This window comes from Prinia subflava, chromosome 15 (assembly GCF_021018805.1).
Source record: "Prinia subflava isolate CZ2003 ecotype Zambia chromosome 15, Cam_Psub_1.2, whole genome shotgun sequence".
NCBI lineage: Eukaryota > Metazoa > Chordata > Aves > Passeriformes > Cisticolidae > Prinia > Prinia subflava.
In genome coordinates this window covers 16,126,318-16,234,759 of record NC_086261.1, presented here as the reverse complement: position 1 = coordinate 16,234,759, position 108,442 = coordinate 16,126,318, and the positions used below count along the sequence as shown (strand labels likewise).

Sequence of the window (108,442 nt, the reverse complement as noted above, 5' to 3'; positions counted from 1 at the left end):
CCTGTAGGCTATATCCAGCACTTATGTATATGAAATATTAAGAAGTACTTAAAATTCAAAACTCCCCCAGCCTAATTCTTGACTACTGGAGGACAGAAAACTTTCTGAACTAGTTCCTTTCCAATGGCTCTGTGCACTCAGGTTTTTTATGTGTGTTAACAGTTAATAATTCTTAATCTTAGTATCAGTCTTCTACTAAGACTGTGAGACTTTTACTAGCATCCAGTATCTTAATGGATATTCTCCTAAGGTGCTTGATGCTCCTAGAAAGCTGCAGCAGGGACTCAGGTTGCTGATCAATAAATTCCCAAATTACCACATACCTGAAACTTCTTATGGAAAGAAAATGCACAGGATCTCTTGATCCTTCACAGAATTCTCTTTATGTTCTAGTTAGAAGGTGTCCAATCTATGCATGAGATGGTAGAAACAATTTGTTTTTCTTACTTGGACTTGTGCTCTGTCAAGCACCTTTTGTATTATGACCATGATAAGCTGCTTCCACGGGAATGATAGGGGGATTCCAAGGGAATAAAGCAGGCAGTCAAAAGGGCCCTGCAGTGACACAGTCCTGCTGTAGGACCCTGTGCTGGTGTCCCTGGTTCTCTCGTGGCAGCAGGACAGTGTCCCATGGCACCCCTGGCTGTCCCTGCCCTCCCCAAGGACACACTGCTCCCTCCACCACAATGGCCCTGCCAGAACAGGAAGAAAAGAAAGAAGCCTTTGTGAGTCATGGGCACAGCTCTCCAACAGTTGCTACAGGAGCATTTCAGAACTTCATAGAGAGGTAACAATTACTCTCCCTGGTTTTTAATAGCTGCAAATCTTCCCACTGCCTGCAGTGAGCTGAATGCAGCAATGGCAAGGTGAGTGCTGCAAGGGGAGCTGTGTCAGTGCAGCATTAATGCACACTTAAATCTTAGGGGATTCAGTGGGAATGCAGCATCCATTACCTTGCACCAAAATGCCTTTCAGAGTGCCTGGAGCACCATGAGTAATACCTGTCACTGGTTCTTACGTCCTCTCAGTGGGGGGAAAGCATGTGCAGGTCAGCTGGAGGCCGCCGCTCCTCCCCGATTTGGTGTCAAATGTCAGGATGTGCACCCCGCGCTGAGGCAGAAGGAGCCCAGACCTGTCAAGGTCCTTGGCTCCTCTCCAGAGGGTAACAGCGATGAATGCATTGCTCATGAGTGATTTGTTTGAGCAGACCTGGGTGCCTGCAGTCAGAGCTAAGTCATTGACTCAAGTCTCTCCACAGTCAATGCAGGCACAGCTCCACTGCTACTGAGAGCACAGAGACTGAGGAGACTCAGGGAGGCTGCAGTTAATATTTTCCTTCAATAAATAAGTCTTCAGATTGCTTTCACTATGAAATGCACAAGTTTGCAGATGCTTCTCTGCAGCTTTTAATTACGAACACCCTGAGCTGGTTTTATGCAGCCTTGGGGTGGGTGTTCAGAATGGGAGTGTGTTTGACATCTCTGTAATGGCTTTTTTCTGGGAATGGATGTGCCATTCACAAGGAAATCCTATTCAATAACCTCCTTGTGTCAGCACAGTCAGAATTAATCACGTCCTCCATTACACAGGGGAGAAGTTTCCATATCCCACAGGAATATGCTGCAGCCTGGGTAGAAATCCTCTCCCTGACTTACTGATTGTTTTGACAAGCAGGGTCAAAGTGTGTCCCGCAATTACCCCGGGTTCTGAGCAGCTGCAGTGCTGCTGAGCTGAGGTGTGTGTATATTTTTCAATATGAGCAGCTCTGCACTTCAGCAGCAATGAAGTGCTCACAGTCCTTGTTTTCTGGATCTGACTGCACATCTGGAGCACACACAGCAGTTCCACAAAAAGCCCGAGATCAAGCACACCAGCATTCTGCTGACTTCCTCACCTTGCTGCTGCTGCAGAGAAGTATTACAGAAGAAAACTCCTCCAGTCAGTTCCCACTGCTGGATAATACACTGCTCTGACAGCCTTCCCAACAGAAAGCTGAGTGGAAATCGTTTTAAACTCAAGGAAAGCATGTTTTCAGAGGCAGGGGATGGACTACTGAGATTCTGACAGTCTTCCAAAGCAAGGAAAGGCAGCTGCAAATTGACTGAGTGGAATCCAAGTAGCCCCTTGCCCACAGTTTAATAAAAAATAGCACCTAAACTGCAAACACTTGTACAACACATGAGCCCAACATCTGTAGGTGTTTCTGCCTTCCTGGGAATGCACAGGGATTCTGTTTGACAAAGCTTCCTCACTGGCTTCTTGCAGAACTAGAATATGGGGCAGAAATGACACTTCCCTATTCTCGAAACACAACAAGAATCAACAGGAAATCAGATTTCCAAGTAAATCTGTCAGGGTAGAGTTGTTGTCAAAGTTGTGCTGAGAAAAAGGAACGAAAATTCCCTGGATCCAGCACTTAACACTGGTAAGAAAGCGAACAGAAATACCCACCTGTACCCACAGAGAAATACACAAAGAAAGTAATTCAAATTGACTTCCTGAGGATCCACAGATAGGAAAGCTTTGCCAATTCCTTGTGGGAATGAAACAAAGATTGGCAAAGTGATAAATAAAGATTTATCTGTCAGCACAATAGAGTGTGATTTAATGCAGCAATATTCAAAGTCCAACACATATAGAAAGAAAATACAGCAATATCTGAAGATCAGGGGATTGTACCCTGACAGTGGCCCTGAAAAGAACTGCCTGTGTGAGATTGTGGTGCTTCTGTGACCATGGCCTATAAGTAGCCGGGGAGTGAGGAAGAGTGTGAAGATCTGGGAAAAAGATGTCTTAATTAAGAAAAAAACCTCACCCTCTGTAAAATGCGAGCCAAAACCTCATCCCTTCACGTACAGCTCATGCTGCAGCAGTGTGCTCCAGGCCACAGGCACCTGGGTGTGCTCACACTCCAGGCTGAACTGTGCCCACACAGGTCACAGGAGTCCTTCATCATTCTCCCCTCTCTGAGCTCAAGGACTGCCGTGTTCAGGCTGCTGAGAGCCAGGCCTGCACTAGCTGAACCTGTGTGCTTGCTTTCCCGCTTGGAAAAAGCAAACTGGCTCTTGCCAAGCCCCTGTTCCCAGCGCTGCTAACAACCAGTGGCGTGCGTGGCTCCAGACATATCCCTGCCTCGTGTGCCATGCTTTTGGCTAACAATATGTCAATTCAAGTTACAACTGCTCTGAGGAAAGAGCCTAAAAATAGAGGCCTTCCAGGTGGCTCAGCAGACGGATCATTTGCTATACATGGCAGAACAAGTTAGCCTTTTCAGACTGTGCTTTTAGAGTAAAAATACCCCACTATGTTATGGCAGGAGGCAGTGCTAGCCTCAGACAAGAGGAGCTCACTCCGGTGCCTGCCTGCAAGCAAACACTGGAGCCCTTCTCCTTCCTGCCATCACCTCCAGTGGGTTTGGCATGTGTGCACTGCAGAGAGGGATGTGTTGCTCTGCCCTGGCCTGTACCTCCCCTCAGCTCACTGCTGGGAGGCTGTTACGTTTCTAGCACCTCCTTTCCCTTCTGAGGGTGCCTGGTAAGGGTGGGCTTGGCTTGGCAATAGCAATGTCCACCACACACCCACAGATACTCCTCACAACAAGGACAATGATTTCACCACCCTTCTCCAGCAGCCAGAGGAAGAATCAATCATTCCTACCCAACCCTAATTCAAAGCAGCTTTGAGACACTGCAGTTTTTCCCTTGAATTCCTGTTAGACTCACATCTTTCTGATTCCAGCCCAGCAGAGCCACTTGCATGAAACCCTGCAGAAGCAGCTGTCCCTGGCCACAGCAATGCCTGACGAGAAACTGCTCCAACTACTCTGCGGGCGTCAGCCAGGGCTTCCCTGGACTCATGACTTCATTCAAGAGCTTCCACATCAGCTTCCAATCAGGATGCATGTTCCCAACGCAGTCCTGCATCCTCAGGAACCTGCATCCTGAACTGCACTCTTCCTTGGTGCAGTCTTTTCTCCTGGAGCTCTGAACTCTGGTGTATGAATAAAAGCACCGACCAACAACGGCATCTTAGTACAGAGAGAAGATTCCAACTAAACTGCTCCTCTGAAAGCAGCCATAAAATATCCCAATACAATTGTAAAAATAAATTGTGCCCTTTCACTGTGCAAAAGGAAGAAGAAAAATGAATATTGAACAGCCACAGATCCAACCAGACATAGCTCCTGTCTGTCTCTCAGCCAAATTTATAATTACTTTTGCTATTTTATCAAGTTTCAAGCAATGCACTTCAGTGGAGGAAGGTAACGAGAACAATTCTGAAGTTAACATGGGTGTAATGGAATTTGTAAACTCTCATATAAGAGAAGTCATCAGCTGGAACCTGAGCACCCTGACTTGTTCCCTTTAACCAGCAATGACTTGACAGTGTCTTTTGGATCTTCACAGCTTCAGGGAGTGGTTTGAAGTGCTTAGACAGAGGAGCATTTTGTCTTCTATTTAACTCCTTTTTGGACATTTCTTTCTGGAAATGTTCTTCTCAGCCTTGCAATGATATATCCATACACTTCAATAATAGTAACTATCACGACCACTATGGCACACGACCCAGATTAAATTTCAAAGCTATAACGTTTGCTGAGGTCTTCAGTTCTTAGTGTCACATCATTAATAGATAATCTTACTTTTGTTGTAAAACAAAGTTGTATTTCTAGCCCTCAGACTCACAGACTGGAGTTTGGGAAGTGTTATGCACACACTATGAGTGTCTAAGCTCATGCCATCCTAGAACCCAAGAGGAGATGAAGTGGCTCCCGAATTAATGCTGATGTGAACATTGTCCATCAGTGCATGTAAAATGCGAGGTGCTCTTGGGGGAGCAAGGGAGCTGCCTCCTGGTGCCATTCCAGAGGAACTTTGGGAAGGCTGAGGCTCTACAGCATCTCACTGCCACTTCACAACTTGTAGTTATCCTGCAGTGCTCACACAATGAGAGACACACGACTCTGCTCAGGGGTTACCAGTTGCACAGGTCATGGCAGCAGGATGAACCCTTAACCTGTCAGTTCTCGATTGTTATTTTTGCAGAGACCTTAGTCAGGAGAAAATTTTATTCATTTCCATATTTATGAGCATATGATACAACACTCAGATACTGTGACATGCAAACATTGCTTTATGTGTGTTTCAATGGGACAGGGTTCACAACATCTGTTCCATGCTTTTTCCCCAAGCATTGCCTCTGACCCTCCGATTCTGAAGGTCATTTTCACAAATTTACAACCATTTTAAGACAAAATTCTGAGTCCACAACGTGTGACAAAGTGACCCTGGTGCTTGTCCCATGGCATATTTCAGGTAGCTGAGGATTTACCCAGTTTTATCTGCTTCCATTCTGCGAACAGGGAGCGATTTGGAAATCCTTCTTCACAGAAATAATAACTAAGTTCAGAACTAAGTATTTGAAAATTGAGTGGCACTTCATGGTATACATTAAACACTGATGAGTGGTGCTTGAGTTTAAGAGATTTGGCAAATCTAGAAAAGGTCACTGAGCAATTAAGTAACCCCCAGAAGTTGTTTCAGGACATGTGTTCTTGCCTCTGCAAGGCTCATTATGAAAGCAGGTAGGAGACAGAGGATAAAGGTGTGCACGCTGCTGGAATGGATAATGTGTGTGCTGTGTGCAAAATTCACTTCCCCAGCTGCTGGATATGATATGCTGAGAGTTTCTTTAGTTTGAGTTGTCTGGATATTTTTAAAGAATGAATAAAGGGATTTTATTCATCCCTTTAAAAAGGATGAATAAAATAGCACTTTTTTCCCCCCTCAAACTGTAGTATTAATAAAGATGGTGCCTGGGTTTTGTGCCTGATTTGATTTCCTGCATATTATACATGGCTAATACAACATATATTTCTGTATGGTTTCTATCACTCGAAGAAGCAACTAGAAAAATGTGATTTTGAGTAAGAAAAGGTTCATGAACAGACATAGAGGTGCAGACTAAAGATTTGTTTAGAGTCCAGCCTCTATGTGCCAGTGGGCACATTCCTGATGCACTTCCCGGGTTCTCCTGAGTCCTGTTTCCTCTAAGATGCAGACCACCATACCCCTGTGGTGTGCCCGACTGCGTTCTTCCAGCCCTGTTTCTACCTCCCCATTTCTTATCTACATTCACCCCAAAGCTGCATTAAGACTTTCCTGTCAGCCAGGCTTGCTCTCTGTAGCACCAGGAAGGGCCTGGGAAATCTCTCTCGGAATCCAGCACCTCCCTGGATACCTTGAGGGGGCAGTGGCCACTGCTGGGAGTCTTTTGCAGGAAAATCCTATGGAAACACTTCCCTGATATCCTCTCAAACCTTCAGCAGCCTTTGGCTCCAGGGCTCCCTGGTTCCAAGGGTTATCATCTCCTCCTCTAATGACCCATCACAGCTTTCTTGCCTTGCATTCTCCAATTATTTTTCAGATCCACATAAATGTTTGGCACAACACTCAAGAGCAAAGAGACCCGTAGATGGATTGTTTGTTTCTGTACAGTCAGGTGTGTGCTCTGTATTTTTATGCATTTTTCTTAAAAAAAATAAAACCTTTTAAAATATGGAATACATTTTCCTTTGTTTTACAAGTAATTGTCAGATTAATGCAACCTACTTCACTTTATAAAACTTTAAGAAACCTTGCCCAACTTACATGTACTGGAGGAGAACAGGTACGGATTGATTTGAATAGAATGAAAAGCCCAGGCAGATTTAAAAGCTCATTGTTCCTTAACAAGAACAGTGCTTCTCTTGCAAACATGAGTCTGCTGTCCAATAATACCTTTAAAACTTTCCAACTTTCCGACTGCCTCTGTTACTATCTCCAGACCTGGGCCGCTGTGGGAAAATGGCTTTTGCTCCACAAGTGAGATGTGTACAAAAAGAAGACAGCACTCATCCTGATAAAGCGGGGTCACCTCACTCAGCACCTTCCTCGTGGCACTGAAGTGTCCTTGAGACACTCTGGACTTTCAGGGCAGAAGCACAAAGCCTGGAGACAACTTCCAGGCTGGCTCCCAGACAAGCAGGCAATTCCAGCATTCCAGCAAACTGCTTTCTGGTTTGAAGGGAATTTAATGCAGGAGCCGGGGTGATACCTTACTCCTACAGGCAGCATGAAATCCCTGGTGAAGGATACGCAGGAATGTGGGGGAAGAAATGCCAGCATGGTAGAAAGTTTAGGTGATGTGCAGATTCTCTGCAGCAGTGGCTGTCAATCCCAGGGTCACACTGCACAGCACAGGAGACAGACTCTGAGGCACTGCGAATGGTAGCACAATAAATCTAAAACCATTCCCTTTCAGTCCTTTACCCTCAAGTTAAAATATTCTCCATCAGCCTCCTAAAGCACTAACAGTTATTTGACATTAGGACTGCTGGGACTCAGACATTTTTACATCTACCTTTACAATTAATGCAGTGAAGCCGTGAAAATGCTTTTTTGGGAAGTGGCTGTGCAGTGAAAACACTGTTTTGCAGCATGTGAGCAGAAAAGGCAGCTTGAGAATGATCTCCAGCCTTCCACTGTGACCCCAAGCCTCATTTCTGTTCAGGTAGCAGAAATGTCTCTCAGAACTTACATTTTTTTGATTAATGTGAGAGCTTATGTCAAATGGCATCTGAGTTTTCCACTGACATCAGGCTGTTGATAAACATTAGCAAATATTCTATCTCTGGAAAGCTGAGATAGGAAAACAAAATCTCTTCCATCACAAATGACATTCCAGCTATCACACTTGATATTTTGCTGAGAATACAACTAAGATTGGATTTATTTGCATCCCTGTCTGTCCAGGTTTTGTGTAACAACAACAAATAAGGCTGAGTGAGGCTCTCACTCTTCCTTCTATCAAACAATATCAGAAGAAATCAGCTGAAACTGGCAAAATTAGGCTGTGAACTTGCTGGATGATCAGAATCACGCCCAGGTTCTGCACAGAATGACAACAGACATCTCTCAGTTTTTATGCAGAAAATAAATTAGACTGAACCGAGCAGCTGCCTTCTGTATCAGAATTAACAAAAACATGGAGTACAGAGAAGATGTTCCATTATTTCTAAAATGGCAGTATTATCTTGACTCTATAAAACAAATGGAAAACAAAGCCAGCTCATGTCCAAGAGGTACAAAAGCAGGCTCAGAGACAAAAATGGGTTATAAAACTGTATCCTGAAGACATGTCCAAAGTTTAATCGTGCTTGCCCACTTGGAAAATGTCCCCTGTGAAGTGAGGGACAATGGAGGAGAGCAGGAGGATGGGATACTCATATTTGCTCTTGTCATAATTTCACAGATTAATTTCTTATGATGTACAGGAAGAGAGCACCCCAAACCAGGGAGACGCCCTGTGCCTGGTGCTGCCTGAGAGAGGATAATGCCATGGCACATCCCCTAACCTGGTATGAGTGAATCAAACACTGCAGGGCTTTCAGTGCAGTCACCAGTGACATCCGTCAGTGTGGACTGAAGGGAACCTGACCCTGACAGTGCTGACAGGAAAAAATGATCAATGCCTCTCGTTTTAATTAACAAAACAGACCAGTGTACATTACAGCACAGCATCATTTCTACACTGCACCATATGCAATCCAATAGCAAGGCAGGAGCCTTTGAGTGATGGAGAAAAATCAGGTCTTTATTTGTGTTCTAGGCTATGAAAGCAAACAAGGAAAATCCATGCTTTGGATCAATACTGTTCTCCTCCACATCCCCACTGTGCCATCTGTGGTGAGCCAGGAACATCTCCAGTATCCAATATTACAGGATTTAGGGAAGCTACACAGAGGTGAGATCCCATTCCCTGCCTCAGAGGCTCCTGGCAGACAACAGAACTTCCACACAAGTTACTGGTCCTGCTGCAGGAGATTAAGCTCCCATTTCGTGTGTGGTAAATACAAGTAACTACATTAACCTTAAGCTGAAGGAGAACATTTTTGTTATATAAGCACATCCCTGCTCCTCTAATGCTATTCATATTAATACAAAACACAGGGGAGATTAAGCAAGTAAATTAAATTTATTAGCATTCTGCTGCTTGCTTCCCAACCAGTGTGGGATTCAGGGGACTAAGGGCTCCTTCTCATGTGGCACAGATGCCAGGTTAGGTGGCAGAGGGACAGCTGAACGTGGCAAGGGGGGGTTCAGTGTCACTTTCTAGTGGAAGGCACAGCAGCTGCTCATAGCATGACAAAATCTCACTTCACGAACATCAGACATTTTTTCCCTATTTTAAAAGGCTGCATATTAGGAGCTGAAACATAATATTCTATTTCACTTTATTCAGGCATAGAGAGGCACAGATGTATTACACTAGCTAGACTTATTTAGAGTCCTCTCTTCACCTGCTCCACTAAATCCTTGGTTGGACACATGATAATCCAGTAGTCTAGAAAGAGAATTCAGAATTAGGGTGGTGAGGAGGGAATATCCTTCTTTGAGAATGCACAAAAGTTCAAGACATTTTCTTCCTCTTTATGCACACATAACTCTCCCTGACATCAGCTCTGGGACTGAGGCTTAAAGAAAGAATCAAAGATGTATTTTCTTCTACAAGCTCACTGCAAGAACTGCTAAAATCAGTAAAATACAATCTGAAGGGAAGAAAATTTTGATTTTTCTTTACAAAAGAAACAAACTTTGACAGAGTTGTCCAAGTCAGAATTCCCATTACTACTGTGTTTATATAGCAGTATGTAAAGACTTACTTTAGGAAACAGAGTTAATCAGTGCAAGAGTTAAAAGCAAGAGATAATTCCAGCTCCTCTTCATATCCAAGAGTGTCAGGGATTCCATTTACAACAATCCCTCTAAGTTCAGACTCTCCTCCTGCTAGGGTCACTCTTTACCCAGTGGTTAAATGAAAACCAGTGTTGATTGGGATGGCAATGGCTTGGACTATTTCTCCTACAATCCTCATCAAATAAGGGGCACACAACAAATTGCTTATCTCCCATCTGCAATTCTCCCCTCCACCCAGCTGCAAATGTGAATTAATTAATAAACGCCCTTATGTTTTCAAGGTCACAGAAAATGAAAAGCACTCAGCAAAATGGATGCACTGACAGTGAAGTGTGTTTGTGGGTGGGGTTTTTATGTAAATGAAAAATCTGTGAGGCAGCAGCTCCTTCATCTGTGCCCCAAGTGCTAAAGTTAGACAACTTAACAGAAAAGAAAGGAAATGCAAATAAGTGATGTTTTGAACAAATGTGACCTTCCCTGGAAAAAGTGCAAGGCTTTATGCAGCAGAGTCTCCAATCTCACAAGGAGGTCAAAGCCCCCATCAAGTCGGGGCTTCACGCTGGCTTTGGTGTGTCCCTGCTGCCTGAGGGACAGAGGACAGCTCTGCTGTCTGTCCCCAGCACCTGCTCACCAAAGGCGTGCGCAGGGCTCGTCACTGCCTGCCACGGACCTCAGGAGATGAGGCTTTTGTGGCACCTCTGTCCACACAGCTGCTCCCAGCTCCTGGCTCTGTTTGAAACACTCCAGCACAGCCCACGGCTGGGATAACCACGATACACAGACACACACAGCTCCTCTGTCCCACAGCCAGGTGTGCCCATCACAGGCACTGCCTTGGGAGCTTCCACAGCTGCCCTCTAAAGCCCAAGCACCTTCACAAATTCTGTAATTTTGGAAGTAAGATCACAGAAGCACACAATGGTTTGGGTTGGAAGGGATCTTAAAGATCACCTAGTGAAGGTGTCACTGAGGAATGTGATATTTGACAAGTTAGGAATGCCACCCCTTAGATAAACAGAAACATGATGTGAACTTACGGGATCAATCTTTGCAGACACATTACAACAGAGTAACTTCTGAAAATAGAAAGGATAATTGAAGACACTCAGCTGGGACCTCATGGTGCTTGAAGGGTGGATTCTCAAGCCGATCTTGATATGGCCACTGGAAAGAGAGTGTGTGAAGTGGAACTGCAAATTAGTTGGGGTCCTCAGCACATTAATGACTGGAGCTGCTGGAGCCAGTCCAGAGGAGGCCAGGGAGATCCTCCCAGGGTGGAGCCCCTCTGCTCTGAGCCAGGCTGGAGAGCTGGGGGTGCTCACCTGGAGGAGAGAAGGCTCCAGGGAGAGCTCAGAGCCCCTGGCAGGGCCTGAAGGAGGCTTATAAAAAAGAGAGGGACTTTCTGTACAAGAGGGTATTGCCAGGACAAGGGGCAGTGGTTTTAAACTGCCAGAGGCAGGGTTAGATGGGATATTGGCACGAATTGTTCCCTGTGAGTGTGGGCAGGCCCTGGCACAGGGTGCCCAGAGCAGCTGTGGCTGCCCCTGGATCCCTGGCAGTGCCCAAGGCCAGGGTGGACAGGGCCTGGAGCAGCCTGGGACAGTGGAAGGTGTCCCTGCCCATGGAAGGGAGCAGCACTGGATGAGCTTTAAGGACCTTTCCAATCAAACCATTCTGGGATTCTGTGAGACTCTGGTGCCAAACACAAGTTATCAGACTTTGCTTCTAACTTACACTGATACTTGCAGTACGTGACATCAGAAACACATTGATTTGGTCTCAGATTTTCACTCAAAAATGCAAAGCTTACTGCAAAGGGGAAGATTTTGTCACGGAAAAAAGTGGAAGAGCATAAAAGTGATGAGTAAAACTCAGTGCCAGCAGTTCCTACCGGTGTATGTGAACTCCTGACACTCCTCAGGACAGCAGAGGCCATGGCACCACAGCCCAGAACAACACTGGGGCCTGGCTTCAAATTCCTGAGTAAGAAACCTCAGAGTTCACCTGCCCCGGGCTGGCTCACGCTGACAGATGAGGCGTTCTGGGGAGAGCAGGGGACAGAAATGCAGTGCAGCAATCCAAGATGCTGCCATTTCATCAGCACTCAGAGAGCTGGGCAGGGAGGCTGCTGACCGCAGACCACATCCCAAGGAAAGTGGGAACTGTGTGAACTGTTAATTAATGCAGTGAACCTGGGGAAATACCACAACTACTGACAAAGCAACGCAAGCACAAGACAGCACTACTTACCACAGAAATCAAATATTCTGAACAGAACGTTTTCACTAGCCTTTGGTTTATGCCACTGTGAGGAATCCCATTCATGCCGTGAACACAGCTGGGTAGAAGCAGATGGGAAGTGGTCAGTAGCACAGGGAAACCTCCAGAATTGCTAAAAAGCACCTTTTGTTGCTTATTCTGATCCATTTCATGCATCTGGCACCCTCGACGGTGTTAACACATAATTTGTCCAATTTGTGAGAGTTCCTCCAGTCCATCCCCGGCACTTGTGGCAAATCTGTGCTTGTACTTGACAATAAAGTCACGGTGTTGTGATTTTATTGTTGCCGTTATCACCACCATTATTATTAAAAATCAATAACGTAGAGTGTTCAGCAATACCCAGTACCAGCATCGACTATTGTACATCTAACAATTATCAAATCCATATGGTGTAAGAAGGGGTCTGTGTCCCTGCACAGAGAGCTCTGGTTTTGGCAGTTTCTCTAATTTATTAACAGGAGCAGACACCTCTGCAGTGAGAAAATTAACTTGTACCACTGCAGCCTGTGAAGTCTCAGGCAAACCTGAAGTGCAGTGACAAACCCTTGGCACTTAGATGGGATTTGCCATCTCATCTCTGATGAAACACATTTTAACCTGTCAGTCTCCTGACAGCTTTTACTTGTCTTTTTCTTCTACACTTTATTCTGTAATTTTTAATACTGGCAGCTTCTGTAGCCTTTTACCAAAAACCAAAAAAAAACCCAAATCAGAACACATTTTAACCATTTTCCTCTACATCTACTCTGAATCCAGAGCTAATGATGCAATTCCCCAAGGAAATTAGAATCTGCAAAAGCTTATGTATCAGTCACAACACAATGCTCATTTGACTTTATATATAGGTAAAATCACACACTCATATCCAAAAAGTGGAAGCAAACTCACAGAGTCTAATAAAGCAAAAATCTATGAGGAGACTGAAGTATCTGATGCTCTTGGTTTCCATCTGCCTCTCTCAAACATATACTTTGAAATTTTTGCTTTAATAGTATTAAGCTTTTGTTTTGTTCATACAGAAGGCAGAAATTACTTCTGGAAAATAGACATTGGAAACTGTTTTCCACATAAAATAAATGCAGCAAACAGTTTCCAGCTGAAATAGGGGAAAACTTATATGTACTCATAATACTTTTCTCTGACAAAAATATTCGGCTTCTTCTGCAGATCCCAAGAAAGTCCCAAGTCTACTGGCAAATTCTGAACGTTTGACAAGCACAATTTGAGAAAGCCTCGTGGGGAAGCAGTGATTAGAGAAGGCAACTGGCAGCTGGGAAGCCCAGGCTGCATTCCCTGTTTCATTACTGATGTCTCTGGATGACCTTGTCAAGTCATTAAATGCCTTTCTGCCTGCCTTTCCCTATCTGCAAAATGCTTAGATAAACACCTCCCTTTTGGAAACACTGTAAAATTGTTTATTTTGGAAATAGTTCCTTGGATGCTAAACTGGCTCTTGGGTGCAACATCAGATGAAAAACACAAGGGCCACAGGACATAAATGTCAATCTAACATTGTCTAATTAAACCATCTAGATTAAACCATGCAGATTAAACCATCACAGTTTAATAAGTTAACCTCATCCCTGAAGGTTTTATTTCAGACGAGACAGTAACTGTTTTAACTTTATTTATATCAGCCAACACAACATGATCAATGCAAAGCATGCAGGTAAAAGCAGGAAAAAATGGCATAAACTTATTTTTTCTGCTTAATTTGCCTACTTAGCGAAGTTTCATGTTGGTCAGGTGTATTGTGCTGCAGTGGGTAATGCACAGAACTGGGATTAAAGGCACTGGGATGGCACCCTCAGGCGTGGGATGGTTTAACTCATGGTGATGGGCATCCAAGCCCATTCGGGGCAGTCCTGAACGGGACCTGGCTCCTCTGGGCCCCCTCAACGACCTGGACCAGCTCATGCACATTTTTATTGTTAACAGGCCAAGGTATGTACTATAAATGGATTATCAAAGTGCGGTCATGTCACCATCACTCTTTGTCCAGGGAAAGTGTAGCATTACATCACTGTAGAAGCATCTAACAGCTGAAATAGGGAGGAGGGTGCCATTTTTGTTTATTAACCCAGCTGTTTGTTCACACACATTGAAAACAGCTTTTTCAATAGATCCCAATTCGGGTACCTCAAAACCTCCTGCTGCAACTCTAGGAAGAGAACACCACCAAGAAATAGAAAGGGAATTGAGAGTGTGGGACTTGCCGCGTTCCATCTGAGGAAGGATGCATGCTGACATCTTGGCATGTCACAGGGGCAGCGACAGACAGCGAGAGCGTCACATCCTCCTCCTCCTCCTCCTCCTCGCTGCCCAGCTCCGCCCGCGCTCCCTCACACGCCACAAAATGGCGGCCACGGCGTCCGCGCTCCTCTCTCCCCTTGGCGCCGACGGGCGGACCCGGCACATCAGCACGGCCGGGGGCTGCCTGGGAGAAGGGAGAGGCTACAGCCACGCTGGGCTCGGAGCGGGAGAGGAAGAAGAGGAAAAAGAAGAAGAAGAAAGAGAGGAGGGAGCCAGGAGCCGTGCGCGGCACCGCTGAGGCGAAAGAAGCGAGCACCCCTCGTCAGGACGGGTCGCCACAAAAAATGCGGCGCGAGGTCCCGCGCGCCCCGCGCTGATTGGCCAACAATTCCCGCCGCTCGTTCTCTCCGCCTTCCTATTGGCTGCTGCTTCCCGCCCAGCTCCCGCGCGCTGCCCGCCGCCGCCCCTCAGCGCCCTCAGAGCCCTCGGCGCCCTCAGCCCGGGATGGCGGCAGCTGGCGGCGTCCGTGGCTCCCAGCCCGGGCTGGCTTCGGCGTCCGGCAGCGCCGGCGACACCTCCCTCCTCGGCAGCGCCACAGTGTGGCCCTTGAAGCGCTACGCTCGCTTCATCCCCCCGAAGGACGGTGACGAGGAGGGGCAAAGCACCTCTTGGAAGGTGCCGGCGGCGCGGGGAGGGTGACGGGGCCGTATGGGGTTACTGGCTCTGCTGTGAGGCAAACACGAATAAATGAGGCCTTTCAGATGTCTTTTTGCGATTCCAGAGCTAAAGCAGGAATCGGGAGGCGTTTTGCCTCATGAATTACGGATGACAACACATCAAGACTGTTAGCAGCCCACTTTTTTTTATTCCTTCACTCAGGAGTAACCTGTGGTATTAAAATCTAAAGATCAAGGTGAAAGAATCCAGAGGGTTGTTCCAAGTAGTTAAATCTGTATATAGAGATTTAATTAGTGAAAAAAACATTTAACGTGCCTCCTGTCTGTTGGAGTGGAGGGCAAGTTGCATTAGTGAGATGTGAATTATACACCTGGCTTCTAACAGCGATCTTCGAGGTCTTTTATTAGGTACTAGAAATGGGAATTGTAGATTCTGTGCTTGCAGGGCCAGATTTTCCTTTGTCTTTTTAAAGGTGTTTGAATCAAATGAAGAATCCGGCCCTCTAGTCCTTACCATTGTGGAGTCTGGCCATTTCTTTATTTCCCAAGCGCGAACAGTGCTGGTAAGTTGGTCGTATATAAACATTTCTCCTTCATGTTACTATCAGTATTAACTTTGTTTCTTTTCTCAGCTTCATCTTCTTTCCCACTGAGTGGGAACTGTCAGTTTTGTTTTGCTCATGGTAATTCTCATATGCTGCTTTCCCTTCACATCTATCAGAATAATTCTAAATGCATTATTTCCTGCTGAGGATCAACATTTCTTCTGCAGTTCTAAAATTCTAGATTAAGAGGTAATGCTAAGTGTTGCTGATGTTGAAAGATATTTTGGATTTTTTCATGATTCTTCTGACTAAGAAAAATACACTGTTGAGAAATAGGTAAAACTATAATTTGTTACATGGTCCAGCTGACTGTTTGCTGATGACCTGATAATATTTTGGTTTGATAATCTGGTTTATCAAAGGGTTTGTATTTTCTGTGTTGGATGATGAGATTTAACGTACAACATAAAAACCTTGGAGGCAAAATTCAAACTTGTGTCAGCTGGTTTTCCTGTTGCCTGCTCTTGCTTAAGCATAACCAGCTACCACACTAAAGATTTCACAATGACACCAAAAGGAAATTTCTGCCTAGGAGGAGTGGGTTTGATGCTCGTGGCATAGAAGACCTTGCTGGCAGGTGGAATTAAGTGTGTTCAGTGCACATCACCAGTACTCAGCGGTGATAACGAGTAGGAACTGGCTGATAAACATGTTAGAAAGGTATTACAAACCTTGGAAGATGCTGCACTATAAAGATAACAAAGCTTTTTTAACAGAGTGTGTAAGAGACTGTGTTGCAGCTTTAAATATGTATAAACTTATAAATTAGTTTCTACTGCCTCTCTAGCCTCTTAAACTTGCAGAAATTTAAGTGTAGAGGAGAACCACAGATACCCTTGAATATTTTGGTCTGGGTGTTAGGAATGTTGAATAGTTAATGCATGAGTTAACAGCTTTTACAGTGGATGGCCCCCAGCTCATTTAGTGAGGACAAGGTAAAAAGGGACCGTGGAGGGTATTTTAGCAGTTGTGTTGAATAAGAAAAAGGAAAGAAGTTTAGAAATGTGCATGGACATGAGACTTGCTGCCATCCCTTAGCACATTCTGTTTGGAACTCAGTGCAGGATGCTCCTGTTCCCACTGGCTGTACCTGCCAGTGGCCAGCAACTCACATTACTCTAAAAGTCCTTGAAATAACCCCATAAAAGCTAAGAGCAACTTCTAATAACTAACCAAAGTGCAAAGAAGGCACTACCCAAAGCTGCAGCCCTTCAAAGACTCGTCTGGCAGAGGCTGAATCTGGCAAGTAACAGGGCAGATAAAAGCGTGCTGTCGGAAGGGATGAGGGATCAGAAAAGCTTCTAAAAACTTGGCTGAGAAAAGCACTTTCTTGCAGCTCTTGTCTGTAGTGGCTAGTGAAGCTTTCAGGCGGCTGCTTTGCATGAAATGCCAGATGAGGAATTTCTGGGATCTGTCAGGGCTGTTCCAGCTTCTGAGAGACACTGAGATACTGCGGGAGCTATCGCATAGTGCAGGAGAGGTGGAACAGACATGCTTGGTAGATGTGACCAAAATATAGTACTGAGAGTTCAAAAGAAAAAACAAAAGTTTTGTTTTTTTCCGACATTTATTTTGGCAATGTTTCTATGCCAGCCTTAAAGTTGACACACCAACATTTAGAGAGTTGTTAAAGAAAAGTGACATGAAGTTTGTTTTGCAGCCTGTTGGTTGCTTTGGGCGCAGCTCTTGGGGCAGGTGTGTTTGGGCTGGTGGCACAGGGGTGTTCTGAACTGCTGGGAGAGGCACTGGGACATACTGGGTGTGTGTGTCTGAGGCTGGAGCAGCTGCAGCCCTCCCACTCGTCCTCTTAACCGTACCTGAGCAGTTGAAACCCCCACCAAATACCCAGTGGTTTGATGGAATCCCAGGATTGTGCCAGCAGGGACCTTACAGCCCATCCTGTGCCACCCCTGCCATGGCAGGGACACCTCCCACTGTCCCAGGGTGCCCAGAGCTCCATCCAGCCTGGCCTTGGGCCCTTCCAGGGATCCAGGGGCATTTTGCAGACTCTTTCTGAGATGCCACATAACAACAACCCAGCGTGCAGGGCCGCTCAGGCTGTGTTTGCTGCAGAAATCATCAGAAGTGGTTAATCTCAGTGGTTCTGTCTCCCTCCAGTTCCAGCTGTCAGTGCTGTCACAAACCTGTCACAATATTTAACCAGGCTTTGCACGACTAAGTACAGACCGTGCCTGGAGCCTGTCACACTCCAGATCCACTCACTGGGGGTCCATTATCCTGGCCGTTCTGTCAGAGGGGATAATGCACAACTCCTGCTCCAGAGGGAACGGATCAGCTTGGATGGAATGCTGCAGCTGTGGGCATGACTTGTGCTCTCATTGCTGGCCTGGGCTGGGCTGTGTCCTTTGGATTGCCAAGGTGTCCTCCACACCTGTGTGCTGCCTTACTGGCACTGAGATTCCCTCTGAAGTGCTCACAGAACTGTTTTGTGCTGTGTTGGAACTGCATCCTTTAAGCTGTTGATGTCTTGTCTTTTGATCTGTCTCCTAATCCCTGCTTCTCAGCCCTTTTGATGTGCTCCTGGGTTTGAGGGAACTGGATCACAATTATTGTAGCTTTGTACCCGTGCACAGGAACAGGGTGAGGCACCAGATCTGTGTCACAGGGACACATTTCCTTCTCAACGTGCAGAATCTGTATTTTTATAAAATTTTCATTGATGAATAATAAAAGGATTTTTTTTTATTCTCACCTGTGAACGACATTTGCACAAAACTGAAAGAGTTGTGAAGAAAAAGAAATTTCTGTTTTGCTTATGGCTGGATTAATATCCATAGTAGGAACAATATTCAAGTGTTTCTGATTGCTATCAAAATATTCTCTTGATGATGGGAATACTTACGTATTCTCTTAGTCCTTTTAATTTTATTTAAGTAGGAAAGTTAAGAAATCTTTTCCTTAGAGCCCACTGGCTCTTTTATGATCCGTTTCTAAGAACAATATTTATAAAACGGCAATAAAATATTCCCATATCCTAACAACTGATTTTATAATAAATACAGAAACAACTGTTTTCCTTTTGAAATACCATCTATTCCTTGTGTAATGGAATGAAGAGGAGGGTAAATGGAACTTCAGAGCATGGAACATAAAAATCCCTGATGCGTAATACAAATTAAAGGTGTTTTGATTTGTTTTGCTTTGTTTTATTCTTTTTTAAACCAAATTCTTCATTTGGAATTAAATTACATAATGTATTTTTAGGACCTGTTTTTGCTGCAGTGTTGCCTAACAGACTGCATATTTGATGGTAGAAAAACCTCATTCTTGTATACTGTAGTCAGTGGAATTTTACAGGAATATCTCAACAGCATCTCTGGTAATTTCTGGCCATGCTCAAGATACATCATGTTCCATTTACCACAGCTCTTGTTTCCTTTCCCTTCTGTATCAAAACATTTTGGAAATTATATTTTGGTGTTTTATTCACTGCAATTATTTGTGGTGCTAAAATTCATAATATCCCACAAATTAAACAAATTGAAATTGTGAAGAGGACTTACTTAATACGATAAAATTAATCCAGAGTAATTGATTTGTGACCTGATCTTTTGAAGTGTGCACTGAATGTCCTCGGTGCCCTCCTGGTGCCCTCATGACTTCTGCTGAGCTCCCAGTGCTTAGGGTGCAGTGGATTCTAGCTCATTAATTAGGCGAGCATTCCGCAGGCGTTCTCATGTTCCCTTGCTCTCTTTGCAGTGCCTGGAACTCGGGCACCGAATGTTGCAGCTGAGATTCCCCACAGCGCCCTGGGCAGAGGCGGGCCCTGTGCAGTCACTGGGGCTCCTCACAGGAACCCGGGCAGGGAGCAGGCTGCTAACGCTGCGTTGTGGGAGAGCACTGCAGAGCCACAGAACGGTGCTCTTTGTTTTGTTGGCTTGTTTAGTACCACAATCCGAGTTTAAAAATCTCAGTTTCAGTTTGTTTATTTCAACATGTGCTGTTGACAGGATTGTTTTGGACGAGCTGAGAGCATCCTTCTGCATCAGCTTTCCCATTTCTGTTTCATGTCAAGGGCTTTGCTCTTTCCTTTTCTCTTGTCCCAATTCTCCTAAACCCAGCTCTTAGAATATTTTTTTGAGATTAGTATCAGTCTGGGGAAGTACATATTTTATATTGGGAATGAAAGAATACATTATTGGGATGCCCTGAAGAGCTTGAGCCAGCTCATCCCTGAGCACCCAGTTCCCCTCTCTGTGTCCCTGGACAGATGTCACTGGGATCAAAACCCAAACCAGTTCAAGCTGTCACTCTGAGGTATCGAGGTTTGTGCTGAGTGCGGGTTTATCTGTGCTGTCAGTCTGGTCTGTGCCATGTGAAACCCTGCTCCTGCAGGCAGCGTTTGCACTTTGGCCAGAGCCATCCTCCTCTATTTCCTCCCTCCTTCAGCTTCCCTGCCTGTGTACACACAGAGCACTCTGCTTAATGAGTCCTGCCCTCCTCTGCTCTCTGCCACAATCAAACAGGCTTAAGAGCAAGATTTGAGGGTAAAAAAGGATAATGCAAAGCTTAACATCCTTTTATTCCTTACTCCTGGCTGTCTGCCTTGATTGGTAGGGTTGGAAATGTTTGCAGGGACAACTTTGTGCTTCCCTCACTCTACAGGTTGTCTTGTTTGGGGATTTATGGTTGGGTTTTGGGGTTTGGTTAGGGGTTTTTTTTGTTTGTTCATGTTGGCTTTTGTAATCTTGACTTAATTTTAAAGACAGCTCGTACTGCAGAAATCAAACCTGTTGTATTTGGCCTTACTTAGAAATTGCAAAGAGATACAAAAATTACTACTTCCAGGTCTGTTACAAGGTAGTAATGAAGACTGGAGGGAAATTATGTTAGAAGTTTAATTTTCACAACTTTATTCTACAGTCCTCAATGAAGAATTTTTACTTTTAAAATAGGAAACTGCTTTTTCTAGGAAGAAAGTGTAAAATGACAACTCACATTCTCTTTTAGAAAGGCAAGGAGTTAAAAATTGCTGGTTTTCAGATTTATGCAAGTATTTGATTTAGAATCTGTCATGTTTCAAGCATGTGCAGCTTTTTATTATAATAACCTATTAATAACAAAACCTTTATTAAAGTGATCACCATTATCACCACTTACATGTAAACACCTTCTCCAGTTTTCTGAGAGCATCTCAGTTTTGCCCATTCTTTACATTCTGTATAATCCTTGAACATCATTCACAAGCTCTTTCTGCCTGCCTGCTCACACATCTCTATTTTTCCTGTCTCCTGAGAGAATGGTTAATAACAGTCCTTGCAACTGGAAGAGAACTCCTTGCTTCTCTTTTGATCAGAACCACACTGTGGGGACACCTGGAAATGACATCACCATTGTTCTGGTGCCAAATTAGGCACTTCCAAGAATAAGCAAGGTGTTAAGCAGTATAAATGTTAAATTGTAATAACACCCACAATATCACAGCTCAAAAATGCGAGTATTTGAGCTTAACATGGCACACTTTAAACCCAGGCAGTGAATGACTGTCCCCAGTGTGGTGAGCAGCCACAGGCGTGGAGCTCTGCACAGGGGCAGGGTGGGCAGTGCCCTCTCTGCCTGGTGAGAGTGGCACACTGAGCCAGCCCTGGAGGTCTGGTGAGCACTGCAGGAGCTGGCAGGGTGCTCAGAGCACCCAGCACCCCGCCATTTCCACAAAAGTGCTTTCCCAAATCCCTCCCTCGGCCCTGCTGAGGCTCCCTGAGTGGAGCTGGGTGAGGTTTGCTCCCTACTTGTGTAGTGGTACCTTGCCTTGGGAAAGGTACAGGTTAAGGAGCTGTCTCAGAGGCCTCCCTGGAAAGCTTTGAAGGGGATTGCTCTGTTTTCCGGGGAATTGTGTCCCATGCCTGTGTCACAGTGGTGCAAGCAGGATGTTGTCCGAGGTCTGTAGCTTTTCTCCCAGCCAGCACCACCCTGGCAGCTGTGCACTGTTAATTCATACAATAAAACTCCTTCCATCCAAGCTGACCTCATGCTTTCCTGCAAATGCACATTCCCAGCTGAGTCCTTAATCCATAACATCATACAATGCATGCATTCCTTCAAGCTGTGAACTTGGAGAACAAACTGGTGTACTTGCATTTCATGGGCCTGTTAGAAGAGGCAGCTCTGACTGGAGAATGTCTCTCTCTATAGCATCTGGGGTTTAGTTTGTCTTTTTTAATACTGGTTGTGATTTAAGGGCAGACTAGCTCATGTCTGTGACCAAGAAAAGAGCTTTTCCTCCTAAGCTATTGTTTACACATAGTTTTGTTTGAAAACATCTGGCTTGTGCATGAGTGAATCCAAACTAACTGATGCAAGCCAGCATAGCTGAACTGCTACACAAACAACATTTCTTAGATACAGAGTCATTTTCCTTTCAGATAGGGTTGCAGTCTAACAAAACATATAATCTATTCTGTGTTGTTTAGCACCACAGGGTTCCTAAATGCTACAATAAAAAATATTCATAAATCACACATAATTCCTTCCACCACAGCTCACAGCCCTCATTACACAGCAGGTTTCTGAATGCTGAAATGTGAAGTCAGAACAAAAGTATTTCCCAGTCAGTGCTGGACTCGGCTGTGAGGCTGGATCAGCGTTTCTGGCTCCTGCCTCATGGCACATGTGGTCACATCTCGCCTGCTTCCAAAACCCTTGGGAAACATCCTGCTTTGTTTTCCCCTTCAGCTTAATTCCACTCAATCCTCCCTCTGAGAAACTTAGATTTTGGTCACAGATGTAGGAAAGAGTTTTCTTTTACCCCACTTTTGTTACAAGTACAGTTATGGACAACAACAGGAGTCTGTGCCTGACTGAACACTGATGACCAGAGTTGATGAAGTGCTGCCATTTCTCTCTTCACATGGTGAACATTCGGGCTCGTGTGTCCCTGCCCCGTTCTAGGCTGCACTTTGGGGATATTCTGATGAATCTTACGCTGCCGTCTGGCTTTGCCCTGCCTGCTCACGGGAGCAGGGAAGCACCACGGGAGCAGGGAGCAGGATTCCCTCCTCTGGCAGCCTGGTGGCAGCAGCGATCCAGAGGGAACGCTGCTTTCTTCTGTGCCACCGCCCGTGGCCGGAGCATGTCAGTCCCTCACCTGTGGAGGGGCACCTGGACTGTAATGCCAAAATACTGCCAAAATACAGGGCTCCCAGGCCCTGCCCCACACCCTGCTCCGGGCTGTCGGCACAGCCTCTCCTGCCTTCGAGCACGGCCCAAGGGACACGTTTATGGTGTTCCTCCCTCTCGTACTCTGAGCTCATTCACCTGGCTTCACATGCACTGCCCCCGCCCTGGAGTGTCCCAGGCCAGGCCGGACGGGGCTTGGAGCAACCTGGGACAGTGGAAGGAGTCCCTGCCCATGGAAGGGGGTGGAGCTGGATGAGCTTTAAGGTCCCTCCCAACCCAAACCAGGCGTGATTGTGTGAATACAGGGACAATAATTTTAAAAATAAAGTGATTGAACTTCAATTTCAGTTAAATCAAACTTTGGGATTGGTGTTGGGTAATCAAGATTACATAAATAAAAATTCCAAATGCTGTTTTTTCCCACTTGTTTTACCTCAGAAGTAGAACATATAAAAGAACCTGGGAAACATTAATAAAATAGTTTGTAGGAAAGTTAAACAGTGACTGCCTTTTATGCTTTCTTTGAAAAGTTATTATTTTAAGGAGACAACATTTGTTCAATCTTCATCTCCAGTGAAAGGAAAAACACTGTAAAACCAGACTGAATATGGGAATAGCTAAATTTAAACAAACAGTTGGTGTGTCTCCAAAACAGAAACTACTTGAAATGGACAGGACAAGCACAAGTGGCCACAAATTAAAGTGGCCTAGAGAAGGAATGGGTTAGAATTGCTTCCCTGACAGCATTTTGGGTTAGAACCTCTCCCCACTGCTCACCAAGTGATCTCTCGCTGTTGTTTTGACCTTTAGGCCTTTCCTGCTTAGCACGTCAGGGCACTTGGAGTGTGTTCAGTGCAGAGAGACACTACAAGGGACCGGCCCTCTTAGCTGCTGTCAGCACCTGCCCTTACAGCACACAGGGGAATTCTTTTCACCCCCTGACGCCAGATCTTCTGGGAACGGTCCTTCCCTCCCTGCTGGCTGACATTCTGGAGTCTGTCACAGCAGATGTCTGCCATCCACTCTGCCTTTGGTTCAACTCTTCACAGCTTTGGAGAGATTCCTCTGTAAAGTGCAGCTAAAAACCTACATGCAGTTGTGCATGAGACGGTAAAGGCAGTGCCAGCACAGGAAAGGAGCAGAGTCACTGAGGTGATTCCTGTTCTAGAATAGAATGGAGATGGTTTTCCAGCCTGGACCCACCTAAGATGGATCGTGACTGGCAAACACCGCTGGTCCTTCAGGATGGACATGACTCTGACCCTTCAGACACCTACAAAGCAGCCTGGGCTCAAGCCCCTGGTCACTGACAGTATTGGGAGTTTGGATAAAAGAGGTGCCCGATTCCCTCCCTGCCCTAACATTGATTAATTGTTTGGTTTTTCCCCTGGACTTTGCTAAGTAATGGCTCAGAGTGCCTTGGGAGATACAGTCTGTTGCCTTGCAGTTGTTTTTCACGTTCCTGGGTTGTTTTTACAGGAGGCTGAGCAGCCTGTCGAGTTTGAAGAGACTGACAGTGATGCAGCTGGAGTGTAAAAACATCTTTATCCAATTAACAAAGCTGGTGCTCGGTTCCCTGAGTGCCACCTGGAGCCAAGGCCTCCCCGGGCCTTGGATACAGCGGGGCTGTGCCATTCCCCGGGTTCGCCTGCCCTCTGCTGCCCTCCCGGGCAACTTCAGTGCTCAGAGCTCCAATTGCAGCTGCCTTATTCTGGTTTTCAGGGGCTTTCAGAGCCTGCACAAATATAAATGTAGAGAGGTAGGGAAATTAGAACATACCTTGACACAGTGTCCTTACTGGATTTAATCCCTGGAGCGGTGAAACTTCTGCAGTGGCAGCTGTTGGACAGCTTCAAAAACTGCACAACTGCAGTGACTGATCTTCGTTAGGGCTTTAATTACATCTCAGAACTTGACATGTGCTCCTGCTTGCTGTGCCACTGGTCTGTGCTCTGTTTCAGGAAGGCTTTTCCCTGATTGATTCCCACAAGTGGCTGAAGATCGTGAGGAAAGCAGAGTGCCTGCTGCTCCAGGCACAGGCCAAGGTGAGCTGATTGGAACATTCCTAATAGGTAACAAATCTCTCAATTTTGCCTAAATTAAACTAGAAGGTATAAATTATCTATGTAAATTGGACTATTGTTTTTACTCTAGATACTAAACAAGAATGGATTTAATAATCTTGATATCTTTTGTAACTGCCAATATTCAGGTTTTAGACTGCTCTCTGAGAGTTAGCTGCTTAAACAGCCAGACTGGTTTTATTTCACAATCTATCTGCCACAGCTAACAAAAAGATGAAGCAAATCTCTTCCAAGAGAACTCTGAGTCAGGCTGCACTTCAGCAAACAAACTCTCTAACCAAGCAATTACTGAGCCATTTTGTGGCTCCTGGCACAGCAGCAGCAGGCTGGTGGTTAAGGTGTTTGGTACTCAGGGAAACAAAATGGACATGGGTTTCTGGTCTCCTACTCAGCTTTCCGATGAAAAGTGGTCGGTTTGCCTTTAAATAAACAGCACTTTCTTCTTACTAATTTATGTAAAAATCTCAGGGTTTTTGTTCTTAGATGAACTCTGATACTCTGTAAGTTTGTGTTTTAAATTCATGAGTTATGCCTGAAACACCTCTGCACTCTGCTTCTTAGAAAACCTGGAAAACCTGAAGACAGCTGGGGTAGGAATTAGTTGTCATGAACCAGCAGGTTGTTCCTTCCCAGTCCCCCAGTGCAGCATTAAGGGATTCTGCTGCTCCTCACCACCAAGACAAAACCAACATCACACTCACTGGGAGGCTTGAGCAAAGCTCTGAGGGGCAGTGCAGGAAAGGAGGAATACTAACAGTCTGAAATTAATTTGGTGCATCTCAATGTTTACTTACCATAAATTCACACAACTTATCTGGATTTAGTGGCACTGCAGTGGTTCTACCACACAGCTCCTCTACTTTATATCCTAACAGTTGGATATAAACTGTTGCAGCTTCTGTGCTCATCTTCATGATAAATTTTTGGTTTATCTTGTACTCCTGGTTTTTTGTAAGTCTTTAATACTGCATTTACAGGCAACTTACTCATCACTTCAAATATGGCATCAGTAGGGCACTGTGGGCTCTTAGCCAGCAGAATGAGTTTCAAAACTATGAACACGAACAAGGTGAATGTTCTTAATAATTCTGCAATTAATCATTTCCCTTCGTATTGTTTTCCTTGAGCTCAGCCCCCCCATCCCAGCATGGAAGAGGTGCAAATTTAATGATTCTGTGATCTCAGGGTTCTTTAATACTTCAGCTCTTGTGTGGTTCAGGTGTGACTGCCCAGTTTATGCTATAAACCTTGACATATCACAGCCCTCCTGCCACAAAGGAACAGTGTTTAATTTTCAAAGTCCAGTGTTGTTTATGAACTGCACACTAAAATATTTAACAGTCTGTGAGAAACCTGAGGGAGTCCAGATAGCTCAGTTTCAGAATTGATTTGGGGATCTAAACAAACAAGTGCTCTTTGAAAGTGTCCTAAAGAAACTCCACCCAAGTTCCTTTTCTGTCACAGAGATCAGAACTCACCTGTGTGGCATCCCACAGCTCAGTGCCTGGGTCTGTGAGGCTGCCCCAGTTCCTTAATTAATGAGGGCAAATCCAACTGGGCACATTAGTTTGGCATTTTTCCCTTTAGAGAGCACTGAGGCAGGCTTCTGTGCTTACCCTGCCCTGAAGATCTCTGTAGGTGACTCCAGGCTCTGGAAGCAGCAGCCATGTAAACACAGGGGCTGTCAGGAATTTAAAGTGAGGGGTGTCCTCGATCTGCGTTCCAGCAGCACGGCAGTGAGGAGTTTAATAAATGGGCATTGAAAATGGGTCTGACACTGGAACCTCAGGAGGATGGAGACCTAAATAAGCCAGGTGGGACCAAGGAGAATTCGCTGCTTTGCTAGTAATTTAAGTTTCTGAAATTTGAAATGTCAAGTTCAAACAGAAAGTTTCATTAATTCACTCTCTAAACACTGAATGTGCACCTAGCGTACATCACCTCAAGGTGCTTAGGCCAAGCTTATCACACACCATAGATTCCCATCCCCATTTCAGGGCAGTTTGCTGAACCTGGGGCACTTATTAAAAATATCTATTAGGGTACAGCCCAGTTACCCTCTTTGGGGGTGGTCAGGGCTATCTGGGAGTTTTCAATAATTTTTAATATCATTTCACTCATTGAAGTAATGTATTTGAATCTCCTGCACTCCTATTCAGCGTGCTGGTTTCTGTTCAAGGAACATTTAGGTGAGAGCCAAACTGAATGTGTTGGTTTAGTACATACAGGCAGGCCAGCTAGGGTAGAGTTCGATGCATCAGGAACACAAATCCTAACTGGAAGATCCATTCCCAGAATTCCTAGTTCAGATCCAGAGTTAACTTCTGCTCACTGTTATGTCATTTTGTGTCACAACTGTGCAGAGCTGGCACACCCTTACAGGATGCTACCTGCAGCAACAATAAAACTTAATTTTCCTGTTACATGTAAAAGCTGAGTCCTGACAAGGCTTGTTCTCTTGGCTAAACCTTGAATTAGTGACAGGTGGCCCTGCATCACTTACCCTTTTCCTTGCATATTTTTATCTGATTTTTAAATTGGCAATCACAGTCTGCTGGTTAAGCTGCTGGGAAAAATGAAAATACAGCAGGGAAAACTTGTTTATTTGTTTTTAAATCGGTGCAGTGATCCACGAATTGCTTTCTTCCCAACTCCAATAAACAGGGCTTGAATCCAAGTGGTTTGAGGGGGTTCCAAGTGAATTTGATTTCCCTGTGGTTCTGAGCAGAACGAGTGCCGCATGTTCCGCGTGCAGTTCGGAGGCAGCTGCAGGGAGGAGATGCAGCAGCACTGCTGCAGCTGTGTGCAGAAACTCAGCCGCTACGTCCCGGTGCAGGGCGCGGAGCACAGCCAGGACACCCCGGGCATGGACACGGAGCACGCAGTGAGTGACCACACCCCGGAAACCACCGCCTCTGCTGGGAGACATGGGCACCACAGGTTTCTCACAGCTCTCAGACTGTCTGCGGGAGATAGGAGCTGGGAAATGAGTTACGGTAAAAAATTATCAGAGCCACAAAGTAACCCTGGATCCTGCCTCCTTTCGGGGTTTACCTGCCTCCAGTTTGCAGTGGTAGTAGCTGTTACAACTGCTATTTACAATTTGAGCCTAACCTAGCACATCTAAAAGCAATTTCAGGAGGATCTGTGTTTCCCCTCTCCAAGATAAAGTCCTGAGGTGACTGGAAAAGGCAGAGACAGACAGCATTTTCCAGGGTCATAAACCAAAATATCTGCTCTCTTGGGTATTTCGATCCATGGAAAAGAATCAGTGTGCTCTTGTGAGCATCCCCACACAGCATTCCTTGAAGTTACTCCTAGGAAGTAGTTTGTAACTTCAGTTTAGCCATGAACTAAGGGCCTGGAGTTAAACTGCCATGCCTTTCATTTTTAAAGCCTGCAGCAGATGTGCATGCAGGTTCCATAAAAAGATGCCTTTCTACTGCAGAAGGTAGCTGAGCACATTCCCTTCCTGTCAGCACTAAAAATGGAACTGCTTCCCCCCTGCACATACCCACACTCTGCTTGGTAACAAGCCCTTATTTGCATTTGGTATTTTCTAGCCAGATGAGCCTCTCTCAGAATCCTGCACAAGCCTTGGAGAAAGAAAATCTGTAGCACAGCTCGCACAGGTAAAAAACAAACATCTCCTGTTTAGAGTCTGTAACTGAGTCTGAGAATGAGCTGCCTCAGATTCCATTTTCCATCTGGGAAATGCCTTCCCTGAACATTGGGATGCCATCATCTACAGCAGCAAAACGCTGGATCTGTGTAATGATCCAGAGCCAGGGAATAGGCAGTAAAACAAGGTGTTTGGTGGTGTAATCACTCCATTTGAATAGGAACAAAAGACACACTGAGAGCAAAGAAATGCCCAGAGGGAACATCTAAACGAATGGCTCTGGCTCTGGTTTGACTCTGCAGAAATGACTTGTGCAGATCAGAGCTGAAGCCTGAAAGTCTCAATCACGGAGTCAGAGTATCTTGTGTAACCCTGCCCTCTGGGGTACATTCCCCCTTGTCCTGGCATTCCAGGCCCTTGTCCCAGCCCCTCTCCAGCTCTCTGGGAGCCCCTTTAGGCACTGGCAGGGGCTCTGAGCTCTCCCTGGACCCTTCCCAACCCACAGCAAAGGATCCCCACATTCATGGACAACTTCACTGAGCAGTTCTGGGTAAATCCCTGGAAGCCAACTGTTGCTCATTTACTGGGAATTCAGGCCCGTGCAGAAGCAGACGAGCAGAAAACTGCTGTTTTCTGGTTTTGTGCAGTTACTTCTCTGTGTCTTCCTCACCCTTTTGTAGTCATTGGGTTAGCACAGAATCCCAGACTGGGCTGGACTGGAAGGGATCTCAAAGGTCTCATTCCAGCCCCAGTGCCACGATGCCCCCAGTTCTGCACCACCACAGGAAAAAGCTGGCAGAGGGGATTAAACAGGGATAAAAAGGATGTTTTAACATAAAAGCCCCATACTTTATTCTAAAAGACATTTGGCTAAATGAGGACACTTAGTTATCCCTACACAATCCCTGTGGCAGCACATGCGGCTCATAAAGAGCGGACACTGATTACAGAATGGATGGTCCAGGGGAAATTCCAACTGAAATAACTGCGGGGGCATTTGATATTGTGTAAGAGCTACACTGCAGTCAGGGCTGGGCATCAGAGAAACGCTCACACAGAGCAGTCCCAGCTGCTAAGAGCACCAAAGGCAGGCACCAGGAGAGCTGGGCCGTGGCCGTGTGGCTGTGCCCGAGGCCAGGCCAGCCTCCCGCCCTTCTCCCGCCCTTCCGTTCGCAGTCGATGCTGCGGCAGCGCCCGGAGCTGCCCCCGGTGCTGCGGCACCCGGCGTGGAGCGCCCGCGAGCTGGGGCCCTTCATCCGCCTCTGCCTCATGGACCAGCACTTCCCAGCCTTCGTGCAGGACGTGGAGAGGGAGCTGCACAGACTGGCCGAGGAATGAGGCACGACCGGCCCTCCGCGGGGTGTGCGCAGCTCCCGTGATTAAAGGTTGAAAAACGAGGCCTACAGCGGGTTTTGTCGGTGTTTTATTTTTAAAAACAGGTGAATCCACTTTTTATACATCATTGCACTTCAACAAATACACAGAACACGAGTTCATGCAGCTACAGTTACGCACATCATGAGAACCCTGGTAGGTCTATTTCTACAATCTTTAAATCATGAGAAATTACAGTGTCAAACTAAAGAGGAATAACTAGTTGCATAGAATATCACCATGCTGTAACATTTCATCATTTAAACAAAAAAAAAAAAAAAAAAAAGAAAATTATAAAAGTTTGCCTGAATTGAATGTACAAGAATATGTCGAACACATCAGTGCAAAAGGATTTGAGAATTTACATGAGTTAACAAAAAAAAAAAATCACTTAAAAAGCAATCATATATATATATTTATAAACTGAAGGTTTGTTTTTGTTTCCAACTGCATCCCACCACCACCAGCAGCCCCTGGCACCACCCAGCCCCGACGCCCAACAGGACACCCCGCGCTCCATGGGGAAAGCCCTTAAGGAAATTCCAATGTCCCTGCTGCGAGCGCCGGCCCGGCATCGCTCCCTCCTTCCAGCCATACAGTAAGGAATGAATATCAGCAGCTTCGAAATGAACCACAACGACTTCTGGTTTCCCCTCCCCCAAATATAAATATATACTGTATATATCTTTAAGTTTTGCTGTACTTTACAAAAGAAGTCTCACTAGATGGCAGCGGTGCGGTTTGAGCGGTGCCGAATTTAACAGCTACAGGAAGTAAAAAACAGCGCATGCGTGAACCCGCCTGGCTACTGCTCGTGTAAAGAGAGGAAAGGAGGAAAAAAAAGCAACATTCACAGCACATCAAGCCCAAAAGAGTTTACACCTTCTACACGGAAGCATTATTAAAATTCATCTGGCTAGGTCATCCTTGCAGGAGAGGCTAAATAAGGCATGCGTTAGACAGTCATATTGTTGCTCACTTGGAAAGGAAAGAAAAAAAAAAGAAATCAGACAGAACTGGAGTTCTAGAACCAAGAGTTCCAACCCTTAAATTTAGCAGGTCATATTGCCATCAGTCTCTCAGAAACTTAAAGCTCTAAAAAAGAAACGAGAAAGAGGTGCTAGTCAATGGTGAAGAGCGCGAGCCGCCGCAGCCTGCAATCCCCGCGCTCGCACCGGGGCGCGGCTCCCGACAGCCCCAGCCTTTAGGGGGAATCAGGAGGGCTCGGCAGCTTTGTCTACATTTTAGCAAGCAGGTCCTTAAACCACCCGCCTGCTCGAGGGAATCAAGGTTTGGTCCCCCCCCTGCGCTCCCTGAGGCGCAGCAGGAATGTTTTAATGCAGGGAACGCGTTTGCTGCCGCGCCCCCAGCACTCCGGGCAGGAGGGCTGGGCCTGCCCGCTCCCGGCCGGGCGCAGGCAATACTTACATGATGAGCATTTTTAATTTGTGTTTCTCTGGCGTAAGTTTTTGTCTTTGTGATTGTTTGTAGAATTGGTTTTCCTGCAGAAAGGGACGAGAGAGACAGGCACCAAAAATTAGTCACAGGTACAGGAAAAATGGACATTATTTGTACTTTATTAAACAGTGTTTCAGTCATCCTTTCACTGGCTGAAGACAACACAGTTTTAGACTTTGTATTTTGGCACAATATTTGTTTTCTAGCACGATGTTGCTTTTCTTTCCTCCAGTGCTAAGAAAGGCATCAGACAGTCCAACGCCATCTGTAATGTCACATGCAATATCAATCCCATGATTTCCCACCTCCCACAACCCCCCAGATTAACCTAAACAGTATTTTTTCCCTGAAAACTCACTTACATTGGCCCAGCTGGTTCATCATCTGCAGCAAACATCCCGACGCACCCAGGAGAGACAAGGGAAGGAAAGAAAAAGAGAGTCAGTGTTTGCAGGGGCCACAGCGTGAGCAGCAAACTGATCTATCTACAGCGTCAAAGGCCATTCCAGTTGGGAGTGCAAGGATCATGGAGTTACTGCTCTGGATTCGGGTTTAATGGCAGGTATGTTGCTTCAATGGGTTTAGTTAACACTTGGAATGCTGGTCATGAAGGACTGCAACTGGAGCGGACAGATTGGTGCAACATGGTCAAGACTCATCTTGTCCCCAAGTTCCAGTGGTTCAATCTCGTAAAAGATAGATGAGGAGACATACCAACGGTTCAGTTGTAAAATCCTGCTGGATGTTTGCTTGCATTGACTTTTTTTGAATATGTATTTTAATTTTTAAGCCGTTTTTCCACTGCTGATGGGTAACTCCTGGTATATACCCCACAGGGTACATACCCCATACTCATTTTCCCCCACGGATGAAACAACCTCTACATTCCCCATTTTTCCCAATGTTTAATTAGAAGGGACCAGGTTAGGAGGAGGCTGAAGGGGAACGCTCGATTCTGGCCCCAGCCAGGTCCTGGGCAGCAGCATGGATGTCACCAGGAGGAGCTGGAGTGCTGGGACGCCTCCGGACACACTTCAGCTGCAGAGGACTGACAGACTCATACTGCCCACGGCCCCTGCAAAACTCATTTAACAACTGGCCGGGGATGGGGACTCTGCCAATGAGGAATGTTTCACATTAACTCTCATGACCAATTGGGCTTTTTTTTTAATTCTCAAACGCTCTTTTCTCCCACGCTGTAGTACAGAAGACAGAAATGTGTTTACACAACAGTACAAGAGTCAATCCAGGAACCTAATAATCCCACAAGTGGATTTTGGGGGGACCAATTCAGGCCCTGCTGCTTTTGGCACTGGACAGTTGCTGTTCCCGCCTTGTGCCGGAGGGATTTTTCAGGGAAGTCTTTGAGAAACTCTCAGCAGGATTCCACAAGGGTGCTTAGTGCACATGAAGCAGTTATGGAAATTACAGTCTTACAGTGTAGGCATCCGCATGAGCACACGCCAGGAGTAATGTCAGGGAGAGGGGACATTACTCCACCTGAGCCTTCGAGGCAACGGAGAGGCAAAGCCACCGCTAGCACAGACAGTGACCAGAACAAAAAATACTTCAAAAATAAAGAACTAACCACAAACCAAGAGCTTTACAGCCAAAGTAACAGACTAGCGACACACCGGTGTCCACAGAATTCCAGTACCAGCAACAGTAACTATCGGACACGGTACAGAGAACTGGGACTAGGAAGGACAGCCAGACATCAATGTGCTGTTGTATATACAGTGAGATATACAGAGACACATCAGGTACTCAAACACAAAGCACAGCAGAGGAATCTACGGCTTCCTTCCACAAACATCTTTGGGAATCAAGGATCCGAGAGCAGCCGGGCTCCGCGCTCCGGGTGGGACGAGCCTGGGAGGGACAGCGAGCCCTGGCCCCCAACGCCAGCGCTGCCCCTGAGACCCAGCTCGGCTCCAACAAGCACCAGCGACAGCTTTGGGAGTTTGTTTGGCTGGACTTCAGCAATATCAAACTGCACGGTGGACACTCGCTACAAAATAACCATTCTCCCTTCTCTGCTCAAAGATTTAAATGCCCATTTCAGATCAGCGAGTTTGTGTTGTCAAAAAAAAAAAGCTTCGCATTTATAAAGGCTGCCGTCGGTGATTCCTCACAAAGATCCCACAAAAAAGCCTACTGGAATACTTTAACCAGATGGTGGATGCCCACCACTCCTCCCTGTCCCATCTCTAACCTAAACCAGAGATAAGAAGCCCGAGGGAAATCCCCGGTCAGCCGGTAAGTGCTGGAAAAGCATCCCCAGTACAGTACAGACACAGACCGAACCCTCAGCGAAACCAGGGGCAACAGAACAACAGAAAAACCAGTACAAAATCAGACTAAAGAAAAGGTTCAAAACAGCAAACTGAAATCCAAATTAGTCGTGAACGTGAATGAGGAAGTTTTCAAGAGTGTTAACGTTATGACTTGTGCATTGTATAGACTGAAGCGGAGGTTAAACAAACTCCAAAGCATGCAGAGCTCTCACTTACCACCATTTTTTAAGGGTATGATGCAATTGAAGGGGGAAAAAAAAAAGAAGTCATAGTAACCGACAAGATCAATATAAGCCAAAGCTTTAATGCCACAGCCCTGCTCTAGAACAGTCAGTAATTCCTACGACACGGGGACGTCCCCCAGCGCTCCCCAAACGCTGCCGGGAGCGGGCACTGACCACGCCGAGCCCTTCCTCCTGCAGGATCTGCGCTGGCACTGGGCATCTGCAGGCTCCGAACCCCCCCGGTCACAGGACACAGCCACAACCCCACTGCCAGGCCTCTCCTGCGGGGATGGACGGACCTGCGTCATGGGCTCCCCAAACCGCACGGTTCTGAACCAAAATGGGAGAACTGCTGCTTGTCTTTAACGCATGTAATCAACCCCTGCAGGTAAAAATATCTGGGAATTCAAATTGGAAGAGGATGACAAGTAGATCTCCCTTAGCTCCTCCACTTGATGGGAATGTGTTTTCTGTGCCCCCCCACCCTCACTCTCAGCCTTAATTTACAAGGTTTTTTACATGTCACTCAGTTTCTTTCACCGCCTTTGGAAAGCTACAGGGTTTATTTTTAGTATCAAATTAATCCCCAGTAGCATCTTGTGACTGGTGGAAGTTAAAAATGAGACATTAGTGGGTTCTTCCAGCACTAAGATTCCACTTTTTGCTTCTGAAGGGATTCTACATCTCAGCTCATGCTGTAAAACCTGCAAGGAATCAATCCCGAACTGGTTTGGTTTGGAAGGGACCTTAAAACCCATCCAATGCCACCCCCTGCCATGGACAGGGACACCTTCCACTATGCCAGGTTGCTCCCAAGTGCATCCAATCTGGCTTGGGACACTTCCAGGGATCCAGGGGCAGCTTAATGCTCTGAAGGAGCAGCCAGAGCCTGTGACAGCTCAGGGCCCTGTGCTATGGTCCCTTCCCACTGGGACACAACGATGCTGCTAGGAACAGCTGATGGCTGTGGCCTCACTATGTACCCGCCTCACAATTTGCTCACCCTGCTGAATTTAAAGTGTGGGAGAGAAAGATGTGCATAAAAGAGAAAAAAACCCCACCAAAATCACTGGTTACAAGAGGTAAACGGTTGCAGTAAAAACAGTTGGTTTCTTTCAATTACTTACAGTAATAGCAGGAACAGGGAAAGTCAAGAAAAAAGCAAAAGAGGGTTAGAAAGAATGTGGGGATTTGGATGGAGCTTCAGCAGAGCCAGGAGAAGAAACACATTAATGGGAAGTCTTTGGATTAGGCTGAGGAATGAGAGGGGAAGAATGGAAAGGGACGTGTTATAACCCAGTCACCTCACAGCTGTGGACTCGAGACCATGGCTACGAATTTACAAGTAAAAACCGCTCCCACTCCTATGGGGAATGGAACCAAGGGGTTTTTACTTTCTACTTACCCCAGAAGACACCCTTTAACCCAGGGGTTGTGTGATTAGACTGATGCAGAAAGCCCACTCCCCTTAGGAACCTTTGCTACGCTACGCTCCGGTGGTGCTGGCTGATCGCTCGTCTATGGAAACCAAGCAGCTCGAGCTGTACCAGAGGAACAAAGCCATTCCCTCCTCCTGCAGGGGAGCACCCGCGTTCCCTGCTGGCACCGCCTCCCGCCGGGCATGCAGCCACGTGCCAGGGCATGCCAGCTCATGCAGCTCTCGCCCCCAAAGCCATGGAACCTGCACGTGGCCAGCCCCCTCCGGATCTGCGGCCCCTGACGGCTCCCTAGGGACGGGCAGCGAGTTGGATGCTGCCTTACGAGGCGTAAGGCAAGTCAGAACTCACGTTCTGAAAGGATGCGGGAATTCAAGCGCCAGCTGCCCTCCCTTCCTCCTTCCAGCATGGGATTTGGATGTACTGGGAGAACCCCTCATTCACAGGCTCCGCAGCAAACCCTGCGCCAGGCACTCCCCAATGCCACTGTTTGGGTGGAAACAGGGATTTCACGGGTGCAACGCTCCTTTTCCTGCTCTCCAGCAGCAGGAAAAAGAATCAGCTCCCAAATCAGAGTTCTGAGAAGGAGGAAACATCAGCAGAGTTGCTCCTGAGCAGCCCTGGCCTGAGGCACACCAAGCAGCTCACCGGACACACAAAGCGAGGTCCATGCAAAACCCAGCCCTGCAGTCAGGAAATGCCAAAGTTAAAGGAGTGTCCCTGCTCTTCCCGCATGGCAGCGCCTCCAACAGAGGGAACACCTTTACACTGGGAACTGTTTTGGGAACACAGAACTGCTCCAGGTGTACCCAGGAGTCCATCACCCTCCCCAGCCTCCCAGGGATGGAGCCATGGGCAAGCTGAGCCAGGCCACTGAAGCCTGCAGAACATGGAGATCAGAGGGAAAGGGAACATTCAGTGGTTTCTTTGGGCTGGCCAGGCAGAGTTGCCAAGTGCTGGGGGAAAAGTTCCAGACACCTGTGGCTCCTCTCACCCAGAGAATGCTTCTGTCCCACCAGTCACGTCACCCAGGACTAACTGGGCACTTGTGCTCAGCACCAGACTGGTCTCACCTGGGGAGCTGACACAGCACACCCCAAAGACTGTCACTTGTGTAGGTTTAACTGAGCCGGCCCTAAAGTATCACCTGGGCACAGCATGAGGTGAGAGCTCATCGCGGGCACCTGCAGCTCCCAGCAGGATCCAAAACCAGCAGCTCATCCTGCATTGCCACAGCCAGGAGCCAAGGTGTGCTCTGGTAGCTCATTAACAGCTCCTCCTGCTCCAAACGCCTTCCATTTTCCTGAACACAGGAAGTGGCTGAGTTTAGCAGCACTGGTTTTCTCCAAATTTTAAACACAATCCTTAGAAGTGGTCTGTATAAGCCACGTTTGCAGTTATCTGTGCACTCCTGTCAGGCCAGACGGTGGCCAGGACATCAGATGATTCCCGAGGGATGGTGGCAGCCACCCTGAGGTGGGTGTGAGGCACCTGCAGAGGGGGAGCACCACAGGTCCAACACCTGCAGCCCAACCCTGGGGATCTCTACAGGGCTCTGCAGCCAGAGTCACCCCCAGCAGGAGGACGTGCCCAGCCAAGGGGACAATCCCTGGGCAGGATCCAGGGGGGCCATCCTCCCTCACACCGCTGTGGGACCCGGGCTGGCACACACGTCACAGACACCTGGGGCTGGGGAGGGCATTCCGGAGTTACCCACGCCGGGAAGGCGGGGTGATGGTGGCCATGAGGAAGCAGTCTCAGTGGCTAAATTTCGAGAGTCCAAGGAGAACACTCCCACCCCAGCAGGAAGGGCAGCAGCGGCTCAGTGGTTGCTGTAGCCCCATCTCATGTGGAGCTCTGCCATGAGCACAACCCCTGACGCTGAGCACGTCCCACTGGCACCAGGAGTGAAAAAGCCAGCGGAGAGATCCAGGCTGGTGCCAGATGCTGTGGATAACGAGTGCTGTGGTGTTTGGCCTCAGCCTGCTGGCTCAGCCACAGCTCCTTGCCATTCCTTCCCCAGCTCACTGCAGCTGTGGAGGCCGGAGGTGTGATTTTGGAAGAGGGAGCTGAAATTCCCAACGCCGAGCACGCCACTGCATTCCAGCATTAACTTTGGCATTTCGTAACCATGTCTTGAAAATAATAAAAGTCAGGATAACCCAAGTCAAACATCCACACGTGGGAATCAGGAGGCTCCTGACGATTTCCCACGTGTGCATTTGTAGGTGCCCTGCTCCTGGGGCGCTCCCCACCATGGCAGCACAGAAAGCTTCGATGCCAGTATGGAAAATGCACAACTATCCAAGGAATGTGGGACTCAAGGCGGCGTGATGCCCACTGTGTCCGTCAGCCAGGCAAACCTCATCCACACGTACCGACTGCCATCCTCAGCGAGGATTCTTCCTCCAGGAAGGGGGACAGGGAGAACATCTGACCCCCATGGAGGTGTGTCGTGTCACTCCCTGGGGCTCTGCCTTCCAAACAGCGGCCCCAGCGAGCACTGGAGTAACCTCAGCTCCTTGGCTCATCATCCTGGACAGCCCCAGGGGGATGATGAGCCTGGATCCCTCGGGTACCTGAGGAGTGGCCAGACCAGCCAGGAAAACTCCTGCCTTGGAAAGAGGCAGTGAACTCTTCACCTCCAGTGTGAGCTCCCTGCACCAGCACGGGGGCTGTGCTGCCATCTGCTCATGCCAAAGCCAATTCCTGTTGGATTCGGTCCGTTTGGGGCAGCTTGCAGGGAGTATCTGTGTATCAAATTCACAGGACTGCATTTTGGTCCTTGTGAAATTCATCCAGTGAAAATTCTGAATGCAGGGAACTGTAATCCCTGATGTGGAGGTGGGTACATGCAAAGGAAAATGAAAATTGTCTGTTCCAAGTTTTCCAGGCTGGTGGAGGTCCCTGGGGCCACGCTGAGGGCAGGACAAGCCCTGGAGCCACTGGAAGCTGTTAGTGATGCACAGAACATGCACTACGGTTCAACTGGGGGGCTCCACGCCGAGAGCAGCCCCACGCATGCTCTGTAAGCAGTTAGTAAGTGCTACTCAAGGCTTACAACCAAAGCTGGTTTCCTCTCGGGATGCACTACTGCAGCCAGTTCTGATCCGAGCCTCGGCCCTTCTCCCATTACTGCATTTGTTGTGTTCCGTGAGCTCCTCTCCTCACTGTGGGTGCCGTGTGAGCCCCCTGAAGGTGGCTGTGCCCACCCCACACAGACATCCCTGTCTCACACCTCTGCTCTCATGCCCTGTGGGGCCCAGGTCCCCTGCAGCCCCACAGCCACACCCTGGGAAGCAGCTCTCTGCAAAAGGCTTGGCCAGCTCAGGATGGTGCTGAGGATCACTCCGGCACGCTGCCCTCCACCTGCTCCGTGCCTGGCTCCATCGTGTTCCTACAGCACCGTGACATTCCCGCTGCTTCTCCCAAGGAGTCCTTGCAGAGGTTTCCCTGCTACACACTGGAGTAAGCTGCTAGCAGCACATTAAAGGCTGCTTCTCAGCATGGATCTTGCAAATAGTCAGCCTCACACTGCCCCTTTTCCCAGTGGTGCACAGGGAAAGGTGTGTAGGAGAAGCTCATAGATAAAAGTTACTGCTAGTTGTATGTACCAAACAGAGATTAATTAATTTAATTATTGCTACCATCAAACCTGATAATAAGCCCTATTTTTATAAAATCTAATTAGTGGCTACAATGAGATACAGGTTCCAGAGCATTCCCTAACTACAGATTCAGCTACACAGCAGAGTAAGAGCCCTCCCCCCGTGTCTGAGCCCTGCACACATTTCAGTTTTGAAGCACCTTTGCAGCCCCAGTCCCTTGAAGTGCGAGGATTCCTCAGTTTGAGTGTAACGTTCCCTCACAGCCTGAGGCTGTGGGGAGGAGGGGATGCCACCAGGGGTGAGAGCGCTGCCAGCTGTGCCCCTGTGCTGCCCTGGGGCGGGTGGGCAGCGTTTCTCAGGAAGGAGACGGGAGCGCTCCATCCCTCATGCAACAAAGCTTTACAGACACCCATCACCCCTCCCACCCCATGGTCTGAAATCCAGCCCTGGGCCTTGCACCCTCTGGGCCTCACGTCCGGAGAGGGAGGAGAGGAGGAAGGCGGGAGCGCGGCGCGGGACGGGCTGGGCTGCTGGTCCTCCCCGCGGCCGGGCCGCGCTCCGTCACAGGCGGCGCGGGGCGCACTTACCGTCGGGAACCTCGTCCGGCCGCTTCCGCTTCTCGTAGATGACGATGATGACCACCAGGATGACGATCTCTGCCAGGATGCCCAGGAAGGGCCACAGCGGCGCCAGGTGGCTGCGCACACGCAGGATGGTGGTGACCGACACCGAGCCCACCTGGTTGGTGGCGTTGCACTGGTACTCGCCGGGGTCCTCGTTGATCTGCAGGTTTGTGATGCTCAGCTCGGTGTAGTTCTCTTTGTTGGAAATGAAGAACCTGCCCGAGGAGTTGTTGATGTCCTGGCAAAGGGACGGGGGTGGGAAACAGCGACAGCTTTAAGTTCTGTGGCCTTTGTGGCACAGGAACAGGAGGAGATTTGAGGGAGGAGCCCAGGGCTGGTGCTGGTCTCTCCGGACACCACCGAGAAGGGAACCCTGCACTGCCAACACTCAGCCACTCCCTAAAACCTTCAGCTCACACTCAGCAGGGAACACTCATCACACCCTGTTATCTGCTTCACATTCTGGCTCCATCCATCCAATTCTGCCTCCCTGGCAGGTCATGCAGCAACAGGAAACGGGGGTTAGAAATCCCCAGCTCCTCTCTATTCCCACTGCTGGTCACATTTTCCTGCTCACTACATCACTGGAACAAACAGATCAACAAAGTTCAGATGGGGATCACTGCCACCTCCTCATATTAAATCTTGTGAGCTCAACCAGTGAAACTTGGAGGAATTTACAACCCAACGTGGTTTTAAATCATGTTTCATAACTCAGATCTTGCAGTTTGTAACAAATTCAACAAAATGGCTTTCAGGATAAGTTCTTAACTTTGCCCAGCAATACAGTGAGCAACTTTTTTCACATTCCAGTATTATAAATATCAGTTTGATATTCACCCATCCATCCTCACTGCTGCTGAAAATATCCACCTTCACTCACATTTTGGAGGGACTGCACTTTGAGAAGTCACAAAGTACCTTCAACAGCCCATCCCTAAGCCCAGGGTGCTGCTCTCCTCCCTCCCTGGGGGTCCTGACCCCCCTCCTTACCTCAAACACCCCATTGACCTTCTTGCGCCAGACCCACTCGGGGTGGGGGAAGCCCACGGACTTGCAGTACATCAGGGCCTCCTGGCCCTCGTTTTTGTTCTCACTCCTCTTGTGCCCGGTGATGTCAGGAGTGGCTGCGAGACAAGAGCAGCTTGTAAGTACAGACAGGCTTCTTTCACTTGTCTGGACACAAATCTCTCCAGCTCCTTGGAGCCGGAGAGAGTGGGAAAGCCATGCTTTCCTACACCAAGGGGACGTCATGGAAGAACTCTGTGTGTGTGTGTCCCTGGAGCAGCCCCAAACCCTGTGCTCCTGTTTGTGTCCGTGGGAGCAGCCCCAAACCCTGTGCTCCTGTTTGTGTGTGTCCCTGGGACAGCCCCAAACCCTGTGCTCCTGTTTGTGTCCCTGGGAGCAGCCCCAAACCCTGTGCTCCTGTTTGTGTCCCTGGGAGCAGCCCTAAACCCTCCCCTCACACCCTGACCCCTCCCTGGGCTGCCCTGACCCCTCCCTGGGCTGCCCTGACCCCTCCCTGTGCTGCCCTGACCCCTCCCTGGGCTGCCCTGACCCCTCCCTGGGCTGCCCTGACCCCTCCCCTCCCAGCCCTCTCCCCTCCCGTCCCGGCCCTAAGGCCCGGCCGAGCTCAGGCCGGCTCAGGGCAGTGCCTGGGCTGACCCTGGCCCAGCAGATGGCCCCGGCTCCGGGCCCTCCTCTCCCGCAGCTCCTCATTACTGCCCACGTGTCCGGCTGTGTGATGGCAGCGCTGAGCTGTTAATCCACCCAGCGCCGCCCAGGAAACGGGAATTTCCTGCAGTCTTCCCTGCACACAATACACAGACCCGGCAATTCCAGCTGCAAGCTGAGATCGGGAAGGGAATTTCACAGCACAGGGAATTCCCGTGCCACCAGACAGCAGCTGAGCCTGCTCTTCCCAAAATTACAGCACAAATCTTTGGGAAAATGCCTGGCAAGCTGACGGTCCTGTGTCAAGGGGTGTTGATGCAGGAAGCATCCCGTGCCTCAGATTCTTTTTGGACAGCGGGAACATGATCAAAGTGAGATTCCAAACCACAGAAAATCCACGGCTGTGGGAAAACCTGGCCTTCAGCTCCTGCTGTGTGTGTTCATCTGCAAAGGCTCACCAGGAGGGGCCCGAGGCATTCTCCAAGTGCCCGTGGAAATTCCAACAGCATTTCCACCACAGCCCGGGCTTTGCAGGAGCCCTGACCAAAGGGTGACGCTCAGCTGGGCGCCAGCTTATCGATTCCAAGGTGATGCCAAGCACAGCCATGATCGGAAAGAACAGGCCAAGAACAATCCCAAGGGGAATATTTAAGAAAACTGACACCCAAAATGCATCTTTTCACATCAGACATGAAAATACTGAGAGATAAAACCTGACCTGAATGAAGGCACCAGATCAAACATTGCCCTGGTCTTGTACAAAAAGGAGCAGCCAGAAGCTGAAGGAAGCCAGGAAGAACATTCCCAGCTGCCTGCAAGGGGCAGAACACCTGGAGCAAAGGGAGTTTCTGAGCCTCAGGAAATGCAGCAGGAAATCCCTCAGCTCTGGGGCTGGGTGTGCTGTGCTACTGCAGGGCCCCAGCACTACACAGCACCTGCCAGGACCTTCCAAGTCCCCGTCCCCAGCCTCGGACAGGAAAATGACATTTATTCCAAACAATGAGGGCTCCAGAGGGCAATTCCATCTTGGCACCTACTTGAAAGGTGCCTCCACTTCCCTGCTGGGCTTGGGATGTTCTTAAGGCAGGAGCTGGAGACCCCGGTGGGATTTGCTTCATGGGGGATGGCAAAAGGGAGGGGAGGGGAGAGGTTCGGAGAGGAGAGGTTCGGAGAGGAGAGGTGAGGAGAGGAGAGGAGAGGAGAGGAGAGGAGAGGAGAGGAGAGGAGAGGAGAGGAGAGGAGAGGAGAGGAGAGGAGAGGAGAGGAGAGGAGAGGAGAGGAGAGGAGAGGAGAGGAGAGGAGAGGAGAGGAGAGGAGAGGAGAGGAGAGGAGAGGAGAGGAGAGGAGAGGAGAGGAGAGGAGAGGAGAGGAGAGGAGAGGAGAGGAGAGGAGAGGAGAGGAGAGGAGAGGAGAGGAGAGAGGACTTTCTGGGACACCTCCGCTGCGACTCCAGGGTGGCACACTGACATTGCTGGAAGGAGAGGCCAGCTCCCAGCAGTGATCCCGGGTGATCCCAGCAGAGCAGCAGTGCCCAGAATACCTCTGCTCTGCCTGCTCTGCTGGGACAGGGCTATTCCTGGAGCAGCCCGGGAGCTCTGTGCAGTGCTGTGTTCAGGGCTCGGTGCTGCCTCCCAGACACAAATCAGCTTTTTCTCTCCAAACAGCAAAGCGTGTCCTGCTGTCCCTGTATCCCTGCAGTCCCAGCTTGAGCAGGTTTTTCCTGGGAAGCTTTTCAGGGCAGGATTTCCTTGCACTGTTCTGCTGCAGTGCCAGCCCAAGCCCAGGGTGAGGAAGGTTTTGCTGGGTGTGATTTGAATTTCAGCTCTCAGGCAGCAGAGTTCCCTCTCTGCTCCCTCACTGCTCCATCACTGGCACCAGGAGAACGCCCCTGGCAAATGGAGCTTTGAATTCCTGCAGGTGAAGCAGCAAAAATCCTGAGGGTGGGCTGGAAACATCTCATGAAGAGCGAAAGGATGCAGAGCTAATTTAAATTAACTGCTACCAAAAAAAGGGTAAAATAAATAGACATTCAGGCACCCTTGACAGGAGAGGAATTCCAAGCAGCATCATTTTGACCAAAACACAGGAGAAAGGGGTTTGTGGCAGGGTGACCATGGGGCTCCAGTGCTCCCAGCAGGCAGCAGCTTTCTGAAGGGTCTGGGGTCACAGCCAGGAAAATTCATTTCCTTATACAGGAGGCATTCAGCCCCTCCAAGCTCTTCAGTTCACTACCGAAAGGGAGAGGGAAATTTAAATGTGTAACACCTCCAAACCATGGCCCAGTTACCTTCAAGTTTCCCATTAAGAGACAAAATTAAAGCAAGGGCAAAGCATCTAAAAATGTTCCTGCCCTGAAAACCGGGATGTCTGAGGGGTGACCTGAACAGGGGCTCTGGAAGATTTCTTTTTCTGGCTGTGATTCCAACCCGTCCCTCCCTGTGGAGCCTGAAGATCCTGAGGGCACCGGGAGAAGGGGGAATGTGAGAGGATTTTCATGGATCACTCAAAGATGCAGCTGGGCTCGGGGTGTCCCAGTTAATTCATTCCTGGTAGGAAGGAGCGAGGCTGCAGCAGAGGTTTCCTGAGGCAGCCAGGACTCACAAGGAGCAGGCTCTTCCCCAGGAATAACTGGGGAGGACAGAACAGGAAGGTGCAAAGGGAGCTGGAAGAATCCCTTGCTGAGGCAAGGGCAGAAAGGCCTCCCAGGAAGGGGAATTGAAAAGGTCTTTCCAGCACCTGTTTCCTCTCCCTCTTCTCCCAAGATCCCAGTAAAGGCAGGAGCACTGCAGAGCTCTCCAGGGCTGCATTTCTTTCTTTGGGTTTCTTTACATCCTCAGGCCTCCAGAGCTCCCGACACCAGCACTGCAGCAATCCAAACTGCCCTTCCAGGGGGGAGGAGGGGGTCCCCTGGCCAGGCCTGGCAGCTTCAGCACCACTGCCCCACCAAAATCCCCCCCGGGCACCCCAGCCTGCTCCAGTGCCAAGGAAAAGGGGACACGAGCTCCCTGCTGCAAGGCCCCGCTCCCCAAACCCAGCTTAGCTCAGCCGCTGCTTTCAGCCCCCACACAGCACCCCCAGAGCTCGGGCACCTGAGCAGGAGCAGAGCCTCCCCCAGAGGCTCAGCAGCAGCCGGCTGAGGGGAGCCAGCCGTGGGTGAGCTCCCAGGAAAGGCACCAGTTACACCCGTTACACCCGGGATTCCCCACTGCTCTTACACCTGCCCTCCGGGTCTCTCCGCCACCTCAGCCCCGGGATGGTTTGGGTGCAGGCCCCCAAGGCCACCCAGCAGCACCCTGCCGTGTGCAGGGACACTCCTGGGCTGGCAGGGACACGGGGGGGACTCAGGGGCACACCCAGGGACATGGCCCAGCCCAGCCCAGCCCTGCCCAGCCCTGCCCTGCCCTGTCCAGCTCTGCCCTGCCCTGTCCAGCCCAGCCCTGCCCTGCCCTGCCCAGCCCTGCCCTGCCCTGCCCTGCCCTGCCCTGTCCAGCCCAGCCCTGCCCTGCCCCGCCCTGTCCAGCTCTGCCCAGCCCAGCCCAGCCCTGCCCTGCCCAGCCCTGCCCTGCCCTGCCCCTGCTCCAGGGAAGCTGCTCACAGGCTGTCAGGAAATCCCCATTTCTGGAGCACTCTGGCATTCAGCACCCTCCTTTGCCCGTGCATCAGCAGAGAGAGCTGCACCACAATTACAACCTGCAATTAAATCTGCTGGAACTGCCTGAGCACCGACACGAGCCGTGCCGGTAAATACGGAATTACAGATGTGCAAGCCCAGCTGGTGTCACTGTCCCTCACATCTGCCTTCAGTGCAATTCCCCTTGTTATCCCCAGGAACAGCATCTGAGGAGTGCTTAGCTGCAAATCACCTGTGGGAAGGGAGTAGGATTACCTCTCCTTGCACTTCAGTCACAGAAATTGGCTTTTCTTCCCCCGGAATGAACTCCCACCTCCCTGCCAAGCTCTCCTGGTGGCCCTGCCTGGCAGAGTTGCAGCCAAGCCCCGAGGCAAACACTCCCAAAGGGCGCTGCAGAGCCAGCAGAGCTGGCAGAGGTCTTGTTCCACTCCCAAAGTTACATTTCCCCTCTCCAGGAGTGGTTTGTCACCTAAAGCAGCCCAGAGGAGGCAGCAGGAACTTTACATTTTAATTAGGGTAACATCAGGAGATTTAGCAATTAGAGCAAAAGGGCAGAATGGAAGAAAAAATCCCCAAGGAAAGGAAAAGCAGGAGAATTAAAGCCCTCCAGCTGTGTACCCTGAACACCCAGCCAAGCTCCTCAGGGGCACAGGGTGGTGGAATTCCATTTCCCAGAGAAAGATGGATCCTCCCACCCGGACCCCAGGGCCTCCCCATGCACCCCAATTCCCAAACTCGGCCTTCCCTGCAGCCCCGTGGTCTCCATCACTGGGAATTCACCAGCCTGGCACCAGCACTGCTCTGTGCTTCACCCGCAGCAGCACTCGTGGCAAACCTTGCCCATTCTGCAGCTTTCACTCCTAATTTCAGGCTCCTACAGATGCCAGGAGGTGCCCAAGACACAGAGATGTTTTAGTGTCCACAATGCCCTGGCTGTGTTCCTACCTCTGTGAGCTCTTTCCCTTAAGTTTGAGCTTTCATAATTTCACATCCTGTGCTGCCCAGGGGTTCAGCTCTGAGCTCACAGTCAGGGTCACTCAGCTCTGCACACAGCAGGGACACAAAACAAATCCTCTTCCTGCTGCACACCAAGGACAACTTTCAGCCCCAAAGCACAAACAAGGGTGGCTGGAGGGAGGAACAAGAATGATGGGACCTCACAGCCTGGAGCTGGAATTGGACAATTAAACCCCAATATGCAAATGAACCAAAACTTATCAAAGTGTGAGACCTGGTGACCGTTTGTCCATTTTGTGACCATTTTGGGTCCCCCTTGGGTGTAGCCTTGGCCAGGCTCTTGTCCTGCCCAAGGTGTGCCCTAAGGCCCTTTCAATCAATCTCTGCTTTACTCTCCAGCTCTGTGCAGTCTCTGCTCCAGCTCAGCCCACCCAAGGCCTCACTGTGCCAGGCTGTCCCTTGGAATCAGAGCCATTATCTGTGACAATAATTACTCCTGATGGTGACTAGCCCGGGGCTGGCCCTGTCTGATGTCCCCATTGGGACTGCCCATGGAGCTGGGTGTGCCCATGGAGCTGGGTGTGCCCATGGAGCTGTGTGTGCCCATGGAGCTGGGTGTGCCCATGGAGCTGTGTGTGCCCATGGAGCTGGGTGTGCCCATGGAGCTGTGTGTGCCCATGGAGCTGGGTGTGCCCATGGAGCTGTGTGCAGCCCATGGAGCTGTGTGTGCCCATGGAGCTGTGTGTGCCCATGGAGCTGTGTGTGCCCATGGAGCTGCCCATGGAGCTGTGTATGCCCATGGAGCTGTGTCCAGCCCATGGAGCTGTGTGTGCCCATGGAGCTGTGTGTGCCCATGGAGCTGCCCATGGAGCTGTGTGTGCCCATGGAGCTGTGTGTGCCCATGGAGCTGTGTGTGCCCATGGAGCTGCCCATGGAGCTGTGTGTGCCCATGGAGCTGGGTGTGCCCATGGAGCTGTGTGTGCCCATGGAGCTGGGTGTGCCCATGGAGCTGTGTGTGCCCATGGAGCTGCCCATGGAGCTGTGTATGCCCATGGAGCTGTGTCCAGCCCATGGAGCTGTGTGCAGCCCATGGAGCTGTGTGTGCCCATGGAGCTGTGTGTGCCCATGGAGCTGTGTGTGCCCATGGAGCTGTGTGTGCCCATGGAGCTGTGTGTGCCCATGGAGCTGGGTGTGCCCATGGAGCTGCCCATGGAGCTGGGTGTGCCCATGGAGCTGGGTGTGCCCATGGAGCTGGGTGTGCCCATGGAGCTGGGTGTGCCCATGGAGCTGGGTGTGCCCATGGAGCTGGGTGTGCCCATGGAGCTGTGTGTGCCCATGGAGCTGTGTGCTGTTGTGTGTAGCCCAGAGAAGGCTCGGGGTGGCAGCCGTACCTCTGACCTCGATGGTGGCGTTGGCGACGGGCGAGCCGGAGAACACGAACACGCACAGGTACTCCCCCGACTCCTCTGCTCGGGCCTTCAGGATCCTGCAGCACAGGGACACGCTCAGCTCACACCCACTGCCCTCCCTCAATTAACACCCGCTAATTGCACTGCCCAGGGCTGGAACCAGGGCAGGCCCACCCCCCCGGCACATTGAGGCACGGCTCCATCCCCCAAAAGGCTCCCTGGCTCCCTTTTCATTAATTATTTTTTAATCAAGCAAACAGCCCCGCGGCAGAACAAAAACCCTGCAATGAAATCATTCAGTTACACGTGGAAACTGCTCAGGATGGAAAGAGCTGCTCACTTCAGTCTGAGAGCTGACAGCGTTCACTCACCCAGGTCTGCAGTTATAAAGTGAATTAATTTCAGATAAGCAGCTCTGCAATGGCAGAACAGTTCAATAAGCACACCTTGACCACTGCTGGCTTTCACCTGCCCCAGGCAATGCTCAGAACTGAGGACAGGAAGGGCGGGGTGGAATTGTCTGCCTCCCCCCAGGCTGCTGTCAGGGGGATGCTGGGGTCTGGTTACCATCAATCATTCAGGAGCTGCAGAGTGACACAGCTCAAGGCTCCACCGGCAGGCAGGAGCTCCTCCAGCCTGGAGCAGCCACCCCGGGCTGGATGAAGGGCCAGGAGAGCCTCACTCTGCTGGAAGAGGCAGGGCTTTTAAGGGAAGCAGTTTAACCTCTGAATTCTGGAGCTTTCTGGGTGATAAAAGCACCCAGCTCTGAACTGCAAGCACCAAAAACATCTTACAGCAAAACAAAGTGACTGAAAAAACAAGAACCTGGGAGCCGAGGGAAATAAACAGAAGCCAGAAGATGAACCAATGTAAAATATAAATAAATGGGGGAGGTAAACACCCTCTGTTAAATACAGCTATGCTGATGCTGCTCGCCTGGGTCCTCGCCAAGAAAACTTGGAATTCCTGGATTTAAAATGTAACCAAAGCACAGCTAAGGAGCAAACAGCAAAGAGAGCCTGAATCCAGCATCAGCAAAGGAGTGGTCAGGAATTCAGGATCTACTCTGCAAATGGAAATCTGGGATTTCTCCAGCTGCTCCTGGGGCTGCTGGGAGCTCCCACAGTCCCTGGGGTGGTCTCCCACTGCACTCCTGCCTTCCCCAGCAGTCCAAACTGAAGCCAAGCCTGATTCTTCCTTTGCAGAGGGATTTGGAAGGCAAAATGCAGCCCAGTTTGGAGGAGATGCCAGAGGAGTCATCCTCAGCCCCTCCTGGGTAATAAAGTGCAGTTCCCAGTGACCCTGAGCCCCTCTGATCCATGAATTGGTCATTAGGGAAGCTGAGCCCCTCAAGCTCAGGCCCAGGGAAGGGACAGGAGGGAACTATGGAAGGAAATGAGACTCAGTTCTGAATTGCAAAATGAACCAGGTAACTCAAAGTGAGCTGAAGGGGAAAACGGAAGGAAAAACTTGGACAAATCATCATCAGATCAAACCCAACTGCCACAGCTGGAAGTTCCACAGAGGCTGCTTTGCTAAGGCCATGAAAACCTAGAACATTCCCTAATCCTGTGCCAGTGAAGGAGAGCGAAAAGAGCCACTCTAGCGACAGAGAACAGCTGGGACCAAGTTGCCAGCAGGGGTTAAAACATCCCTAAAGTGCTCTTCAGCCTGGCTGAACGAGGAACTGGAAGTTGGATTGTTGTCCATCAAGGGGAAAATGGACAGAAAGAAAAAACAGCTCAAGAAAATCACAGAGGGAAGAGACTGAGGCATCCCTGAGGGAGCTGCATGGGATCCCACAACTCCAGCCAGGCTCTGGCTCCATCCCACAGCAGTGATGTAAACAAACCCCCAGCAACACCCCAGGAACACCAGCCCTCCTCCCAGGGCAGGCCTGGCCCAGCCCATTCCCACTGCTCATCCCAGCCGGGATTCAGGGCTCCAGGAGGATGTGCAGCAGCAGATCCACCCCTGAGGAGATGGCCAGGACAAACCCCACACACGCTGTGTGTGTGCTGCTGTGCAGGTGAGCCCTGGAGCAGAGCTCTGAGCTCAGCCTGTGCATTCCAGAGCTCTCCTGAGCCCTGCTGCGCCCACGGCCCTGGCTGAGGAACACCAGAGTGCCCTGGTGCCCCGGAGGATGCCAGGCCAGGCACTGCTGCAGGGCACCCTCCACCCCCCTGCACGACGTCTCCACTTAAGGAAAAGGGGCTCAGGGTCACCTCAGCACTTTAAGGGAGAAGCACCAGAAACTTCTCTGTTTCCTCCACCGTAACTGGCTCAGTGCCAGGACAAAGGCACCTGTTGGTCTCTGCAGCTGCTCCCCAGGAATGCAGCTGTTTTCTATTTCTATTTCTATTTCTATAGGAGCCAAAAGCCCTCCTAAAACATTAAGTTCACAGAGGTGCTCGGGGCTTTCTGGGTGTCCCAGCCAGGTGTAAGGGCTCCCCTGCACCTGCACATGGCTTTGGCTTTTGTTTTGTATTGTTTGTTGTTTTCTCTTCTATCAAAACCTTTTGCCTCACAAAACACCCCCACAACTCCTCTAAGCCTTTCTGAGAAGTGCTGGACACCCTCAGGGTGTACTGAACCCTCCTCTGGCCAGCTAAAAACATCTCAATGGGAATTTCAACAACTCTTATAGATACATAAAGTTAGCTTTTTGAAAATATTAAAATGAATGCTATAAGTATAATATTAAAAGACTTTGCTGTATTAAGGTAGTTTATTTCTGCTATTAACAGGGCTTATAAATGGTGATGTGATAATTTTTTTTTTTCTTAGCTTATAGCATAATATTAAAGTAGAAACTATGAGATGTAAGATGCTTTTTGTGGGTAACTCAGGAGATGACCAGGAAATTCCCTCACATTCCTGGATTATCCTATCTGGATGAAGAGAACAGGACAGGCTGCAGGGGAGGGGCTTGTTGAACCTCTGTTATCAGGGAGTGTGAGAGGGGATGGGGCCACAAAGAAGATAAAATGGTTGGGGGCAGCCAAAACTGAGCCCAGGAACATCTAAACTCCAGAGGGATGTTTGAATCATGCACAGGGATCAATGAATATGCAACAAGCTGGTGCTTTTAGCAATGAGCCTTTGTCAGCAAGGTGTGCTTCTTGCCTGAACCCAGGCCATCTAACCATTTTGCTTTATTCTGCCTCCTAACTGTCTTTTTTATTAAACTTATAAATTCTACCAAAGAAAGTGTGTTGGGAAAGATGAAAGTCTGACAGGAAAGTTTCAGAAAGATCCCTGAACGTGGAACTTGAGAACAGAATAGAGATGGAAGCAAGTTTTGATACAGAAGAATAAAAGATGGCTAAATAAGGATTTGCTGAGCCAGTTGTTACTGGACAACTAAGAAAGCAAGGGTTAAGTGGAGCTGGAAGGAGGTTTTATGGCTGGAGCAAAGGATATGTTGAACACAAACAAAGAAGGTGTTTTTAGCAAGCAGAAACAGGTCTTAGGAAAGGCAGAAGATACTATAAGCAAATAAAAGTGTCAATGTAGTAAGTAAAAACAAGGTCTAAGATTTTTCCACTGTAAGAAAACAGAACAACAACTTTAAGCCTGAACTGTAAGATGATATGGCAGTGACAGTAGTTGTGACAGGCGATGGTAAAGGTATTGTGCACGACGCTGACTGGTTGCTGTGTATTAGTGTGCTCAGCAAAGAGAGCTGTCCAGTGCCCTGTACCCAGAACTGACGCTGCTCCAGGCCTGTCTGTCAGCTGGAGTGGCAACCTCAGGCGTGGCTGTGTCACCCAGACCGCTCCAACGCCCCCTGTGCCACAAACAGCACCCGGCAGAGCCCCCGTGCACACACCCCCGCAGCAGCAGCGCCGTCCCTGCCCTCACCTGTACTCGGTGGTGTTGGAGGCTCTCCGGGTGCCCGGGATCTCCTCGCCGTTCTTCACCCAGTAGCTGGCGGCCAGCGGGCTGGGGCTGCTGGTGAGGTTGCACTGCAGCGTGACGGCCACGCCGGCCACGTGCAGCACCACGTCCTCGCTGGCGTTGATGCGCGGCTCTGCAACACAGGGACAGCCCTCAGCGCCCGCGCCCAGGGGACGGGGACGCTACTCTACGTGGCCGGGGGAGCGAAGGGACAGCACACGGGGGAGGATGGCACTGCGGGGCACAGCGAGGGAGCACGCCCGAACCGCTGGGCGCCGCCGCGCCCGCCCTGCGGAGACAGAACCGCCTCGTGGTTATTGGGGAACCCCGCGCCACAGACAGCAACAGCAACAACCACTCCTGACTCTCCACAGCACAGCAAACACACTCCTGCGGCTGCAGGTGCTCCTCCAGAAGCTTCTCGCCGACTGGCACTTCGTTCTCCTCCTTGAAGTTTCAAACAAAGCATTTTTTTATATGAACAGCGCTCAGATTTAGGCTTCCCAGTGATATTCTGGATTTGCCCCTGCCCAAAGGCAGGGGAAAAGTCCACATGAGCCCTCAGTTACTCCTCTGAAGCTTCTTGCTGGCTGGCATTTCATTCTCCTCCTTGAGGTTTCGAACAAACCCTTATTTTATACAAACAGGCTCAAATTTAGGTTTCCCAGTGACATTCTGGCTCAGCCCTGCCCAAAGGCTGCTGTGTCCCTCAGTGCACGCAGGAGACTCCAAATGGCACAGGTTCCCTGGTGTGGGGCTGGGAGCCTGGGGACGGCAGGACGCTGAGGGAGAGCAGAGCTCAGAACCTGACAGTGGAATTTCAGGATACACAAATCAGAGCTGCAACTGCTTTGTGTCTGAAGCTACCCTGGGCACAAACATTGACAAAGAACAAAAACAGCCTCAGTGCACGAGCAGAGCCCCGGAGCTCTGCACTCTGCTGCCTGCTTGGGGCTGTTCCACCCCACAGCCTCACCTGGCAACACCAAACTCAGCTCTTAGGGCAAAGCCTGTCAGGAGTGCCAGAATCAGCGAGGGCGTGTCCTGCTGTCGGAGAGCCACGCTGGCTCCAGCCCCTGCGGGTGCTGCTGCTCGCCAGCACACACAGCTGGCTCATTTCCAGCACAGCCACAGAAGCTGCTCCCCAAACTCGGCAAAAAAACCTTTCTGCTGCAGGGCCCGTGCCTCACATCGGCTCTGAAGCATTCTGTGAAAAAACACCTCACACAGGATGGCACAGTTTAAAAATTCTTGTTGTTAGTCTTCAAAAAAATCGGTTTTTAGTGTGAGCTTGGGCTGCAGGCCACCCCAGAGCCTCTGTGTGCCCTGCCTGGGATGAATTCCTGACCAAGGGACAGGGAATTCCAGAGGTGCAGCTCCAGCTGCTGCTTCTCCCTCCCCTCTGGGTGCAGGAGGCGGAGGAAGCAGCAAACATCTCCCTGATTTCTGCAAGTCATGCAAGGAGTTCTGATTCTGGAAGCTCTGCCGTGCCTTGTGGTAACAGTTTGGGATATGAATTTATGATCCATGGAGTCTCTGGAATGCAGGTTATGAAACACAGCCAGAGAACAGAAAATACCAGTTGTGTCAGAACCATCCCAGCTTTCCACACGGGGAAGGAACATCCCTGTACCCCTTGGCACATCCTGAGGTTACTGCCCAGGGACAAAAAATATCCATGCACTGATGACCTGGAGCATTCCAGTCCTGCACATCCTTTTTGAAAATCCTCCTTCTCCCAGCTCTTGAAATCATTCTGTAACTGCAGAAACACTGCAGTTGCTGTTTGTATTGTCACATTTTTTGCTCTGTTTCTGCTTCATTTTATCCTTTCAAGGATTTTTTGGGCCCACAATTGTTGTGTCATTTCCGTGTACCATTCCTGGCCTGCCCCGTGTGCTTTTCCTCCCCCAAAGAGCTCATCTGCATTCCCACAAAACACTGACAGAGCTCTGGGAATATTTCTGGAGTGTGTCTGAAATAGTAACTCAGGGCTGACCTGCAACCTTTTCAGTTTTAGTTCAGCTGAAGGCAGCTGCAAGTCTCATTCCCAGCTCCACCTGCATTTATGTTACTTTGATTTGGTTATTAAAAAAGCAAATTGATGGATCAGCCTCCACATTTAAATCCAGGAGACAAACTGCAATTGGAATACTGGGACAGCAGCAGCCAAAGGAGGATGCTCACCTAGAAAACCACTTTTTACACATCACTTGAAGTGCCCATTTTATGTAAGCTCAGCTTCTACAGTTAAAACCCAAGCAAAGCAACTAAAAAAACCCCGGTAAGTGAAATTCTGGTTGCAGATCCGGAGTGAGGTGGAAGGCAGATGGTGGTTCCTGGGTGCCAGATTTTCAGGAGTCGATCTCTGCAGAGGCCGGGATGGAGCCTGTGCTCTGTGGCCCTTCGGTGTCACAGCAGGGCAGCAGCCACCACCATCAGCTGGAAATTCCAACTCCACTGAGCCACACAATCCCAATTTCCAAGCCAAACAGTCTCAGGCACGTCATGGAACAGCTGAGGCCGTGCGGGCAGGCTCAGGAAGAGTCTCCACTTGCAGGGAAGCCTCGTCCCTGTTTCCTCCGCCTCCAGCGGGGTCAGCAAGCGCTGCGGGCTCCTCCTCCTCCCGGGCAGGAGCGGCCGGGCTGTCCCAGCTCACAGGGAAAGGCAGTCAGGGTTTGAGGCACCCTCCAGGTACAGCAGCAGCGCCGTCCCGGCGGATGGAGCTGGGCAGGAGCCGGGCAGGCAGCTCCGGTCAGCAGCAGCAGCAGTGTAAGTAACAAAGTTAATGGAGGGGGGGAGAGGCTGAGCTTCAGTCCCTGCAGCAGCTCCGTGCACGGGCTGGGGGAGGGAAAGCCCCTTCCCACAGGGACGCGTCCTCTCAGCAGCTGGACCCAAAGCCTGGCTGTGCCCACCAGCAGGGCTCTGTCCCACGGCAGGCTCTGTCCCACGGCAGGCCCTCCGGGGCACACTGCACGCCCTAGCAGACACGTTTCCAGGTTTGTCCCAGGGCAGGATCATTCCAGGATGGCAGCGCTGCTGCTGCAGGCCATGCAAGCATTCCAGTCCTTTGGGAGCCCAAAGGACGCGGCAGGGGAGAGGGCTGGGCTGAGGCTGAGCAGCTCCAGGGACCCGGGGCCACCCAACACTGCAGTCACTGCACACCATCCATTTCAGGGGTCACCATCCATTTGTGCACGTGCACCAATGCTGTTTCCATCTCCTGAGGGAAGGTCTCTGATCCAGCAGTGCCCACGGCAGCACCAGGCTTTGGGGACAGCTTTAGGGGGCGTTTTTTCAAGGTACCCAAATTAATAATCCAGATACAAATACAGAATTGGTATCTTGTACCCAGGAGGGCATTAAAGGTGATCTGTGCAGGGAGCACAGGAGCAAGACCACACTTTTGCTCTGCTCTTCTGTCAGCTGAGGAGACTGAGAAATCACCTAAAACTGAAATCACCTCTCCTGTACCTGCACACTGCAGATTTAACTCCCTCTACCTGTGACTCAGCTGCCATTTCCTTAGGCAAAAACAAGTGTCACATCTGGCCCAAAATTCTGTATTGAATGTGACCACATGAACCCCCAAATCCGCCTGGGGAGAAAAGCAAAGTGAAGGCAGGAGAGCTTTGTCACAATGGAGAACAAAAAGCAATTCTGGGCCCAGCAGAGCCTCTGCTCTCAGGGCTTTCTGCTCCCTGTGCCCTGCGGGGAGTCACTGAGCTCAGGTTTGGGTTCAGAGCTGGGGAGGACATTCCCCCCTCCTCCCACAGGCTGCATCTCCTCAGTGCTGCTGCATCAGAGAATTCCTTGGGAACATGCTGCTGGCCAGGAAGGAAAAGAAACACCAGGACTTCACGGAAAAATCCAAACACGAAAGGTCACGTGGAACTGAAAGGGAAGGGTTTATCCAGAGGCACATATGTAACCAAAACCAGGTGAGGAGGCATTCCCAGAAATTCCATGAGAACAGAAGAAATCAAAATAAAAACGGTTAGAGCTGGGAAGAACACGGAAATCAAAGAGAAAGGCACTGGTGGAGAAGCCAGGGAGGCTGGAAACTTCCTACAGCACTAAGGGGAGGAGGGAACACACACAAATCCCACAGCGGGCTGGTCTCACACGAAGCTCTAACACACATCCCGAGGTTTCCCCACGTGCTGTGGTCCTAAGGACAGGAGACACGGGTGGCACACGGGGACAGCACTACAGGGAGGAGCAGCCCGCGGGGCGGGAGCACAGCACGGGGCGGCACAGGGCGGGGACACGGGGCGGGGTCACCACACTGCCTCTAGACACTACAGGGCCACTACCGGGGGCCGGACTCACTCTGCAGGACGCTTATAGTAGCCTGGGCTCGAATCCACGTAATGGAGGGGTTTTGCCTCAAGTCATTCCTCCTGGGATCGTTGCTGGCCCTGCACTCGTAAGTCCCAGAGTCTTCCAAGGTAAGGCGGGTTACTCTCAGCACACTCACCCCATTGGCCCCGTAGGCAGTGTTAATGGTGACACGGCGCTTCCGAGCGCCATCCCACAGCTGTTTGAAAGCCTCAGCGCGGTTGACCTCCGCATACCACCACTGGATCTCTGGAGTGGGGTTCCCAACCACATCACAGTACAGTTCAAAGGCGTCCCCCGTGAGCTTAGTTTCTGACATGGGCGACTTGACAAACCCGGCTGCAGGGAGGGGCAGCAGAAACGCAGTGACAGAGCGGCAGAAAACAACAGAGCTCACACACAACAAAGCAGCGGGGCAGAAATCACAGTTAGAGACACGGCATGGGCAGGGACACGGCCTGGGGACACCTGGTGTCAGCAGTGACACGGCTTGGGGACACCCGGTGTCGGCAGTGACACGGCTTGGGGACACCCACGGCATGGGCAGTGACATGGCTTGGGGACACCTGGTGTCAGCAGTGACATGGCTTGGGGACACCCATGGCATTGGCAGTGACACGGCTTGGGGACACCCACGGCACGGGCAGTGACAAAGCCTGAGGACACCCACTATCAGCAGTGACACAGCCTGGGGACATCCACGGCACCCAGAACAGGGCTGCAGGGCGGGGCTGCAGGGCAGGGAACTCCCAGCACTGCTGCTGCTCCCTCCCCGGGCAGCTGCAGCTGCACAGCCCCACCGGGGCATTCCCAGGCCCCTCTCAGCCCTGGGAGGCTCAGGGTGTGCCAGGGTTCCGTGTTCCTGGTCAGGGATCTGCTCCCTGCAGAGGTTTCTTTCCCTGACCCACCCACGGGGGCACGGGGGGTAAAATCCCAAACCTGTGGCAGCTGTCAGCTCTGCTCTGACCCCCTCTCCCATCTATTTAGGACTTCCAGGGCAGGGAATTCCCCAGGATACCAGTGACCTGTTTTCCTGGAGGAGCTGATCACCCCAGCTTCGGGAAAGAGGGAATTGCAGTGGAATGAACACTCCCAGGCCAAAGGGTTGTTTTGTTAGGAACCCGCAGAGGAGCCCCAGCAGTGCCCCCACTGTGGACAGAGCTGCTGGGCTGACATCCGTGCTCAGGCCACAAAATCCTTATTATGGATATCCTAAATCCTCCCATACTTACCCGCCTCAGAGCCCCGCTGGGAGCACACACGCACTAAATTGTCCTTCAATCCTATTTCCAAAGATATTTAGGAGAATGGCAGTGCCTCAACACCAGGCCCTTCCCCCAGGCCCCTCCTAAAACTGCAGGATTAGGACACAGCTGGCCAGACAGATTATGCAGCAAAACCCGTCCTGGTGCTGTGCTGGGGCAGCAGCGTGGGGAGGGACAGTGTCACACCAGGAAAACTCCGAGTATGTCACCCCTCTCCTCGGATTGTGCCATCCCTGCCCTCACATTCGTGGCTTATTTTAGGATGAGAGACAAATCAGTGAGGTTTAGAAATGGAAATGTGGATTTGGAGCACTCATTAAACAGCATTTAATGCCCTGTCCCTCATTTGGCCACAGACAACAAAGAGCTGCACAATGACATCGACACTAGGGGTGCATCCTAAAGGATCCTTTGGGCAGGAAAAACACCCAAGGGTCCCCAAAACACAGCAAGTGCCCCTTGCTGCCACAGTCCTGCTGAAGAGCAGCCGGGCTGGAGCTGCAAGGAAGGGCTACAGGAATACCTGAAATTTAAAAAGATTAACCTCAAATTCCCTGATTGCTGAACTCATGGGATCAGGGACTCCGCAGCCGGGCAGCCCCGCACAGAGGGGCTCTGCACTGAGAAAGCGCCAGCAAATCCTGCAGGGGCAGGAAACCACGGCCAGAGTGGCCACAGCCTCCTGATGGCCACAGCCCCCAGTGACCAATGGCCACAGCCCCCTAATGGCCACAGCCCCCAGTGACCAATGGCCACAGCCCCCTGATGGCCACAGCCCCCAGTGACCAATGGCCACAGCCCCCTGATGGCCACAGCCCCCTGATGGCCACAGCCCCCTAATGGCCACAGCCACAGCGACCAATGACCACAGCCCCCTAATGGCCACAGCCACAGTGACCACAGCCACAGTGACCACAGCTACAGCGCCCAGTGACCACAGCCCTCTAATGGCCACAGTCCCCAGTGACCACAGCCACAGCACCCTAATGGCCACAGCTCCCAGTGACCAGAATGACCACAGCCCCCTGTGACCAACAGCCAAAGTTCCCTAATGGCCACAGCCACAGTGACCACAGCCACAGCCCCTGGTGACCACAGCTACAGCCCCCTAATGGCCACAGCCCCCAGTGACCAATGACCACAACCCCACTGGCCAGCACTCCCTGACCCCAGTGACCAGCACTCCCTGACCCCTATGTCCAGCAAACCCTGACCCCACTGACCAGCACTCCCTGGGATGACAAACAGCCTCCATATATAAATTAACAAATATTTAAATTACCAAAGGCAGTTCTGAATTAATATTTTGCATTTTTAGCCACTCACAAACAGCAGCAGTGAGCGAGTGAAGAGGGCCACTGCCCATGGTCACACCCAGCCAGGGGCTGCACAGGCAGCAGGCATGCTTAAAAAAAATAACAAAAATGGGGGGGAAAAGGTGAATTATTCCCGAGGCTGCAGCCCAGGGGAGCTGGGCAGGGCAGTGTTGCTGCCTTCGGGCACTGTTGGTGAATTCCACGGCTGTGCCAGCACGGAGTGGGTGACACTGGGCAGATCCCGGGCTGGCAGGCGCTGCCAGAGCCTGGCCCTGCCTTTCTTGGGCTTGTCCTGTGCAGCGCACCCGGCTCAGCTCCTGCTCCAGAGACACCCAACTAAACCCACCCAAAACCAGAGCCTGGCTCAGGCCCGGCTCACGGGACTGCGCTTGGTTTAACCCCACAGACTGGGCACTGTGATCGATTTAACCCCAAAGATTTGGGACTGTGCTAGGTTTAATCACAAAGATTTGGGACTGTGCTCTGTTTAACCCCAGAGATTTGGGACTGTGTTCAGTTTAATCACAAAGATTTGGGACCATGCTCTGTTTAAACCTAAAGATTTGGGACTGTGCTTGATTTAACTCCAACAATTTGAGACTGTGCTCAGTTTAACTCCAACTATTTGGGACTGTGCTCAGTTTAACCCCAAAGATTTGGGACTGTGTTCAGTTTAAACCTAAAGATTTGGGACTGTGCTCAGTTTAACCCCAAAGATTTTTGCCTCTGCTCAATTTAACCCCATAGATTTGGGAATGTGCTTGGTTTAAACCCAAAGATTTGGGACTAATCTGAAATCTCTTCTGGAAGCAGTTGATTTATTCAAGATTTGATCTCATCTCCCAGTAGTGTGGATGGAGACGAGGAGAGATTAATGACCTAAAACCAGGGAGATGTTTCAGTGTGCACACAGAATTCCACTGGAATTCCAGGGGCTCCTCACATTTGCAAACTCTGTGTTAAAATTTGTGTCGGGGAAAGAAAAAGAAATCCCCACTGAGAAAAAGCAGGATTTTCAGAGCTCAGAAATTCCTGCAAAATCTGCCAGGGTAAGAATGCACAAGGCAGTGCCTGGCAGTCGCCCCTGAACTGCAGAAATTATTGTGCCATTAATTAAAATATCCTTTTGGAACCCCAATTCCATCAAGGTGCAAAAGAATTAAGGAGAACGGCCCTGGAGGTGCAGAGCAGAGAGAATTTTCATCTCCCCAAGTTTAAAAGGGTGTAAAAATGGGGTTCAAAAAATAAAAATGCTTTGCCGTAAACCCCAAGTTGAAGAAAGATGTTAAGCCAGGCTCAAAGACAGTAAAAACCAGGTTTAACACACACAACGAGTGGACAAATCAGGACCAAAATGAGGGGAAAACAAAGGAGTTGCAAGGAAATTTTCAACCCCAATCAAAGAGAACTGTAAGCAAGGAATCCCCAAAAAGCAGGATAACGCTCCCACCCCATCCTGAGGCTGCTGCTCGAGGGGAATCCCACTTAAAACACAAAGCACACTTCAAAGCTCAGAACCGAGAGTTTACAGGGCTAAAGTTCAAAAATAAACCTGATTTTCAGTCTGGAGCCACGATAAATAAAGTGTAACCGCTGTGGGACTGAATCATCTCGAGCTTGGCTGTCTTTTCTCACCTGGAAAACCTCTCAGCACATCACAAATTTGTATTTCACTGATCTCAGGCCCTTAGGAGAGATCTGGAGCAGATTTTATTTTTATATATTAATATATTTATATATATATATTTCACTGCATAATCCCTAAATTATGCAGCCTGATTTTTTTAAATCTTCAAATAAATAAATAACAATGCAGATGGAAAAGGCAAGGCCCACCAAGAAGTGCTCAGCTTTGCTGTGCCCACACCTCAGCTGATTTTTGCTTTATTACATTGACAATTTGATGGGAATATCCCAGAAAACGCCAGGCAGGAGCTGCCCCCCTTAGCTGGGCTGTGTTAATGAGATGCCCTGGCTAATTAACACCTTCTTCTTCTCTTGATTAAGCGAGAAGAGTTCTGAGGGCGGGGAAATCTCACTTTGTCAGAGCGTGCCATTTTTACTCCTTTTGGGCTGGAAAAAGCACCCTGATTAATGTTTTGTTCCTTGGCAATGCTCACATCCACCAAAAATGTTGAGAATTAGTTAAATGCACAAAAAGTGGCAGCTGGAAGAGGTGAAACCCCCCAATTCCAGCAAGGCACTGAAGCATCCTGCCTGTTCCCACTCGTTTTCCATAGGCTCGATGCTCTCCCATTCTGTTATCACCAGGAAGCCCGAAATTAGAAAATTGGCCTTAATGCCATTAATTTTTGCCAGCTCCAGAGCAGCTTTAAGCCAGGCCTGAGGCGCCCAGGTGAGGCCAGAGCAATCCCTGGATTCAATTCCTGCCGTCTCATGCTGCAGCTTCCCGGAGAGAGGAGAACACAACCCGGAGAGCATCATCTAAAATGCATGAGCTGTGCCAGGGCAGCAGGCTCATTCCACAGGCAGGGAAACCTGAGGATCGCTGCCTCGGAGGCCACGGGCACCGGGATTAAACATTCCCTGGATCCAGCCCAGCATCCCTCCCTTCCCTGCGCGTCCCCAGGCCCCGGCATGCGGGAGGTTTAGGGGCAAATCCATCCATCGGCTCTGCTGAGGGAACGCGGGAGCATCCCCAGGGGAATGGCTGGGGTGAGGCCAGACTGGGATGTGCCCGAGGGACACAGGGATCAGGTCCATAAATCAGGGAATTTAGGCTGGAAAGGATTCCTGAACAGGGAAAAGCACACAGGGATCAATTCCACAAATCAGGGAATTTAGGCTGGAGAGGATTCCTGAATGGGGACAGCACACAGGGATCAGGTCCATAAATCAGGGAATTTAGGCTGTGAAGGATTCCTGAACAGGGAAAAGGACACAGGGATCAACTCCATAAATCAGGGAATTTAGGCTGGAGAGGATTCCTGAATGGGGACAGGACACAGGGATCAGTTCCTGGAGATAAATCAGGGAATTCTGGCTCAAGAGGATTCCTGATGATCCTCTGGTCCCACAAACCCCTGAGATCAGCCTGAGACCCTCCCACACCCACCTGGATGGTTTTATCCAGTTTTTTCCAGAATAAAAAAAGGGATGCTTCCCTTCACGCTTTTGACACACAGGTGGTATTTTCTGGTCACTTTTACGGTGCTAAAGCCGATCTCAGCAGCCACAATTCCCTGAGGAAGCACACCCAAGCACAGCCCGTGGGAACACCCCTGGGAGGGGGCCCTGGTGTGGCACAGCAGGCACAGCCCTGCCCCAGGCCCAGGAATTCCCCCAAATCCCCTCCTGGCCGGGTTCAGAACACACAATCCCAGGGACTGCAGACTGCAATCCTCCTGCTGCCACTGCCTGAAGGGTGCAGGTGAAAACGGATTCAAGGCTGGAACATCCCCCAGGGAAGAGCAGCCAGGACAAGGTTTATACACTGGCTCCATAACCGGTGTCCCTGCGGGCTGCAGGCACCCTCTGAGGAGCAGGGAGGAGTTCTTTCCCAGATTTTAGCCGGGAAGAATGAAGCTCTGGCAGTTCCCTGGCTCCATAAAGCAGCAGTGGCCGAGGAGGAGCCTCTGCCAGAGCTGGAATGTCACCGTGGGCCCCTGCCTGTCCCCAGGGGAGCTCCGAGTGCCTGTCACAGCTCCTGCTCCCATTTCCAGCTCTGCTGCTGGAGCCCATCTGCGCCCAGGCCTCCAGCCTGAACTACAGAATTCCAGGGCTCTGCGCCTTGGGGGTTTAAAGGGATGGGGTTTGTGGAAGTGGCTCTGTCTTTTTGGGACATCCTGGGAGCAGAATCATTTTTATCTCACTGCAGACTTGAAATCAAAATATTCACTTCTACAGGAAGCACGGAAAATCTTTTATTTACTTAAAACACTTGGATCAGCTCTCTGGAATAAATAATAGATGGATAAAGATGGAGCAGAGCCAGCTGACCAACCTGTGAAGCCAGATCCAAGTCCAGTGCCTTAAAAAGCACATTTTTTCCCATATTTCAATGGAAATATTAAGGAATATCAGTGCAGAAGTGCTGGAAGAGCTCTAACAGGAGACACCAATTGTATTTCCTGGTAAAAAAGCCAAGTCCAGGGAACTTCCCGAGGCAATTCCACAATTTACATATCCTCCCTGAAGCCATGGATGGCAAAGGCATTCCAGGGAAACGCCAGCTTGCTCCTCCCAGAACCACATCCCCTGTAATCCCATGGAAAATGCAGCTTTGTGCTGGCAGGAAGCTGGGCTGAATCCCTCCCAAGGAGATTTCCTTGCACGGGGAATTTGTCCCTCCTCTCCTACAGGTTTTTCCAAGGATTAAACCCACCTCATGCTCAGCAAAGGCAGGAATTGTTCTCTGCTCTCCTCGGCACATTCCTGGCAGGGAAAAGTCCACCCAGCCAGCAGTCACTGCTTTAATCCCTTTTTTTTTTTTAGGGAATACAGGAATTTTAGTGTTGCAGCTAAGGAATATACAAGAATCCCTCCGAAGCAGAAAGAGCCAGGGCAGGAAGGGCTCCTGGAAACTGCCAAAAAAATCCATGTTAACAACTAAAAAGCCATTCCCTGGAAAGCAGTGGGAAGGGATTCAGCTGCAGCACAGGAAGCAGAGCAGGAGCAGGCAGCTACTCCAATTTGTCTGCTGTCTCCACATCACAGCAACTGAAGAGCCCAAAAAATTTCACAGAGCACTAAATTTCTGTCTCAGAGACACGGAGAGCACCGAGAACGTCGGCAATAAAAACCATCTTGTGCCAGATCAGCTCTTTAAAACCCTCAGCCTGGCTCTCTGATGGCGCAGTGCAAGGATTTTAAACAACCAAAGGTTTTCAGCGCTCCCCAGCTCTGCGCTGACCTTTCCTGAGCCAACAAATGGGTTTGACGGGAGGCTGATTCCATTTCTCCGCAGCAAAGCTGCTTTTTCCCCCTTCCATTCATTCTGCAGGAGCTGCTCCATCTCCTCGTGAGGGAGGGAAAGGACATTTCCATCCAGCGACCTTTCAAAAGAAATGCCCTTTGCTGAATTGTGGGTTATGTAACAGAGGCTGAGGAGAAGCCGTTCAGCCACAAAAATAATTCCTCTGTGAGCTCAGGGAACGGCATCAGCACAGGGGATAACACGTTCCGAGCACGTTTGGGAGCCTAAATCGGAGTTTAAACCGCCTGATGTGTAAAATCCTGGCCCTGCTGCGGGAGATGGGGTCAGAGATGCTTTAATTGTTCCAAGCTGAGGCTCTCCAGAGCGGGAGAGGATTCCTGCCTGCTCAGAGCCACGTCCAGAGGGACACGGCTCCACCTGCTCAGCGCATCCAGGCACAGGAGAATGATGGAATTCCAGCCACAGGGAAGAGGAAGGCAGGAAGGAAATGGATTAAAAAGCAGTAGAGATGCCACACTCTGTGGAGCAGATTTCCTCTGCTGTGCACATTGAGCTCCCAGCTAAAATCCCATTTTTAGCGGTATTTTTCCCCAAGCTGTTTGGCTTTTCCCAGCTCGCCCCAAACCCCTGGGATGAGGAATGTGGGGTTCCAGCAGAGCCCAGCTCCTCCCTCCCTGAGGAGGTTTGATCTCCGTGGCCTACTGACACTGCTGAGATTACAGGGCCAGAAATAACCTGGGCAGGGCAGCTCCTCCCCGCAGCTCCAGCACCCCATTCCTGAGCTGGAATTCCACTCCAGCACAGATTAGTGCATCCTAATCCCGGGCAGGAATCACCTCCCTGTGCTGGGCACTCATCCTGCCTCACACCTCACACAATTTCTGGGCTGAATGGCAATAAAACCCCTTCAAAAGGCCAGTTTGTGGTTATTTTTGAGCTTGGGGGTTTCCAGCTGACGAGGAGCCCCGCAGCTTTCCCCAGAGCAGCTCCCCTGCTCCCAGAGCTTTCCCAGCAAAACAAAATCCAATTAAAGGCCAAGCAGATTTGGACTCTTCAGAGAGGCAGCAGAAAAAAAAAGACCACTGAGAGACGCTTCCTTTGCTCAGTGTAAATTAAGAAAATGATTATCAGCACCATGGTCCCAACAATAATTGTGTTTGATCACTCTGCAGGGATTCAGCGGTGTTTGAGGGGACCAGAAAGGGTGACCCAAACAAAATCTCATTTGAGCCACGTCCCCTACCCCGAGTTAAAAGGTTCTGCTTCTGTTTCTACCCAAAGCTCTGGTTTATACCCAGTGCTAAAAGCTGTTCCCTCAGAGGGGGACACGGCAGTCCCTCGTGCTCTCCTTGTTCAGCTGTGCAGCAATCTTACAGCAGCTTTTAAAGATTTTTCTTAAAAGACCTCAACAGAGCCCAGCAAAAGCACTGGGGGATTTATCCCCCATAAACTGATCCAACTGTGACAGGACTGTCACAACAGGGCAGACGTGGAGGGATTTTCTGACGGCCCTCAGGAATTTGCTTTTCCTGAACCCAAGGTGCTGTTTTTTCCACTGCCATCCAAGCCAATCCAGGTCTCCACAAAGCACCCAAGAATCTTGATTTAGCAGTTCCCATCTCTGAGAGGCTCCGTTTCAATTGGCAAAAGGACAACAACGAGGTCGTGTTTGGGAAATCCTTTGGGAATTCTAAACCTGTTTTGTCAGGCCCCAAAGCAGAAGAGCACCAGGGCAGTGCCCCTCTGGTGCTTTTGGCTCCATTTTCCCAATAATCCCCTTCCTTTGCAAACCAAACCCCACATTTCTTCTTTTTTAGCTTTTTTTTTTTCCTTACTCCATATGGCTCAAGATTGGGGTCACCAATCACTGCTAAAAATAGGAGCTCTGGGAGCCTGAGACCCCAAACTCGCAGCTCAGAGCCTGGGGTGAGAACAGAAGCTGCTGCTGAGCAGTTCAGAACCTGCAGCAAAGTGCTGAAAACCCTGTCAGATAAAAATGCAGCAAATCAAGGCTGCAAGAAAACCATCAATACAATACCCAGCCCCCTGTCAGGTTCAGCACCCTGGAAATTGGGGAGGAATTGGAACTGTCCTGGCTCTGATTTGGTTTTGGAAGCAAAGAGCTGAGGTTATAGTGGGGGAAAAAAAGATCTAATCACAAATATCCTATTAAAAGGAATGAAAATATTGAATTACCCTCGTGCCTGACAGCGAGCAGGAAAGATCTCACAGTACCCAGGGACAGACAAGTGCAACAGCATCACCCCCAACCCTGCTGCACACAGAATTGGCAGAAATGGGATAAAACTCAAATATTTCCAAAAAGACAGAAGTCAGAGGTGACCGTGATCCCACAGCATTATAGGATGGGTGCCATGTAAAATAATTTCCTAGGCTAGAGGGAATAAATGCACCCAATATCCCATTTCTTACAGCAAAATGAAGCCCAAAGAGTGGCTCCTGACTGTGTTTTCCACTGAGTGCAGCCTCAGGGCAATTGCAGCACAGAGCAGCTCTCCAAGCACAACTCCAAAGCTCCAACCTGCATTTGGAATTTCTGTACCCAGCCCTCCAGCATGCCTGGGACACTCTCAGATTTTACCTTTATAAAGGTATTTTTTACCTTCATTTCACCTTAAACAAACCCCGCCTGTTTCTGACGGGATGGAGATCACGCATCAGAAAAGAACAGACTTGGAATTTTTTGCTTCCCAGCAGGAAAATGCAGCAGAGCAGGCAAGGCCCAGCTCCCCAATTCCCATAAAAACCAGGAAGAGCCCATCAGGAACTCCCTGAGTGCAGGTGCAGACGGGCTCTGAGTCACAACCCCGAGACATTTGGGTGCTCTGGGATTGGGAAAACGCTTCCCAAAGATTTATTTCCCAACCTCCTGCAGTGCTCAGCTCCCGGTTTGTGTGGCCAGCAGGGAGAGGAGGGAGCTGCAGGTCTCCTCGGGCCAAATCAAACCCAAATGTGCTCTCCCATAATGAACTTCCAGTTTATTCCCTGGAATGCTGAAGTGGGAACCCAGCTGCCTGGTCAGTGCACACTGCACACCTTCAGCTAAAACTGCAGAAACATTCCTTGCCCTGCTCAGTCCAGCAGGCTGCCTCTATCAATATTTACATTTATTTTCTCTCTGCCATTTATTCCTGGCTGGCTTGGATGCTCCAAGGGTGGAGCCAGCCTAGGAGAGCTGGGGGTGCTCAGCCAGAGAGGAGAAGGCTCCAGGGAGAGCTCAGAGCCCCTGGCAGGGCCTGAAGGGGCTCCAGGAGAGGGGCTGGGGATAGGGGATGGAGGGACAGGACACAGGTAATGGCTATAAAGTGAAAAAGGGCAGGTTTAGGTTAAATATTGGGGAAAATTCTCCCCTGTGAGGGTGGTTAGGCCATGGGATGTGGCTGCCCCTGATTCCTGGCAGTGTCCCAGGCCAGGCTGGACGGGCCTGGAGCAGCCTGGGATGGTGGAAGGTCCCTGCCCATGGAGGAGTTTTAAGGTCCCTCCCAACCCAAACCACCCTGGGATCCTATGGAAATGTGAATCAGCTGCAACCCTTCAGTTCCCTGGGAAAGGCTGGTTTGGGTGAACTCTCTGTCCATCAGGAGACCTCAGCCAGAAGTGATGCACCAAAGGACAACAAACAGGGATTTGCTGCTGCCTGAACACAGAGAGGACCAGACCAAAAACGAGCTGCAAATTCATATTTTAGGGATTTTCTAACCCTCTGACCACTCAGGAGCTCCCTAAAATCCCATCACCTGCATGGATATCACCAGGCTAACAGAGAGAGCAGCTGAACTCCGATTCAGAGCTGCTTTTAAGCCACTCCAGCACCATTTAATTCACCCCAAGCACTTTGAAACGACAGAAATTAAAACACTTCCCCTTTCACAGCCTGAACCTGAGGCAGGCTCTGCTGAAGCACCACAAAGCTTTCCCAACAAACCATGGGAAAAAATAACCCCCGGAGTGCTCAGCCAAGCTGGTGCACGCTCAGGTTTAAAAATGCTCCGAGCATCTGTTTTTGCAAACTCCTGCTGTCCGCCCTCACGGAATTATTCCAGGCTGCCTCTCGTCTGCTGGGAGCTCTCTGCGCTGCCAAAAGCCTTCCCAGGCTCTTCCCTGGCCACTTGGATCCATTTTCTCAGCATTTCCAAGGCGCTCTGTGTCAGTTTTCCCAAGCTCCTGGAATTCCATGCGTTCGCAAACACTTTTCCAGCTGAAGTTCTGGGCTCAGTGTGTTTTTTCTAGGCTGTGATATTCCCCTTCCTCTTGTTTTCCTGCTCTATCAATGCACCAGTTAAAAAATGCTTTATTTTAGGTTTCCAAACCAGTGGAAGATCCCTGTGAGTACTCCCAAAATGTGAGCAGCTACACCTTGCTTCCATCCAGCCACTGCTGTGGATTTTAAAGCATGGAATGCAAAACTATAGGAAATTAGAGGAAAAAAAAATCACCTTTTTTTTTGTAGTTTATTCAAACCAGAACAGGATATTTTAATCTATTTTTCCTCTAGGATAGTGCAAATCTCCTCCAACACCAAAAAAAAACCCCAAAAAACCAAGCAGCACCAGGTACCAAATGTTTAACCTGGAGTAAAAATAAATTGCCATGAAAATAAAATCACAGGTAATTATCATTATTTGAATGACTGAATATTGGATTTGACAGAGTTTTGATAATTCCTGAGTTGTTTTAACAGCCAAGCTCCCCCCTCCAACTTTACAGAAGTCAGGATTCATATCCTGGAATTAACTGGAAAAAAGTCACTGTATTTATTCCCAAATCCTCCTGCTTTGGGGAGTTTGACTGAGCACACAAAGCCCATCCTCCCCAAGCATCCAAAGGATCAGACTGTGGAATCCCACACCAGTCAGCCCAATTCCAGCCTCCAGAAGGAAGAATTCTGCTGCGGAAGTTTTAAAAATGGAAAAGGGCTTTGGGTAAGGCCGTGTGGGCTACCTGTGCTTTGCTGCCCCTCCTGCTTTAATCAAAACCAAACTTAAGAGGAGCGTGGCCACAGGAACTGTCCTGATTTTAGTAAAGCTTTAACACTGCCCTAGAGAAAAATAGCCCAAAAGATAAAATCCCAGTACTGGAACCAGGTACAGCACTTGTGTGAATTTTAGGAGCTGCAGCAATGACTGAAACCAGGAAATAAAGTCGGGATATAAATAATAAATGTTAAATTATTGTTAGATTATTAAATTTAATTAAATTATTACTTAAAAATTAAATAAATAAAAGCCACCTTGGGCTGGGTTGGGAAGATCAAGCAGGACTTGGGACAGCAGCAGAAGCAGGGGAGATCCTGCCTGGATCCCGCCCGGATCGCAGCTCCCAGCGCGGAGCTGGAGGAGGAGGAGGAGGGAGAGAAGCACTGGTGGGGAGGAGAAGAGAACTTTGAACGTTCTCCTCGCTGCTCAGCCCACACTCAGGCTCCAAAAATGCTCAGGGAAACCATTGCTCACGTTGATCTGGGCACCATTAAGAGGCACAGCAGAGCTCAGGCGCTGCGGAATGGATGAGGCTCCGCAGTCGCAAACAAGGACAAAAGCCAAGCTTTTCGCTGGCTCCTTCATGAAGAAATTCATTTTCAGGATTCAGGATTAGCTTAGCTAATTTTCCTGATTTTATGGCCACTTTTATGCTGGTTTCTGCTGACAGAAAATCCATATTCTGGTTTTAGCCAGCTAGCTCCTTCTTCATCCATGCAGAGGATGAACTCAACAAGCACCATGTGAATTAATTTGGTTTTACTTTCCCTCACATCCAGCTTAGAACAACCCAAACAATTTTGGGGTGAAGAATTCTCTGCACCTTAGGGCAGAACTTGACAGCATGCTCCCACTCCAACTCTCGTGCTGGTATGCTAAAAAAACCACTGCAGATTTCCCAGGGGGCAGCCCAAGTAGCAATTTTGGACAATAAAATAACCTTTAAATCCTCGCCACTCTGGGGTGGAATTATCACTGCACTGAAGCCTTTGGTTGTCCTGCTGCTTGTTTAGAAATAAAGATACTTCAAAGGTGAAACAGCAAGTGGAAAAGCCACGTTTTCCTCCTCTCCACGAGGAGCTGCTGTCTGCTTTGAGGCATTAAAGCGATTTTCCAACAGCTGCCCTTAGAAAGTGCAGGTTAAACACAGATTTTCCTGACTGGCTTTTTCCCTCTCTTCCTCTTCATCCTTCCCCATCTCTCCCACAGTTCCATCAGAACTCTGCTCTGGATGTAAGCCATGAGCAGAAACTGATCCTTTCCCCAGCAGAATATTCAGGAAAAGTTCAATTCCTGACACATCTCCCCGAGATCTCAAGGTGTTTATGCACGAACTTTCAAAATCAGCCACTCGAGTGTCAAAAACCTCCTTCCAGTTCTAGCAAGCTGAAATCCATAGGTGAGCCTGACTCCAAAGATTCTGGATTGCAGAAGTCTGGAAAAATTACTGGGAATTCAGGATCTCCTGTCAGAGGTGGGAAAAAAGCTGCTTCCCACTAACACTGAGCATTCCAGCGGGAATTTTCTGCTCCAGGTGGGCGGTGACCTGGAGTTCCAACAGGTCCGTGGCCATTCCCTCCACACCGAGCTCAGCAGGGCTTGGACTATCACCTTTCATCGCTCTGATGGTTCCACACCAGTAAAAGATAACAAATTCCTGCCCTTTGGGATCCTCCCTGCCCCTTCAAAGCACACGCCCATGGGTGAGAAGCTGTCTCCAAAGGGGAGCTGAAGGAATATCCACAACTCAGGAAACAGCGGGACCTGTTCTCCACGCCAAAGAGGAATTGTTCTGTTTCAGGAAGTTTCCCAAGGGCCATTATTTGCTGAAAAAAGCCCAGTTCCTCTGCAGGCAGGGCCTTTACATTAAAATTGGGGCAACAATAAATATTAGTCAGAAAGATCTCAACCTTTCACTTGGCTTGGAGTGCTCCACCCCTTCCCAAGCAGATTTTCACTCACCTGTGTGAGCTCCCACAGCAGTACAGAAACTTTGAGTCTCCCTCACCACTTAATTAAAAACATAAATGAGTGAGCTTTCAGGACATACCGGGTGGGCTGCAATCTCCCCTCCCCACTTCATTAGAAATAAAAATGAGTAAGCTTCCAGGACATACCAGGGGGCTGCAATCTCCCCTCACCACTTCTTCAAAAATAAAAATGAGTGAGCTTCCAGGACATACCAGGGGGCTGCAATCTCCCCTCACCACTTCTTTCAGGGCATACCAGGGGGCTGCAATCTCCCATACCAGGGGGCTGCAATCTCCCCTTCCCACCTAATTAGAAATAAATATGAGTGAGCTTCCAGGACATACCAGGGGGCTGCAATTTCCCATACCAGGGGGTGCAATCTCCCCTCCTCACCTAATCAGAAATAAAAATGAGTGAGCTTTCAGGGCATACCAGGGGGCTGCAATCTTTCCTTCCTACCTAATTAGAAATAAAAATGAGTGAGCTTTCAGGACATACCAGGGGGCTGTAATCTCCCCTCATGCCAAGATCACTCTGGTGGGCTTCAAGCCCAGCACTGAAGTCAGGATCAAGCCCCTTTCCAGCTCTCCCCAAAATTCACTTCACGGCTGACCTCCCCACTCGGAACTGCTGCCAAACCCAAATGTTTGCAGTGTCCCGCAGCCGTGCAGGATTGTCATCCCAGCTGCTGGCATTTGACACCTTCGCTGCTCCTCCTGCACGGCACACACGCCCCATCCCCATTTAACTCCTTCCCGGGAGCTGCTCCCCTCCCTCCGCCCGTGGCTGGAATGTCTGGGAACCCAGCAGTGCCACGGGGGGCACAGATCCACACTGAATCCACAGCTCAGCCCTTCCCGGGATCCCTAATTCCGACACAGCCCCAGCAGGGTTTTCCCAGGCTCCACAAGGAAGCGCCTGACTCTGCAGAGAGCCTCCAGCTCTCATTCACAGCGCGGATGCCAAACTGGTTCACAGAGACACGAGGCTCGCTGCTGGTCCCACGCTGCAAAACCTGCGCGTGCTCAGGGAAGAATTCTCACCCGGGATCCTCGGGACAGCGTTTTTCCCGTCTGGATCTCACCTATCAATGTCAAACACGCTGAGAGCCTCAACGCTGGCCTGGCGGAGGGTGGCCCTGCCCACGGCAGGGATGGGCTGTAAGGTCCCTTCCAACCCAAATTCCCAGGCTGGAATTCCACAACCCTGGGATTTCAGGATTCCACAGTCCTGGGATTTCAGGATTCCCCTGGAGCAAAGGGCCAAGGGGAATCCTGAAAGCCAACCGTGCTGCAAGGCAAAATTCACCTCAACAGCCCGCAAAACTCTAGGGCCGAATATTATCTGCAGAGCAGAAAGGAAGGAGAGGGAAAGGAGGGTGAAATGATGAAAGTAGCGTGGCACTGGTGTATCACCAAGGTAGCCCTTCCTCCTGGGCAGCTTTTCCAGCTTTTCCTCAGAGCAGAGCCTCCTGAGAGCCGAGCCCCTGCCCCTCCCGGCACCCCGGGCCCCGCAGCCCTGCCCACGATGCTGCACACGGAGCCTCTCCCGCTCCGGGCGCCGACAGCCCTGCCCGGCCTGCCGGGAGCACACAGGCTTTTCCCGGGCGCTGCAGGATTTCCTCGGAGCAGGAGGCTCGGCTGGAGCAGCCTCTTGGCCCCGCTCCGCTCTGCCACTAATTGTCATGCACTTGGCTGCGAACTCGCCGGGGAGGAGGCAGCCGCGCTGGATTTAGCTCACGCTATCCTACAAGGAGCGGAGAAGGCTTGGGGTGTGGTGGGCTGGTTGTTTCTTTTTTCTTTTTTTTTTTTTTTTTCCCTTCCCTTAATTCCTTCTTTTACGCTCCTATCAGAAGGACCTCTCCAGTTGCTAAGGAACTACGGGCTTTATTGCATTATAAATGATTTAAGGCGGCCCGGCAGATGCAGGTTCAGTAGGCGGGAGGAGATGAGGAGATGTTCCATTTTACCGGCGGCACGAGGCGCCTCAGGAGGAGCCGGGGGGGGCCGAGCCTGTCCCCCCCTCCCTTTCTCCTCCTTCCCCGCCTTCCCCCTTCCCCTGAGGGGCCCCAAATCGCGAGGGATTCCCCCCAAACCCAGGGTCGTCCCCCCACCCGCGGGGTTGCCCACAGCGCACCCGCCGCCATAGCAACGCGCCCCCCCCTCCGCTCCCCCCGCCGCCGCCCTCCCTCACCGTTCTGCGCCGCGGCGGGTCCCGGCAGCAGCGCGGCCGTCGCCAGCAGCAGCGAGAAGGCGGCGGGGAGCGGCCCGGAGCGCGGCATCTTCCTGAGGCAGGGGCAGGAGGAAGAGGAGGAGGAGGAAGGTGAGGAGGGTGAGGCGGCGGCGGCGGGAGCGGCGGCGGCTCCGTCCGTCCTTCTCCGCCGACCTCCTACCGCAGCGCAGCGCCCGCTCTCGCGAGATCCGCCGGGGGCGGGGGGCGCCGCCGGGAGGGGACGGGCGGGGAGGGGGGGCGGTGTCAGCGCGCGCCTCGCCCGCCCCGCGCCGCCATGTTGGCCCCGTTCGGCCCGCTGCGCTCGGGGCCGCGGCCTCCATCCCGGGGATTCCGCTCCCTGCCGTGCTCCCGAGCTGGCGGCGGGATGGGGACGTCTGGGCGGAGGGGAGCTGCTCCCTGCCTTTTCTATCATGCCCTCAGGGGCGTCATGGCAGAGCCGCCTGAGGCAGCCTTTCCTCGGGCACCGTGACGGGTCCGCCTGAGGGATCCATCCCCTCACAGACACCATGGCAGAGCTGCCTGAGGGATCCATCCCCTCAGACACACCATGGCAGAGCCGTCTGAGGGATCCATCCCCTCACAGACACCATGGCAGAGCTGCCCGAGGGATCCATCCCCTCACACACACCATGGCAGAGCTGCCTGAGGGATCCATCCCCTCACAGACACCATGGCAGAGCCGCCTGAGGGATCCATCCCCTCACACACACCATGGCGGGGCTGCCTGAGGGATCCATCCCCTCAGAGACACCATGGTGGAGCCCCTCTGGGTGGGATGTGAGAAAGCACCACTCTCCTCTTCGCTTCTATTATTCATGGGCTTAAAACACTGGCAAATACAGGCAAATACAAAGTATTTGGCTCAGTTCATACTCATCTTAGGAGTTTCTGCACCATTCTGCAGGAGGCTCAGTGTGCCAGAGGAACCTAATTCCACCCCAAACTGTTCAGCCTAAGGTCCATGCACCACAAAAGACTGATATTATTTTAAACACCATTCTACCCATCGCTTCTGTGCTTCCATACAGAAGGTTTTCAATGGCCGTGCATTCATTTTTGCACAAGTAGGAAACCAAGGCCACATAAAGAAAAGGTGTTTGCTCCATGTTAACAGTGGAACTGTGGCAAAGAACACAAAAACTTGCCCCTGGGTGACTGGACAAGCTAGGCATGCTGGAAATCAGCTGATGGTGAGCTTTGGGTGGCTTTTCTCTATTTTCCTGTCATAAATCACAGACGCCAGGTCCAATTCGCTGCTTGCGCTTGCTTTTGCTTTGTTCTGTGCCCCTGAGCCCAGCTGATGGTGGGGAGATATTGAGGCTTGTAGGACATCATTGCCAGACCAGCAGAGAAGGAGACTGGGGGAGAAACCAGCAGAAAGTCCCTCAAAAGTTAGATTTTCAGCTTTCTGCAGAGCCCTGTGTCACCAGCGTGCCCAAAGCGGGGTGTGCTGGTAAATAATGGATGGTGACACCCCGAACTGTCCTGGTTTCCTGACTGTGTCTCCCTCCTCTTTCACCCTGCCCAGGTCGGGCTCAGCTGATCATCAGCAAACAGACTCCACCACCGTGCCCTTTGATTGCTGCCATGGCTCCCTGAAAGCCAGGGTCAGGCACAGCTTTTCCATGAAAACCCTGCTGAAATCCCTGCCTGAACACCTCATGACTCGGATGTGGATGGCAGGGGCGAGGTCAGGCGTGAGCAGCAGCAGGTTTTGGCCAGGTGCTGGTGCCCCACGTCATCCTGGCTGCCCCTGGTGCCAGGTTTGGTGCGCCTCAGAGATTCCACTGCGCTGGAGAATTTCCATGGTGCATTTCCATGACTCACTGTTGGTGCCAGCTGATTCATCTGCGTGACACTACTCTGCTTTTTCTCACCGTGCTGTGGAAACATCCTCTTTTTTCCCCGCCCTGTGTGGAACAATCCTGACAGCAGCAGCCCTTGCAAACCGGACAAGAAGGGGAACAGAGACCCAGAAATCCCAGTTTTACACGGTGCTGCCCTTTGCACGCCGTTTCCCCAGGGTTTTGTGTAACTCTGCTCCTTGCAGACACCCACTCGCTATTAGGCCTTACCTCCACTGCCTGTTTTCCAAGTTTGGAAGGAGTGAGCGCTGGGAGCAGGCTCTGGATCTGCTCAGGAATCCTTGTTCCGTAACCATGGCAGCTCAGGGTGACTCACGCTGCCAGAGGCCCGCGCCCAACTTAGCAGGAGGAATTTTTTCCCCCCTCTGTCACCAGCTCGGTTTTGCCGGAGTTTCTCTCCACAATTGCATAACTCAGCTGTCACTTGTGTTCCTCTGCTTGTGCCTCTGACAAGCCCGGGACACTGCCCTGCTCTCCTCTCACCTGGAGCTTCCCTGGAAAGTCTCCATTGGAGGTTGTTCCCCTGGCAGGGAATGAGGGCTCCGCATGCAGCTGATCCCTGGATTTGTGATCATACAGCACAAGAAACCAGAGCAGAAAGTCCCCGTGGCCAGGAGATGTCCTCACGGGTCTGATCCCGAGTCTCTGGGAGCACAGAGTTCCTACAAACTCCTAAGATTTATAACAAAGTACTCAGCTATCCAGCCATATAAACTGTGGCCAAAAAAAACCTCTTGTTCCGAGGATGAGGGAATCCTCTTGCAACTGGAATTCTGCAGGAAGAGGGGATTTGCCAGCCCTAGATCCACCACAGTGGCTTGGTAGTGAGGAAAACCCTGGCATTGCAGCAGATCAGATCGAGTCTGAGCAGAGTGATGAGTTTGGCTGGTGTGGGGAGGGTGATTCCTGGCTTCAGGAATGCCAGGGAGAACTCAGGTACGTCAGAGTTTTCCAGTCCCTGTGTTTTCCCTTCAATCAAGACCCGTATTTTCACCTGGGAGGGGAGATCTCGATTTTGATTATTCTCTACTTATTCCTTCAGAACAAGAAAGACACAAAATCTTGTAAACCAGACAAGCAAAGAGGAAGCAAAAAAACCTCCCCTGTAATCAGCAGGAAATTCAGAAGAGTTTCAGTTCTCAGAGAGCAGCCAACAGGCATCATCCATCTTTTGTGGGGGGATTTTGAGGTTGTTTTCTTGCAGCTGTGGGTGTTTGAGAGATCCCTGTTATTTTGATGTGTGACATGCTTTGGCACTTGAAAGCTTTCACAGAATGGGTTGGGGTGGGAAGGATTTCAAGGATCATCCAGTGCCACCCCCTGCCATGGGGACCCTTCCACTGTTCCAGGTTGCTCCAGGCCTCAATGTTCACCTGGCTTGGGACACTTCCAGGATCCAGGAGATCAGGGAATTCCATCCCAGGCTCTCCCCACCCTCACAGGGAAGAATTTGTTTGCTTTGCCTCACTTGGACTCACCTTCTTTTGAATATGTTCTGGGCCAGGGTAGAGCACGGAACACGAGTCCAGCACAAAACTCCTTTTCAGCTGCTCTCAGGGCTGAGAAACCCTGGATAACATCAGATAATGCTCCCAGGGCGGCTTGCCAGGAAAACAGCGATCCCAAAAGGTAACTGCGACCTGATTAATGGGTATTCATCTCCCCAAAGGCACAATGGCAGCTGGAGAACGACATTAACCCCGCCAGATAACATCGGGGCGAGGCACCGTCCAGGCTCCGTGCCTCATTCACACCCTGCTGCACAGGTGACCCCTTCAGTTTTCATCCTAATCAGCCAGGAAAAAAATTAAACTGAGCAAAACCCCCGTGCTCTGAGACGAGAGGAGGGAGAGCTTGTAAAATCACACGGTGACGTGTTCTGAGGGAAAAGAGTCAAAGGCAAAAGAAAAAAAAAAATAAACAAGAAAACCATTAAAGATGTCAGGGTAGGAAAAAAACCAAAAAAACCCAAAACTAGATGTTCTTTATTCCTCAGCAGAAAGCTGAGCTGACACTTCCCAGTCCGTGGGGAACAGCAGCTGGGTCATTCCCGGCTCCTCCCTGTGCTCCCTGCCCCTGTGGGCAGCGCTCGGGCCGGAGTCACTCCGCGCTTTCCACTCGGAGCAGAAGCGGCTTCCCATGCAAAACAAACGCGTGACACGAGCGGCGATTTGGGGCAGGGTGGTTTGGAATGCAAGCTCTGAGTCCGGGCAGGGATCTCGGCAGGGCTGAGATCAGCTCTGTTATGACAGAAAGCTGAAGTTGGCCTGACCTTATTTTCTGCAGAGGGACACAAATCAAACTGCTCTCCCTCCTCTCTGAGCCAGCCCAAAATTATTTGTCTCCACTGCAAATCCTTCATCCAGCTCAGCCACGCTGTAATGTTTTTCTCCACCCAATTTTTTAGGGAATGGGGCCCAATAACCCAGCCATTCCCTGACCTCATTACCCCGAGGGAAGGGATAACTTTTTTTGGGAGCAGCTCCATCCAGCCACGGGCAGGGTGCGTGGGGACAGCTTTGCTACACCCCAGCTTGCTCCTGGGTGCCAGTGAGGGTCTCCGGGAAGGCACAGGGGGAAAATCTGGAACATCTGGAGGGATTTTCAGGATGTGGCTGATGCGGCAGGAGCAGACGGCAGGTGGCACCCCTGGATTAGCACAGGGCTGGCTCCAGCCAGGCTGGGCACTGCCTCCCTTCCTGCAGTCTTCTCCTTCTCCCTGAGGAGAAAAGCGGGGATTCGGGCTCTTGTGGTGGCTGCAGGGACAGCCCCGTGCTCTGGGGACACTCAGGCTGTTCTTGTGACATTTTAGTAGCCTGGGGAGTGGCTTTGGACACGGGGTGCCCTTGTGGGGCAGCAGGGAGGGCTCTTCTCCCACAGGGATGGGAAGGAAAGGAAACAGTGCCGTGGCTGGCAGGGAAGGAGAGCAGCCAGGAGTGCCCACATCCTGCACAAGATAGACTGGAAATACCAATCCATAGCTCAGGACCAATCCCAGCAAGGGCGCCTGGGGCTGGACAGAGCCACGAGATCCCTGGGCAGAGCCAGGGCCACAAAGCAGACCTGAGCTCAAGCTGGGAAATCAGGCCAGGATTCAGATCCCTGGGCAAAGCAAGGGGCACAAAGCAGACCTGAGCTCAAACTGGGAAATCAATCCAGGCCAGATCCCTGGGGCCCAGAGGTGCAGGGACAGCTGGGGCTAAACTAGAGACCAGCAGGAGCTCAGAACACACCAAAACCAGCCCTGGGCTGAGCTTAAAAGGGTTCCCAAGCCGTGGGTGGGAATGCCACCCCACGTGGGGCTGTCCAGGGCCTCAGTGGCCCAGGACTTATCTCAGTGCTGGTTTGCTCAAGAGGCAGAAGAGCTGGGACATCCCTGGTTGTTACACCCAGGGACAGCTCAAGGAGCTGTTTTCCCTCAGTTTTCCCTCAGGGATGTATTTGGCAGTGCCCTTCCTGTCTGGGCACTTGGTTTGCTCAGCCTGGAGAAGGGGGAGCTGAGGGGACACCTCCCTGTGCCCTTCCACACCCTCCTGAGCGGCACTGGGGGGACACTGGAGGGGCAGGTACCCAGCTCTGCTCTCCTGACCAGGGCCAGGCCCCAGGGCACGGCTGGAGCTGTGCCAGGGACGGTCAGGCTGCAGATCAGGGAAAGGTTCTCCCCTAGAGTGTGCTGGGCACTGCCCAGGCTCCCCAGGGAACGGGCACAGCCCTGAGGCTGCCAAGGGCAGGGTGGGATTCTTGTGCAGGACCGGGGCTTGGACTGATGGGTCCCTTCCCATCCCCCTATTCAGTGATTCCATGATTCCCTCCTGGCTCCTGGCTCTGGCCCCACAACATGTGGGGGTCACTGTGGGGTGCCCAGGGCTGGTTTGGGGCTGGGGACAGCTCCCAGCCCCAGCTGTCGATGGGACCTGTGCTGTCATGGCCATCACTGAGCACCGGGATTCCCTCCTGGCTCCTGCCCCACACGGTGTGGGGTCACTGTGGGGTGCCCAGGGCTGGTTTGGGGTGTTGGGGACAGCTCCCAGCCCCAGCCATGAACGGGAGCGGTGCTATCTCGGCCGTCATCGAGCGGCCAGAGGCGCCGCAGGGCGCAGGCAGCCAGGCAGCAGGCCGATAATCCATCTGCCTAAAGAGCAGTGATTAACATGAAATGAAGACAATGAGCAGCGATCGGCGTGCCGGTGACAGAGGGGACAGCCAGGAGGTCACTGCAGCGCGGGGACCGCACCGTGCTGCCTCTCGAATCCCTTGTGGAGGATGTTTATTCCCCCAGCCCCCGCAGCTCGTCCTTCAGCAGCTCAATCCAGATGAAAGCTATCAGTTGGCCTTGGCAATGATAAATGTAATTTTCCTAGCCCTGCGTGCTGCAGGTTGCATTAGCCAGGGGTGGTTCTGACCCTAATGGCTCGCTCTGATCAGCGTTCTCTGCTGCCCTGGGGCACACTCCGGCCAGTGATGCAATAAAAGTGATTTAATGAAACCTCCTCCCTCGTGTTAGAAATGAGACGCTTGACACGGCCAATATATCAAGCAGCAATTCAATTTAATAATTAATTAATTATCATAGTAAAGTGTGAGCAAAGACAGCGCACTGGGTACAGTGGAAAGATTTTCCCTTCCGACTGCATACCCATTGCTGGACTTGCTGGTATTTTATTTGCTATATTCAGACATATTCATAAGCTTTTCTCACCAGTTTCTATTTCCAATATTTAACGTCATTATTCAATAGCTATTGTGGTCTATTTTAAATTTCAATATTCCAGGATGTACATCCAGGATATGTATCCCAGGTGGTGGGGTTCAGCTTCCAGATGTGGGGTCCAGCTTCCATTTTCCAGGTCTATCAGTCTCTGATAGTGATGTTCAGTTTTCCTTTTTCAGGAACCATAAATCAGCGAGCTGAAATATTTTCTTCCGTATCCAGGATTTTTTTTTTTTTTTACCAGTCTGTGAGAAAGCCTTTTTACATTCTAAAACTACAGTTTAAAATTCTTTAATACAAAACAAGCTTCTAAAGTTATAATTCAAAGACACTTATTACCGAATAGCTTGAGATTTATAATAGATAATTGCAAGCAAAATTTGTTCAAAAAAACAAGTTCCATGCTTTCCTTCGTTGTTTATTAGAACTCATTTTTGTAACTGTCCCATGGCTGTGTTCTACAATTACAATTACACAGATTCTTTTTATTTCCCTGACACGAAACACAACTTTGTATTTCACAAGTGCAAACCATCCCAATATTTAGGTGTCATGCACAACCCAAGTCCAAAAACCTTCTCCCGCTGGCTGGGGGGTTACCAAAACCCCAGAGCAATCTCGACCAGCCCAAAGTGTAATAAATGCTGTGGGATAATTCGCGCTATAAAATTATAAAACGGGATTGTTCGTGTTATAAGGTTGTAAGTACATAAAAATAAGTGTAACCGAGCAAGCCCGGGCTTGTTGCAGTGAAACCAGTAAGCAATTGTAGCAATTACATTTTAGGTCCAAAAAAAAGCTGCTGCCAGGAGACTCAGGATGAGGCTGGGGAAGTGAGAAGCACCAACATTACCCACAAGAATGGGGGGTGGACTGAGTTATCAAGAAAAGATATTAGTCTGGGCAGCAACGGCAATATCGGAGCAGACACTGTTATACAGGACCTGGGATAATGCGTGTGTTAAGAATATATATTTGTGTAGTATATATGTATAAAATAAATATAACCAGCGAGCTGGCGTTTGCAACAGGAAAACCGGGCAAACTCCGGCTTGTAAAAGTTGCTTTTCTCAGGGGAACAAAAACTGTGGCCGGGTGGAGTTGATGGGGAGAAGTATGGCCATTAACCAGAAGAAAGGAAGAAGGAGCAACCCTTTCTGGGCAAGAAGGACTGTTAAGTGCCCAGAGATATCGATCTCGGCAGCAGTATCTGGGGAGACACACCTCTATTCATCAATTCGACCTCTCCCTGGAAGATCTATTCTGCTGCTGGGAGGACCCACCGAAAACCCAAAGTTATTATTCATCTTTCTCGGAAGTGCCTGTTCAGAAGACGGGGCGGGAGAATAAGACAAAGAACTTTGGGTGCTGCGGGCAAAATAAAGTGAATTTAAGGTGGAGCCCGGGACGAGTTCCGCTTTTGTGAACAAGGGAGGGACTCAGTGCGCTAGAGGCTGTGTCCATAAATTTCACCCAGTGCCAGTTCCCGGGCCATCGACACTGTACTTTCGGTTGCTGGTTTGCCCAAAATTTTTGATTTTTGCACAAACGTGGGGCCAGTTTTTGGGGGGATCTGCAGCCCCCCTTTTTGGCTCGAGAGGCGCCCTGCTGTTTCAGCGGCTCGGCGGAACAGGGAGAGTTTGCAGAGCCAAAACTGGCCATCAAACCAATCAAAATTAAAATAGAAAGGGTCAGGTAAACGCTAGCTAGCTTGGGAGGGGCTCTCAAGAACTCAGCGGGGACCCAGGGAAGGGCTCCCCAGAACCGTGGAAATTTTTTCACTTCTAAAAATCTCCCTGCACGAAGAATCCACGCAGGAAAAGAAGGCCGTGAGTATTGTGTGGTTGAGCGGGGGTGACCGGGTGTGCGTGCGTGAGTGAGAGGTGATTTATCACGGGGCGAGTGAGGACCCCAAGGCCGCAGTTCCATTGTTCTGTGAGGGACGTTTGTCGTCTGTCTGTGTGGTCCCCGGTCCTGGGTGGGTCGGGGAACAGAATTGGTCACCAGGCGCTAAAAGGGAAGGGCACTCCCTTAGGAGTTTCGGACTGGTGAGCCCTTTTAGCTGCGATCAGGGAGGGTCCAAAGGAACTGTGAAATAGAGAGACCATCGTCAAGTGAAGCCTCACGGGACGGTCCCCCTGCTGATTACTAGCTTGGCGATACCAAGCGTAAACTTGGAAAAGTACTGAGTATAACTGTGTTATATTCAGGGTCGGGAGGACGTGGAGCAGGGAGGATGGGATCCTACCTTAGCAAAAGTCAGGGAAGCTCCCCGGGAGAGAGTGCTAACCTCCCCGGAATCCCGTGGGGAAGCCCACTGGGATGGATGTTGGAGTGTTGGCAGGAGTGTCCCGCGAGGAGAAGGAAATCTAAGGAGAAGATGATCCATTTTTGTGTGGAGGTCTGGGGAGGGAAGGAGATCAGACAGCACATAACCTGGCCAGTGCTTGGTACCTTTGAGCAGCGGACTTGCCAGGCTTTGTGTGATTACGTGAAGAGTAAAGATAAAAGGGAATTTGAGGAATATGATTATGCCCAATTGTGGGAACGGGCGTGTATTAGGTTGTATCCTGTGAGAACTGCTAGAGGGGACGAATGGGATCCCCCAGATAATCTCCCCACTCCCTATTCTGCACATGTGCCCCCGCCTGCACCAGACCCTGTCCCTTCCCCAATATCGTCCCTGTCACCACAGTCGGTCCCGGGTCCCACAGCAGGGGTGTCAGCGCCACTGCTCGAGAGCCGGGCCCTGCAAGCGGAATTCCAACTTCCACAAATGCCTCCACCACCTCCACGGGTTTCTCCAGCCCCTGAGGAAGCCTCTTTGGCGGGGGAAGCAGCTCCTCTCCCGGGCCCCAGCCAGTGCACGGTTCAACCAGCACCCACTCTCCCAGTTAGGAGAACTCAGCAGGAAGGGGGAAAGACTAGTGAGGAGGAGAGTGAGAATGAGGAAGAGGGGCACAGATTGCTCCCCTTTCGGGAGGTGCCCACCGCTCCAGGTGTTATCGGTTACATAAATGTTCCCATTAATACCTCGGACGTGAGGGCTTTCAAGAAGGACATGGGAAGGTTGATGGATGATCCGATAGGTGTGGCAGAACGCGTCGATGAGTTTTTGGGAATGGGTATTTACACTTATGAGGATATTATAGCCATCATGAGGTTGCTGTTTAACCATGAGGAGAGGGAATTGATCAGGCAGGCTGGAATGAGAGAGTGGGAGCGTAGAAATCCCCAGAGTTCACCAGGACATGTAAAATGGCCTAGCCAGAACCCGGGGTGGAATGCTCAATTGGATACTGACAGACAGAATATGGTAGATTTAAGGAATTTGGTGATACAAGGTATTAGAGAGGCGGTACCTAAGGGTCAGAACATTAGTAAGGCTTTAAATGAATGTCAAGGGAGAGATGAGCCCCCCTCGGACTGGTTAGACAGACTGAGAAAGAGTCTCCAAATGTATTCAGGAATGGACCCCAGCTCCCCGGTGGGAGAGGTGTTGTTGAAGATTCAATTCGTGGTCAGGTCGTGGCAGGATATCAGGAGGAAATTGGAGAAAATAGAGGATTGGCAAGAGAAGGGATTGCAGGAATTATTAAGGGAGGCACAAAAGGTCTACATGAGAAGAGAAGAGGCACAAGTTAGAGGGCTGGTAGCCGCTGTCAGGGAGATGCAGAGGAAGGAGGAGCTGCCTTCCAGTTCTGGGAGAACGAGGACGAGCGGCGCCAGCAGACAGCGCTCGCACCCAGGTAAAAAGGAGCTGGAAAAATTTAAGAAACAGCAAAAATGTTTTTATTGTGGACATGAAGGACATTTCAAAAAGGATTGTCAGAAGAGGATGAAGGATGAGCAGGTCTTAAAATTAGACGCTGAGGGTTGTCTTGGGCTCTCTCCTCCGGGGTCGGGACCATCTAACGAGCCTCAGATAAAATTAAAAATAGGACCCCACAAGGAGGAAATTCCCTTCATGGTGGACACGGGGGCTGAACACTCCACGGTCCAAAGGTTGCCGAAAGGTTGTGTCAAAAGTTGGGATACAATGAGGGTGATTGGAGCTAAGGAGGAACCCTTTAGAGTTCCAATTGTTAAAAATGTGGAAATTGAGTCAGAGAATAAGATTTGTGTTGGGAGTTTGTTATTGGTGGAGGAAGCGGATTACAATTTATTAGGAAGAGACTTGATTATAGAGTTGGGAATAAATTTGATAGTCCAGGGATTGGACTATTGATGAGTTTATATTGATTAACAGAGGAAGATAAGAATGAAATAGACCCCATAGTGTGGCACAATAAAGGGGAAGGAGGGAGAATAAAAATCACACCTATTTCTATTGAGATTCAACAGCCTGAGGAGCCCATAAGGATTAAACAGTACCCCATCTCCCCAGAGGGAAGGAGAGGGTTGAAGCCCATGATTGATGATTTAGTAAAAAGGGGAATTTTGGAACCCTGTGTGTCCAGACATAACACCCCAATTCTGGCAGTAAAAAAAGCCTGATGGGAGTTCTAGATTTGTTCAAGATTTGAGGGCTGTGAACCAAAGAACAAAAATAAATTTTCCAGTAGTGGCAAATCCCTGCATCCTCCTGAATCAGATTTCCCCCGAGGACACCTGGTATGGTGTTATAGACCTCAAAGATGCATTCTGGACATGTCCTCTGGCTGAGGACAGTCGAGATTTTTTCCCATTTCAGTGGGAGGACCCTGAGACCCATAGAATACAGCAGCTTCCTTGGACATCCCTGCCCCAAGGGTTCACGGGCTCTGCCAACCTGTTTGGTCAAGCCCTAGGACAATTATTAAATCAGTTTAATCCACTAGAAGGGATAGTAGGACATTCTATATTTGAGGATGGTCAGATCCAAGCCTGTCTAATAGCAATGAATAAAAATCTACAAAAACTTAGAAGGAAAGGAATTTTAACACAAAGCACTCCTCTGGGATTTGCGATTCACAACACACAGCCAGGAGATGAAGTACTAATTAAAATTAGAGGTGTCTCTAACCCTGCCCTGGGAAGGGCCATTTCTTGTTCTTTTAACAACAGACACAGCAGTGAGAACTGCGGAGAAGGGGTGGACACTCGCCTGGAGAGTGAAGAGGATCAAACCCCAGGGAAGGGAGCCCGAGTGGAAAATCACCTCCTCTCCAGGAGACCTGAAAGTCAAATCACATCGGAGCTGCAGATGGCCCAGAGAGGAACAATCACCTGCCCTGAATGTCCTTGTAACCATTTTGTACATTTCAAATGCGAGTATTGTAATGAGATTTGGGCTGTGAATTGTAAGTGGGGATGGATGCCTTCGGGGCTGTGTATGAAGTGCTCTGAAGAGGAACAGGACTGGACCATCAGGTTTTTAAGGGGCACAGTCCAATTAGGGGCACTAGACCCAGTCTCGGCTGATTGGCATTCTTTATATTTGAACGGGATAAGGGAAAAATTAAATTCAAAGGCTCAAGGGTTAGCAACTGAGTGTCGGAAAGCCAACAAGGTACCCTGCATAGCTGACCCTGTGAAGCTGTCGAGGTGGGGCACATTTTAAGGACGACATGCTGCTAGAACCAGGCAGAGGCTCCGAGTGGAAAATCCTTGCTGCCGAGAAGAGGGACAGCCCTGCCACTGGCTGTAACCCAACGGGCAAGGCTCAGGCAGAAAACCCTGAAATAACCTTGTGGAAAACCCTGAAATAACCTTGTGGAAAACCCTTCTAGTCATGAGCGTGATCGTGGGTCCAAAAATGGGCCAGATAACCACACACAGCTTCACCAGGAGAGGAGAACAGGGTACTACAGCTTCAACAACACTCAGTGCTGGGAGCTTCCAAAAGCGATAGAAAAGAGATGGTTAAAGAAAAAAAAAATGCCCCTGAAAAACCTTTGGTCAGGCCTGGCTCCAAACCAGAAGGATGAAATGTTTAAAAGGGAATTTCCAGTACAAACGGGGAGGTATGATGTCCAGGATAACCCACAGGAGGAGCTTTTAGCAATAGAAATAATGGGAAATGTAACCTTAAATATCTTAACATTAATAACTGCTAACCAATCTGGAATTAAGGATATCAGATATCAACAGCAGGCCACAGTAAAGGATAGAATTGAAAGAGGAAGGGTAATCTCTAATAAGATAGAGAGGATCGTAAGTAAAGAAGAAAGAATTCCAGCAAAAAGGAGAAATTCAAACATGGGTACCTCATGGTGGGGATTAATTCTGGGAGAAGGGAAAACCAAGGGAATAATTGGATATCTTATATTGGGACCAATAATAGGAATTATCATCTTTGGTATCACTGGTTCTATGCACTGGATAACATGAGGTATGCAAGTCCTAAAATTAATGAATCTGAGAAGTAGAAAAGTAAACCAAGCAGCATTAATCTTGGCAAAATTTGAAGCAGGAAGAAATAATCCTCAGTGGGGTAACTCAGGTGAAACAAACACGATTTATATGGGAAAATTAGAATTGGCGGAAATTGTAATAAATGCTATGGGTTAATTTGTGTTATAAAATTATAAAATGGGATTGTTTGAGTTATAAGGCTGTAAGTACATAAAAATAAGTGTAACCGAACAAGCCGGGGCTGGTTTGCTCAAAATTTTTGATTTGTAATTTGTTAATTAATAAAAATTATTTTATTAATTAAAATTGGGTCACACTTATAACACAAAGTCATTGTTTTAACCCCCCCAAAGTGGGGTCAGGGCTGGGGCTGTGCTGCTCAGTGCCACATTTTGGGGTGTCCTGTGAGGGCCGGTGGCTGGGCTTTGCTGATCCTTCCAGCTTGGGGTATTCCACGGTTCTGCCCCCACCGAGGCCTGAAAATGGGCTAAAATGGGAGAATTTGGGGATTTCAGACTCTCTGTGTGTTGGGGCGTTCAGACTCCTGAGAAACAAGCTGAGGAAATTGCAGTGGAGAGGATCGGGAAGAGCTGGATGCACACGGTAAAAGAAAAGCAATTTATGAAGAGATTTTTTTATCAACAGGAGAAAATGAGCAAGAGTGAATGACCAGACTGGGCTGAACATCCCGACTCTTTCACCTCCTACAGCTCAGAGAGAGGAGTGACAGGAGGGGAGGTTTAATTGATGGCAAGCATTAAAGCTGCTGCTGAATTCTCCAGCCTGGGCAGGAGAGACTTTTATAGCAGGGAACACGGGAGCATTGTGAAAGATGATTGTGATTCTTTGGGCATTTCTGGGTTAGATTGCAGCAAAATTGCAGTAAAAAAAAAAGCAATTTTGCTTTAATCAACTCTCTAACAAAGCCCCAACATAGTGAAGAGCAGAAGGCATCAGAAGATAGGAAATTGTCAGCCTTGCTGGAGCTGAAAGATAAGATTGTACTCCCTTCAGCTACACTGAGAGAAGACAAATTATCCACGGGGGCAATTCAGAGAGAAAATAATATACAATTAAAGTTGTTTGAATTGCACTTTTAGGGAAGCACGAGCACAGGAACGAAACAGCCTCGGTGGAAAGGCTGAAACCTCCTTCCCATGTGCTTCCAGAAAGCAGAACTAGGGGGGGAAAATCATAAACTTTGGGGAAAAAATGATAAATTGGGCAGGGCAACCCTAAAGAAAGGCAAAGGATTGTCGCTGTGAGGGGCCCTGGAGGGAGATGCTGAGCCTGGGGCTGTGTGCAGGGGAAGAGAAGCAGCTCTGGGCTCGCCAGGAGCGACAGGCAGGGCTGGGAAAGGCTGGAGAGCAGCAGCAGGGCTGGGAATCTGCTCCCTGCGGGTCCCTGCGGCGGCTGCGCCTCTCCAGAGCCGGGGAGGGTGTGGAGCAGGGCTGGGCTCCAGCGGGAGCGGGGCTGGGGCTGTGCAGGAGCGGGGCTGGGGCTGTGCAGGAGCGGGGCTGGGCTCCAGCGGGAGCGGGGCTGGGGCTGTGCAGGAGCGGGGCTGGGCTCCAGCAGGAGCGGGGCTGGGGCTGTGCAGGAGCAGGGCTGGGGCTGTGCAGGAGCGGGGCTGGGGCTGTGCAGGAGCGGGGCTGGGGCTGTGCAGGAGCGGGGCTGGGCTCCAGCGGGAGCAGGGCTGGGCTCCAGCGGGAGCGGGGCTGGGGCTGTGCAGGAGCAGGGCTGGGGCTGTGCAGGAGCAGGGCTGGGGCTGTGCAGGAGCAGGGCTGGGGCTGTGCAGGAGCGGGGCTGGGGCTGTGCAGGAGCAGGGCTGGGGCTGTGCAGGAGCAGGGCTGGGCTCCAGCGGGAGCGGGGCTGGGGCTGTGCAGGAGCGGGGCTGGGGCTGTGCAGGAGCAGGGCTGGGCTCCAGCGGGAGCGGGGCTGGGGCTGTGCAGGAGCGGGGCTGGGGCTGTGCAGGAGCGGGGCTGGGGCTGTGCAGGAGCAGGGCTGGGGCTGTGCAGGAGCAGGGCTGGGGCTGTGCAGGAGCAGGGCTGGGGCTGTGCAGGAGCAGGGCTGGGGCTGTGCAGGAGCGGGGCTGGGCTCCAGCGGGAGCGGGGCTGGGGCTGTGCAGGAGCAGGGCTGGGCTCCAGCGGGAGCGGGGCTGGGGCTGTGCAGGAGCGGGGCTGGGGCTGTGCAGGAGCGGGGCTGGGGCTGTGCAGGAGCAGGGCTGGGGCTGTGCAGGAGCAGGGCTGGGGCTGTGCAGGAGCAGGGCTGGGGCTGTGCAGGAGCAGGGCTGGGGCTGTGCAGGAGCGGGGCTGGGGCTGTGCAGGAGCGGGGCTGGGGCTGTGCAGGAGCAGGGCTGGGCTCCAGCGGGAGCGGGGCTGGGGCTGTGCAGGAGCAGGGCTGGGGCTGTGCAGGAGCAGGGCTGGGTTCCAGCAGGAGCGGGGCTGGCGCTGTGCAGCTGCACCAGGGGCAGCCCCCACCCTCCGTGCCCATCCCGGGGGCTCCAGTGCTCGCTGCTGCTCCCTGAGGTCATGGGAATGCCTTCCAAACCTTCCAAACATCGGGAAAAGCCCGCTGGTGTCCAGGGAAAGCGGGAGGGTGCAGAGGTTATTTCAGGCTTTGCTGGCGTGTGCCCTTCTCTGGGCTCTGTTAGAGCAAACAGGCCCAGGGTAAAGGTTAGGGAGGGCTCTGTGTTTCCGTGGACAGCTGTCCTGCATGTCCCCGTGTTCCTGAGGGGACCTGAGGCCATCCCCAGGCCACAGAGCTGCCCCAGCTGCGGGTGGGAGCAGCCAGCTGATGGTGAGTGGGAATCTGGGAGAGCTGGGAGAAGCTGGAGCCTCCTGGGATGCCTTGGGACAGCTGGCCTGGAACAGAGACTGCACAGAGTTGGAGAATAAAGGAGAGATTTATTGAAAGGCCTTTAGGGCACACCTTGGGCAGGACAAGAGCCTGGCCAGGGCTACACCCAGGGTGGACTAAAAAAGGTCACGAGATTTTACATTTTTATAAGTTTTGGTCCGTTTGCATTTTGGGGTTTAAGTGTCCAATTCCAGCTCCAGATTGGGAGGTCCCATCCTTCTTGTTCCTCCCTCCAGCCACCCTTGTTTGTGCTTTGGGGCTGAAAGTTGTCCTTGGTGTGCAGCAGGAATGGATTTGTTTTGTGTCCCTGCCCTGTGCAGAGCTGAGTGACCCTGACTGTGAGCTCAGAGCTGCACCCCTGGGCAGCACAGAATGTGAAAATATAAAAGATAAAACCAAAGGCATCACCTGTGCCTCCAGCTGCCCTCGGGAGCTGCCGGCTCCTCTGAGCACCCCTCCAGCCACCTGCGAGGGGCAGGGCCGGCAGGTGGCATGGGCAGGGGACAGGCCAAGGTGGCACCTTGGCCCTTGTCACGTTGCCATGGGACAGCTGGGCTGAGGAGCAGCAGCCACAGAGGAGCTCCTGCAGCTGCCGCATTCCCTCTCCCGTGCTGGCAGCTGCCTCGGAGGAAGGTGGAATGAGGAGAAGGAGGATGGTGCTGAGGTGGAGGAGCCACTTTGGGAAGGGCTTTTCTTGGAAAAAAACTCCGTGCTGTGCACCACAGGGTGGGCTCCGAAAATATATGAGCCTGGAGATGCGGTGTGCTCACAGTCAGCTGCTCCATGAGCAGAGTGTGGGGGTTATTCCATCTCCAGCTCCGTTCCCATTGGATCAGCCCTTCCCCACCGCTGCAGGAGCCGGGAGAGCCATGGCACAGGCTGGGATGAAGCTGCTGGAGCAGGCCTGGCTCCTGCTGGATTCCCAGCCAAGCTGGGGAAAACCTTCAGCTTCCAGCTTGTGTCACACTGAAAGAGTTTGGAAGTGCATTCCTGGGGAGAGGAGGGACAGGCACACGCTGCTTTCCCAGGAAACTGGGCTGGAGAGGGATCGGGGTGTGTCCAACAGTGGAGGCACTCACAGGATCCTGTGCCTGTTCTTTGGGGATGTCCCTGTGTCCCTGTGTCCGTCTGTGTGTGTGTCCACACGCAGCAGGATGTGCTTTTGGAGCAGTGGGATGCAGTGTAGGACAGGGCAGTGTGTCCCCGCGTCTGTGTGTCTGTGTGTCTGTGTGTCTGTGTGTCTGTGTGTCTGTGTGTCTGTGTGTCTGTGTGTCTGTGTGTCCATGTGCAGCAGGATGTGCCTCTGGAGCGGTGGTGTGCAGGACAGGGCAGTGTGTCCATGTGTCCCGGTGTCTGTGTGTCAGTGTGCAGCAGGATGTGCCTCAGGAGCACTGGGATGCAGTGTGGGACAGGGCAGTGTGTCCATGTGTCCCTGTGTCCGTGTGTCTGTGTGTCCGTATGCAGCAGGATGTGCCTCTGGAGCAGTGGTGTGCAGGGCAGGGCAGTGTGTCCGTGTGTCCGTGTGTCCGTGTGTCCATGTGCCCCTGTGTCCATGTGCCCCTGTGTCCATGTGCTCCTGTGTCCGTGTGTCCGTGTGTCCCTGTGTCCCTGTGTCTGTGTGTCCCTGTGTCCATGTGTCCGTGTGTCCGTCTGCGGCAGAAGGTGCCTCTGGAGCAGTGGTGTGCAGGGCAGGGCAGTGTGTCCCTGTGTCCCTGTGTCCATGTGTCCGTATGCCCCTGTGTCCCTGTGTCCGTATGCCCCTGTGTCCGTGTGTCCGTGTGTCCCTGTGCCTGTGTGTCTGTGTGTCCGTGTGTCCCTGTGTCCCTGTGTCCCTGTGTCCCTGTGTCCCTGTGTCCCTGTGTCCGTGTGTCCCTGTGTCCCTGTGTCCGTGTGTCCGTATGTGGCAGGACATGCCTCTGGGATCTCTCACAGCACACGCAGAGCTCTGCCAGGCCCTGTGTGATCCCGGTGGTGCCTCCCATGCAGGAGCTGAACTCCAGAGGATCCTGTCACGCACCCCGGCCTCAGCCCTGGGGTCACAGCATCCCAGTCAGGGCGTGGGGAGGGACCCACACCCACCCTGCCACAGGCAGGGACCTGTCCCACTGCCCCAGGGTGTCCCCAGCCCTGCCTGGGACACTGCCAGGGGCGCCACTGCTGCTCTGGGCACGGCTGCTGTGACACTGGGCCAGCTTCAGGTCACTGAAAGTGCAAGGGGGAAGCCTTCAGCTCTGCGTGAAATCCGTGCAGCTTTTTGGGGAGCAGCCCGCACCCTTCACTCCTGACCTTGTTCCAGGTGCCACTGGATGGTCTGGGTGTGCCTTGTCCCCCCTGGTGGCAGCTCTTTCCGAGTGCCACATGGCTGGGCCGGCTGTCACCGCTTCCTTGGGGATGTGGTGCCCCCCTCGGGCAGTGCCCAGGGGTTTATCCTGCCTGGCTCTGCTGTTCTGCTGCCCCGAGTTTGTTCGCTGTAGCCACGTGGGGTTTGTGGCTTATTGAAGAACAGCCCTCAAGGAAAGGTTTTAGAGGTAACAGCCCTGCAGGGATGAAAGCCACACTGGAAGCATCTTCCAGGGGCGTTGCTGGGCTGAAGAAAAGCCCGGTGACTTTTCTCTGATAAGGAGACACCTGGCTGATATTTACAGATAGCTGGGCTGCTCCGAGCTGAATTAATTTCCTGGGAGATCAAACTGCTGCACAGGCTTTGGGAGTGAAGCAGGAGCCTCTGGCTGCTGTTCTGGGGGTTTCTCTGGCCTCAGGTTTGCCAGTGCAATGCTGCTGCTGCCTTCCAGGCGGGCTGCAGGGCTGAGGGGTCCCACTGCACAGCTGGCTCTGGGACAGCACAGAGAGGGGTTGCCTTTGAGGGAGAAAGTCTCATATTTTTTAAATCTGGAGGGGGAAATCCACTTTTTTGCCTTCTCCCTGCTGTCCTTGCTGGGTGTGAATCCCAGCCCAGAGGTGTTGGGTGCTGGTGGCAGCAAAGCAGGGGGAGGATGTGGGAACGAAGCAGGAGGAACAGGAAAAAGGCCTCATTTTCCATGCCTGGAGGAGGGGAAGGGCTCTCCAAGGGCCTGGAGCACAGCTGGCTCCTCATCCCTTCACGCCTCACAGGAGCAGGAATAGAGGAGCTTTTCATCCTGCAGGCTGTGGAAAAAGCTCTGTGAACGGGGCCGGGCCTGTGCCTGCCCCTGCAGGGAGTGAGGAGGGGGCAGTGATGTGGTTTGGGGTGCACACACACATCCCCCGAGCCCAGACTGGGATAAATCCCCTGGGAACGGCTGATCCCACCCAGGAGGAGCTCGCTGGAGCTGCAGGAAGCACCAGGGGCAAGGGCTGCTCCCAGTGCTGCTGGAATTTTCATGGCATTTTAAAAACTCACCACCTCTGGGCCGGGGAGGCCGCCTGGGGCTGGCTGAGCGCCGGGCACAGCTGGCAGGAGCTGCCCTTGGCACGCACACGGCTTGGGAAGGCTGTCCCGAGCCTTTTCTGGGAATGCAGGGGTGACCCTGAGCTCACCCTGCCCCACTGCCCCTTGCAGGCCCCTCAGGGCAATTCATGGATAATTAAAGGTGGTTGCACTGTGCCTGTCCCCACTTCCCAGGGCTTATTCCCAGTTCTTCCCTCGCACCAGAGCTCCCCAGTTGGAATCTGAGGAGCTGACCCAAATAAATTGTTAATATTTCAATTAATTCAGTGGGATTCGCTCATCTGCATTGTGGGAACATCCCAGACCTCTGGCACCTCTGGCTCTTGCCGTCCTGGGTCCTATCCAGATTTGGGGATGGATAAAACCCCCATGGATTCGGGGAGAGCCGTTTTCTGGAGCTGGTGTGACCCGAGGGACAGCTGGAGGCTCCGAGCCCTCACCACAGGCATCTTCTGGCCGTGGGGACATGACAGAGGGATGGAGCTGCAGGAGCAGGGCTCAGCCACACCCGGGAGCTCATCCCGTTTCCATCAGGAGGGTTCTGCCTCTGGAGCCCGCTCCAGGCTTGGGAACGGCCTTGGGAAAACGCTGAGCTGTGCCCAGAGTGGCCCCTGCCCCAGCACAGCCCTGGAATCCCCCCTGAGCGACTCCCCAGCCCCACATCCCAGCACAGCCACATCCGAGGAACCCCGGCTCTGTCCCTCCCGAGCTGGCAGGACTGGGCTTATCCAGGGCAGCCTCAGCACAGAGAGACCCAGGCTGGGCTTGTGGGGTTGTTTTCTCCTGGCCCCGGCTCCCTGCTCTGCCCCACGGCTCAAAACCTCCACAGCCCCTTCCTGCTGCCCCACATCCTCTGGGTTTGGCACTGGGGCGTTCCTGGTGCTCCTTGCAGGAGCCAGAGCTGGTTTATGGCGTTTTCCTTGTGTCCAAGGCTCCTGCAGCGGGCGGGACTGTGTGGATCCAGCTTCCAAAGGGCTCCGGAGGGAGGTCAGGATGGGACAGGGCACTTTCCCCATCCCTGGCAGTGCCCCAGGCCAGGTTGGACAGCGGGAGGTGTCCCTGCCCATGGCAGGGGTGGCACTGGATGGGCTGTAGGGCCCTTCCCAACCCAAACCAGTCTGGGATTCCCTGCCCTCGGCAGGACTGGGGATGGATGGATGGAAGGGGGGATTCACACTCCAGCCCCTGCCTTGCACTGGATCAGTGCTGGGTGCTGGATACCCGCGCTGGTCAGAAATTTGGGAATGCGCCTCCTGGGCACCACGCCCTGATTCCCACATCCCCAGGGGGAGCAGGGCAGCATTTCCACGGCAATATTGGCCAGGAGAAACAGCCCTGAGTCCCAGGGCTGGCCCTGGAGCCCTCCCGGGGAGGCTCTGGAGGTGTCCCAGCACCTCCCTCCTCCCCTGATTGAATCCTGCCTGAGCACAGAATTTACCCTGCAAATCCCCGATTCACATTTCTGAGTTTTTTTGGGTCATTGTTGTGCACATTTCTTCTCCTCACACACCTGGGCCACTGCAGGGATTGAGGAAGAAAAACAAGCCAAAAAGAATCATTTGGGATGGAAACATCCCCAAATGAAACTTCCCCAGAAGCCCTTTCATTGTTAATTACAAGCAGACCTACGAGCAGCAGATTTTAATTCTGAGCATGTTTTGGTGTTAAAAACCTGCCTTTGTTTCCAAGCTTCTTCATTTTTCCTGGGTTTTTAATTTTTTTTTCCTTTTTTTTTGGGTTTTTTGTGGGGTTGTTTGGTTGGGGGTTTTTTGTGTGGGTTTTGTTTTGTTTTTTTTGTTTTTTTGTTTGTGTGTGTGTGTGTATGTGGAGGTTTGTTTTCATTTTTTGGTGTTTCTATTAAACTCTCAGAAATCTCCAGGTGCTCAGAGCTCCCTCCGTGCCCTCAGACACCTCCAGGAGCAGAGCAGCCCTTGTGGTTCAGAACTCAAAGCTGTGACGCTGCCTTTGTCATCTGGACTGGGGGAGAAGGGACAGAGCCAGGACGGTGGGAAGCCCTGCCCGGGCAGTGCTGCCAGCTGATGTCTTTTCTGGGGGATTTGTGTCTTTTTCTTGGATTCCACCTGTGGTTTGGGGTGCTGGATGCTGGAGAGCCCTGTGAAGTTGCTGTGCCAGGCTTGTCCCACAGCGTGGGCAGCGGGTGAGGGAGGGAATTCTGCCCTGCTCAGCTGAGCCCCCACCTCAGAGTCTGCAACATCTGCAGGGCCTGGAGCTGCTGGAAAAAATCCTGAGGAGGCCATGGAGCTGCTCTGAGGGTGGAGCCCCTCTGGAGCCAGACTGGGAGAGCTGGGGGTGCTCACCTGGAGAGGAGAAGGCTCCAGGGAGAGCTCAGAGCCCCTGCCAGGGCCTGAAGGGGCTCCAGGAGAGCTGGAGAGGGACTGGGAACAAGGGATGGAGGGACAGGACACAGGGAATGGCTCCCACTGCCAGAGGCAGGGTTAGATGGGATATTGGGAAGGAATTCCGCCCTGTGAGGGAGGTGAGGCCCTGGCACAGGGTGTCCAGAGCAGCTGTGGCAGCCCCTGGATCTCTGGGAGTGCCCAAGGACAGGACTTGGAGTCACCTGGGACAGTGGAAGGTGTCCCTGCCCATGGCAGGGGCTGGGATGAGTCAATCCTGAAGGCCCCTTCCAAGAAATCCTCTGGATTTTCAGGGCACACCTGGGAATGCAGCACAGGGCTCCCCATTTCGTGCCTTTTGAAGCGGGTTGGTCTCACCCTGCTGTCACCGTGGGTGCCCCGGTCACAGCACGCAGCCTTTCAGCAGCTCCCCCACTCCAAAATCCTCCCTTGCCTGCCAGGGAAAAAAAAAAACAACCCCCTGGAATGGTTTAAATATAGCACGTCTGGGGTTATTTTAACTTGCCTTTTCATTTTCAGCTCTCAGCTTTGGGTGTTGCAGCTTTCCCCTGTAATCATGAGGGTGAGGAGCTTCCTTTGCAGCAAAGGAAAGGCCCAAACCCCCCTCGTGGGTGTTCCTGTGCCACAGCTCCCGCAGTTTTGGGGGTTCCCCCGTGTCCCAGCAGCACTCTCTGCCCAGCACGGCGTGGGGAAATCATTAACCAGGATTTTCCTGGGAAGCAGCTTGGGCTCCACCTGGCAAATTCCAGCTGCCTTTTGTCCTCCCCAGAGGCGATGGCTCAGCCTTCCTGCCTGGTTCTGTGCACCTCATCCGAAATCTGAGATTTCCAAAATCCCTGGTTCTGTGCACCTCGTCCTGAATTTGAGATTTCCAAAATCCCTGGTTCTGTGCACCTCGTCCTGAATTTGAGATTTCCAAAATCCCTGGTTCTGTGCACCTCGTCCTGAATTTGAGATTTCCAAAATCCCTGGTTCTGTGCACCCCAATCCCCCGGGGCTGCCTCCCCCAGCTCTGAGGGTTTCACCTGGCTCCATGCACCCCGTTTCCCCAGCCCTGAGCACCCCAACATTCCCTGCCTCTGTGTCCCCCAACTCTCTGGACTGCTGTGTCCTGGTCCCCGGGCTCTGTCACCCCAACATCCCCCAGGCTGCTGTACTCTGCTCCCCTGGCTCCCTGCACCCCAAATCCCTGGGTCAGGGTGTACCCCAGTGCCCTCAGTGCACCCCAATCCCCCAATGCCTTCACCCAGCCTGTACCCCAACCCTCAGGCTCCAGACACCCCCAATCCCTCTGGCCTGCTGCTCCCCAACACTCACGGCTCTGTCAACCCAAATCCCCCAACCCCAGGCTCCCCAATCCCCCAGCCCTGTGCACCCCAATCCTCCATGCTCCCCAATCCCCCAATCCCCAGTCCCCCCAGTCCCCGGCTCACTGCTCTCCAACTTCCCTGCTCAGCGCTCCCCAATCCTCCTCTCCAGTTTCCTCAATGCCTGGCTCCAGGCTCCCCGTTCCCCATTCCTAGGCTCCCCAATTCCCCAGGCTTCCCAATCCCCCAGGCACCCTAACCCCCATTCCCGGTCTCCCCATTCACCTCGCTCCCCTCTCCCAGCTCCAGCCTCCCCATTTCCCATTCTCCGGTTTCCCGATCCCCCAGGATCCCCCAGTCTCCCCAGTCCTCATTCCCAGTCTCCCAAATCCCCATTCCCAGTCTCCCCAATCCCCTCGCTCCTCTCTCCTGGCTCCCCAGTCCCCTGGCTCCCCTCTCCTGGCTCCAGGCTCCCCAGTCCCCAGGCTTCCCAATCCCCATTCCTGGTCTCCTCAGTCCTCTCCTCTCTCCCCTCCCGGCTCCCCGGTCCCCCGGCTCCCCTCTCCCGGCTCCCCAGTCTCCTCTCTCCTCTCTCCCCTCTCCCCAATCCCCTCTCTCCCCTCTCCCGGCTCCCCGCTCCCCTCTTTCTCCTCTCTCCCCTCTCTCCCCGCTCCCCTCTCCCCGCTCCCCTCTCCCGGCTCCCCGGTCTCCCTTTTCTCCCCTCTCTCCTCTCTCCCCGGTCCCCTCTGTCTCCTCTCCCGGCTCCCCGCTGCCCTCTCCCCGGTCCCCTGTCTCTCCCCGGTCCCCTCTCCCCTCTCCCGGCTCCAGGCTCCTCCCGCGCCGTTCCCGGCAGGAAGCGGCCGCAGCCAATCCCGCGGGGGCCGCCGCCCGCTGCCCGCGCTGCCTCCGCCGCCGGCCCGGTGAGTGCCGGGGCTCCGGGGGCGGCCCGGGGGTTCGGGGGGCGCGGGGGCCGGCCGGGAGCGGGGCTCCCCCGCAGCTGCTCCGCGCCCGGGGCCGCCCCGCTGCCGCCGCCCCTCCCGCGGGCCGCGGCCGGGCGCCGGGCGGGGTTCCGGGACGGACGGAGGGAGAAAGGGAGGCAGGGAGGAATGAATGGGGCTCCCCCGGGCCGGGGCCGGCGGGGCCGGGGGGCTCGGGGAGCCCCGCGGGGCTGGGGGGGCTGCGGAGGTCCCCCCGGCCCGGTGCGGGGCAGTCCCGGGGGGCAGGCGGGGCCCCGCGGCGGGGGTGGGTGCAGGGACGGTGGCACCCCGGGATGCCTGGGAATGCCATTGGAGCCGCCCTCTCGGGTATCCGGGAGTGAACGCGCCCCGCGCGGGGCACACGGTCCCGAGGGGAAGTGCTGGTTCCCCTTTCCCCCGCGCCGAGACCCGGGATAGCCCAGCCACCCTTCCTCCCAGCACTGCTGCATCCTGAATCCCAATCCCTTCTTCCCGGCAAGGATCAGCCCGAATCCTTGTTCCTTCCTTCTGTCAAGTATTGCACCCCAAATCCTCATCCCTTCCTCCTTCCCAATCTTGTACCCCAAATCCTCCTCCCTTCCTCCTTCCCAGTATTTTACCCCAAATCCTCGTCCCTTCCTCCTGCCAGGTGTCACCCTGAACCCTCGTCCCTTCCTGACCCCAGACACCCCACCCCGCATCCCCAATGGGATTTGGGGGCTGTGTCCCACCTTGCACTCCCCATCCCCGCAGAGTCCCGAGTGAGGCACTGCTGCTGCATGCCCAGAAGTTGAGCTGGAACTAAAAATAATCCTGGAGCAGAGCCGGGCTCTTGGCTCGAGCAGAGGGGCAGAGGAGGGCCTGACCCAGGCACCCCAAAAACCGGGATCGAGCTGGACTGGGAGGCCAGGACTGCTCCCTGGATCCGTAGGTGTTTCCTTGACGCCTCAGGGTGATGATTTGGGGATTATAAAAATAGGGAAGGGGTGACGTATGATTCCCAAGGGATTTAATTATTGCTTGGGTTTCCGGAGGGTTCAGCCATCCCTGGCACGTGGGCATCCCCCTTCCAAAGGAAGTTTTTGTGGGATTCCTGATATCCCAACCTGAGCTCAGGTCTTTTGTTCTTGGGGACTTGGGAAACTGAGTCACAGCACGGTGACACTGTGGACTGCAGTGGGAGGGTTGGGGACACGGGTGTCCCTTTGCTGTGACACCAGAGCTGGCCTGGCAGGAGCTGTAGGTCACCGAACCTGGACGAGAGGGATTGTTTCACATCCCCAGGAACAGGGCAGGATTCCGAGGGGGATGAGCCGGGGTTTCCCTCTCACGGGAAGTGATGCCCTGTCCCCCTTTCTCTCCTTCCCGGCTGCCTGGGGTGCGTCCAGCTGGGAAAAGTTAGGGATAGGGCTTGGGAAAAAAACGGGATAGGTTTACTTTGCCTCATGCTTGGGAGAGAAGGAGAAGGGAAACTCTCTTGTGGCTCTTGCGGTAGAAACGGGCCTCAGTTCCCCCCATTCCCTGTGCCCCACTTTTCCCCTTGTGCCTTAGTTTTCCCCCTCGTGCCTCAGTTTCCCCCATGCCCTGTGCCTCAGTTTCCCCCATTCCCTGTGCCTCAGTTTCCCTCATTCCCTGTGCCTCAGTTTTCCCCATTCCCCACTTTTCCCCTTGTGCTTCAGTTTCCCCCCATTCCTGGTGGTGCCTCAGTTTCCCCTCGTGTCCCGGTTTCCCCCCATTCCCTGTACCCGTTTCCCCTGTGTGCCTCAGTTTCCCCGTGGCCGCTGGCGCTGCCGCTTTCCCGGTTGAAGCGGATTTAGGAGATGAGACCGAGGCTGTTCCCACTGCACCCCGGGGACGCCGTGCCGTGACCCCGCGGATGTGACAGTGACAGTGCCAGGGACCCCGGGTGGGACAGCGGGACCGGGGACAGAGAGGGGACAGAGAGGACACAGCGGGACCCTGGGACAGGGAGGGGACACAGCAGGACCCTGGGATGGGATGGGGATGGGATGGGACAGGGAGGGGACAGGCATGGGACACAGCGGGACCCTGTGACAGGGAGGGGACACAGCGGGACCCTGGGATGCGCTGGAACAAGGAGGGAACAGGACACAGGGGGACTCTGGGATGTGCTGGGACAAGGAGGGGACAGGCATGGGACACAGCGGGTCCCTGTGACAGGGAGGGGGTAGGGAGGGAACAGGACACAGCGGGACCCTGGGATGTGCTATGACAGGGAGGGGACAGGGAAGGGACACAGCGGGACCCTGGGATGTGCTGTGACACGGAGGGGACAGGGAGGGGCCAGGCAGTGGCGCCGCTGTCCGGAGCTCATTCCTCACGCGGGATCCTCGGGAATGCAGCGGCGCCGGGCGCTGTGCCCTCACCTTCCCCACATCCAGCTCCGGCTGAATTCCCGCTTTTCCGGGCCGCTCCCGTCCCGGAGATTTTCCTGCCGCGGGCAGGGACGAGCCCCGCTCCGGGAGCCGGGAATCCCCAACCCCTCTCGCTCCGAGCTCCTCCTGGAGCTGGTTTGGAGCTGAATTCCGGCCCCGGGAGCGGCTGCCTCCTCTCGGAGCGCGGGCAGGGAACGGCCCGGCGCTGAGGGAAGAGCTGGGAAAGGAGGGACAGAAGGGGAGGAGGAGAAGCGAGGAGGGAAGAGGCTCACGTGGCTCCCCCGGGGCACGGCCGCGCCTCCGGAGCTGCCGCCGGCTCCTCGGTGCCGGGAATGGGGGGATCCCCGGGTGCCGGGAGCCCTTGGCCCGCGCCGGGCTGGAGTGAATCCCTTCCCATGGTTATAGAGGGGGTGGGTGCGCCCCGGGAATGGCCGGTGAGGGATCCCTGGGAATGGCCAATGAGGGGTCCCTGGGAATGGCCGGTGAGGGATCCCTGGGAATGACTGATGAGGGATCCCTGGGAATGGCCGGTGAGGGATCCCTGGGAATGACTGATGAGGGATCCCTGGGAATGGCCGGTGAGGGATCCCTGGGAATGACTGATGAGGGATCCCTGGGAATGGCCGGTGAGGGATCCCTGGGAATGACTGATGAGGGATCCCTGGGAATGGCCGGTGAGGGATCCCTGGGAATGGCCAGTGAGGGATCTCCGGGAATGGCCGGTGAGGGATCCCTGGGAATGGCCAGTGAGGGATCTCCGGGAATGGCCGGTGAAGGATTCCTGGGAATGGCCGGTGAGGGATCTCCGGGAATGGCCGGTGAGGGATTGCTGGGAATGGCTGGTGAGGGATCCCTGGGAATGGCCAATGAGGGATCCCCGGGAATGGCCGGTGAGGGATCGCTGGGAATGGCTGGTGAGGGATCCCCGGGCCTGGTTCCCTCCCTTCCCTTGCTGTGTCCCTCCTTCCCAGCCCCATCCCGGCGTTTCCTTGTGCTTTCCCTCAGGAGCCTGCCCGCCAGGATTCCCGGGGCCGTGCCCACTCCTGCTTCCTCATCCCGACTCTCCTGGTGCCGAGGATGCTCTTCCCAGTGCTGATCCTGTCGCTGGGGCTGGCAGGTGAGTGGGGCTGGGGGACTGGGATGTCCCCAGTGTCACCTGCGTCCCCACAGAGCAGTGCCCCAGGGTGGCAGCTCCGTGTTCCGTGGGGTGACAGCCTTGGGTGGCCCCTCCTGGCAGGGGACTCCTCCTTCCCGAGTGGCAGAGCCATGGGAGGAGTCAATCCTGAGGGATTCCGCTTCCCAGGAGAGCTGCTGGCAGTGCCCGCTGCGGATCCGGCCCGGCTGGCTCCTGGTGTTTATCCGGCCGGAGCCGAGGTGCCGGGATGTGCCCGAGCCAGCCCGGCTGCCCCGTACCCGCTCCCTGCCCCTCTGCTGCCCTGGCAGGGCTCCTTCCTGCCCTCCTCATCCTCCCAGCATGGGATCTTCCCGGGAATTCCCTGTCCCGCTCCTGCCCTCAGCCCCATGTTGGACGTGCTTGCCATGGAGTGGGGCTGGGATCGTTCCATGGCACTGGCATGGGGCTGGGATTGTGCCATGGCACTGGGATGGGGCTGGAATCCTTCCATGGCACTGGGATGGGGCTGGAATCATTCCATGGCACTGAATAAGTTGGAATTTTGCCATGGCACTGGGATGTACTGGAATCATTCCACGGCACTGGGATGTGGTTGGAATCATTCCATGGCACTGGGATGGGGTTGGAGTCATTCCATGGCACTGGATGAGTTGGAATTGTGCCATGGCACTGGGATGTGCTGGAATCGCTCCATGACACTGGGATGCACTGGAATCGCTCCATGGTGCTGGGATGCACTGGAATCGCTCCATGGCACTGGGATGGGCTGGAATCACTCATTCCATTGTACTGGGATGAACTGGAATCGTCCATGGCACTAAGATGCGCTGGAATCATTCCATGGCACTGGGATGTGCTGGAATCGCTCCATGGCACTGGGATGAGCTGGAATCACTCATTCCATGGTGCTGGGATGTGCTGAAATCATTCCATGGCACTGAGATGGGCTAGAATCATTCCTTCCATTGTACTGGGATGAACTGGAATCGTCCATGGCACTGGGATGCGCTGGAATCATTCCATGGCACTGGGATGCGCTGGAATCGCTGCACGGCGCTGGGATGAGCTGGAATCCCTCCACGGCACTGGGATGAGCTGGAATCCCTCCACGGCGCTGGGATGGCTGGGATGGAGCTGTGCCGCTCCGTTTGGCACCGCGCTGGAGCTCTGGTGCCACCTAGCGCCTGCCAGCCTGCCCGGGCTGGCTCCTGGGGACCGTCCCCACCGCGGCCACCCGCCGTCCTGTGCCCGTGGGGACAAGCCAGGCTCCGGGTCCCCGTGCAGGTTTGGGTGCCCATGGCTGCTCCTGGCAGCTGAAGGTGTCCCTGGTTTGGTGCTGGATGTGGAATTATTATTCCACTTCCATCAGGGCGCCATGACTGGGGACAGTCCTGAGGTGTCACCTGCCCGTGTCCCTCCCATGGGCATTGCTTGAATGTAATCCACGTTTGGATGCTCCTGGCAGCTCCTGGAAGCTGAGGGTGCCCCGCTTTGGTGCTGGATGTGGGATTGTCCCCCTTCCAGCAGGGTGGCGTGGCTGGGGACAGTCCTGAGGTGTCACCTGCCCGCGTGTCCTTCCCATGTGTCCCTTCCATGGGCACTCCTTGATTTTCTTGGACGTTGTTCAGGTTTGGGTGCTCCTGGCAGCTGAAGGTGCTCCCAGTTTGGTGCTGGACGTGGGATTATTCCACTTCCAGCAGGGTGGTGTGGCTGGGGACAGTCCTGAGGTGCCACCTGTGTGCCCAAGTGTCCACCTGTCCCTCCCATGTGCATTGCTTGGATGCAATCCATGTTTGGGTGCTCCTGGTAGCTCCTGGCAGCTGAGGGTGCCCCAGTTTGGTGCTGGATGTGGCTGGGGACAGTCCTGAGGTGCCACCTGCCCGTGTGTCCCCGCCATGGGCACCCTCGATTTTCTTGGACGCTATCCAGGTGGCAAATCCGAGAGGCGCTCCCGGAGGTGCCCCAGCGTGTCCTCGTGCCCTCCCGCAGGTGCCATGGAGATCCAGGTGCCCGAGGAGCCCGTGGTGGCCCTGTTCGGCCACGACGCCACCCTGCTCTGCTCCTTCTCGCCCGAGGCCAACTTCAGCGTGGCGGAGCTGAGCCTCATCTGGCAGCTGACGGACACCAAGCGCCTGGTGCACGGCTTCTCCGGCGGCCGCGACCTGCTGCAGGACCAGGGCCGCGGCTACGCCAACCGCACCGCGCTCTTCTACGACCAGCTGGAGCAGGGAAACGTGTCCCTGCTGCTGCGGAGCGTGCGGATCGCCGACGAGGGCAGCTTCACCTGCTTCGTGCGCGTCCGCGACTACAACAGCGCCGCGGTCACGCTGCAGGTGGCAGGTGAGGAGGAGGAGGAGGAGGAGAGGAGGGGGAGAAGGAGGGGGAGGAAGAGGATGAGGAGGAGAGGGGGAGGAGGAGGAAGAGAAAGGAGGAGGACGAGGAGGAAGACGAGGAGAAGGAGGGAGGAGGAGGAGGAGGAAGGAGGAGGAAGGAGGAGGAGGAGGAGGAGGAGGAGAGGAGGAGGAGGAGATGAAGGAGGAGGGGGAGAAGGAGGGGGAGGAAGAGGATGAGGAGGAGAGGGGGAGGAGGAGGAAGAGAAAGGAGGAGGACGAGGAGGAAGACGAGGAGAAGGAGGGAGGAGGAGGAGGAGGAAGGAGGAGGATGAGGACGAGGAGGAGGAGGAAGGAGGAGGAGGAAGGAGGAGGAGGAGGAGGAGGAGGAGGAGAGGAGGAGGAGGAGAAGAAGGAGAAGGAGAAGGAGAAGGAGAAGGAGAAGGAGAAGGAGAAGGAGAAGGAGAAGGAGAAGGAGAAGGAGAAGGAGAAGGAGAAGGAGAAGGAGAAGGAGAAGGAGAAGGAGAAGGAGAAGGAGAAGGAGGACAAGGAGGGGTTCCTGGCTTTGGCAGCCTGGCTTGGGGACCAATGGCCACGCTTCCCCAAAATAATTTTTCCTGCTGCCATGGAGAGGGTCCCAGCTGAGGGGCCGCCTCGGCCGGTGTTGGAATTCCTGCCTCTTTCCTGCTCCAAGGTCAGGATAAAGATACACGGGAAATGCAGATGTTGAGTTGGGTCTTGGAATGTTTCTTGTTTCTGATCTAAGTTACAGTTTCACGAGGTGTGAGCCCTGTCTAAGAAGGCAAGGAAACGGCCACTTCTGACTTGTTTCAAGGACTTCTAAACAACCAGCAAAACCAATTAAAACCTGACACCTAAGTTATTTTTATTTAGAACCCAATTAAAGATCACTCAATGTCCACAATGCGGGCTTTCACTGACCAACCGGAAAAGATCACCCAAACCCAAGGAGAAGCAGGAAGAAGAGAGTGAAGAAGAAGAAGGACAAACACCCCAAATCCTCCATCTTAACTCATATTTATTACTGTAGACTAAAACCCCAAATCCTAAATTTCCAGGACTCCAGCAGTGACCCTCGGCTGAGGATGGATTTATCAGCTGGGAGAGCCCATCCCGGGGCTGGCCCAGCTCCCCATCCTCACCCCCTTTGTCCCCACAGCTCCCTACTCCAAGCCCAGCGTGCACCTGGAGCCCAGCAAGGACCTGAAGCCGGGCGACGTGGCCGTGGTGACGTGCCACGCGTCCCGCGGCTACCCCGAGGCCAGCGTGCTGTGGCAGGACGGCCGCGGCGCCAACCTGACGGCCAACGTCACCACGTCGCAGGTGGCCAACGAGGAGGGGCTGTTCGAGGTGCGCAGCGTCCTGCGCGTGCTGGTGGAGCCCAGCGTCACCTACTCGTGCCTGGTGCTGAACGCGGTGCTGCGGCAGCAGGGACACGCCTCGGTCACCATCACGGGTGAGCGGCGGGGCCGGGGTGACAGCGGGGACAGTGGAGGGAGGGAGGGAGGGATGGATGGAAGGAGGGATGGATGGAGGGATGGATGGATGGATGGATGATGGATGGAGGGATGGAGGGATTGATGGATGGATGGATGGATGGATGGATGGATGGATGGATGGATGGATGGATGGATGATGGATGGATGGATAGAGGGATGGATGGAGGGATGGATTGATGGGTCCATGGAGGGATGGAGGGATCCAAGGATTGGTAGATTGATGGACCCAACTCCTCCCCTTGGATTTCCACATTTTTTTCCCCACCTCAAAACTTCCAGGGAAAGTGGCATGCCTCCCTCCCTGCTGTCGCACCACCCCACTGGCCTCACCAAGAAGAAAGGTGGAGAAAGGCTGCTTAAAAAATCTTTGAATGGCAGGACAGGGATTGGCTTCCCACTGCCTGAGGGCAGGGATGGATGGGATATTGGGAAGGAATTCCTGGCTGGGAGGGTGGTGAGGGGCTGGAATTCCCAGAGCAGCTGTGACTGCCCCTGGATCCCTGAAAGTGTCCCAGGGCAGGCTGGATGGGGCTTGGAGTGACCTGAGACAACGAGAGCTGTCCCTGCCCATGGCAGGGGTGGCACCAAGTGACATTTAGGTCCTCCATGGTGACATTCTCTTGGCATGGCAGTTCCTGAGGTCGTGATCCATCCTGGATGTGGGATCATCCTGGGTGTTGGGATCATCCTGGATGTGGGATCGCCTTGGCTGTTGATCACCCTGGATGTGGGGTTTTCCTGCTTGTGGGATCGGTCACCCTGGATGTGGGGTCACCCTGGATATTGAACCATCCTGGATGAGGGGTCACACCAAATGTTGAACTGTCCTGGATGTGGGGTCACCCTAGATGTGGGGTCACCCCGGATGTGGGGTCCCCCTGGGTGCGGGCGCTGATCCAGGCGCTTTTCCGTCCCTCCCCGCAAGGCCAGCCCCTGGCATTCCCGGCGGTGGCCCTGTGGGTGACAGTGGCCCTGGCCGTGTGCGTGGTGGTGCTGCTCGGCGTCCTGGCCTTCGTGTGCCACCAGAAGATCCGGGAGAGCTGCCGGGAGGATGAGGAGCGCGCAGGTAAATCCGGGAAAGGCTGGGAAGGGGTGGAGGGGGTGGCACTGGTGGCACTGGTGGCACCTGCTGAGGGACACTGGGGAGTGACACCGCCATGCCTGTCCCAGAGAGCCACGTTGGCCATGGGGAGTGCTTCCCACCTGGCTCTTCCCAGAGTGTGTCCCCCTTTTCCTGCTCCCAATTCCCGCAGCCAGGACACCTCCAGCACCTCTGGAGGCAGCTCCGGGCTCCTTTCCCACGTCCCTCTCCCATTGGGGCCGTACCTCACATTTTTACGGGGTCGTGTTGGCACCAGAGGGGGATTTGTTCCCTAAAAAGCTCCAAGAGAGGGTGCAGGAGCGGCTCTGCCACCCTCGGGAATGACCTTTTTTCCATGGATTTTGCTCCCAGTTTCCCACTGCTGGCTGCACACCCTCGGGAATGACCCTTTTTCCATGGATTTTGCTCAGCCAGGGGCTGGACAGGGCTGCCAGCCTGGCGAGCAGGGACAGGAATTTTTCCCACCGGGAATGGCAGCAGGGGGTGGGAAATTGCCGGGATCTTGGTGGGTGCTGGAGGGAGGGAAGGGCTGAGGGGGTATCCCAAGGTTTGGGGGATGCAGGGATCCCTCTCCAGGTGATTGCTGTGCTAAAAACACGGATGTCCCAGTGGCTTTTCCCACCGGGATTTTCGGGAATGTGCCACCCTGGCTGGGGCACACCCACTTGGAAAGTCAAGGATTACAGGGATGCTCCAAGGGACACACACAGAATCCCGGGAATGGGGTTTTGGGGGGGTTTCCCACCTCTGGATCATTGTTTTCCAGGGCCAGAGGAGCGGGATGAGGAGGGGGAGGAGCCCAAGACAGGTGGGTGCCCGATCCTGGTTTGGGGTGGCACTCCGGGTGCTCGGTATTCCCGATTTTTCCAACCCTCCTGACCTTGCAGGTCCTGGATAAACCTCCCCATTCCTTAATAAACCTCACCATTCCTTAATAAAACCTCCCCATTCCCAAATAAAATCTCCCAATTCCTGATTAAAACCTCCTAATTCCTTAATAAAAAGACAGAATCCCACAAGGAAACCTCCCAATTCCTGAATTTCCCAGCATCCAGCAGGTCCGTGATGTTCCTAGCAATTCCCTTGATCCACTGGCACAGGAACAAACCCCTGGAATTCTGCAGGGAAACTGGAAATGGGTGTCGCTCTTGGGGGTTATTCCCCAAAAAATGGCCCCTTGGAGCCATTTCCTTTGGGAAGGGGATGGGATTGGCCCTCGGGAAGGGGATGGGATTGACCGTGGGATGTTTTTCCCTTTTCCCAGCTCTGCAGCTGCTGGAAACCACGGAGAGCAGAGAGGGTGAGTGGATGTTTCTGGCAAATCGGGGATAATTCCTGCATCCCTCGCAATGTTTTCTCCCTAAAATCCACATGGGAAACATTTGTCAGGTTTCAGGGGGGTTTTGCCCTCCCTGTTTTCCTTTTCCCCCATCAGATTTTCCCAGATTATGGTTTCCCATCAGTTTTTCCCAGGTTATGGTTTCCCATCAGCTTTTCCCAGATTATGGTTTCCCAGCTCCTGTTTCCAGTCCGGTTTGGGCTGTGCTGGTTTCTCCCAGCATCCAGCGGCTCCTGCATCCCTCGTTCTCCTTTTCCTGGCCACTCTGGGATCGGGAAAAGCCTCCCGACACCAAACCCTGGAAGGAATTTGGGGTTTTTTGGGGGTTTCCATGAATTTTCTGGGATCACGGGAGTTGCTGGGGCTGGTTCTGACATTCCTGGGAGCCCACGGAACTCCCAGCGGCATCCTGGTGCTGAATTCCAGATGGAATTCCACGGGAATTGGTGCCTCAGCTCCTTGGTGCCTTTCCCTGTTCTCCCAGCCCCCTGCCCATCTCAGCCTGGAAAAGGGTCCAGAGTTTTCCAAGCCTGGAAAAGCCTTTGCTCAATCCCGGCTCCTTCACATCCCCAAATCCCGATTTTTCTGCTTATTCCCTCCTCACCATTGGATCGGAGCTTGGTGAATCCCTGCTGATTTTAGTGTCGGGGTTGCCCCTTCCCGGTTTTACTGTTGGGAATTAACCCTTCCCAATTATTTCATATCCTTGGGAATTATCCCTCATTCCCTCATTTCCCAACCCCGTGGCTTCCCATTCCCGGTGCAGATCCCACCTTTCCAGCAGAAACGAGGCTGGAACAACAACATCTCCCAGAATTTCCGACTGGGAGTGGGGATGAAGGGATAAAACCACGCCTGGGTGCGATTCCCAGGGTCGGGAGCAGCCTGGGGAGGGGAGAGCCCGTTTTTCCCGAGAGCTGCTGCAACCCCAAGAGTTCATTAATTCGTTAATGGAGCTATTTATTAATCCCAGCCCCGGGGCTCTCTTTTCCCAGTGCTCCATGTCTTTCCCCTCGATTCCCTTCCCCCAGGTCGGGAGCAGGAGATCGATTGACGGCAGCGGGGCCCCCCCGGAGCCCCGGCCCCGCCCGGATGGCCCCGAACCGGGACCACCCCGGGGCGCCCCGGCAGGGAGGACCCGGAGCTGCTGCCCCTCCTCATCCCATTCCCGTTCCCCGCCTCCCCTCCAGGCCTTTCCCGAGGGAACGTGGGGTGAGGATCTGTCCCTGTGTCTCCATGTCCACCCTGGGGTGGGCATTCCCCGTTCCCTGCTCCGGGTCCTGCCCCGGGCGCCTTTCCCACCCTTCCCGAGCCTGGAGCCTCGGGAATGCCGGCTGGGAGCGGGGCCGGGCCACACGGGGACGCTCCCGTTCCCATGCACGACACCGCGTGTCCCTCCGGGCTCCTTCTAGCCTTAAACACCAGATCCTGGCTGGATTTGTCCCACCGGGAGCGACCCCGGGCCGCGTTCGGGAAGGGCGAACAAGGGGCCACCCGCTGGCCGGGTGAGGCCCTGCTGTGGGGACAGCTCTGGGGACATCCCCAGCCTGTTATTCCTGTGGGACTGGGGGCTCTGTCCGGGGACACGGGGACACCCCAAGTGCTGCTGGAGTGTCCCGATCCCGCTCCGGAGCGGGGAGAGTCCCCGAGGGCTCCTTGGGTCGAGCCCTTCTTCAACGTCCGGGATCTGGAGGGTTTCTTGTGCCTTGACAAATAAATTTGGGACTGTGTCAGTCGATCCTTCCTGGCTCCGTGTGCGCTCCGGGGTTTGGCCAGGATTGGGGTAGGGATTGGGATTCCCAGAGGAAAAGTTTCCCTGTGCCTGTGGGAACTGGCACCGGAGCGATCCTGGGCAAGGGCAGGGCTCGCACGTCCCTCGGCACGAGCAGGGACATCCCGCAGGGACACCCTGCTGGCTCCCAGATTGAATCCCACTGCCCAGATGGGGTGAGAATTCCCAGAGGATCCTTCCCAGGGCCCTTCCTGAATCCCTCTTCCTCTTCTTCTTCCCCTTCCCCTTCCTCCTCCTCCTCCTCCTCGTGTGGTGATGGGAGCTCTTGGAGGATCGGACGCGGCACTGAGGGATGTGAGACTTTCAGCTGCCAAGCAGGCACCCGGGAGCAAACCAAAGACACCGCCAAGGGCAGCAGCAGGCCAGCCGCCCCAAATGCTGTGTGAACTGACAGGGCATGCCCACAGCCACGCCCCAACAGCCACACCCTCATGGCCACGCCCTTACAGCCACACCCTTACAGCCACACCCCAACAGCCACACCCTCACAGCCACACCCCAAAAGCCACACCCCAAAAGCCACACCCACAGCCACACCTTTACAGCCACACCCCAAAAGCCACACCTTTACAGCCACACCCTATAGCCACGCCCCTACAGCCACACCCTCACAGCCACACCCTCACAGCCACACCCTCACAGCCACGCCCCTACAGCCACACCCTCACAGCCACACCCTCACAGCCACACCCTCACAGCCACGCCCCATTGCCACACCCCAACAGCCACACCTTTACAGCCACACCCTATAGCCACGCCCTCACAGCCACACCCCAACAGCCACACCTTTACAGCCACACCCCACAGCCACACCCCACAGCCATGCCCTCACAGCCACACCTTTACAGCCATGCCCTTACAGCCACGCCCTCACAGCCACACCTTTACAGCCACACCTTTACAGTCACACCCTCACAGCCACACCCCCACAGCCACACCCAAAGCCACACCTTCACAGCCACGCCCTCATGGCCACGCCCTTAT

At 52.3% G+C, this 108,442-nt stretch overlaps 4 protein-coding genes and 1 long non-coding RNA gene across 10 annotated transcripts; 3 read left to right on the top strand and 2 right to left on the bottom strand.

Moving 5' to 3' along the window:
* The first annotated feature begins 14,436 nt into the window (after positions 1-14,436).
* REC114 (REC114 meiotic recombination protein) lies at positions 14,437-29,803 on the top strand. Its single transcript, XM_063412155.1, has 6 exons — positions 14,437-14,948; positions 15,424-15,513; positions 24,654-24,737; positions 27,505-27,660; positions 28,340-28,408; positions 29,575-29,803. Exons 1-6 carry the CDS (start codon positions 14,778-14,780, stop codon positions 29,734-29,736), a joined length of 732 nt encoding a protein of 243 aa, XP_063268225.1. The 5' UTR covers positions 14,437-14,777; the 3' UTR covers positions 29,737-29,803.
* On the bottom strand, positions 29,804-72,435 carry LOC134558372 (neuroplastin-like). Of its 2 annotated transcripts, XM_063412152.1 has the most exons (8): positions 71,970-72,435; positions 50,954-51,122; positions 47,072-47,166; positions 40,412-40,545; positions 39,383-39,656; positions 31,593-31,614; positions 31,201-31,274; positions 29,804-30,867 (listed from the first exon to the last, which is right to left on the bottom strand). In XM_063412152.1, the coding sequence occupies exons 1-7, from the start codon at positions 72,418-72,420 to the stop codon at positions 31,214-31,216; spliced, it is 1,206 nt and encodes a 401-aa protein (XP_063268222.1). In that variant the 5' UTR covers positions 72,421-72,435; the 3' UTR covers positions 29,804-30,867; positions 31,201-31,213. The 2 variants fall into 2 exon arrangements, with proteins under 2 accessions (XP_063268222.1, XP_063268221.1); XM_063412151.1 differs by having other exon boundaries at positions 29,804-31,274.
* On the bottom strand, positions 53,556-57,352 carry LOC134558375 (uncharacterized). The gene has a single exon (XM_063412154.1). It carries the CDS (start codon positions 56,307-56,309, stop codon positions 55,302-55,304), a length of 1,008 nt encoding a protein of 335 aa, XP_063268224.1. The 5' UTR covers positions 56,310-57,352; the 3' UTR covers positions 53,556-55,301.
* A 4,946-nt stretch (positions 72,436-77,381) lies between the features above and the next one.
* On the top strand, positions 77,382-84,728 carry LOC134558513 (uncharacterized). Its single transcript, XR_010082365.1, has 2 exons — positions 77,382-80,413; positions 83,631-84,728. It is a non-coding gene; the product is annotated as an uncharacterized LOC134558513 (long non-coding RNA).
* A 10,958-nt stretch (positions 84,729-95,686) lies between these two features.
* On the top strand, positions 95,687-107,422 carry CD276 (CD276 molecule). 5 transcript variants are annotated; one of them, XM_063412161.1, is made up of 9 exons: positions 95,687-95,808; positions 96,598-96,771; positions 99,246-99,357; positions 101,365-101,715; positions 102,886-103,182; positions 104,151-104,291; positions 105,094-105,135; positions 105,592-105,627; positions 106,698-107,415. In XM_063412161.1, the coding sequence occupies exons 3-9, from the start codon at positions 99,318-99,320 to the stop codon at positions 106,718-106,720; spliced, it is 930 nt and encodes a 309-aa protein (XP_063268231.1). In that variant the 5' UTR covers positions 95,687-95,808; positions 96,598-96,771; positions 99,246-99,317; the 3' UTR covers positions 106,721-107,415. The 5 variants fall into 5 exon arrangements, 4 of the variants coding, with proteins under 4 accessions (XP_063268231.1, XP_063268232.1, XP_063268230.1 ...); XM_063412162.1 differs by lacking the exon at positions 96,598-96,771 and having other exon boundaries at positions 95,698-95,808; XM_063412160.1 differs by lacking the exons at positions 95,687-95,808; positions 96,598-96,771; positions 105,094-105,135 and adding an exon at positions 98,650-98,674 and having other exon boundaries at positions 104,156-104,291; positions 106,698-107,422.
* The last annotated feature ends 1,020 nt before the right edge of the window (positions 107,423-108,442 follow it).

Bases quoted from the DNA above. Each gene is read 5' to 3' on its own strand.
- CD276 (XM_063412161.1), top strand. From the start codon at position 99,318: ATGCTCTTCCCAGTGCTGATCCTGTCGCTGGGGCTGGCAG. The intron at 99,358-101,364 runs GTGAGTGGGGCT...GCCCTCCCGCAG, and splicing joins CCTGTCGCTGGGGCTGGCAG to GTGCCATGGAGATCCAGGTG. The intron at 105,136-105,591 runs GTGGGTGCCCGA...CCCTTTTCCCAG, and splicing joins GGGGGAGGAGCCCAAGACAG to CTCTGCAGCTGCTGGAAACC.
- LOC134558372 (XM_063412151.1), bottom strand. From the start codon at position 72,420: ATGATAGAAAAGGCAGGGAGCAGCTCCCCTCCGCCCAGACGTCCCCAT. The intron at 51,123-71,969 runs GTGAGGGAGGGC...CCTGTGTTGCAG, and splicing joins ACCCGCCGCGGCGCAGAACG to AGCCGCGCATCAACGCCAGC. The intron at 31,275-31,592 runs GTAAGTGAGTTT...CCCTTTCTGCAG, and splicing joins GATGAACCAGCTGGGCCAAT to GAAAACCAATTCTACAAACA.
- LOC134558375 (XM_063412154.1), bottom strand. From the start codon at position 56,309: ATGGGAGAGGGGGTCAGAGCAGAGCTGACAGCTGCCACAGGTTTGGGA.
- REC114 (XM_063412155.1), top strand. From the start codon at position 14,778: ATGGCGGCAGCTGGCGGCGTCCGTGGCTCCCAGCCCGGGCTGGCTTCG. The intron at 14,949-15,423 runs GTGCCGGCGGCG...GTCTTTTTAAAG, and splicing joins GGCAAAGCACCTCTTGGAAG to GTGTTTGAATCAAATGAAGA. The intron at 28,409-29,574 runs GTAAAAAACAAA...TTCCGTTCGCAG, and splicing joins CTGTAGCACAGCTCGCACAG to TCGATGCTGCGGCAGCGCCC.